A 120,578-nucleotide genomic window follows, 5' to 3' on the forward strand; every position below is an offset into this window, starting at 1 on the left:
TTCCCAGTTGGATTTGGACATGTGGTAACGTCTAGAAGGACATACAAATGGAAGAAGGAGGCATAAGCAACCATGCAGAAAAAAAAGTGTAGGGGGCGGGTGATGGGTTTTGATTATCCTGCGATTCCAAAAGTTAAGTCTTTAGTACAATCTGATAGGCGATAATTCTTTTTGGAAATCTAAACTTGTGAGGAACTTAAAAAAAAGAAAAAACTAGATTAATTTGGGAAAGAGAAGGAATTAATAGTTATAGGAAACCTTCTATGTTCCAGGCATCCCAAATGATCTCACTAAATCCTCAAAACACCTAGAAGAGGGGTATTATTCACCCATCCACACATTTCACAGGTGAGGAAAATGAGGCTTAAGAAATTGAATTAACTTGTCCAAGGTCACATTGCTTATAGGAAAAAAAAAATCAGAGAAAGTATTCAAACTGAGGTTTGATTGTTCCTAAATCCCACATGGTATCTACTAGGCCACACTCTTCCTTGGGATGACAAGAGGGTCATAGCATTATTGTAGGGCATTCCCACACACCTGGGGCCTGAAAGTTCCTGATACAAGAGGCAATTTAATTTGAGTACTACAACATCATCCACCACATTAAATTAATTTGAATTTTGTTGGTTTTAAAGTATTGTTTTTACTTAATGTGTAAATTTATTTTGGTCTTATATTTGTCTGATAGCTAACAGTATAAGAAGTATATAATTACTGTTATATTTGTACATTTTTATACAATTTTTAAAGGTTACTCCATTTATAGCTATTACAAAATACTGTTGTATAACACACCCTTGTATATTTATACACTTCAAATAACACTACAATAAAAAACGTATTTTCAACATTCAAAGAGTTGAATTCTTTTCCTTTAAAAAGGCTCTATGTATTACTCAATCTGAGAATGATTGTACCATCACATTGCTCAAGGATAACCATTAGCTATAGCATAGACCTTTCCGTGTTGATAAGTCTCTGGAGAAATGATATGACTGCGTGATGCAAAAGCTGAGATTTTTCTACAACTTCATCTTCACTCTTTTGTACCAGGGCAGAAAACAAAGCCCAAGATGGTGTGTCATGCGAAATTCTACGCGTTCCACTCGTGGTCTATTCAGTTGAAGTAAAACTAATTGGGGAAAAACTCTTTTTTTGTCTTTATCACTTTTGAATTTCAAAATTTTACAGATGTTGAAAAGCTCTGGATTTTTCAAGTTCTTCCTCTAGATTAAAGAAGCAGGGATACAATTCCTGTCTTGTCAGTCCCACAAACACTGTAAATGTAACATACCTAAGTCATTTCAGTTACCTGGGTGATGTTCTTCTGATACATATTTTACATTTTTATGATACATTTCATAATGCACATACTTAAAATATTTGTAATCCATGTGCCCCTTTTTCCTCTTGTTTTCTTTCCCATTTCCAGTCTGTTCCTTCTATTATGATAAATTGGATTGAATATTTAAGAGAGGATTCCTTCTTTTAAAAAAGAAGTCATGGCCTGTCTGGTGAATTTTCAAAAAGCAAGAAACAGAAAAGGGACTGACTTCATCTCTAGATTAAGATAAATAACTTTAATTACTCAGTGGGTGTAAAATTTGACACATGCTTTAAGTCCATTATTCAGGCCCTTAAACCCTGTGTCTTCTGACCCAACTGACACAGACATACATCATGCAGTCAACACCCATCCATACTTATAACCAATGTCTCGACCTCTGTCACCTCATTTCTGCTGTATGCTTTTTCTTCTAGCTACAGAACTCCAAAAAACTCCCCCCATTTACCCACTCCACCATCCCACCTCTCACTGACAACTAATTTGGCATATCTAGTATTGATTCTGGATGTTTTCTTCAGATATGGTTTTGTCTTTGTCTTTTGGCTCCTTCTTTCTGGCTATTGTGGATGACTCGTACCCAAAATGCTGCCCATATCCCTGTGACACTAACAGGAGTAGCATCCTGGTTTCCCTTGATAAGAGATTGTAAACATTCAAACTTAAAAATTTATAGTAAAGCACCTAAATGTCCATCAACAGGTGATTGGATAAAGAAGATGTGATATATATACACACATACATACATACACATACACTGGAATACTACTCGGCCATAAAAAAGAATCAAATAATGCCATTTGCAGCAACATGGATGGACCTAAAGATTATCATACTAAGTGAAGTAAGTCAGACACAGAAAGACAAATATCATATATCACTTATACAGAGAATCTAAAGTATAATACAAATGAACTCATTTTATAAAATAGAAAAAGACTCACAGACATAGAAAACAAACTTATAGTTACCAAAAGGGACAGGAGGGGAGTATAAAATCAGGAGTTTAGGATTAGCAGATATAAACTACTATATATAAAATAGATAAACAACAAGGTCCTACTGTATAGTAAAGGGAACTACTTTTAATATCTTGTAATAACCTATAAAGAAAAAGAATATATTTACATATTATGTATAACCGAATCACTATGCTGTATACCAGAAACTAATACAACAGGATAAATCAACTATATTTGAATTTTTTTTTAACTTGAAGTAAAAATACATATTTAAACATGAGACAGCATAAAATACCACCCTAGCATTTGATAGGGTAGGAAGGAAAGGATGTACATAGAACAGAAACCCCCCAGGTGGGCATCTTTACATTAGTAAGGCTGAAGGACGCTGCTTCTGTGCAGAGCGGGCATCTGCTGCCACTTTCACTGGCCCCACACAAAGGTATCCCTGCCCAAAACAGGAACGCAGAGTGACTTGACTGCTCACTCACCACTGCATTCCATACTGCCTACTACAGCCTTCTCTGAAAAGTCAAAAAGGAAATTGTGGAAAATCCTCTGTCTGTAAACATTCTCCAAGAATTTTTACTCACATTCCATCTCCTATAGAATTACTACATTTCCTCTCACGGAGAAGATAGAGAATAAGAAATCATTATTCTTTGTACAGTATCTACAGCTTTTTGTGAAAGGAAGTTATTTTCTTCTTCAGATTTCAATCTTCCAAGTTTCATTGTCAATCCAATTTTTTACTATCTTTCTTCCTCTCTCTCCAAATTAGTTTAAATATCAGTATCTGGAGACATTACTAAAACATTAATAAAGGGGGTTTGTTTATACAGTAGGAAAAAAATCACCTGATTTCATTAGATGACCCAAATTTGACAAATTTGAATTTTCTGAACCAACATTTTTGACAAAACTGTACAGACTTTTGTAAAAAGCCACCCATGTGCTTTAAAAGCCTGATGAAGAATGAAGGAAAGATGGGCCCCACCAGAGGAACACTTAACAACATATCTGGGGTTGCAACTAGTTGCAACTAATAATGCAAACAGTTTTCATTATTTTGGTTTTTTTAACAAATATTGTAAGTGATAAAATACAATTGAATTTCTGTGTGCAGGAAAACACGTGTAAGTGTGGGACAGAGCATAGAAGGGGCACTATAAGATCCAGAATGGGATCCAGAAGTCTGGTTTTGATTCTTCAGAAAGTCCACATCATGATAACTCATCTCCATCATAGCTCTTAGCACTTCCTAGAAGTCAGAGAAGTGTCCTTTCAAACGACTTCACGTTAAGTCAGAAGGCTGTGGCCTCCCAACCTACCTCCTTACTATCACACGCCTTCATGATCCCACTTGGCCCACTCCATGATTAACCTCAAAGATCACTGAGGAATTCATCAGCCTCTTTAGCTATCACTTTGACAAAGAACCTGCCTCTAAGGGGAACTGATGGGCAACACTGCATTTGTCTTTATCAAAGTACTTATCACATCCCTAGGTAAGAATGACTCATCTATTTGTCTGACGCATGGAAAGCTCCCCTGGGGCCGGAACAATGTCTTGTTTGCTTCCTATTTCCTAAAACTGGCAACACAGCACTAGCATCTGAGAAATAGGAGGTACTCAGTGAGTGTTTCTGAATGAAAGAATAAATTCTGTTGTAAAACACTGGCAATCATGAATGTGTCCCTCCATGTAGTTTATAAAATGTTGAACTTGGAAGTGTCCAATGTTCCCAAACTTTTATTCTAGAAATTTCATCTAACAGTATTTTTTAATTTCATCTAAACTATGAGAATGAATTGATACAGTGAGTAAAAAAAGGTTATCCTGGTATGCTTTTCTATTTTAAAAAGTCACTTGAAAGTTTTTTTTCACATCAGCTCATATAATCTCTACAAAGTAAACATATCTAACCTAAACTCTGACTATGCCAATGAATGCTTAATAGACATTATTATCTATATGCCCTTAATTCTGTCCATTTCATCTTACAGTTTAAAAAGAAAACAAACACACACACACACACACACACACACACACACCCCAAAGCAGCATAAGAAAAGGCCAATGGCACTGCAGAGTAGCATACAACACCATCCCAAAATATAGTTGTCCCTCGGTATCCACAGGGGATTGGTTCCAGGATGCCCCTCAGATATCAAAATCCACAGATGATCAAGTCCTTTATATAAAATAGCATAGTACACTTTGCCCTCTCTATCTGCAGGTTCCATGGTTGGTTGAATCCCCAGATCTGGAACCCTTGGATAGGCCAACTATGTGTCACTTTGGCATAGGAATCATTTTTGAGCTAAAGGCAATTGAGGAAAAGCATATATAAGAAAAGCTCTCTGCCCTCCCCCCATTTGCCTAAAACAGAACATAAATTTACAAAGGTGTCCCTCCTCCCTGTCTTTTCCAGGAAGAACAAAAGTTCATCACCAGAAACATTAGACCCTTATCAGCCTAGAGATGGTACCAGAGGAATCTACATAACGAACTTCATCAACTAGCCCTTGTCTTCCATTAATTTCTCCTATATTTGCCTTTCCATAATTTGCTGCCCCTAGAGACTCAAGTTCTAATTCCTCTGTCTTGTCACTTCTCTAAAAATGTATTTTTCTTATGCTAAAATGCTAACAAAACCCCCGAGTTACTCATCTCTGGTACTCCCATGTGATACACACATGATGCACATGTTAATAAACATCTGTTAGTTCTTCTCTTGTTAATCTGCCTTTGGCCAGCCTAATCTATAGGGCCCCAGGGGGAGAATCCAAGATGGGTAGAAGAGAGTTTCTCTTCCCTTCAGCATCAACTATATAGAAACTAAAACGGCATTTATTGCAAACCACAAGTATTTCTGTGTCAGCAACAATCTATATTTTGCTTTCTTACTAGGTTTATGCATAAAATGATTATCATATGTGGAATCTAAAAAAAAAAACCATAAATACAAAACAGAAACAGACTTATAGACATAGAATACAAACTTTGGTTCCCGGGGTTGGGGGGAAGGGATAGACTGGGAGTTCAAAATTCACAAGATTTTTTATTTGTTTGGTTTGTATGTTTTTAGTTTCATCCTTACTTCCAATCTCTAAGAAAGAATGGCTAAGAGTAATACATTCAAGAAGAGCAGAGCATGTGGTGAGACAAGAAAATGGCAATAACAAGACTATTGTGGACAAAGATTGTGAGGGTACACTATTGACTGTTTAGGGAGCATATCATAGAATAACCATTAAAATTTTTGAATTGCTATATCTAGATAATTCTTTAAAAACACACATAAAATTAAAGGACTCATTGAAAGGGTATTGGAATTTTATTGTAGAATAAGCCCAGTAGAAAAATAGGATATAACTTTATTTATCTCATCTGTCCCGTATTAACTTATTGGTGATCCAAACAGTGTTCCTTGTACAAATAAATGGTATGCCCTGTTTTATTGTGAATTGTTTCAGAAAGAAGTTAAGTTCCTAGGATTATCCTTCTCATAAGGCCTTGTGCTGTAGAGACAGGCATGCCACTTAAATTTTCTCATCTTCTTTGTCAGTTCTAATGATGTGTCTAGACATCCAGAGGGAAGTAAAAAATTGAAGCAATCAACTATATAATTTGGACAGAAAATCACATACAGCTGAAATATTGAGTTGATTGGGTAAAATAAATTTCCTGCCAGCCCTCACTTTTCACTGCCTGCTCAGACACAATTCTTATCTGGAATGCAATAACTGGGTTCAAAACTGGCATAAATGGATATTTTGAAAATCTATGCAAAATCCATCTAAATTGTTGGCTCATCCTCACTATAGAAATAGGGAGCATTAGTCAGAACAAAATGAACTACCAGTTCTCCATGGTTACAATCCTTGGCCATAACCTAAATTTGCTTGTACATTACCCCCAAAAAACTGGACAGGCATTGACATTTTGACCAAATATGCAGATATGATGAACATGCAGATACGCCATCTGATCTCCTGATTTTCAGTTTCTCTACATATTTACGAAGTATCTATTAACTAAACTTTTTTCCACAAATACAGAAGCAAGACAAATGTTAGCATTTCAGTGGGTTTGACTGGGGAGACAGGAACCCTACATGTAAATTACTTCATGTAATCCTCACAAAAATCCTTCATTCCTCCAGTCAACAAAAAATAACTGAATGCCCACTATGTCCATGCAGTTAAAATTAAGAGAAATGGCCCCTTCTCTCACAGATCTCATAGGGAGATAGACACTGAGCAAATAAGCACCATTAAGCTCTGTGCCGTAATTAAAAGAAACGTAATTCTTTGAGAGTATACGACGAAGGAAACTGATTTAGACTAAGCATCTCGCATTTCAGAGATGAGACCAAGAAAGCTCACAAAGGTTGAATAACTTGACCAAGGTTACACAGCCAAGGTGTCCAGGAAGCAGGATTCCCTCCCAATCCTGCCTGACTTCAGAACCCTTGCTCTTTTCCTTACGTTTCTCTCAGGCTCATTAAGACAGCAACTGCATGAAAAACAGGAGGCAGTCACCAAGCTGGGAAGATTATGTGCGGTAGATTATACTTCCCTTTCTTTTAGCCCATCTAGTTTAATATTTCCTATAAATGCCCCTCTAAGTTTGAGGAAAAGGTTTACAAACTCTTGCAGTATTAATTAATTCTGCTTTTGTTTAGACATTGTGCCTCTGCTGCTCCATGCTGGGATTGGATGTGCCTAACTGAGCTGGTCCACAAATTCTTGGTTGGTGGTTACCGTTCACTGTTGTGTATTATAAATACCATGCAGAGGACAATGATGAAAGTAGTCCTGAGCCCTATCTTATGGTCAAGATCACAGCTCCCACTCCCTCATGTCATTTAACGTTAGAATTAACATTCAGTTGATTTCACACTTCCTACGCTGGTATTGAAGGTGGAACATACTGACCAACTTTTGTACACCTTGGTATGTCATCATTAAGGTGACAGACTGATCTAGCTTTTTCTAGAACTTTCCTGATTTTAAAGCTAGAAGTCTTGATCCTGAAAAACTCCTCAAGCCCAGGCAAACAAGGATGGTTGGTTCCCCTAGTCACTGTGTAACTCAGGGACTAGAGAGCTATTCAGGTTGACTATACATTTTGGAAACAGGCAAATACACATATGCTTGGTGATAACTGCATTAAAATACATGGGGTGCTCAATGAATGCATGAAAGTTCAAGGCATTGCCCCTCATTAGTAATGCATATTTCACTGCAGTATGCAAAATAGCAATAAATGTAGTGCATTGATGCAGCATTTCCATCAATCCTGTATACACATACATATACACATCTGCAATGCATTGCCTCAGGTGAGTTGTACCTTTGGTATTCATTAAATAAAACTGTGCCTTTAGACTTGCCTAGAAGAAATAACCATGGGCTTCATATCTGAAAACCATGCATCCCACTCCACACAGCCACATGGTCCAATACAGTTTTGGCAGACATCACCCCACCAGTCCCTAAACCACTCCAGGGAACTCTCCCCCTGCAGGTTAATGCAGTCATTACTGGGTGTCGTGACAGAGTCAAACATGGTGTGTTTCTAAACTTTATAGCTACACTAGAAAGTTTACCAATTGACAGGTAAAGTTTTTTGTTTGTTTTTATATTTTCCTACAGAAAACAAAGTTAAAGGGTCAAATGTGATACACGGTTAATTCATGATTCTCTGCTTAGTTCAATTTTACCAACACAGAAAGCTGCAAATATGTGGAATACCAAAGTCAAACTGTTATTCTAGTGGATCTATACAGCTTCGACAAATTGAGAATCATATCATCAGTTTCTTTCAGAGCAAAAAAAATGACAATTATGACAGCAGGAGCTCTAACAAATGAAAAAGCAGTTCTACATGTAGTCATGCTATAGTCCACCATCTGAATCAGTATCTATTCTCCAACTGACACAGTTTCCAGACTCAGTTGGTGTATTACATTATGGGCAAAATTCAACCTTTTGGAATCTTAGCACACCCTAATGTGATCAACAGAAATCATACACAATTAACCAAAAACTGATTTGGGGCAAAAGTAAATAATTATTCCAAGGTGTTAAACAACCCCATGGCCTGAAAAACATGATCGTCATGATTATTATAAGTGATTAAGGTATTTTTCTCTCTTTCTTATGAAAAAAAAAAGTGTAGCTATGTCAATAATACAGTGTTATGTTCTTAGTGTTGTTACTTTTGATATTTGATATAAGCAAAACCCAATATTTAATAACTCTTGCTACTAAAACCTGAGTCAGGTGCCCATCTTTACATCCAGTTTCATCAAGCAGAGAGACAGTCAAGCCAGAATCACGTCAGAAGGAAGACCCAGCTTGTTTGGCTGCCGGTATTACTCTGTTTGCTCAATGCAATTTACCAAAGGTGCTTTGACGATTCATGTTCTGCACACCTTTAGGATAGCAGAGACATACATTATTGGTTTTGTTATTAATTCAACAGCCACCAATTACGAAATATTTAGTGGGTACCAGGCCTTGTCTCAGGCTAGCCAGCTAGGTGTATAAATTATCAAAAAACTTAGTAACTATGAATGGTAGGTACTATTTTTTTTTTAATTTTACAGATAGGGAAAGAGGAACAGAGGGTAGACTAACTCTACAAAGACTACCCAGCAGGAAGCAGCAGCAACTGGATCAGAGCATGGGTGTGTGGGATTCTATCCACAAATTCATGTACATAGCACGATGCTTTAAAGTGCTAAAAACAGCATAAATTCATATTTTGCTTCTCTCTAAATTCTCTTAGAAAATAGAAAAGTTCTCAATTTTGTAAAACACTAGCTTTTTGCTTTATTTTTTAAGTGGGGCATAAATCAGTTATCCAGACTGTTTCTCCTGTGATGTTTCAAATGTTTCAAACACTCACTACTACAATAAAACATAAACTATACATACTGTTGGCATCTAGACTGATTTTATTTTATGATATAAATATTCTATATTTTGTTTGAATGTATCCTAATGTCTATGGAAAGTCTTAGGAATTTGAGTCCTTCCAGCATTCTTTCTTGTTACTGTTTAATTTTCATTAACCTCACCCCCTTCTAAAAAGAAGGTAATGAGAATGTCAAAACCAAAATAAGACAGCTAATTTTTTACAATTGTAAAATGACTATAAATAGATGTGTTAAATATCTAACATAATATGGTTATTAAAGTCAAGCACTAAATTTAGTTTTGATTTACCATCAGGTATATAAAATATAGTGAGAATACATAATTCTCATGCTTCATTCTACTAAAAAGAAAATAAGTTTCTTAGAAGAGTCAAATATTTTTCTGACAATAAATCTCAAAAGGGACTTTTAAAAATTACTACCATTTGGTGAGTGTCCACTCTATGCTAGGCCCTGGACTTGGCAGAACACAAGTATTTCCTTTTAAGAAGAACAAAAAATTATTTCAATCCTTCTAATAGGCTTATGGAATAAAATAAAATCTCTTTGACTACAGTTTTGCAATTATTCTGATTCATTCTTCAATGAATATTTTTTATCTTCCTTCTATTAAAAAAAAACAGTATAGCATTAACTATTAATGCAGGAACAGCATTCCTGGAAATTGAGACAAATAAATGATGCAGCCTGGCAAGTTTTGATTTTTGAGGAGCTGGCCTAGCGCAGAAATAGAATGAAAGAATCTAGAGAAAGGAAGAAAGCTAATCCTTTCATCAGCTCTGTGAAATATCAAACACCTTAAGTAAGCGTTTGACATTTGCAAGATCTACAGTCAGTTTACAGATGAATTCCTTAATATGTTCCTGTTTCATGGTGCTCTTTGTTGCCAAAAAAAAAAAATCCCTGATATGCAAAAAGCAGTGTTAGAATTCTGTGGTATTGCTAAAAATTCTTATGTGTAGAATCTGTCATCCTGCTTTTGTTTTAAATAGGCTGATGTATATTTTGTAACTTCAAATAGGTAACATTCACATCAGAATGTGCAAATATATATTGTCTTTAAAATGGGAAATATGATTACTTAGGATGCAATTTGCATTATTGCTATAGGTAAACCTTGAAATTTGCTTTTGTATTTTATATTCCCCTCCGGTTTCCTGTTTTCAGTATTTGAGAGAAGCAAAGCCTACTTTCTTTAATTCTTTTTTCCTTTACACTTTTTTAAATGAAACAGAGCAATTACTAATGAGGCATTTTTACTTTTTGTATTTTTGGCACTATAACATTTTTACGCTTGGACCTAAGGCATTTTTACTTTTTGTATTCTTTGCACTATAACATTTTTATGCTTGGACCCACTCAATCCAGTCCACTACAAAACTTGAAGGAACTCAAAGTCAGAGTTTTCAAAGACCACAAATGGACTATATGGAAATAAGTGGAAAATACACTACCCTAGAATATTAAATAAAAGCATTTACAAAGCAGCTAATTTATACTATATTTATATATAAAATGAATGTGATTCAGTGTGTTGAGTTTCTAGTGAGAAACAACCAAGACAACATCTTTGCTCTTGGGCCTCTGGACTCCTCCTCTTCTGGGTTCTATAAATGTTTTCCAATTGTGTGTTCAGTTCTGAACTTGGGTGTTTTTTGTTTTGCTTTTGCTTTTTTTTTTTTTTTTTTTTAGTGGAGGTACTGGGGATTAAACCCAGGACCCTGTGCATGCTAAGCATGCATTCTACCCCTGAGCTATAACCTCCCCTCCAGAACTTGGGTGTTTTGATCTTGTATTAGGACCCTTATTACAACAGGCAGAAAACACTTAGCTTTTCATTATGAATTTGCTCAAAGCTCATTTTGGTGGGCAATTTACATCCTCCAGAAATTACACTCAAATACCTCCAACTGCTTATTTGGGACCAAAGTGGACCATTTTTCTCTTCAAACTGAAAACAAAAAAACCCTTCCTGTATGTGCTACATCTTGTGGACCAAGGAAACAGACTCTCCCAGATCTCTTCCAGGTGGGGTCTGAGCTGACACGGGCTTCCCTCTTCACAGGAACATGGAATCCTGACAGGTCTAGGTAACCCAGTTAAATCCACTTCTCACTGCTCTTCAGCTTGGGGCACTCGTTTATACTCATTTCATGCCCTCTCTATTGTAAACTATTCCATATCTGCCCACTGGAGAAGTGTGTGCCTCACGTTGCACTTAACCCCTCTACTGTGAGCTTCATAAGTGAATTCTTACTGTCCTCCTTTCAACTCACCTGAAATATCAAATGGCTAATTTGAGAGAACTGAACACTAACTCACAGCAGTGCTGTGTCCCTGAGCTCACTTCTTCATGCTCACACGCTCATTCCCATTGATCAGTGTTTCTCAAAGAGTGGACCACATATCAGAATCTCCTGGGGAGTTCATCAAAAATGCAGACCTCCAGACTCCACTTCTTAAAAGTCTCTCGGGAGTGGGAACAAATCTAGGTGTGTGTTTGTTTTGTTTGCTTAATTTCCCAGGATGAATCCCAGTTTAGCCAGTTACAGTGTATCTTGAAAATGGAAGACTAAAAACTATCATTCAGCACTACTTGGTATAACCCTAGCACATTGTTCAGCTAGATGAATGATAGATTTTTTTTTTTTCGCTAGATTTGCCACTGGGTTTGAGGTTTCAGGGGGCTTTCTGGTGAATCTGGGGCAGTTCATACCCAGTAGCCTCTTCTGCCTGGGAGCAGAAATGAGAAGAATAGAGGCCAACAGCTGTTCTAAATTTCTCTATGCACAGTGAATCCTTTTAATTATAATTTACTTATTATTTTTTTAAAAACCAAGAAGCTCAGATGGTTGCTGATTTAAACTTCAAAATGAGCTAAGTAAACAGCATGTACTGACCTGTACAAAGAGGGCTAGTTCAAATACTGGCTTTTAATTTGATGTGTCAACTTGGCTGGGCCACAATGTTTGATATTTGGTCAAACACCATTATGCAAGCATGTTTTGGGATGAGATTAACATTTAAATCAGTGCACTTTGAGTAAAGTAGGCTGCTCTCCATAATGTGGGTGGTTTCCTCCAATCATCTGAATGGAACAAAAAAACCCAGCATTCCCTGAGCAAGACAGAACTCTCCAGCACACTGCCTTCAGACTGCATCTGCAACATCAGCCCTTCCTAGTTGTACAGCAGAATGCCTTCAGACTCAAACTGGAACGTCAGCTCCCCCAGGTCTCTGGCCTGCCAGCCTTCCTACTGGAACTGCAGCACTGGCAGCCTGCTGGCCCACCCTGCAGGTTGTGGACTGGCCAGCCTCCATTAGCACATAAGCCAGTTCTGTATAATAAATCAGATTTCACACACACACACGCACGCACACACGCGCACACACACACACACACACACACTCATACAGCCTATTAATTTTGTTTCTATGGAGAACCCTGACAAATACAGAGGCCTTGAATAACAAGCCAAGTCACAGAGCCCTTCTTCTATAGGTGGTGGGAAGACTGAAAATTGCTCAGGCCAGGAGTGGCTTCACCAGGACTGAGCTGGGCTGTAGGAATCAAAAGTGAAGAATAGGATCCTTTAAGAAAGAGAGACCAGAGCAGGATGATCAGTTAGAAAGTTACTTGGAGAGTTTAGTGTGGTGACGTTAAGGAAAGAGGAAGATAGATGGAAATTTTCAGAAATACAATCAACAGAACTTGGTGACTGATTAGAGGCGACATCTCAGCAAGGGTGAGGGAGGAGTCAGTGAGGTCAGAGGTTTGAGAACAGAGATCTTAAAAAAATGGTGATGGCCTTAACCTAAATAGGAATGCCAAGAAAAAGAGTTGGTTTGTTGAGAAGGGCTTGTGAGTTCAGGTTGGAAATACTAAATGAATTTGCCAGCAAGACTTGTAGGACAGTTGGAAAATTGAGAGTAGTATTCAAAGAGGAACAATGGTAAAAAAAATTGTTAATAAATTGCTAAATGGTAGGCACACTGCCCAGCACCTTACAAACCTAATCTCGTATAATCTCCCGAAGCATCATGAGACAGAAACTCTCAACTATACACATATGCCCTTTGTACGATGGAAAGTGAAGCTTCAGAAGCTTAAGTCTCTTAGGAGATGGTGAGTCAGAGGAACAGTAAGAAGGCCAGTGTGGCTGGAGAGCTGTGAGCAAGAGGTGACAGGGGTAGAAAATGAGACTGAAAACACGCCAGGAGCCAGGTCAGGGAGGGCCTCTGAAGGTATCTGCATAGATTCTAAGGGTGATGAGAAGTCACTGGGGGAGCAAAGGACTCGGGTTTTTAATGTAATTTAATGTTTCAGAAGAACCACTCTGGCTGCTGTGTGGGAATAGACTGTAGAGGGCAAGAGAAGCAAAACACCAAGATTTAAGCCTCTTGGGGGAATCCAAGCAGAAGAAGATGATGCTTCGGACCACAGTAGGTGAGATAGGGTTGCAGTGGGGATACATTTTGAAGTCAGAGCCTCCAGACTTCATTTAGGAGCTCAGTATTGTGTAATAGAGAAAGAAGGAAACCAAGGATGATTTCAGGAAGTCTGGACTCAGCAAGTGGGTATCTGGTGGTGCCATTTACCACTGTGGGAAGCAAGGTGGGGGAGAGAAAGCACTAGGGAGGGGGAAACCATGAGCTCTGCCTTAGACATGTGCAAGTTATCAGCATAATTTAGTAAAAATAACAATATCCCACATTGTTATGTGGGCTGAGCACAGGCTGGCAGAGTAGAATCTCAAATACTGAAATGTGCTCCAGACAAATACTGTCTCCCTGTTTTTGCCCGTGAGGGCTTGTCACACTTTGGGGACTGAATCATTTTATGTATGTCATAAACCTAACCTGAGCCTCACTATCCCACAAATTGTAAACCAGTGTTCCCCAATAAGCCACAGGTCAAGCCCTAAAAAAAGTCCTGGAGGAGTGGAAGTGATGGATAAGAAGTTAACCTTTCCCTCCTGGGGAGGGAGAAGCTAATGGAGGCTCTCTGGACCAATATTTAAGGGGGACTTACCCATGCTAAGTCATTATCTGCAGGTTTCATTTAACCATGTAAATGGTTAGTAGTATTCTAGCCCTCACTCTGTCGAGAATTCAGCTAAGCAACATACTAGAATGATTTGCTTGGTTGCTGTATGCTAAACAGAATAAGGAGAGAAAGTTGAAACCAGGAAACCAGTTAGAAGTCTAGCTACAATGTCTCACATTTATTAATGAAAAAAATGGGAACAGGACTGGAGAGAGACTGCCTAGAATGTAAGCCCCAGCAGGGCAGGAACCTCATCCGTCTTGATCGCATCTGTCTTACTGCACTCTGAATGAGGACAATGAGTAGAATATAGCAGACATCAAAAAATACATGCTTAAGGAAAAAAGGAAGAATGGGAGGGAGGGAGGGAGGAAGAGCAGATGGAAGGGAGGGAAGAAGGAACATAGAAAGGAAGGAGAAAGGTAAGGATATAAAACTGGGTTCCTGTGTGTGAGTTTAGGAAGCAGTTACACACTGGGAATTTTTACTGCCCAACTTGTCAAATTTTCTGAAAATCTGTCTCGTTCTCCTTAAGCAAGGTCTAGTTTCTCCATCTAAACTTGCCACCAGGTATCATGTTTTTCCCAGTATTACAATCAAATATAGGTGTTGGTGATTTAATATAATTATCACTAGGTGTTCTTCAATTTCTTCCTTATTCCTCAGAAGTGCCATAAATGTCTGTAGGTTCAAAGGACTTAATGGAGAGAGAAAACTCCCGACTCAATTTTCTATCACAACTATAAAACTGTATTATTGTTACTCACATAATAGCTCCCCATATTTTTTCAAAATGATTTATAATTACATGTGAGTTTGTTAATAAATAGGAATTTAGCATGAATATAATCCTCCACCTGAATACTTAATATTTTTTATTCAACATATTTGCCATACAAATGATTATTTCTAAGTACATAGGGTAATTACTTTTGCCCTAAAGATAAGTATCTGGACATGCAAACACATGACTTAAAAATTAAAGGATGTACTAATAGAAAGAAAAAAATTCTCTGGAAACTCAAATATCTCAGTCAAAATTGTTCACAATATGCACTGAATTCAAGTGAGCTGTGTCAAAATAAATCTGACATATGTTGTTTTTCTACTCAGTCTTCTCAAGATCTCATTCTGTTGTTTCCTTCTTTGTTTCCTTTTTTCCTTTTTTTTTAAATTTTTCTCTTCTGTCACTTACATGTGAGTTTAGGACTCACGATCGCAGTACCATCACTCTAGAGAATCCTCAGCACAAAAGAAAGTACTAATCTTGCTGGGTATTGTCTTCACTGATTGCACCAACAATGAACAAACAGATTGTCATAAATATTCTCACTTCAAATGAAATAAAACAATGTTTCCCAAAAATTGTTTTTGAGAATTCCGGGTATTCTACACTGTAGAGGGTATAAATTTCATTGTTATCAAAGGTTAAGAAATCAGAGGTGATTCTATGTTTCGGCAGCAACGTAAAATTCTGGTTAACACAAAGAATTGGCCTTGGAATCAGGCTGCCAAGGTTCGCATTCAGGCTCGGCAGCTTGTAATTTTTCTGTACCTCAGTTTTCCTCTAGAGAAAGCAGACATACTGGTGATAATAAGGGTGCCTAACTTATAAGACTGTTGTAAGGATTGAATAGGCTAATTTACATAAAGCATTGTGACACCTGGCACTTACTATCATTTCTTCCAGAAACACAAACTGCTGACAGACAAGCCAGTTTCAAGAAATCAAAAGGTAAAAACCTTTACTGATCTGGGATTTAACAGGCATGGAGATTCTCACCCAGAGAAGCTTCCTGCACATTCTAATTAGGATGGGAATTATTTGCTGTTATGATACGTAAAGCACCAGGAAAAAATAAAAAATTTTGAAAGTGGAAGATAGATCTGGGTTTGTTTTGGTAGCATTAGAAGGCTTGGTGAATAATTGGCTTTTATTTACTTTGATGTCATAATTTTTTAATAATATGCCCATCTCTTTATGTCCTGCCCCATACCGTCTTCTTAAAAGTTTTCTTTCATTAAGTCCTCTGATCATTTCCTGTATATTAGGTCTGTCCTCAACTGAACATTACTTGAAGTGATGCTGGGCTCCTCTCATTTTTCTCTAGATCTATGTATTTCAAGCTCTCAAAATAATCTGTGTTGATTGATTGCTAGTAAGACCTTAAATCTGTATAGTACTTTATAATTGATAAAGCACCACGACATGTCATCCTAACAAAAAATTACCACTTTCCAGTTTAGGAAACTGGAATTGAGAAAAATTAAATATTCGCTTTTGCATAAAAGCTAGTAAGTATTAAAAGCCAAACTTTGAGTCTGGGTCCTCAGAGAAAGCCCGGTGCTCGTCACAGTACACACTTCCCCACCACTGACTCCCCATGCTCAACTCCCACAACTCCCTCTTGCGTATGCCAAGCCCCTCGGTTTTATGTATGTAGCAGTAAAATGGCTTACCCAAGGTCAAGGTTTGAAATCCACAGTTCTGATCCCCAGTCCAGTGCTCTTTGCACAGATGGGAAAGTTCATTAGTCGAATATGCAAAGGAAAGGAAAGGAAACCAATTAGGAAGAAAGTCAATGACTCCCCTCCTCGTTCTCACCTCAAACTTTGCCCAAAATGACTGCAAATCCCGAGAATTCAAAAATGTGTACACTCTGTAAAAGAAACTCTGACTAGGGTTTTTGAACCCTGAGCTTTTATAGAAAAACAACCTTATGTATTTACTTGTTCCTTCTCCTCTCCCTTAATACATGAAGTTTAATGGGGTTCCTGCTTTTGTTGGGACTTACTCAACCATTTGCCTTTGGTGTGAAAGATCAGTATTTTCCCCTCAAATCAATTAGCCATGAATGAATTCTAGTGTTGCAGATGTGATTCTCAGCCCACAAGCTCAGGTGTTCAAGAAATATTGCTGTTTTATTGCATTTAAATCAACTCAATATGGCACCAAGCCTGCATTTCATCCCAGTCATTATGAGCACGCCTTCCTTTCCCAGGCTGCACCAGAATCACTGGAGTCACGTGGAATGCAGAAAAGGCAGGAAGAGCTTTAGGTGAACACACTCCAAGCCTGGAGTGTCCTACAAGGGCAGGAGACCCAGCCTCCTTGCCATACGTGGGCACTAGGGATCTTTCCCTGGACGGACAACCCTCATGCTCAATGTCTCTTCTCCCTTAGGTGCCATTTTTCTGGGGTCTTTTCAATTCCTCAACCATTGCTCCCAATCAATGCATTTATTCCCCCCATGAGACCTCAAACTCCTTTCATATGAGTTTGGGGAGAATCTTGGGCCTCAACTTCTCCAGGCCATTATAGGCCTTATCTGTGTCCCTTCTCCTACTAGGAAAGTATCATTAGCTCTTTTTTTCATTGAAATATAGTTGACTTACAATATTATACTCGTTTCAGGTGTACTACACAGTGATTCAGCGTTTTAGATTATATTCCATTTAGCTTTATTACAAAATAATGGCTATATTTCCCTGTTCTGGCCATTAGCTAAAGAAGGAAGAGAGGGAAGGAGAGCTGCTTCTCCTTTCTATCCCACGAGAATCTCTGAGCAACAACAAAAACAACAACAACAACAAAAACTAGACCAGGCTATATCCTCAAATAGAGGAGGGGAAATAAAAGGAGAAAACAAGCAGCTAACATTTCAGTAATTTATTCCACCACACTATTTTTACTCCTATGTCTTTGACATAAGTAAGCCATTGATGCTAAACTATTTCACATGAAACAAGTTTTAACAAGACTGGGTCCTCAAAATATAAAGGTGAGTACCATTGAAAGCACTCATTAAGAAGCATTATGCAAATACAAACTTCTAACAGGCCCTGTGGACATGGTGCACAGCTGCCAGATAAACATGAGCTCTCTTTTGGGAGGGAGGCAGATGAGAGGTGATGATGACTGAGGCCCTGCTTAACAGAAGCAGAAATCCCTGACACGCCCACTGCTCCTCCTCCCAGATCCTCTCCTGATCCCTTTCACACCTTCAAATATACCCATCTTTTCAAGGGTTGGCCAAAAGGGAAACAGAAATAGCCTTTGGAGAATAAATAACGTATTTTTCACTTTTCCAAAAACTTCTTTAGCTAAAGGAAGAGTTAGTGAATACCCATAAAACAATACTGGGGGGAAGGGCAGGGGATGGAGAGAAAGAGGAGGAACGACATGGTCAAAGTCTGCTCTCTTTGATGTCAGCAAAATGTAACCACCCCAGCCTCATTTTTCTAAGTGAAAGGAAACAATAAAAAGTCTCTACAGAATCAGCCAAAACACTGTATTACAGGATTGTAAACTTGAAAATCATTTAAAAAATTTGTGAAAAACTCAAGTTTTCCAAAGTATAAAGTTATCAATATTGTTTTTATAGTTTTTGAAGGAAGAACGTCTCCAACACCCTGACCTCTCCGATGTTTAACTCGCTGTCATTCACAAGTACTATTATGATTTATTGAGGACATCCTGGGTTTTTTTCTCAAATTAATGTTTGTTTTATTTATCATCAGACACTTTGGTTTTGACCTGGGTTTGAAAAACAGATTGGACTTTGGAATTATTTGTAATTATTCTGCACAGATTTGCTTAGTCTCCCTCTATTTATTTATTAATCAATTGTGTATTTATGTCAGTGTTAATATTTTATTTATTTTATGCTTTGAGTTTTAGTATTTCATTTGGTGTTCCCCAAATTGTTCCAGCATTGTAAAATAGGTTTTTGTAAAGCCAAATAATACTAGTAATTTTTAAAACAGCAATAAAAAGGCAACCCTATAAAACAGAGACTATTACTATCTCCACTTTACAAAAGAGAAACTGAGGCTCAGAGATCTTAATTAATTTTTCAAAGAGAATTATTTGAACCTTTAACTACAGGGCTCCGAGGCAACTATAATTTTTACACACTTGCCTCTGTTGTCCAACAGAAAAAACTGGAGAAAGGCCAAACTCAATATCTGTATTGCATTTAAATGAAAAATCTAATGTTTTAGTAAAGCAGACTATTTTAAGGGAGAAATGTAATATGAGTCAAAACACAGTCATTTGATATTATTCTGTCTGGACATACATCAGATCTTACCCATGATTGAAGAGCAAGTGGATGCAGAAAAACGCCAAATAAATGTCCACAAAGAGCAAAAGTAACTTTGGGGAGTAAAGTGAAGTAAGACTAATACTGTTCATCCAGTATTAATACATCGCCAGCTGGCTCCATGTCTCCAAATTTTAATAGGTCAAAAGTGCCAATTTGAATTTTTTCTCCTATTCTTCAACTTCTTCTACCTGTCTCATTTTTAAAAGCTCCCTTTAAAGCCCCTGGATTGCAGAGATGAGCTAAACCAACAAGGTAAAGCTGTAAATAGTGATCTAGGAAAGCTTGCAAGTCCAAGTCAAACCTAAATCCCCTTAGTCTGAGCAGGAACCGTGCATGGTCCCACATTGTGAGGAAGAATTGTCCACGGCCCCCTGGTGGAAAAGCTCAGAGAGAAGAGAGGGTGGGAAAGGTAGGGCGGGTCCAACCTGCACTTTCCCAGCCCCTCAGAACACACGGGTCCAGCCAAGCAACTCTGAAAGGCAGATGCCTGACAGAGGGGAATTCTAACTCTACTCTCATGCCTGGGAGTCCTCCTTTCCTGTACACTTTTCCCAATAATAAGTCTAAATCCTTCTGGTCTGATTTCACCTCAGAGGCTGGAGTAGCAGAGCCCACCCCTTCACCCCTTCCCTCCTGCATCTGCTTCGATAAGATGCATCCTCACTCTGATTCTGCGTGGCTCAGTCACTTTGTCTCCCACCCTGTAGTGTATCTGTGTCTTGTTTCCCTATGGATCCAGAATATTTGGAATTCCAATTCTGTTCCTAATTCTAGCCAATTCTCAATGCTGCTCACCAATTGTTCTCTCTACCGGCCAAGCATAAGTGTTTTTAGAACCATTTTAAAATAAGTCAATAATTCAGAATTTCATCCTTCAGGAAATATCCCTATGAAAAAGTAGAGAGCAGATTTCCAACAGCAGCTGTGCACTAAAATCATCTATTAAATCCAGAGGCCCAGGCCACGATCAGGGCCAATTAACTTAAAAGCCCTGGAAAGACACTCAGGCACTGACATCTCTAAACATCCTGCAGTGATCCCAACGGATGGCTACATTTGAGAACTACTGTTTGGAGACAGAACCTGCTGGCAGAGGCTGAGCAAAGGTGGACATTCACTTCTAATTTGTTTCAAAAACAAAAAACAAAAAGACTACCAATGACATGAAGCAAAAAGCCACTTTGGGTACATTTGTAACACTCTTCTATAATATCTGTTCAATTTGTATTTCCATACTAACATAAAGTAATCTTTTAAACCCAAATTATCCATAAGTTCTAAAAACTTTATTGTAGTTAAAAATGTCATTTGCTTGGAAAGAAAGATGCAAGGAGAGAAGAGGGAGGAAAGGGAAAAGTAAAGCTATTTGCCTTAATGACTGTCATTTATGAGTTCTACATTTTTATATAATATCTCTGTCTTAGATACTCATGCTCTGATCTTGGAGGGGAATTTTTGAGGAACAGAGCTGTTGCAGAAAGGTAAGTCAATGTCTTAATTAAAAGTAACTATTTAATAGCTGACAGGAAAAGGGCAATGCATCCTCAGAGCAGAGTTGGGACTCAAATGTGGCAATGCCAGATAGAAGCACGTGCAAAGGACTTGTCAAAGAAAACTGCATCAGACCAGAAAAATGACCATCGCTGGAGGATGCACAAGCTCAGAGAATTCTCAGATTATAAAACAACATTTAACCAAATATAACTAGAAATACGGCTCTAACCACCACATCTACACAGACCTTAGGGTTTACTCTGAAAAGAAGCAAATACATGGCATATTTTGTTTTATTATGACTTTCATAGATTAGGGAGACAGAATTACACCTCAGGTAAAACTTTCATCTGACCCAAAGGCAAAAGGGTATATTCAAAGTTACTGATTTGAATAGCTGAAGAGTATCCTTAGCGGTAGAAGGCCGTGATGTTTGAAAAGAGCAACCAACTCCACCAAGAACAGAGGAATTCATGCTGCTCCACATAAAGTACAAGGCGCTCTCAATGCTGTTGGTTTCAGTACCTGCGCAGATCATGGCTTTGAAAAGCATTTCTCTTCCTTAATTTGGACTTAGATTGCATTGAATCTAAGAATAACTTTTGTCCCTGTGAGTGGGGATATGTGTGTGTGCCTGTGTGTGTGAGGATTGCACATACGTATTCCATTAATTACCCAAGTGGTCTGCTGGAGAATGAAAAGGCATAACTTTACTTCAACAAAAGCCAATGCTCAGTTTTTCTGTTCATGTCCCTTATGAGTAACTCTAGATAGAAAACCCCAGAATTTGGCAAAAGTACGGCTGCAGGTTGTCGTGTCAAAGGACAGCGCTGGAGGCGAGAAGCAAGGGTGAGAACTACTGCTGTGGAAGGAGGCGCACCCAGTGTCCTTTAACAGAACGAAGGTGTGCGCTGTACACCAGAACCGCTCTCTCTCACGGTCCTGCTAGCTGCGTGGGAGGCTGAGGACTGCTATCTGTATTCTGGGTGGCCAAGCAGCTGCTGAAACTCAGAAGTTACATGCCTATGAAAAGAATATTGAGGAATAGTTAGCAATCTCTGCCACAGAGGAAATGACTAAAAAATGAATGATTAAAAGTCATCTATGAAACCTAGATCATAATATAGCTGTTCCCAGAGTCCAAGAGAAAAGACCAAACTATTCAAATCTTCGGATTTGGGACGGATGCAGTCCTATAATTATCTAGGTACAATCTTTGCTTTCCTATTTTCAGGTATGACTTCTTTCAGAGAGACGAAGAGAGAGAGAGATTGGGGTCGGGGAGAGAGAGAGAGTTTTGGCCAATAAGATGGTTGTGAAAGTGATGTGCACAAATTCCAGGCCATTCCTGAAAAAGACTGTTAGAATATAGGCATGACGGTGCACCACGCTGGAGCTTACACGCAGCTGCCTTACGACGGCGGAGCAACAAGGTAGAAGTCTGGGCCCCTGACTCTGTCATAAAGGAGAGCTGCCCTAACAGACTTTTATATGGTGAAGGAAAATTCCCATCATAGTTAAGCCATTATTAATGCTGGGTCTCTGTTTCTATGACTAAACTTACATCCAAACTAAGACAATCTCCAGTTTATTCCTTCATTATGTTTCGTGTTGATGATAGTCAAGAATTAAGGAACAGAGCAATAAGAGATGCTGTGTCCTTCTCCACACCAGCATTCAGCTGAAGCCAGCACAACGGCAAGAGAGTCATATCATAAGGACAATGGTTGTAGTGTCCAGTGACCCCCTCCCCAGCCCACCTCCATGAAGTGAGCAGAGCCCCAGGGCCTGACTGAGAGAAGTGAGCAGGAACATGTGCTACAGAGAAATAGCTTAGGGGAAACACGAGATAAAACCACCTACCCCTAAATATACTAAAGGCAGTGTAGTCTTCGAGAGAGATTGACACTTGGATTATATTTTGTTTTGGAAAAATTGGGATGGGAGCAGATGGGTTAGCACACAAACTTTTGTGAGGGAGAGACTTGAGATCAAGCATCTGCTCTGTCACTGACTAGCTATATGACTTTGGGCAAGTGACGTGACCTCCCTCAGCCTGAGTGTCCTCATCTGGATTTAGTAACAACTGTTTTGCAGGGTGATATGATGGATTATGTTAAATGATGCACTTTAATACCTGGTGCAATGCCTGGCATGTAGTATGTGCTCAATAAATTACCTTAAAAAAAAAACACTCTAAACTGGAAAATATCCTTACCTTTCCTCAAAAGGCAGTGCGACCTTACTAATTTCTCCTTTGGGTCACAATATACCTCCACTCCTAAAGGCCCCTCTTCTTCCCCTCCTTGCAGTTCAAGTATGAACAGAATCGTACCTTCGTCATCAGGCCTCAGCTGATCATCCACTCCCTTCTCTGAACTCTGTGGATGCATCATCCTGTCTGTATCACTCGTTGCCACTTAACCCCACACTGTTTTTCATTATAACTTAAGACTTTCATGTTTATCAGGTCTGTCTTCCATTAGTGTCTAAATTTCAGAGTTCTGTTCCTTTAGTTCAACATCCTATTTAGCCCAACATGATGCACTCCTAAAATACTCATTAAAGGGATAAATGATATCCTTCAAACAAATGTGCATGTGCAGCTTACAGAGAGCCAAGTAGAATAAATGTCATTCTATTCATATACTGAATAACCAAATGGCAGAATACCTTAAACTTTAAAAATCAAATTAATGGAATTTTGACATTTGCAATCACGCACGAAGCCAATATCATGTACTTTAAATTTTTCCTTGACGGAAATAGCTGTTTTCCTTGACTTACCTCCTTAACAGCAGGTATGTTTTAGCTGCAAACTCAGCTTCCTGCACAGCTATTTCCCCTGCCATTTCAAAGCCCATCATGATCCTGAATTTTATTAGGCCCTAATGAAATAATATTTATTAATTTATTTCTCAAACATTTGGGTACTAAGTAGCACTTGGGGCATCAAAAACAAATAATTCAAGGAATTTCCAGTCTAGTATAGTCTGCTACTCACTTACTTCTTGGTGAACTTTGATATTTGTGCCTTATATCCCAAGAGCAAACCCAGGGAGGACAAGAGACAACTGTACCTGCTGCTGGTCTAACTCCACGAGACGGTATAAACTGTCACTCTGCATGGACACTGACTGGAACTAACGTTTTGAGTGCATAAACCACTCTGTGTAGATCACTTATAATAATCCCTGGCAACATAGTAAGTATTTGACAAGTGTTAGCTACTAGTAGTAATAATGTTCATATTATTAGATTTAGATTTAAAATCTAAAGTAATATCAAAAGTAACTGAACCCCAGCTGTAAGTACTGACAACATCTGAGACCTAGAAAAGTGTGGAGGTAAAAAGCAGAGTGCGATGAGCTTCGTGCAGTTGTTCATAACTGGGAACTTATCAATTAAACTTTCAGAATCTAGAATTAATCTGAAACACAAAAATTAAATTGTAATGAATTTATTATGTAAATATATTCTTTATGTGTGTTTTCACTTTTACCACAGAACAGCAAAAAGGAGGCCAGAATGTCCCAATAGGATGCACTTAATAAATGATAATATGAAGCTCTATACATTTATGAAATATTAGAAGTATAAAAAGAAATAAATGTATTCAGAATATTTAGCTCAAAATCTTGGAGATTTTAAAAGTATAGACAAATGGTAAAGATGGTAAATTGTATGTTTATATATATTTTATGAGGAAAAGAATTTTTAAGTGTACACAAAACAATGCAATATTCTCAAAAGGGGCAACAACCATGCTGATGCATATAAACTTTTGTAACTTTAATGTAAACGAAGTCTATGCAAAAGTGTTAGCATTCCATCACAGAGGAACTGATTATTAAGCAAAATAGGATTAGGAAAATCAACTTGCTGACAAGCTTAAAAGGAGAGAAATTTGCAGATGCACATTTAAGATCTCCTTGGCTTTAAAAGGAAGTCTTACCCTAAATGTATATAGTTAAGTAGAAGCTTCTGGTCAAGGAAATGGGTACTGAGTTGAGTTTGAAGAGATATGAAATATAATGTCATAATACGAACATATCAGCTATTCAAAGCAGTGTCTGTTCACCAGTGAGATGGATGGTGTAGGTCCTAAGCACCATAGGAGTTTGACATGAGGGGGATCGGGGCTGGTGGTAAGAGGGGCTTCTTTAAAGAGACAGGCTATGAGCTGTGTCCTTTAGGACTACAGACAGTCGGGAGTAAGCGATGACATTGTACTTCAGGGAAGGAGATGGAAGATATAAGATTGTGAGGGATAAGGAGCATGTAGAGAATTAACAGACAGTCTCACGATGGTGTGGCTGAATTTATCCATCTCCCTCCCCCTTCAACTTTCCTGTCCATTTCTAGTGGTGTAATCGGGCCCACGTGGTCCTGGGAGAGCTACCAGTGTCTGGAGATTTCCACTGTGGCTCAGCCCCCACAACCGACCCAGAGAACAAAAGGGGTTGAGAGAGAAAAGTAAGTGAGACTCCTCACATATGGTGTACCTGCCATGTCTCCCCAAGCCAAATGGCATGCACTGCTTCAATTAGTACCTTATTTATTTATATTACTTTTAAAATAATTAAAAATTGTGTTACCAAAGTAACCTCAGTGGCATGATACACCTTAATAGCAAAGCGAGTCAGGGAGGAAAAGAGGTGCTGTTTTGTGTTCTGTGACTAAGCCGTGGCTCCGGCATCACTGTCTCCTGCCTGGTGACAGCTCCCCAGCTGCTCCAGGCAGCCAGCTCCGGGAGTCCTCCCAGTTTCCCATTGGACCACAGCCCTGTTAGACTCTCATTCATCTTTTTATATTTCTGTTCCCCCCCAGGACAGGAGGGACTAGGAGCCCAGGGGAGGGACTCTGTTAAGGCTCTGGTTCTGGAGCCAGAAGGCCCAAGTCTGAGTCCTGTCACTGCTGTTCTCTAGCACTGCAACCTCAGGAAAATCACCTAACCTCTCTGGACCTCACCTTCTGATTTATCAAGGGGGATTGTGAGCCTATGAGTTAATACATAAAAAGCACTTTGAACAGTCAGTGTCTGCCTGTAGTGAGCATTCAAAATGTTAGCTGTTTGATTCATCCAGAGCCTAGCACAGTGTTTGGCATGTAGTATGTTCAGGAAATACTTGTAGAATGAATGAATGAATGAATTTATTGGGTGGAAAAACTCTTATTCTTCTTTGCATCCCTGTTAGACCCTAGCAAAGTGATTGATTAGTAGCTTTGTATTCAAAGGAAGGCTGCAAGGCAAAGATTCTACCTAAAATGAGGAAACAAAGCCATTGGGTGGCATTCCAGATCCCCATGAGAGATTTTTTTTTGACCAGATATCTTATCTTCAGATCATTCTATTCAGGCATTTCTTTAGTTATCTACTAATCCACCAACACATGAGATACCCACGAGATCTTTCTGAATTTCACCTCCTACAGAAGAGGAGTGAGTACAGATGGGAATGTGAAGAGATCCACTTCCACTCCTGAAATATTCATTGATTTTCTACAGCATGCACAATGCTGCTGCTACATCCTTCCTGATGCTTTGGAATCATTCTTTCATAACAACTCATAGAAGCATTAGAATTTCAGAGCTAATCACTGGTTTGTGAAACACACCCAAGAATCAGAATTGGCAGGTGTAAACCTGTCCAGGATTTTATGGGTGGAGTGTAGGTGGTATGGATATTGCACTCGGATTAACACCATTGTTACCTAAAAACAACTTATTCCCTACAAGATTGCACTGGTTTTCCGTCAGATATGTGGCCTGTGTCTCACCTAAACACTTTAATATGTTGATGAGAACTTCCATAAAAACAAGGATGAGACTTTAAGTCCAGAGACTGAAATACTAAAAAGATCACTGAAGTAAAATTCAAAAAAAACAAAAACAGTTACCAGGGGGGTAGAGGGTGGGAAGGGATAGACTGGGATTTCAAAATTGTAGAATAGATAAACAAGATTACACTGTATAGCACAGGGAAATATACACAAAATGTTATGATAAATCACAGAGAAAAAAAGGTGACAATGAGTGTGTATATGTCCATGAATGACTGAAAAATTGTGCTGAACACTGGAATTTGACACAACATTGTAAAATGATTATAAATCAATAAAAAATGTTAAAAAACAAAAAAAACAAAAAAAACAAAAACAAAAACAAAATCAGGATTCTAGTTCTAGTTCTATCCCCTTCTGAACCATAAGGACAGGGATAAGGAATTCAACACCCCTGAAATGGAGCAGTAACCCCTGCCTTGCCTATTTTGGGGATCGTGTAACCATTTATTCATTCAGCAAGCATTTTTTGGATACCTTCTACAGACCAGGCTGAAAATAAAGCACTAGGGTAAAAAGGTACACTTGACAAAAATTTCCAAAGGAATATGTTAATATAAACTGTAAAATGTTATAGAATGGGTTTTATTACATTATTATAAGCATAGCTGTTACTTATTATTTAAAGATGAAAAATAAAATCCTTCAGTAGGTGTCCACAGAGTGTTTCTCAGCCTACTCTGCAGGAGAGTATTCACTTTCACCTCCATTTTCTCTGTATTTTTAGTTCACCGCCCCAAAAAGGCCTCCCCTGACTATCCTAAGATATCCCTCCCCTCGTTATATTTTTTTAAATCAAGGTACTTTTCGTTCATAGTAAATATTTGTAATTATGCATCATTTATTTACTTGCTTTTTATTTATTTCTGTCACTAAATATGCATTCCATGAGATCAGGGATTTTGTTCTTGTTGCCATATACTCAGTAGTACCTAGTACAGTGCCTGGAGCATATTAGATGCTCAATAAATATTTGTTTCATAAAAGAATGAATGGAAAAGCAGTCATGTCGCAAAGAGCCAGCCCAAGTGAAAAGAAACAAAACAGATGGCTTAGAAGTGCTGAGACTGAAAATGAATCAATGAAGATTTTAGACTCAAATTCTTGGCTAGTGTTAGTCTGTATTTGTTGTTTATTCAGAGGGATAAGAAAGCAAATGATTCACCATATATTTATTATTTTCTTCAATTCTTATAAAAACAACCTTTCCAAGTACGCACTGTAAACCTCGTTTTACAGGTAAGTACACCGAGGCTCAGTGAGGACACTGGCTCAGGTGGTAAGAGGAACAGCCTGTCGCGTTGTGTGCTGTTTTATTTTGTTGTTTTGTATTACCCACTTCACCCCCACAGACTGATCACGAAGAGTCCAGGAATAACAGAGGACAGAAAGCTAGAGAAGAGAGATGAAGGCACAAGAGCTGTTGCAGAGGAAGGAGATGAGAGCTGACAGGACACAGTAAAAGTCCATCTCCCCAAAGATCCAAAAGCACTGAGGCAGCGTCCTCATTCCTTACGTGAAGAAACCCAGGCTTGCTCAGGGCAAGTGATCTGTCCAAAGTACCTGTGTCCCAGATTTCTCTAGGTCAGCAGTGATTCCCAAGTCCTGAGTCCAGACAATACCCTCTCTCTAGCTCTCCTTCTCTGCTGTTCCTCTGGTCTTTACATTCCCTGTAAGAAAGCTGTTTAAAAGGCACAAAGACCAAGCAAGAAGAGACAGTGTAGCTGTGTTCATAGAAACAGGATTTGGCCTTCAATCCAGCCTGAGCTGGGTGTTTTACAATTAGGTTTTCATGTGAGTATTAAACCTTCCTTTGAAGAACTGAACTCTGGCGCATAAGTCTGCAGGCAATCAATTTGTTGCAGAATTTTGCATAAAGCCACAGCTCTCCCCTTTGGTAAAACAGAAACTTCAGACTGAGGTAGTTTGCAAAAACTTCTCTAACGGTGTGTGAGCGCCACCTGACGCCCAGAGGCAGGATGGCGTCCTTCTCTGATTCCAGGCTGGACATCCTAACCACAAAATGTGGCGACCAAAATAAGGAGCCACCCACTCAGAGTCCGTGGATTTTCTGGTCACAGGTTTACTGACCTGGAGGCGATGCAAGCAAAAAATGAAAAGAAAGAAAGAAAAAGAGAAGGGCTCTGGATGGGGAGAGCAATTCAGTCTCCTCTCACCTCACACCCATTCAGGCTTTATTCACTTACAAACACTTTCCATGGTGTGTACTGTTTCTTTCCTTGTCTTTCCTTAACTTGTTTAATGTCCTTTACTCAGAGCCCAAATATCCATACCCCACCCTCCCAGCTTTTCTCCCACTTCTTTTCCTTCGATACTGCACAGTGTCCCAAACACGGAAGGTGTTACAGGTGTTCCTCCAGAAAGGATTCATGGTGTAAGTTTGGGGGATGTTGAATTCTCCACCCCTCCTCCTAGAGATTCACAATCTTTATTAGCACTGTGTCCCCTACTAGACTGCCATGTCTCTGGCATTCACCACTGTACCCAGTGCACCTGATACCTGCTCAGCAAGCACGTGCTCAACAAGTTTGACTCAGATGGATCAGGATACCAGAGACCCTTCGTAAAAGGGTCTATGTAAGAAAAGCTGTTCAGTATTCTTTAGCCCACTGTCTCCGGATGATTTCGCCCTAGAACACGTGTGTGTGTGTGCGCGCGCACGCACACGTGTGTGTAGAGTGTGTGTGTCCTGCTAAAACACCTTCCATGCAGAGACAATCCCAGAGACAGTAGCAAATGGTTGTTCTGCTAGGGCTCCTGTGGCCAATTTAGGGACAGATTTTTTCACCTGGTAACCCATGTTGCCTCAGGTACAGCCTAGCTCATGGTGCACAAGGGATCACAGGAATCCTCATTACCCACATTTGGCTTGCTCTTACACTTAACTGCCACACAAGACCCTAAGCCCCTCAAGGGCCCCCTGTGTATTTCTGAGAATCCCCAAGCACTGTCTTAAATGTCCTCACAGGCAAGCCTAGTCAACTATCAGGCAAAGTCCCCCTGCCACCACCTCCCCTGATGCTGGAAGATACCACCACACCCTTTGGGACCTGCCTGCTCTGGAAAGCACCTGTATCATTTCTTCCAGGTACCACTGCATCCTCTAGGCACTGACGCTCTCACTGAACATCATGATCATGCCTGGACCCAATGCTTTTTCTGCCAGGTACTGTCCCATTTGCCAAGCGTTGCAGCCTATGTCCACTGTGCCGATGTTCTGGAACCACTGAGAAGCCAAAGGTACTCTGAATTCTCTGGAATCTTCAGTGTACCAAAACTACTTTGCATTCCATCACCCAGTGGGGAGATCCTCACTGGGGGCTATACTCTGCTGGCTGCCTGTCAAAGGAGTGTCTCAGGTCCCAAAATAAAGACTTAGATGTGGCCACCCACAGAAGAGATTCCCGGAGACATATCTGAACCCCAGTCATGGATACTGCTTGGGTTTCAGCTATGAACCACCCACCCGGCCACCAGACAGCATGGCGCTCACCTCTATCCTCCCCGCAGAGCTGCTCTCTCCTTCCTGGCCTCCCACATGCACTGCAGTCACGCCTCCTCTCCCGCCTCCAGTGGAGCTGCTCCTGAGAGGGCACCGGTGACCTTCTAACTGCTGACCCCAGACCACTCTGTGGCACTTACCTCTCCTAATAACTCCCACATCCCTGAGCTGCCTCCATTCTGGGGGCTTTCTATCCTCAGTTTGGCTTCATGTTTTTCCCTTCCCACCTACCCATCCCAAAAAAATCCTCTTTTTGGTGACCAGAGTGATTTTCTGGGCCTTAAAAACATTAAAGACCTAAATAGCATATTCATAAATTTAAATCTCTCCAAATTCCAGATCTGTATATTCAACTGCCCAACATATAGCTCCATTTAGATTTCCATAGAAATTTTCAACTCAGCACATTCAAATCTAAGCCAACAGTCCCCTCCCTCCAACATAGTTCTTTCTGTATTTCCTGTTTCTGTTCATTTACTCAGAAATCCTTCAGTATGCTCTTATACTTGTATTCTTATCTTCCCAAGAAACTCATGAGAGGGTTACTATTAATTTCCATATTTGGGGGAGGGATAAAATTGAAATTTAAAAGGTGACATAAAATTTCCAAAGCCCCACAACATATAAGACAAAAAGCCAAGGTTTGGCCCTGGTTGTAGCCAACTCCAAAGTCTGCACAATATAAATGGATTTAAAAGCCCCTAAAACTGGGGGACTTAATCTTTGCACACCTAGTTCCCTGTACAATATCTGACACAAAGAAGGTCTGTGATAAGTGTTTGATCCTTGAATTACTAAATATTCGTTTACAGACAAATATAAGCAAGGCAATGTGCTAAGAACCAAGGGAGAAAGAATAAAAGAACAAGACATGGAGCCTGCTCTCAGAGAGTTATGATCTTGTTTAAAGGAAACAATACAGGCAAGATTGAGAAAAGGGTGACCTTTTCACCACTATTCTTTGACATTATTCTTAAAGTGCTAACCAAAGCAATAAGATGCAATGACAAAATAAAATATTGGAAAGGAGGAAACGTTATCATTATTTGCAGTGGCATGATTTGCACAGCTTAAAAATCCAACTTTAAACATTAAAAACAGAGAGCTCGGTAAGGTAGTCAGTTATAAAATTAATATAGGTCAAGTTTTCTTAAAATCAAACATAATAAACCATAAATTACAATGAAAAATCCTTCTTTCAATGTAAAATACCCAAGCATCAATTTAATAAGAAATATGAGAAAGCTACATGAAGAAAACTATAAAATTCTTCTGAAATATAGAAAATATGACTTAATAAATTATTCAAAATACTATATTTCTAGATAGCACAATATTTTTAAAGTGTCAATACTTTTCAGATTTTATGTTTAATAACACTCCATTCAAAAGCCCAACATATATATTTTTTGTAATATGGAAAAAAATACCAAATTCATCTGGAAGAATAAAAATACAAGAACAGCTAAGAACTGTAGGAGAAAAAGAATAATGAAGTGAGACTTATCATTCCAGATACTGAAACATATCATTGAGCAAGGCTATTACACAAAGGACAGACAAATCAATAGAATATAATGGAGAACCCAGAGGCAGAACCAAGACAATATATTTGGAATACAAGTGACATTTCAAATCAGCGGCGAGAAGACGAATTATTCAGTAATGATGTTAGACTGCATGTTAACCCTTAGATAAATGAAATAGGATTCCCTACTTCATACATCAGTTACCTTTTACTATATAACAAGGCAAGCTCCAAATCTCAGGGGCTTAAAAACCACCACCACTTATTTAGTTCACTTTTCTGATGGACAGTAATTTGGGCTGGACTCAGCAGAGGAGCACCTCTCCTGGTCTTGGCTCTCATTCACCCATCTGCTGCTGTCAGCTACTGCTCATCTGATATCTTGGCTAGGGATTAGCTGGTCCAAGATAACTTCACCCACATCTCTGGAAACTGACTTGCTGTCAGCTGGAGTGATGGAGAGCAACAAACAAGGCCACGTGCATCTCCTCACCCAGCAGGCTGTTCACAGAGTGGCCCTGTAGGGTCCCCAGAGAGCAAGCAGAAGCACAAAGCGTCTCCTAAGGTCTAGCCTTGCAATGGCACACTGTGACTCTCACTCCATTCTATTGGTCAAGGCAAGTCACAAGGCCAGCCCAGACTTCAGATGTGGGGAAACAGATTCCACCTCCTCGTGGGCAGAGCTGCAACTTTACATTGCAGAGAGGGTGTGCATGCTGAGAAGCATGAAGAATTGCAGCCATTTTTGCAACCTTTCACACATGTTAAACCTGAATAAACTCCAGATTAGATAAATATTTCAATGAAACAATAAAATCAGAAAACTTAGTTGAAAATATGGATAAATACTCATAAAAGAAGTAAGAGACATTTTTAAGCAAAACAGCAACATTCGATCTCATGAAAGGAGGTGGACATAAACCTTTAACTAAACATCTGAATTTTTCACATGACAGAAAAACTAAACACTTAATCAAACATTTAAAACAGTTAAATGAACATTTTAAATTATCACATGACCAAAAGAAATCACAAAAAAAGATTAAAAAGTAATCTAAGTACAATGCAAAATGCTAAGACATGGTTAATTCATAAACCAATTTTAGGACTTAGCAATTTTTAAGAAAGAAAAATAGACAAAGGACAATTTGTAAAAGTAAAATTGCAAATTACCAATAAAGATGTAAAAAGATGTTCATCCTCAACAGTTATCAAAGGTATAGAAACTAAAACAGTAATAATACATAACTGCCTATAGGATTGAAGAAGTTTTTTTTTGTTTTTTAGTAATGCAGTGTTACCAATGGTTTGGAGCAAGGAATTGGTAGTTTGTTTTGTTTTGGTTTGGTTTTTAATAATGCAGTGTTACCAACGGTTTGGAGCAAGGAATCAATTAACACATTAATGGTGAAAATGTAAATTAGGAGAATCTTTCCGGGTGATAGTTTGGCAACAGCAGAAATTTAAGTGCGTATACCTTGAACCCATCTATTCTTTTTTTTGCTTTTGCTGCAAACAAACGAAACTCACGCATGAGGCAATTACACTAACCCAGCATCGCTTGCTCCAGTGCTTCCGGCTGGCAGCCACCACCTGTCGGGCGAGCCCGTCTAGACCTCTGTCGCTGAGGTGTCTGTCCGCTTGCGGCCCCCTCGTCGGGCCCTCCCCACTCTTTGCAGCGCCCCCGGGGCAGCGAGGCCCCGCGGCCACGCTCTCCGAGCCTGGGCGGAGGCGGCAGGACGCCAGGCCCCGCGGTCCCCTCCGCATCCCAGGCACCGAGCCCGGGCCGCCCGAGGGCCAGGGCCGCGCTCCACGTAGGACAGTTCTCGGCGTCGGGAGCAAGCTCCCTAGGCCCTGCCGGCTGGACGGCGCAGCGCCCACCCATTCAGGGGCTTTCGGCCTCCCGGACTGTCTGAGGAAGGCCGCCAGGGCTCCCGCGAGCCCCCTCAGGTCTCTCACCGCCTCGCTTCGCGCAGCCTCCGTGCAAACTGCCCGGGGCACAGGCAGCAACCGGGTTTCCCGCGCCCCGTGGGCATCCAGTCTCGCGAGAGTTCCAAGCGCCCCTGCCGCTGGTCGGCGTCTAGAAATATTCCTCTGCAAATCCACAGGCGAGAGTGCGTGGGGAGAGGTGTCTAGGTCGCAGCTGTTTTTCCATTTTACCCAGGATGAGTAGTAAGGAGGGACATTTGAGCAAAGTCCTGCCTGATGATGTGAGAGAGTTAGAGATCTGGCTGGGGTGGTCCATGCAGAGGGGACCACCCAGTCAGATGGCATAATTTAGAAGCGTGCCAAGAGAGTTGGAGGTTCAGCCCAGAGGCTGGTGTGGCTGGAGTGGAGGGACCAGGAGGAGCAAGAGTAATAAAGATGACACCAGAGAAGTTATAGGGGTGAGGCATGGAGGGAGTGACCTTGGAAGAGGAGGGGCATGGGGGCGGCTTGGCAGGGTGTGGCTTGGAGTAGTGGAATATGGAGGAAGGTCAAGGGTAAAGGAGACAGAGCATTTAACTTCTCTCTGAGTGAAATGGGGAGCCAGTGGAGTGTTTTGAGGAAAGAATGACATGGGCTGACCTACAGAAAGGACCTCTTTGACGTCTTTGTTAAGAGTAGACTGAAAATGAGATTCTTAGGCAGAAAGAAAGCTGAGTTAGGAAGCTCCTGAAGCAAGACAAGAGAGGAAAAATGATCGGGCTCAGACAGAGGACAGCAGTGAGGTAGTGAGAAATGGTCAGAACCAGAGTGGATGGAGGGCGTGAGACAGAGAGGAGGCAGGACCGACTCTGAGGGTCTTGGCCTGAATAATCGGAAGGATAGCGTCACCATTGACCAAGATGAAGAATGCTCAGGTGGAGCTGATTTAGGAGAGAAGATCAGAAATTCACTTTTTGTCATGCTGACTTTAAGGTGTTTTTAGACACGCAAGCAGAAATGTCAAGTAGATAGTTGACAGTAGTCTAGAGTTGAAGAGGGAGGGTCTAAAGGAGAGATGGGTTTAGGCAGGGGGAGGTGTGACAGCAGGGAGCTCCAGCACCATCACAGGTCTAGAAGCTGTCATCCAGAAACTGTGGGAAGTGGATTAGGCATAGTTATCATTTCATCATGGTCTTCTCTAAAGTGTGGGAAGGGAGCTTTGGACTAAAGATAAGCCCAAAGTAAAGTAACAGTCTTTGCCACAGCACCCCGTGTTTAGCCTCACATTCCCACCAGAAGCACTAGCTGAAAGCTACGATTGAATTTTTTCTTGAAACAACAGTGTACAACTCTCCAAAGGTGTTTTCCAAAAACGGTAGAGAATCTAAAGGTGGCAAGCACATCCTTGAGAATGTTAAAACCTCTCAAGGAAGCCAAAGCTTTACAAAGTTAAGTTGCCCTTTAACTCCCCCCTCCACAAGTGAGGGCTGGACTTCCTGTTCCCAGAAATCATCCATTTTTAGAGCAGTTTTGTCACTACTACACTCATGAGCTTTATACCTAGGAAGTCAGCTCTTCAGGCCCTAATTTCCTTATCTAGAAAGGAAAGCAATTGGGCTAGGTCACTGAGTTTCAAACCTTTTTCTGTTCTGTTTGAAGCAGGGCAGGCTGACAGCTGGTGGGGGCATTGAGCACCACGGTTTGGCTCACCTCTGCTCAAAGTCCCAACTCTTTGCAGGCTGTTTAGGGCACTGTGGGAACACAGTTTGTACTTCCTGGACTAGCTGATCTATATGGTCCCTTCCTAGCAGAATACAGCAGCACGGGGAAGTGGGGTCACCACAAGTAGGAATTCTCCAAAACACAACAGCAAACTATGTGGCATTCCAGATGGTTATGGAGATGCCATTGCAGAGGACAGAGTAATCTGGCCTATGACACTTAATGGATGGGGTTTTTCTCTCCTGTAAACAAAGATACTTTGGGGAAAGGCTTCAGATAATAATTCATGTTCGTATTAATGTCTTACATGCCTACTGTGGATGCATGACTGATGGTTGGAGCCAGGACCCTGAATCTAGTTCATTCAGATCAAGCTGCCCTTAGTAGCATCTGTCCCAAAATACTTAAATACAAATTTTCCACCCATATTTTATATTAAGTCTTCAAAAGGTGAGTCTCCTGTCCCATTTGACCTCCCATGTGCTAGGTTTGGGAAATTTTTAGTGCCTACATACACAGTATTCTCAACATTTCATGTTGCACATCGAAGTGGTTCTCATGCCCCAAGGAGAGGAGCATGGAGGGGGCCTCTATAAATAAGCTGTTGCCTCTAGAGTGGCTTTTCCAAATAGTCAGCCAATGTCAAAGACTGTAAGAGGGGACTTGTCAAAAGGATTCACCACTGCCTGTACCGTATTCCACCACCCTGGCTGCCCTTCTTGCAGTCTCTGCAGTTCTAGGAGGGTTTATATCTCCCTTTGCATCTAAAACCACAGCAACCATTACTCTGCTTCCTCCCACTTCATCCTAAATTCCTCCCAGTGCTGCAAACACTGATTATAAATATGTAAAGGAGTATCAGAAAAGAAATGCACAGTTCTCTCATAAATACTTCATTTTATGGCCACTTTGGCTATAACCTGAGAATCTAGGTTGACTTCATGCCAGTGAATATTCTCTGCCTTTGTGGTCAGAAGAATAAGTTGGAAGAGTGTTGAATCATCCTATTGATCTTCTTGATGCTGCATTAGTATTTGAAGTTGACACATTCAAACAGCTATTGGTTTTACGTCTGCATAGTGCATGAAAATGATTGAATTGACAAGTATTTAGTAAAAAGATGACCTACAAAATTACAGAACTACTATTATAAATTTCTTACTGCAAAGAGACCTGGGGGGAAAAATGTTTATAAAATCAATTGCTCAAACTTGAATGAGTCAGAGTCCTTGGGTTATTTCATCTAAGCTATTTGCTTGTGAAGTTTAAATCTCTTTCTCTTTAAAAAAAAAAGATGTTTAAGTTATTTTTATATTTTATAAAATATTAGCTCATTTCCCATGGGCACGCACACCAGGAGGGGGAAAAAAAATCATAAGCAAGCGACCAGCCAAGCAAATCATCCTTTTATGAAAGCTGGTAAAATGTGCCTAGACCACCTCCTTTCACTTCTCCCCTTCTGATTAGAGGAAAATGACTCCTGTTTGGGAAAGCATCACCATGGAATTGAACCTGGCTGGTGTAACCAGCATCTACCATGTTCCTCCCACCAGAGAATGGGGATGGAAGGGGTTAAAGTGAGGAGTAGACTGTTAAAGGAAAAGAAGGTTCCAGCAGAGTGCGCTGACCTTGTCTTTTCCTCCTCTCTCTCTCTCCTTAGCTCTCAGTTCTTTCCAGATAACCATGTAGCGAAGAAAGAGCAGGGAGAGCCCCAGCCATCAAGGCCACCATGCGGATCTGCCTTAGAGTCACTCTACTTATACACAAGTCATGGCTGTTAACACTGAATCAAGAGGGTGACACATCAAAGCCAAGAGTCTGCTTATCTCAAGAGAAAGAAGAAAATTAAGAAGCATAAACATTAAAAGGAGGAGCAACAACGTGAATGAGTTTCAAAAACATAATATTGGGGAAAGTAAATTAGGTACCAAAAAACACATAAAGTATGCTCCCACTTACATAAAGTTCCAAAACAGACACAAGGAAGTTCTTCACATTGCGGGTGGTGACTGAAGCTGGCCCCACAAGAGGGCCTGCAGGTGGTATAATGTTTCTTGATCAAAGTGCTGGTTGGATGGGCATGTTCCATTTGCAGAAATTACCCAGCTGCACACTTGTGATTGGACACGTTTCTCCATGTATGCTATATTTAAGTGAGAAGTTAAAAGTTAAAAACTTAAGGGTTGGTAGCTAAAAATACAGGCTGAAGTAGGTTGTGTCTGGTTAAAAAAGTGTCCCATCCAAAAGCAAATATTTTAAGAGAAAACTGAAGATCTCTCTTGGGAAGGAAATCCAAGAGTTCTACTCCAGCCCTTAGTTAAGTCATGACATTTTAAAACAACAATTAAAATCATAGTTTTCCCTTTTCTTATATGTGTTCCTGCTATCTCTGTTCTGTAACTGTCGGTATATTTAGGAACTCCTTCCCGCACCCAGGTCAGGTGAGAATTCAAAACTATAAACTTGTAAATCCATCTCCAATGGTTTATTTTACAACATAGGAGAAAGTACATTTAAAAGGACAATCCATCCTGGCTGACAGAAGTTGTTTTCTTCTTGGCTTTTACCATCTATAACTCCTTACAAAGAGAGACAAAATTGCCTCCCAGGACAATAATCACTTAAGCAGTGCTGATTCTGGGGGAAGTTATCTAGGTACACGAGACAGTTAAAGGCTTTGCATGAATCACTTGAGACCAACTTTACTAGTAATTGTTCTATTTTTATTTAATTTATTCTTGACACGTACTAACAGTTATAGCATACTACTTAATCCCAAAACAAAAACAGATTAAAAACCCTGCTTCTTAATTGCTCAATTCCCTGAAAAGAAAGACCAAATAAAAGTAGTTACTATTTGCATTGAAAATTTGTTTCTAGGTGATGATTTAAATTTTTAAAATCTCTTCATTAACCCAACATCCAAAGTGGGCTTTTGGGATATGTGCTAATGTCTTGGCTGACACTCCAAGAGTCCAGACCCACATCATACAATATTCATTTATCCTGCACATCAAAGCCTGCTTCCTTTCAGTGAAAGCTACTTCACACTCTGAACCAAGGAAGAATCTGAACACAATAGGCTAAGATAATAAAATGATAGATTTATTGCCAGCAGGAAGAAGCCGGGCATTCCTGACCCAAGATAAGAGATGTAAAAGATACCTGCTGAGGCCACTTGAGGTTTCTTGTTAATGTTTAAAAAAAGAAAACAGAATTCAAACACTCTTACCTGGATGTTTAAACTTTAGAAACTAGAATGAAGTCCTGCCTTCAAAAAAAAATGTATGCGAAAAGCAATTTTATGAAATTATAGAAAATTTGAAGACCAAAGACTATTGACACTGGAATGGGAACCTCCAAAGGGACTGTGTGTTGCCTTCTTTGGAAATATGAATGCATAATGTAGACTCACGTCTTTAATTTTTTTTTCATCTCTGCTACTGTGCACTCCTTAACACAGTCTGAATGAATAGACATTCTTTTGAACACTCATGATGAGGGATAGGTTCATACAGGGAAGGGGTGGGGAGGGAAGAGAAATACAGAACTGAATAAGAAACATTTAAATTACAAATTTCCTGAGGCCACATCTTTCTTATGTCTGTTGTATATCCTAGCACAATGCTAACTAAGCACATAGTAAAGGTGTAATTTTTCAAAATGAGCAAAAATTTCATAAAAATAAGCATTGAGTAATATTGTATGATGCCACTTATATGAGATATCTAGAGTAGAAAAACTTATAGAGACAGAGGGTAGAATAAAGATTACCAGGAGCTGGGGGGTGAGGGGAACGGGACGTAATTGTTTAACGGGTATAGTGTTTCTGTTTGAGATGTTGAGAAAGTTCTGGAATTGGACGTGGTGATGGCTGCACAAAAATATGGATATACTTACTGCCACTGAATTGCACACTTAAAAATTGTAAATTTTATATGATGTATATTTTAGCACAATAAAAAATTTTAATAAAACTTTTAAAATAAAACTGCTCAGTGAACACTTGGCTACATAGGAACAATGGTCTGTGATCGCAGAAGGCGCTGATCACCTCTTTACAGAAGCAGCTGGGCCTGGGCATCCAGCACGTGGGAGGCCCAGAAAAGGAGAGGCAGTGCTGGTGCTGGGGCTGCGGGCGTGTAGGCCACAGGAGCTACCACTCTCGTCTGAAGGGTGTACACTTCCTAGGGTAGAGTTCTGCTTCAGGTGGAGAAATCTTTCATGTATTTGAAGACAGTAATACAAAAAAATTCTACACAGGAAGTGGGGAGCATCCCAAAGGATCTGGGCTTTGCTCTGAAATATCTTACTTACAATCTGGGTAGCTTGCCCTTCTCAGGTCTCACTGTGTATCTCTGCAAATTAAAGCATTGAGACCAAGTGATAGTTGGCCTCCCAGCTGTACAACCTCATTGTTCTAAGTCATCCCTTCTCTTCTCCTAACAGTTCCAACTTCAGTACAATGAAGGAAATACAGTTTCTTATCTCTTTAGCATCGCCATTCTTTTCTGGACTCTCCCATGTCTTCCTAGTCTATTCAAAAGAACAGTGCTCCAAGGTGAACACACCAGTTTTATAAAGCGATGTTGAGTCCAGAGCATGGAGGAGACACTGCTTGTAACTTCTAATTATAGAGCAAAATCATTGTGGCTTTTTTTTTTTGGCCTTTTTTCTTTTTTTCATTTTTTAAAGTAATAATCCTATACAGCTGAAAATCATTTTCAACCACTGATAAATAACAGTCATTAGGAATCAAGTTATATAATAAAAGTAACTGATTTCCTTTTCCTAGATGGGTTGGGAGATAAAAAAACAGCCTGATTACTCTTCAATAGGAAAGGATGAGAATATGAACAAAGGAACTTTTTATAACCACCTTGCACTATTTAGAAGCAATATGGAACAGGCAGTGGTGTTTACCTAACTCGTAGTTCCTCTCTTCAAATTCATTTACTCCGTTCACTTATTCAAAGCTGCTGCTAAAAAGTTCTTTCTAAAGTTTTTTTTGATATTTAAGAACAGTCTATGTACAATTCACACCATTTCAAATGAATCAAATGTGGCTGAATTATAGACTGTGCATAAAGTGGTAAGGTAAGTTCAATTTTAAAGAAGGTTTTCAGTCAAATGGGTGGGTTTTGTCTGAATGATGCCAAATAATCCATCTGAGCAATTCACTCTTCAATCTATTGATTTGGTAATAAATAAAGTAGATACACCAAAAAGCCTGAAAACACTTGAGGGCTAATGGATGAGGTTACCCTAAAGAATAAAATGGTATGAAAACTAGAAATCAGCTTTCCAAAGAGGGAAAAAGGACTGAAATCAAAACAAACAAGTGAAAATTAAGAACATATCCCCCATAAAATAAAATGCCAGCAATATTCCAACTGACATGTCTTCATTAGATTATTTCTATTTCTGATATTTTTCTTTTCTAAATACACAGTAGACTGAAGCTTAAGTCAGGCTTCAAGTATGTTATTATCAGGAAACCCAGAAAGTTCCAGCACCATAACATATTTTCTTTAGGTGATGATATATCATATTTCAAATATGCATAGAGGGAATCCAATAATGCTCCAAATTCATAAAAATGTAAGAACAGATTTCATTTAAAATTAGAAGACCAAATAATAGGCAAAAATGTACAAAATCTTTATTAAATGACCACACAGTAATCTGATATAACACTTCCTGATACAAGAAAATGGATTGTGAACTGGTTTATAGTATATTCAAAAATTCCCAAAGTAAAACAAAATTTGCACATAAAATCTGCCTACACACATTGCCATTTCCTTTTATGACAATTTCCCCTGTATCTGGACATCCACCTGCCATATACCTATTGTCCTGTGCTGTTCCCTGCATCTTCTCAACCATGTTCCCCTTCCTGGATGGTGACCCTTTCATTATAAAGTCTCTTCAAAACAATACCACCACAAAATTCCCTTTGCTAACAAGCTCTGAACTCAGCTGGCTCTCCTGGAAAATGGTAATAAGGTAAATACACAGTAAGGTGGTTCCAAGGGATGATGGGCCTTTTATGATCTGATTATATACATTATGTAGATGGCTACTTCCCCATGCTAAAAGTGAGCTGTTCCTGATTCTCACTGCCTTCTATGTATGTAGTCACTAGAGCTAGCTATCTAGAAAGAGACAGAAACAAGAGAGAAAAAAAGGGAGGGAGGGAAGGAGAGAGAGACCATACAGATTTATCTTTAGGCCAAGGACAAACATTCTAAAATATTTTAAAATTCCATTATGTGTCAGGGAACTATAATTGAAAGGTGATGGTGGATGAAAGCATTAACAAGTATCCATACTGACTAGAGTTTTGCATAGGGTAGCCCACAACTGATGGTGGTACCCAAGCAACATGCAGAGGTGCCCAAAACTTGTCAAAATAAGCAAAAATAAAGCACAGGTTATACCTGAACAAATTCTTTTCTATTTAAGACAATGACCCCCAACTTAAAGACCACCAGGTCCTACCAGCTTCCGATAAGTAAACCACAGACTTATCTAATACAAGGCCAACTATTCCTCTAATGTAAATAGTTGGTGACGTGACTAATAAAATTCAAAGAAAGTATTGAATTCATAATTAGTTTGTCATTAAGTATTTTCTTAGTTAATATACAATAAATGTATAACTACTCGTATGAGTGAGTCCCTGAAAATTTTGGCATTGCAAAAAGTATCTTCATGTCAACGAAAGGGTTGAGAATAGCCATAGAGTTTTATATGAAACTCTCCAAACAAGGTTAGGTGTAACTGGGTTCCAGTGCCTCAATATGTACATACATAGGCTGATCTCCCTACTTCCTTTCACAGCGATAAGTAACAAAAACACATGCACAGTGCTAAGTGTCACTGATATGCATGAAAAGAATGGATTTTCATCTGGAATAACAAATTTGAAGTAACAAAAGGAAAATAAACAAATATGTACATGTATACTAAAATCCATACAAAAAAATATTGATTTAATTGATCAGATCTCCTCCATAGGAGAGGAAATCTGATAATCTGCACAGAGTACACTGAAATGTTCCCTTAGCATGAAGTGCCTTTAATCTTATCAGCTAAATGAGCCCATAGGGCTGCTTTGCACCCGCTTGCCCAATATCACTCTGTAAAGAGCTCTAAGTTCATGAGCCAAGTGGTCCTTCTTTAAAATCAATAATAACAAATGAAGAGGGAAGAATAGATATGAACTCATCAGCAAATCTAAGGCAGGTTGATTGCTTGGTCCTCCTTGAATTTGGGGATCTTCTTAAATTCACTTTGCTTCTTGAAGAAAAGCTGGGCCAGGATGTGGTCTGCTGTAGCTTGGAGATAATCGTCCATGTCAAGGGTTTGCAACTGACAGTGGAGACCAAAAGAAGATGTGTTAGCACCGAATTACTCAGGTTTCTACAAAGATCTCACAGCCATCAAGGCATTTTCAAGACTGTAGGTACATGGCTGTGTGACATTACGAGCTATGAAATCCTGCGAATGGTCCCTTTGTGTGCTTGACTTCTCTTGCCATGGGGAGCTCACTTTTTCGACTCTGACGATAAGGAAAATCTGACTGATGGCTGGAGATGCTGAAGCATCTGAAGTTTTCTTTAGAAGGGACCTCCATCTCCATTGAGGGGGTAGTTCTCTTTAAAGAGGAAGCAAGACCTCTGTCTACCTGTAAGCAGGGACGAGTGACAAAAGGGCCTCTCAGAGCTCCACACTCAAAGGCACATGATGGAGGCTAATCTGGCTGCCAGGTAAGTGGTCCTCCTGCCACTCAGCCAGAGAGGGTCGTTAATCTCCACCTGTCTGCCCTGGCTGTCCAGTCGGCTGGGTCTGACTCATCTGTCTGTCCTTGTACCCTCAATCACTGTCTTTCTGTCCTTCTCTCTCTGCCCTCACCTCTCTTCCTCAGCCAGCCTCTTTCAGTTTCTGCATGTACGTGTGGGCCTCTCACTGTCTGTTTCTCTCTCTCTCTGTGTCTGTGTATCTCTGAAATTATCTGTCCCTGAATCTCTCTTTTGTCTCTTTGTATGTGTGTGCGTCTCTGGGTCTGTCTGCCTTTCCATGCCCTTCTGTGTACGGGTCTGTGTGTCTTTCCTTCTGTTTCCATCACTCTATAGGTCTCCGTCTCTCTGTGTGTCTCTGTCCCTCTCTGTGTCTGCGTCTGTATGTCTCCTTCTATTTGTGTATTTCTGTGCTGTTTCTCTTTTTCTCTGTCTGTGTTGCTCTCTTCACAGATCTCTGTTTCTGTCTCTCTCTGTACGTCTCTATTTCTGTGTATGTCTCTGTGCATGTTCCTTTGCATCTATCTCCGTGTCACAGGGCATGTCTGTCTCTTTCTGTGTCCCTGTCTCTCATTCTGTGTTTCTCTCTGGGCGTGTGTTCCTGTCCCTCAGCCTCTCTCTCCCCATCCTCTCTCCCTCCTCTTTCCCTTCATACACCTTATGTAAAACATATCCCCATTAGAAACACCCCCATTACCCCTCTGATGGGTTAGTGGGGGACTATCCACCCTCAAGGTGCACATCAGATATTCCTGAGGGTGGGAATAGAGGCAAAAAAAATCCTCCAGTCCAATCATTTTTCCCTTCCCTATTGTGGATCACTCTCTTAAATTGTTTCTTTTCATTAAAAAAAAAAACCTCTTATTATATTCTCTTTCCAAAAGATTTATACTCTTTAATTTGGGGGTTATATTTAATAATTTTCAATTGTTATTTTTATCCTTCTTTCATATTTTTAAATTTTAATTTGTTTCTATTAGCCTTTCATGTCACATTAATCTCTTCTTTTGGTTTTGGGGGAGTTTTTTTGAATTTTAATATCTTTTTTTTGAAGTACAGTCAGTTTACAATGTGTCAATTTCTGGTGTACAGCACAATACTTCAGTCATATAGGAACATATATACAGTCGTTCTCATATTCTTCTTCACTATAGGTTACTACAAGATATTGAATATGGTTCCCTGTTCTATACAGTGTAGACTTGTTGTTTATCTATTTTATATGTATTAGTATCTGCAAATCTCAAACTCCCAATTTATCCCTTCCCACCCTCTTTCCCACTGGTAACCATAAGTTTGTTTTCTACGTCTGTGAGTCTGTTTTTTTATTTATTTTACCTCCCATATTTATTTTAATTCTTAACTTTTTAGATTTGGAATATTTCTACACTTACATAAAATGTTTATTCTATTCATTTTTAAAATTTCCTTTTTTAATCTTAATTTTTTAAATTCTAACTTGCTGTGTTTAACAAGTTTTTTCTTCTTTTCCTTTTTGTATTGGATTTGATCTGATTTGGCTTTATGATTTGTTCCTGTAACAGCTATAGAGAATGGCAGCAGCAGTGAGACCCACACCAAAAGTAGGAGACACTGGAATCCTTCTTCCCTCCAACGAAGTCTGCAGCTAGCTTTCCACTGCATCTCTTCCTCACAGAACTCTCCCCACACCTCATCCTGGGTACCGCCAGGAAGGTTTGGAGACCCAGAGAAGCAGATGCTAGACTTTTCCAGGCTCCCTCAAAGAGGGAAAGTGTCATCATGAGAAATGAGCATCACCAAGCAGGACAGACCGGCCTCTGGGCGTAGGTCCTGTTGGTGATACTGCTGCGTTCATGCCGTGCTCTGCCCCAGAGATCTTGTTAGGCTTTCTTGTAGGAAGAAGCGTGGCCAAGAGAAATGTCTGTCTGCTCCTGGGCTTGCCCCAGGCGCACCCAAACTGTTATAATTCTCACCCAGTCTCAGAAGGAAACCCAGTCCTAAGGACTGCTTAAAAATCTAAATTCTACTATTTATTCTTGCTCTTCAAATACATTATTCCATCTAATCAAGGAGCCCTGGGATGAATTTTTAAAAGCAAGTAACTACTTAGTAAATAATTCCTCATAATTTATGTTTCATAATACAGATCTTCATATACCAGATTTGCTTAAAGAATGATACTCACTCAGTAGCATTGCTCAGTCATACCCAGTGTTACTTCAAGTCTCCTAAAGTTTCTCTTCGCATGCAAAAGACTCTGTTTTTCCTTTCTTTCTCCTCTCTCTCTCTCTCTCCTTCCTCTCTCCTCTCCCTCCCTCTCAATCTCTCTGCCAAGTAAATTCCAGAAGAATAAACTAAGCTCACTCCCTCCCTGAGAGCTGCAAAGCTTCAAAAATCATGCTGTTTCCTTATGCCATAAGGTACACAAGGGCCCAACTCAACACAGGGAGGCCAATCCAATTCTAGGGCTGGATATTAGGAAAACCACCTTCCCATAGATACTAACCATATTCTCTAATATCTGCTTGGTCGGCAACAGAAATGATTTCATGGATCTCTACATACTACTCTTTGGTCCTTTTTCTCAGTTGGTTGAGAATTGGGGAAATTACAAGAGAATGTAATGTATTGGATCCCTTTATAACCAAATGGAAAGATTATTTGATTCTCCTCTTCACACTTCGGTTCAGCCAGTTCATTCATTCATTCAACCATTCATTCAACACACATGTACTGAGAGCCCCCTATGATCCAGACTCATCGCTTAGCAGGGTATTCTGCACATCGCTGGCACTCAGCAATCTCTCTTAAGCTGGCTTATTCTCACCTGGTCTTCAGTGCTGAAGGCAAGAATGAGAAGCAAATCCTCATCGCATGTGCTCTTAATATAATGCTGGGTTCCAGTGGGGAAAAATACCACATCTCCAATGTGAATGTTAAACTCTGTGGTACCCTGAGTATTGATGATGCCAACCTAGGGAGGGGGAAAAAGAACTATGTTGAAGTTAAGCAAATAAAATCAAATACTCATTAAGGATAAGTATTCACAGTGAAGAACAGATAAATAAAAGCACGTGGTTATAAAGGGACTTCTTAGAGAGGACAAATAGTAGAAGAGAGAGGCAATCCTTCACGTAACATGTCCTGTTTCTGAGACATAGTCCGACAAAGATTCCACTATTTAAGTAAGTGTACCTCAAAATGCATTAGTGAGCTGCAGAACATCAAGCAAAAAGAGCATTAATAGCCATGTTCTAATTAAGAGTTGTAAACTATGTTCCCTAGTCAGCCAGAAGATTTAAATTTCAGTGTTTTACTACCCCATGCCCTCCTTTCTGCTTGCTTGGGAAAATTTAGCCTTCTGGGAAAGCAGCATCCTAATGGTCTTCCATTAACAGAGTTAGAGACTAAATGCGCGTACAGACGCACACACATGAGCACACAAGCACACCAAAAATACAATCTGACCCTTGAGATAAAATCTGTGAAAGATTCCAATGCCCTTTTCCAACTTTTTAAAGCTTTCACCTCTTAAAAACATAAAATGAAGCTATTTGCTTAGGATGACTTACTTCGGTGAATATCAGTCTGGTCTGGCTCTTTCTGTCAAGATTGAGACAGGTACAAGCCAGAGATGCCCATTTTATCTGTACATTTCCCCAGGGAGCCTTATGAAAGTCCAGAGGGACTACTGTCAAGTCACCATGGTAACATGCTACTTAGTGTGGCTTTTCTTAAGGTAACCATAGAATTGATCACCCAAACCAGGACCCTCTGAAGAGTCAGAGGAATACTATTAATAATTTCACCAAGATGACAAGTATACATCAGGAGGATCCCGGATAAGTGGGGATGTATGGCCACCCTACTGACGTCCCACACCTTCCCAGCCACCCCCACTCACATTACATTGAGAGGCAAAGAGCCAATGTCATTGTCCTCAAAGGGAAGCACATTAAACACTTGCATTATCTGAGAATGTGAAACTCTGAAAATGTAAGCAGGTATTTAAGCCCCTCCACTGTAAGCGATAAAACCCTTTATCAGTCCTGAAATGTTCTTAGCCTCTTCTCATGCTCAGAGCAAATTTGGGAGCTACTCTGCAGGGCCCGCCTGGTATCCTCTGTGGAAACTGTACCCAGAAAGTCATTAGCACCGAGTCCTATCTAGTATGTTACCAACAGCTGATCCAAAACAAAGAAGTATCTCCTGTTTGTTTCTTTCTGCACTTAAAAGGAAAGTTCAGGGGGAAAAAAATGGTTCACAGAAAAATTACCTGTGCACATCCACTTATTACATATCCCATTTCATTTGCATTAAAATGAAAATGTGGCTGTCGTAATCCATTGTTATAAATTCTGAGGGTACTCAAAGAGAGGGCATTTTGATGCTTGAAAAAGAAAAAGAATGAAATCCAGTTATTTAGCCAACATCCTACTCAGCAACTTAACAACTCATATAATCATAATAGTAACTAATATTTATGAAGCTCTGAGAATGTGTAATTTTTATGTCCTTTACATTTACTATGTCACTTGTTTCTTCTAGCAATCTTTTAAAGTTTCTATTGCCCTTATAAAATGAGAGGAAAATCTAAGTATTTACCTAGGGTCACACAGTGGTAGAACTGGGATCTGAATCAGGGAATTTGATGCCATAGCTGTGCTCTTAGTTATTATGCAATACAGATAGTTGGGCATTTAACACAAATGAAAAGAGACATCTTACAAGCATCTGGTCTCTGTATAAATATAACCATTCATGCCAAGAAGTTAAGATCCCAAATCCACACTGAGGTCTCCATTAGTAGTTTACACTGATCAGATCAATGTGATTTGAGCTAGTGTTTGGCTCTTTTCCTTTTGTCCGAAAGAACACTGAATACAATCTAAATCCCGTATTTCACCCATCTTAATGATCATTAAATCATTTTTCTCAATTACCTGATTCAGGAATTCACTAAAAATTTTTTCATTGTTGCTTAGTTCACTTCTGTTTTTCCAATATTGTGCCAGTTGGATTACTCCTCCTGGAAATTGATATTCTTTTGAACCTGAGTCAGATGAAGTTTAAGAAACAAAATAAGATAGAATACTCAAAATGTTACTACAAAAGGAGAGTCAAATGCAGTCCCAGTAACATACGTTAAGTCTTCTCTAGTCAGATACAGTCTATGTGATAGGAACTGCTAACACAGATCCTATAAGCCCCCAACATATTGACCTGATACGGTCAGATACTATCTCACCTTTCCAATATCTCTCGAAATTTCTAACACATAGTGACCTCTTTCTGTCAAGATAGACTGTTCAACTCAGGGGACCTGGCTAGAAAACTTGAGAGTCATGCCAAATACCAATCTCTACCTCACCCCTCAAGTCAGTCAAATAAGTCCTGTCAGCCCTGCCTCTTTAAATTCTCTGCTTTGCAACAATTTTCTCCCTCTGACAATTATCATAGTGAAGGCCACCATCATCCCCTACCTGAGGGACTGCAAGAGCCCCCTGACTCATCTCCCTGCCTCTCATCTTGCCCCTCCCAATCATTCTCCACAATTCAGCTGATTTGGTCGTCACTTCAAAAAGCAAAACTAACACTAACTCAGAAAGATATCTGCACCCCATGTTTCTTGCAGCATCATTTACAATAGCCAAGATATGGAAACAACTGAAGTGTCCAAGCTCATAGATATAGAGAGCAGAATGGTGGCTGCCAGAAGCAGGGGCTGGGGGTGGTTGAAGTGGGTGAAGGGAGTCAAAAGGTATAAACTTTCAGTTACAAAGTAAATAAGCCAAGGGGATGTAATGTACAGCAAGGTGGCTATAGTTAATAATACAATATTGCACACTTGGAAGTTGCTAAGAGGGTAGACAGTATAAGTTTGAAAGGAAATTTGTAACTGTGTATGGTGATGGATGTTAACTAGGCTTATTTTGGTGATCATTTCACAATATACACAAATATCAAATCATTGTTATAACCCTGAAACTAATATAATGTTGTATGTCAATTATACCTTAATAAAATAAATTAATGAAATGATATAAATAAATAAATAACTTCATTATGTCACTCTCCTATATAAACCCCTTAGTTGCTCCTCTTTTCCATCTGGATAAAGTATAAACTTATTAGCATGGCTGCATAATTGGACCCTCCTCTCTCATCCACTTCTCCTACAGCACCTCCAGCTCCAACATACCCCTCACACTCTGAAATCTTTCACATTCTCTTTTGCTTCCAGGCCTTTTTTGACATTTCCTTCTCTGTTGAGAAATACGGGGGTTTTTTCAAATTTCCCTTGACTGTGACGCACCATAAAAAAACAGGTTTCATCTCAATCCAATACACTTATATAATCACATTTATAAATACTTTACTAAAAACGCTTCACAAATTAACATACTATACCTTTCAGGTCATAAAAGTATCTCCACACTTGGCTATCCGCAGACTGTACGTAAGTAGCATTGACAACCAGTTCTGCCAAGTTGGGAGGAAGGTTGACCCCCTGGTCCTCTTTTTGCTTACGGAATGTTCGAATGAAATTAATTCCACCTTCAGGCTGAAATACATAAGAGACCATATATCTGTGAAATGTTCTGCAAATTGTAACAATACAAGGGTGAGTAGCTGAGGACAGGGTACCATTGGTACCAGAGTGGTTTTCAGTGGTCCAGTCAGAAGAGCTGACCTCAGTGAGCCTAAGACTTGTGATATTTATGAAAATTTTCTGAATTTTCAATATATTGGTGTTGGAGTTTTGTGGTCAATATAAACTCCTGCAAAAATATGCACTGTTTCCCACACTTATCAATACCCTTACTTATGACTCATTTCTGTTACTTCTCCTTATAACATTAGAGCAGGATTGCTGCAAAGTAAATCTCAGTTTCTAAATTTACCAGAACCCCTTCCCATTGTATGGGCCGTCACCAATTCTGATCACCATTTGCATCGTTAGCATCCACATCAGACCCTCTCTATACCCAGCATGATGAGCAGTCCCTCCAGGGACAGTATAACTACATAAAGAGATGAAAAATACCTATTTCTCAGGACAAGTGTGGGATCCTCTGCATTAGATTAAGAAAACGCAATTACATTTTGTGTAGCAAAATTTTCCTTGGTGAGCTTATGGCTTTTCATTATAGTAATTTTCATTAATTATATCATAACTGCTGAACCAATTCATTATAGTTTCCTACAGAAGTCCTTCATAAAGGAAAACAAAGAGCAATTCAATTTCAACGAGTTTTATGTCTTTAGTAGAAACACGAGGTATGTTCTTGAGCTCATTACCCAGTTGTTACCTTGTTGACTGCCACCCTAGAACTCGAATATCCATGCCCTCTTTGTACCTATGTAATGCATACCCTCATGGTGGGATCTGTTCTTAGCAGTGGTACAGACCTTAAGTGACCTGGAAGCAATGTCCTCAGGTGTGGAAAAAAATACATCATCAACATCCAGGGTCTGAAGTTCATCGTGTGTGGAAAAGAAGAGCAAGAAAAAGCAGTCTTCATTCCCCACATTCTTTATCCAATGTACTGTGTTTTTAGGGAAGAAGATCACTTGGCCGGCCGTAACATTGTACGTGGTAACTACACCACCATCATCAACCACCCCAATCCATGCTGTCCCCTGAAACATGAACAGAAGGGCACAACCAACATTACTTTAGAGCAATGTTCCTCAACCTCTTTTCCTTACCTCCCTTCTAAGGTACCAAATTAGACTTTTTTTTCTAGTCACTACCCTATGAAATATTAACAGTACAGATGTACTGTAGACCTGTATACTGTATACACATATTGCTTATGTACTGTATGTACATCTATAATTTACACACAAAACTCTAAGAACCACTTCCTGTTCCCTTTGGGGCGATACCACCCTCACTGAGCATTTAGAGTTCTAAGTTCATGCTAGTTTGAAAAGACTGCAGGCACATGCGTGTGTTCATAGGGGCTCACATAGATAGGCATGTGTGCACACGTGCGTGTTTGTGTGTGTATGCATACAGGTGAATTGTATTTTCCAGGTGAGAAAAAGTCCGCATACACTTTTAACAGTGATAACAATGCTAATAACATAGTGCTTTTACTGTGTGTCCAGGTTTTCTTCTAAGAAAGGTTTAATCTCATATAGATAAGATTCTCTCTTCCTGTCATACATTCTAACTTTGAATGAATTGTCCAAGTACAAAAAAAGGAGTTTTATTACCAACAGCAGAAATATGTCACCAAAACAACTGGCTGATCTAATCACAAGGTCACCAGGATAAGACCAGACCCTGAAAGTTCTATGAGAGCTCAGTCACTGCCGCTTCCCCCGTGTCTGAAATACAGACGCTAACCCATAAATACGTTTTAGAATTAATGAATTATTTGAAATTCAAGTAAGTACACTCATTTCACTCCCAGCTCTCTTTCACTTGACTTCCAGAGAATTCTGAAAGGTCTAAATCACAAAAGGGCATCCAACTGGCCTGAGCTCAGGGACATCAAGCTGAACATTAGTGAACTAGTTTGTTATTCCAGTCACTGCTATTTCCCTTAGAGGGAAACTATAGTCTCTTTGATCATTAGATCACAGCTACCAGTTTTAGCTTTGGCTCAAAGGATGGAACAGTGATCTTGGTTTAACAATGTATGAAAAATGATTTCATACTGAAGAAAGAAGTTCAAAGTGTTGCCAAGAATAATTAAAACAAACAGGTTAACGCTTCAAGGCACTGCTAACTAACCTAATTGAGTACACAGCTAAAGCCTGGATGCTGTCTGTCACTTGGTTAAGGAGATTTTGCAACAACTAAAATAACAGCCTAAGGACACACAGCATCAATGCTTAAGTGCAGAATGTGGGCAGACTGGTTATACCTGAGCAAGATAGCCGTGCTCATTAGCATTGAAGTGCCAGTGAGGGGCCCGGAGGCCATTGCTTTTTATTCTCAGGGTCCCCAGAGTCATCTGTGACCTCTGTCTGTTCAAGCTGCTGCCAAAGGCCTCTTCTTCAATGCTGACATAGTCTTTGACGTTGTTCCTGTACCGGGCCCACTGGATTGCACCACCAGGGAACTCAAACACCTGCAAAATCATAAGCAAACCATCAGCACTGGAGGCCACCTCCTGAGGAACATGAGGCCACCATGGCCTACAGAGTAAGAGGGAGGCACGAGAGAAACGGCAACAGTGGTGGGGTGAATACTGGAGTCTCAAAAAGGAGGAGGAACTTGGTCTGCAAGACTCACAGTAGGACATGCAGTGCTGTCAGCCCATTAGACATAAAAATGAACACCTATCCTGGCAAGAGAATAGAAGGCTTTCCACTTGTCCATCTGCACATCTCCTCTCCAGCGAAACATAGAACTATCTACTAAAGGAATACTCTTCCTGGAGCCAACATCAACCCAATGTTCCCCCTTCTCAATGCCTCACCTCCCTTCATCCTGATGGCCCACAGCTGCTTCCTTCCAGTAAAGAGAGAATCAGGCTTAGTAAACAAGCAATAGAAACTTTGTTTTGAAATCACCATTTAGAATAGAGGATTCTTTTTCCCAATATGAGCAATCCATACCTTGGACTTAGGTAAATGATTAAGAAACTGGAATTTTGGATCAACCGCCTTTTGCACCACAGGAATCGTTGCTGTCTGCAGGGCTTCCAATCCTAAATGAACTTCTGAACGGGGCTGAGAGTGGTTAACATAAACCAAGGAGAGAATCAGTACTCCTACTGCTGTGGTAATGGTGCAGGCCAAGAGACACACCAGGAAAATTCTCATCAGTGACCACTGTCTCTTCATTTCCTAGGAGAAATTATGAAGCCATTATTCTCTACTCATGATGCATTAGAAACATTGCCTCCTTTCTCAATTTGATTTATTTTCTCTTTTTATTTAAAAAAATGCATTTGTGGGATAAATATACTAAGTAAAATAAGACATGTGTAAATAAATATACACACACATGCACTCACTGTATGGTCAGGCTGCATAAGATGGCTGCTCTCACGCTCTCTGTACATCCCCTGCCCCACCTGCCTCACCCTTACCTTATGCACATGATCACCTCCCCTTCCTAAGCAGAAAGTCTAATCAGTAACTATCTGCATGACTGGCCCAACCCCTGGCTAAGGATTGTTCCAGCCATCAGACCAGAACAGCTCCAATATGTTCAGTTATCAACAGACAAGAGTGGCCCCAGCAACGGTTGCTAAACCAAAGAGCTGTGGGGGCGCGCGTTTCAACAGTTCCCTCTCCCTGCTCCCAACTGCGGCAACCAAGGAGCCTTTCTAATGTCCTGCCCCCTATAACTGATAGCCTCCTCCTCCCTGGTTAGGGAAGACTGCCATCGTGTCCTGCCTGCCCTCAGCCGTACGCGGTGGGGTGGCACCCCAGAACTATGCCTCTGACTTCTAAGATTCCCTGTCCCTTAAATCATTGACACCTCTGTCCCTGACTCTGGGTTCTTTCTTCCATCTAGTGGCTGAGCAACCGCAAGGACTGCAGGACTGTAGGGCACAGCCCAATACTCACACACACCCCATATGCCTACAGCTGACATCAAAATAAACAAGGATAAAAATAAACAAACATTTTTGGTTCCAGAATGTACAAATGCATTTCATGTACAGGTACATGCATGGGAATCAGAACATCAGTAATCAACGGGCCTGACAGGTCTCTCTCTATCCCTCCCCTTTCATTGAAATAGCTTCATTAAATTCCCTTCCTTCCCTATACTACCTATGTAAGCTACTAACCCATCTACCAAGTCACAACATTTCCACATATTTCTGTTACTATTTCCTGGTTTCACATCACAGATACACACTAAAAACAACAGTATTATTTCTCTGAGTTACAATCCACATTACTGCAAGCTGCCAAGAAAATACACACCCTAACCTTTGGAACAACCTGCCCTCATTTCTCTGACCACTACAGTGATACTCATAAGCAATGACGTCAAGGACTCCTTTTCCACTGCCCTCTGAGTCCCTGGCCTTTCTCTCTGAGTAAGTTTGTCTTTGATCACTAATAAATCCAACACAGACACTCCCACTTTAACAGTCTTGAATGTTTAAAAGAACACAAATAACAAGTGTTGCAAGGATGTGGAGAAAAGGGAACCCTTGCACACTGTTGGTGGGAATGTAAATTGGTGCAGCCACTGTAGAAAACAGGATGGAGGTTTCTCAAAAAAGTAAAAATAGAACTACCATATGATCCAGCAATTCCACTCCTGGGTACACATCCAAAAAAAAAATCCCCACTAATTTGAAAAGATAGATGCCCCTCAATGTTCATAGCAGTGTTATTTACAACTGCCAAGAAATGGAAGCAAACTACATGTCCATTAACAGACAAAAGGATAAAAAAAAAAGATGTGGGGGGGGTGTATACACACACACACAAACACACAAAGGACTTGGAGGGCACTATGCTAAGTGAAATAAGTCATACAGAGAAAGACAAATACTGTCTGATGTCACTTACACGTGGAATCTGAAACATACAACAAACTAATAAATAAAATTTTAAAAGACTCACAAATTTAGGGAACAAACTAGTAGTTGCCAGTGAGTTGGGGGCAATGTATGGGTTGGGGAGTGGGAGGTACAAACTACTGGGTGTAAGACAGGCCACAAGGATATATCGTACACCATATGGGGAATACAGCCAATGTTTTGTAATAACTGTAAATGGAGTATAACCTTTAAAAATTGTATGAAAAATTAAAAATTAGAATAATTCTTAAATGGTATATTTTGAATGGCATAATCACTCATCAACATGTTTAGTTTAACATTGCATGAGGGTATTATATTGAAAAATAAATAACGCATTAATGCCCTGAGCCACAATTCATAGACAATTGGGCCATTAAACAGCTAAAGGAGTGAAGGGTTTATGAGAGAGAAGGCAAGTGGGGAAACACTCAGAGCAGGAGATTCTGCTCTGACGAGGGTCACCTGAAGAGAGCTGGTCCAGAGAGCAGCTCTTTCCTGAGCTCTGCATCCATGTTTCTGGGGGAACTGATCTCAAGATGAGAACCCCCATTTACATTCTTACCATTCGGGAGGTGGCATTCATCTTCCCTGCAGACACAGCATTCTGCTTTGCATCTTCATGCATTTCAAATGCTAAGTTGTCCATTGGCAAAGAGGGGCAAGCAATTCACTGAAAGTGAAAAAGTGGGGAGGGATGTAGCTTTAGCAGAAGGAGAGATCCCTGAGAGAAGAATGACACTTCTCAAACAAGGGAGTACTTATATAGAGCTGCAAGTTAAGGAAAGGAAATAAGGAAGCTGTTTCTTAAGCAATAATCTTGATTTTAAAAAAAAAAACACCCTAGAAAGAACTGCCAAATTAGAGGCCAATAAAACATTCATTTTGGTCTCCAGCTCCTTGCTCACTGATGACACATACACAGATAATAACAACAATACCTAATATTTATTTCCTTCCCTAAGTACAAGGTACTATACTAAGTGCTTTACATACATTGTGTGATTTAATTCCTACAGCAATCCTGTCAGGTACTGGGACAATTACTCTCATTTTGTAGCTTAAGAAACTGAGCCATGAAGCGGCGTGATACCTGCCCCGAATCACACAACTAGTTTTAGTGTTGGAGCAAAGCACTTTATCAAAAGATTCTTCCATAACGTTGGTTCTCTGCAGTTTGACAGTGGGTGCATAGTCTAGCACGATCTTTTGTCACCCAAATCAGTCCTCATTTTTCTGTGTGGTTTACTGGATAATTTTGTTACCTGAAAGTTAAATCTTCATTTAGAATTCATTTTGCATCATCTTTCCTGGGGATGGGTTGCGACCTGAGTCATCTAAAACCTACCACTATCATCCACAAAGCAGCCATCCACCCTTCTTTCCTTTCTATCTTCCATCCTTTATTTCTTCAGCAAACATGGCTGAATGCCTACACTCTTCCAAGCTGTATACCACTCTGCACATTAAGAAATCTTTTATTAGCTTATAATCCTGTAGGAAAAACAGAAAAGAAAACAGTTCCCCCCAACCCCTAAATGTGCTGTGTTATGATAGAAGCATGTCCAAGGTCTTGTGAGGACAGAGAAGAGAGTAATTGTGTCTGAGATGGGAAGAAAAGGCAAGACCACTCTGAAACTGTAATTCTGAGCTCAGCCTTTGTGTCCCAACACGGCTTCACTCCGTAGGCACACTTACTTGCATTCTACTTCACATTTCTGGCTTGTCTACAAGTAGTTTAGTAACAGACCATGTAGCAAAAACACAGACCCTATCTGGGTCAGGCAGCTCAGGCTCTGACAAGCCTGCACCTTAATCTATGCTCCAGTGATGGGGAGCTGACTTTGTGGCTTTCCTACCATTATCTCATCACGTCTAAGACGCACCAGTTACTCACATCAATTTAGCCTTTTCCCGCAAAGACCTAGAATGCAAATGTATGGCATTGACTTCTGAGGTCATAAAATATTGAAAGTAATTGTCTTCCTGTGGGGCCGACAAGGTCATTTCCTCATCTTGTTATCAGAGAACCATAAAACATATTTTTCATGTTAAATTTTCCTCCTGTATTTGTTAGCTGGAATGAATTCTACATTTTAACATCTATAAAAATGGGGTGTGTTTTACAACAAGTGGTCCCTAAGATGCAATGACAATATAATATGCCACTTCCCTTTGACCTTATCAGCAAATGATACTCTATGAATCTTCAAAGCAAGTTTTACAGAATTTTGTGTTTTGTTGCTCTTCTTTCTTGGAAGTATGAAGTCACATCCCTCTGTCCCCTGCCTTACTTGGGAGCTACTTTCAACAGTTATTTAAATGACAAGACAAGCAAATCATCCACTACACGACACAAAGACTCACTTTAGCACTCAAAGAATGCTGCAGCTGGACGAGGTCCTTCTGACCCTTGCATGTAAGAGAACAGAGGCCCAGAGAGGCTAAGTATTTTTCTCAAAGTAACTCAGTGAGTCACTGGCAGAGCCAAAACCAATGTCCTGTTCTCTCACTTTCAGCCAGAGCTTTTTCTACAACTTCTATTTATTGTACAAAAACCTCATGCCTTTGTTAATAGTTCAAGGTGAAGTGAAGCAGGACAGCTGAAGGCAAGAATATTATCAAAATCATTTAAAAATATGTGAATATAATTCCATGATATAACCCGGAGATCACCCGCCCCCCCCGCCGCCTGCCCCCATGGGTGGTATGCCAGCCATTCACATAGCCCTCTGAAGGGAGTAGTTTCCATCAGACCAGAAATATTTGGGAAGCTGGGAAGAAAATAAGCAGAACTGTAAACTGAACCAGATTCTACAAATAGCAGCCAAATCACGAAGCAGGTGCCAGACTTACAGAGAGAGAAGGACATTGGTGACCCCGTTTAGATCTCTTTGCAACACAACTAATCACACATTTGATAATCACTTTTAAACAAGACTGAGGGTGGGCAGGGATAAATTGGAGCTTGGGATTTGTAGGTACTAAGTACGTGTAAAAGAGATAAACAGCAAAGCCCTACAGTAGAGCACAGGGAACTCTATTCAATACCTCGTGATAGCCTATAAATGAAAAGGAATATGGAAAGGAAAGTATATGTATGTATGTATAACTGAATCACTATGCTGTACACCAGAAATTAACACAGCATTGTAAATCGATTCAATTAAAAAAAAAAAAAAACAAGAACCATATATTTACACCTTGTGCCCAAAGACAAACAAGGGTTCATGCCTCAGAACTGGAAAGAATGCCTAACAAATTCATGCCCAATACTTTCATTTTCATCTCAAAATGTTTAAGCTCCAATCATAAATATAAACACCTGAAAATATTTCCTGAGGTTCAGTTTTCCTGTCAAATGTACTTGCTCAATTCAAACATAATTAGGAGACATTTGTATTCGTCAGGGGCCATGTTATACCCAAAATATTTAACCACCCTTAGGGCACAGGCACCAAGCAGTCAGAACAGAAGAAGTTACTTGGTGTGGCCACACCAGTATATACGAGATGAATATTGGTCCTGCCAATGGCTATAACCAGGGCACAAGTTGATAGTATAGTGGTTAAGACTGAAAATTTTGGAGCCAGACCACCAAGATTTGAATCCTAATTCTGCCACTTATTAACTGTGTGACCCGTGACAAATTATTTAATCTCCCTGTGCCTCGAATTCTTCATTTATACAATGGGCCTAATAATGTTCCCCTCATACAGGTATGAGATGATTGAATTAGATAATATAAGTAAAGCACCTAGCAGCACCTGCACATAGTAAAATGCCCAATTAATGCTAGCCTTTTCCTTTCTTAATAAGCACAAGTAGACGTGCTATTTTAATATTACCCATATTTTAATATGGTAGAAGAACCTATGAATTCATAAACCACCTATTACCCCTCCTAGGAATTCACAGTACTACATCCTCACCTATTACCTTGAATGCTGTATGGAATTGTCCTTACTTTAGAAATTAGAAAATCAGAATAAAAAGACCTGCTTCTATTAAGATAGTAGAATTATAACTAAGACATTGCCATGACCGTGAACTCCGATCTGGACCATATCTAAGTACTACAGAGCTGTGGCAGTGTATTGCTTATCTTTTAACCCTTTCATCTTCTTCTAACTCACCCTCTCACCATTTAACATCATTTAAACCATGGTCACTTTAGTCTCCGAAGTGGGCAGTGCTAGGGGGATATCTTACCTATGTAAGATATTCATTAGATATCCACCAAAAAACTCTACTTTTTAATGAAGGAAACAGAAAATCATTAGATTACCACAGCTGCAGGCAAGACGCTTTGGTGAGCACTGAAATTACTGGTTGAAAGCTGGAAACAGAATATATGCATATTCTTAAAGTATCTCTCCCAAATATTTGATAATTTCAAAGGGAGAAACTGTGATTTTATAGTGGAGAATCCTGGCAAACGCCACTCTGGCCAAGTGATCAAGGTTACTATCACCCATAATACATACTGGCAGCACGTACCCTGCCGTGAACTGATGCACAAAAACGGGCAGACCGCCTCCTGTCTATGATTCCTTCTAAATAACGTATATCCCCAATCTAATCGTGAGAAAAAAAAATCAAACAAACCCAAACTGAGTGACGTTTTACAAAATTACTGACAGTAATTACTGACTCTTCGAAATTGACAAGGACGCAAAAAGCAAAGACAAGAACTGTCACAGATGAGGAGATGAGGAAACTCAACCACTAAATGGACTGGATCCTGGAACAGAAACCAGTGAAATCTCAATAAGGTCAGTGGTTTAGTTAACAGTATTATGCCAGATTTGGAAAATTGTACTTTGGTTATGTTATATGTTAATATAAGAACCTGGGAGAAAAGTATTCAAGGAATGTCTTTGCAACTCTAAGTTCTAAAATGTAAAATTCTCTCACTATAAAAAGCAAAATGAAAGAAAAAGAAAGAAAAGGAAAGGGAAAAGAAATGAAACGAAATGAAACTGGGAAGGATGAATGGATGAAGGGGAGAAAAAGAAAAAGACAATTTTTTAAAATATCCTTCACCTCTCTTTCTTAGGCACATGACTAATTTATATTTCCCAGCATCTGAAACAGTTAACGAGTGTCCGTGTGTCTGAGTTTTAGTCAATGATATATGGGCAGAAATGCTGTGTGCCATTTCCAAGCTAAGACGTTTTAAAAAGAGGGTAAGCCTCTGTCACTCCTGCTCCTCCTTTCACCAGCCAGTTGCAGTGATGCCCTGGGGGGAATGAGAGAAACTCTAAGAGGGAAGGAGCCAAATCCCTGATTTACTATGAAGAGGAAACGCACTTGCCAACCAAGAACACTCATCTCAAGCTCTTGCTTGGGCAGCCTATTTTTTTCACCACAAATGAAAACAAACAAATGTATACCCTCTTTAGCCCTTACTTCCACTAAAAGTATACTGCCAGGTTTATTCTTTGAATGCTTATCTGCATCACAAGGACTAGGAGCATATTAATAAATCTGACAAGTGCTAAGAGCAGCTGATTACAGTATCTATCAAAGGGATAAACTGAATACATACTAAGATATAACTTTTCATTAAATGACTTGAGTTTATTTTCCTGGAACACATCCAATCACACACACACACAAATATTTTCTTAGAAAAACTGAGCCAACTAGATTCTTCCTTTATGCCATGCTGCTAGGGGAAATAACAGTGCTTTTATGTTCAATAAGAATATTTCCCCAGCCTTCCCCATCTCTAAGTTATCTGCCTTCTATAATGATTCAGGTGATAAGATGATAAGACAATGTTGGGCAATTCTTTCTGATTACTTCCTTTAAAATGTTTACCTGTAACAAGATTGATCAATGGTCTTATTATGCAAATGTCTCTTATCTGTTGCTCAATTGTCAGACGACCAGACACTGGAGACAGATACCAAAATCATAGAAGATATAGACCCTTGTCTCAAAGACTCACAATGATTCATAGCAGCTAACAAATGCACACAGAAAATTAAACAAGAAAAAACACTATGTTTTATATGGTTCCCTAATAAAAAGATGAGGAAATCACCTTACTGGCCCCACAGGTAAAACAAATTATTTTAGGTATTTTGTCACCTCAAAATCAATTCCATACCTTTCAATTTCAGATATTTGTGGGAAAAGGCTCAAGACATGTTCCCATGGCTCCCAAAGCCCACCGTCACCCATTCCAGAATGTTCTCAGGAAGAACTCTAACATGACAGGTGTTATGTGAGTAGAGCTTCTAAAATAAGTGTCAGAGAAGGGAAGAGGAGCTGGGAAAGGGCTCTGAACTTGCGAAGAAAATGAAAATATTCTATTCATGCAGCTCTACATAACAGTCTGACCTTGGGCTAGCTCCTTGACCTTGCTAGGTTGGCTTTCCTCATGTGTATAAGATTAAGGCTAGATTAAACGATGCTTAAGACTGTCTAGCTCTACCCACTTGAATTGGAGATATAATTATTTTGAGAAATAACATTAAACTGCTAGATTCCCAACACTCCCATTTTTTTCAAGATCCCATTCTCATAATAAATCAAGATATTCAACACCCCAGCTACTTGTTCCCCAAAATAAGCAATTCATGTGTAATTTACAGTGCCAATCCGGCAGCGTATTAGAAGAGAATGCTTTTGAGTGGTGATGTGAACAACAAAATCAGCTGATTCCAACTACAGAAAAATGTCTGTTACAGCTCACGTGCATTCATTCAGCAAATATTGGCTGAATGCTCACTATGTGTCAGGCGCTGTTCTAAGCATTCAGGATATATCAACAAACTAAGTAGACAACAATTCCCTGCCCAATGTGCAGCTTACATTCTATTAGAAGTCAGGACAAATAAACCAATAAATAAAAAGTGGTAACATACATACTACATTTAGAAATGGTAAGTGCTATGGGAAAAGAATAAGCAGGGGTGGGCAGAAAATGTTGGATGAGAGGGGGCAAGTTTAATAAAGTGATTCCAATAGGTCTTGTCTGCAGTTTGGTAAAATTTCCTAGAAAATGAAGTTTTATGCTAGTCTCCACTCTATTGGTGACAAGCCATGTGCCCAAAGACAAGTAATATACATTCTTCGTCTTTCTTACTCTTCAGATAAGTGGATGAAGTCATAAGCCCTTTCCAACAACGTATCTCAGAAGGTTATGGTAAAAATTCAATGAGCTATAGAAGAAAGTGCTTCAGTAAACTTTTAAACTCACCATAAAATTAAAGGGATTAGTAGTTGCCTGTCTTTCCTCTTCAGAGAGAAATTAATATACATCTAGGTTTTTCACATTCCTGCCTTCAAATTTTCACCTCTCCTATCTGCTTTCTATCCACTCCAGAGAGAGGTGTTAAGATCCATTCTTTAAATAAATTTAAGAGAGGTTTTGGGTAACCCTTCTGAAAGATGATCAGTTCTCTCAAAGCCAGGTTATTTCTCAGACATTTCATACTTCATACTTCATTTGACTGCTCCACACACCTAGAATAGTCTCTTCCTCTGACACCATCTCCTGAACTTGCATCCCACAGACTGCAATTTTTTAATAGACAAAAGCAAAAACTCAGGGTTAAGAATGAAGCAACCAAGTAAATCACTATATACAAGGATCAGTCCATGGACATGAAAAAACCATGAAAGAAAAACTAACAGATCAACCGATAATGCACCAAGCACTTGTACTATACAAGCAGTGTGCTGAGGGGCTGAATGGAATACCAGAAAACATAACCCATGCTTCTAACCCTCAAGAAAAAAGCTGATATTCATTTTCATAGCAGCTGACCCAGGGGAAAACAAACACATCCAAAAAACCTCTGGATCATTCCAAGCCTTGCCCACTAATGACCCAAGTATATAATGTGAGACCACAGGTAATGAAGGCAGCATCTCTGAGGCAATCATCCATGTTTGGGGAAAGTTGTTTTAAACAACGTCAGTGTATATTTGCTGACAAACACTGACACTGACTGGCTGTCACCATGGTGGCACATTCTCACCTCTTTTGCATTCTTAGTCTGAACTAACACAGTCGGCAAACTTTGATTCTTTTTTTTATTAATTTGCAAAGCTTTGAAATAAAAAGTAATAAATTATTTCTTTAAAAACGGCAAGGCTTCAATAGCTACAATTTCATCTCCTGTCTTTTTTTTCTATTTAAGTATAGTTCTTTCACAATGTTTCAAAGTGATTTAATTATACACATATATATACATATATACTTCTTCAGATTACTTTCCACTTTCATTATAGGTTATTATAAGATAGTGAATATAGTTCCCTGTGCTATACAGTAGGTCCTTGTTGTTTATATTTTATATATAGAAATGTGTATCTATTAAACCCAAATCCCTAATTTACCACTTTCCCCCTGGTAACCACAGGTTTGTTTTCTATGTTAGTCCATCTATATTGTATAAATACGCTCATTTGTACCTGTTTTTAGATTCCACATATAAGTGATATCATATATTTGTCTTTGTCTGACTTACTTCATTTAGTGTGATAATCTCTAGGTCCATCTATGTTGCTGCAAATGATATTATTTCATTTTTTATGGCTGAGTAATATTGAATTGTCTGTGTGTGAGACACACACACACACACAGACACACACACATCTTCTTTATCCATTCATCTGTTGATGAACATTCAGATTGCTCCTATGTCTTGGCTATTGTAAATAGTGCTATGAACATTGGGGTGCATGTATCTTTTTCAAACAGAGTTTTCATCTTTTCCAGATACATGCTTAGGAATGGGACTGCTGAATCATATGGTAACTCTATTTTTAGTTTTTTAAGAAATCTCTATACTGTTTTCCATAGTGGCTACACCAATTTACATTCCCATCAATAGTGTAGGGGGGTTCCTTTTTCTCCATATCCTCTCCAGCATTTATTTATAGACTTTTTGATGAAGATCATTCTGACTGGTGAGGTGATATCTCACTGTAGTTTTGATTTGCATTTCTCTAATAATTAGTGAAGTTGTCTATTTAAGTTTTCTGCCCATTTTTTCATTGGGTTGTTTTTTTTTTTTAATATTGAGCTGTATGAGCTATTTGTATATTTTGGAAATTAACCCCTTATTGGTTGCATCCTTTGCAAATGTTTTCTCCCATTCTGTAGGTTGTCTTTTCATTTTGTTTATGGTTTCCGTTGCTATGCAAAAGTTTTTAAGTTTAATTAGGTTCCATTTGTTTATCTTTGCTCTTGTGTCCCTTACTCTAGAGGATGGATCAAAAAAAAAATTACTGTAATTTATGTCAAAGAGTGTTCTGCCTATATTCCCCTCTAGGAGTTTTATAGTATCTGGTCTTATATTTAGGTCTTTAATCCATTTTATTTTTGTATATGTTAAAGAATGTTCTAATTTCATTCTTTTACATGTAGCTGTCCAGTTTTCCCAGTATTACTTATTGAAGACACTGTCTTTTCTCCATTGTATGTTCTTGCCTCCTTTGTCATAGACTAATTGGCCATAAGTGCATGAGTTTATTTCTGAGTTTTCCATCCTGCTCCATTGAGCTATGGGTCTGTTTTTGTGCCAATACCATACTGTTTCACTGTAGCTTGTAGTATCATCTGGAGTCATAGAGCATGATTCTTCCACCTCCACTCTTCTTTCTCAAGATTGTTTTGGCTATTTGGAGCCTTTTGTTTTTCCATACAAATTTAAAAATTTTTGTTCTAGTTCTGTGAAAAATGCCATTGGTAATTTGACAGGGATTGCACTGAATCTGTAGATTGCCTTAGATAGTATGGATATTTTTAACAATATTGATTCTTCCAATCCAAGAACACAATATATCTTTGCATCTGTTTGTGTCATCTTCAATTTCTTTCATCAACATCTTACAGTTTACAGAGTACAGGTTTTTTGCTTCCTTAGACAGGTTCATTCCTAGGTATTTTATGCTTTTTGATATGATGGTAAATGGGATTGTTTTTTAAATTTCTTTTTCTGATAGTTCATTGTTAGTGTATAGAAACGCAACAGATTTCTGTATATTAATTTTGTATCCTGCAACTTTACTGAATTCCCTGATAACTCTAATAGTTTTCTGTAGTGTCTTTAGGATAGTCTATGTATGGTATCATGTCACTTGCAAACAGTAACAGTTTTATTGCTTCCTTTCCAATTTGGATTCCTTTTATTTATTTTTCTTCTCTGATTGCTGTGGCTAGGATTTCCAAAACTGTTGAATATAAGTAGCAAGAGTGGGCATCCTTGTTTTGTTCCTGATCTTAGAGGGAATGCTTTCACAGCTTTTCACTGTTGAGTTACGATGTTAGCTGTGAGCTTCTCATACACGTGTGGGCCTTTTAATGTCTCAAAACACAGGAAGTTCCTCTGAACATGGTTCACTGCTCCTTATACCCACTTGCCAGTGCTATTTCCTTGCTTCCACCTTTCTATACCCTAATACTCAAACTAGGTTAAGTCCTCCTATAATACATCCTCAGAACACCTGTGTTTCATTTGAAGTTCTCATTTCAGTTAAATGTAAAATTATTTGTAACATGAGTGCCTCCACTGCCAGATTATAGATTACATAGAGCAGAGACATCATCATTAAAGCTTAGCATAAGGCGTGGCACTTAACAGGCTTAAATGAGTAAATCATTGACTCTTACATGATCTTTACATCACCTCTCTTTCCCAAAACCATCACCAACTTGTGACCAATGCATCCAGGCTTCATCAGTCTCCCTTTATCTTAACCTTCTAGAATGCTGTTAAATAGGAGAAAAGCCAAATGGTCAATGAAATCACATACAGAATTTTCTTTAAAAAAAAAACCAAAAAAACAGGTATGGTACAGCAATATGACAAGGTAAATAAGAAATATCAATGTGAATTCGTGTAGACATTTCCATGTCTGTCCCTGCTAAAAACAGCACAGCAACAACTGTAGCAGCTGTGCTTTTACCCACCATCCACTCTTGCAGCTGGTGTCCAGACTTTGGCCTCTAATACAATTCCCTGCTGTAAGGAACAAGAACTCCCAGTTCCTTGGGAGGAGGGTGTGACTATGTTCTACTGCAGGGAAAAAATCAGGAGGTTCTGGAATATCCTGTTTCCCAAAAGCAATGATGTTTTCATGAATGTCAGAACAAAGGAGGCTTCCAAAGGACCCCACAAGCCAGACTGTGATAATTTGAGCTTCAAATAATAGTTTTATTGTGGTTAACTGTAATAAACCTGTGAAAGGTTCTAAGTTCATAATGATACTCAAAGGATAAAAAGTAATGTAAAGTGTTCATAATGGTAGTTGTAATATAAAAGGATAAACATAATAGAATGTATTCTATATTTTAATGAGTAGAAGAATATTAATATATAGGGACCTTGTTTCTTCTACTAATGATACATAAGATCCCTGTTATAAATTACAGATATGTTATTTCCACCTAGATATTACAGTAAACGTAGGGAAGAGAACAGTGAGTGAAATGAGTAATCCCGGGGAAAGCAGATACTGCGCCCAAACCAGGAACAACTGAAGTAAGCCAATGGTCACATATAGTAGCCAGAAGGAAGAGAGTGCAACAATTAATCATCGCCTGTGATTACACACACTAAGGAAAAGAAGGGTTCAAACTGTGTGTTCTAAAAGGAAGGATTAGCTAAACTTCCAGAGATAGTTATAGAGTCATTCCTCATTCCCTGAGAGAAAAAATTTCTAGATGGTCCTACTAATGATAATAAAATTAAGAAGTGCATATGTTTTTTAAAACATATGCCAACACACCAGGTCAATAAAATACAGTAACAGGACAATGGCTCAGGTATGGTTGTCCACGGGAAATTTAAAGATTGGATTATTTCTGATACAATGCCAAGTTTCAAAAGTTAAATCTCTGTGAAAGACAAGTACTTAAGGTCTCATGAGGTAGCAGGTAAAACTCATGATGTAACTGTTGAAAAAAAGGGGGGGGGGGACTCCCTCTAATGCTCCTATAAGCAGATCCAACATCTCAACCAACAATTAACTGTTAATATTCAGTTCCTGCAACATCACATGAAATTAATAAAGCCCTGGGTAATAATCAAAATATTACTAAAAGCCCAGGAAGTTATCAAAAGTAGTATACCAATAATCCTTGGAAAATACAGGATCTAATACAGAAATAATGATTTAAAGTCACAGTATTGATGTTTTAGGTTTACCATAATGCTAGAAATATTTTTTGAATCATTGTATTTATGTATTTTTTATCTCTTATTTAAAGTAGCCAAAAGAATCAGATATATGATTTGGAACTGCAGTTTAAATTACCTCAAGGAATGTAGTCAACTTGCAGTCATTTAAATAATTGAAAAAGTTAGGTTTTAAAATTGCGTATGTTTGCAAATTAATCATTTATTGTTAATGGTGTTCTTGTCCATGTTCAGAAGTCTCTGGGACAAAGGATCTATCAATAAGAATTGAAAATATTTGGAAAACTCCAGCCTTAGGCTGTAACTGAGTCTCCATAGGACTATAGGTATTCAATATAATATTCTGCCATGTACTTGGAGAATTACTTCTCAGTCTAGTATTCCAAGAACATTCCTCTAGAGCATGGGTCAACAAAATCCTCCTGTAAAGAGCCAGATGGTGAGTATTTTAGTCTTTGTGGTCCAAGAGGCAAAATCAAAGATATTACATAGGTACTTACATACCAAGAGAAAAAATAAATTTCCAGAAATATTTTATAAAATTCAAAATATGAGTACAATTTTTTTTGTAATACAAGTCTGATGAGAAAGATTGAATTCTTTCTGGGGAGACATCATCTTGCTTAATTGAGATTCAGAGTTAGCGCTCCTTATCATCAAAACCACTTACAAATGCTCATCTGTTCATACTGACCCATATGAGATTTTACATATTTCATCTCTGAAAACATCCTTTCACACAGTTACTGACAAATACTGATGCCAGTCCACAAGCATATTATTTTAGCTGAGCATATTCATCATTCGGAAAGCATGTAGAGAATTCTATTAGATTCTTCTCTTGATATTTGCCTTTTTTAAATACACTAATCACCTCCAATTGAAGGTGAAAGCTCTTCAACTGCATAATTAGATTTTTAAATGTGAAAATCTCCTTAGTACTTGCATGGAGGTCCAAAAAATGCTCCTAGTTTTAGCTTTAAAATATATACAGTGCAAATCTGTAGAGGAGTGGAGATCTTGCTTTGCATTTTAACATCTGAGAGCGTGGGAAGTTTGATATTACTTAAAATTCAAGCAACATTGGCTGTCATCAAACTGACTTTACCAAAATATAAGATATGCATATAATTGATGTTTTGCCTGGCAACTTTAGGTTGAATTCATTAAGAAACTTACGAAGTCTGCCTCAAAATCTAATTTCCAAAACCATTCAGTGTTCCATTATAGTGGAACACTGGTTCTGCTCATTAAAAAAAACCAAAAAATTCAATTTTAGCCCTAAAAATTTTTTAAATCACAATAAAATCACGTTACCACTGCTGTCATCAAACGGATATGCGGTAGGGCAAGAGAGAAGATTCAGCTTCTATTTCTGACAGTAATTCACAGAACTGGTAAAGGTTAAGTCCACAAGAACAAATGAAGCTCACCATTGACACTACTGGTTCAGCAACACGTGGTAGACTCAAGTATTTTCTGCAAAGCACCTGCTACTAAATAATTCCACAAATAATCTGTAAACATTACATTGTCACAAGATTTGTAAACTTGTACAGCTTAGTTTTTTTCTGCTTCACACATATTTTTATCACTGTAAGTTGTAATGCATCATAGCAGATTCCACTTCATGTTTACTGATTAATTTTTCTCAAATTCCTTGAAATATTCCCTTTTTAGTTTTAACATGCAGACTATTCATAGAGGCTAATTCTATTGTCACTTTAAACTTAGTGTTGACTTCTGGAATAAAAAACAGCTTAATGGTATCAGTAACATCTTTTGGACTCAAGAGCCAAGAAAAACCAAAGAAATTATGTGCCCTTATTTTTAACTATTACTGTTGCTCCCAATATCAACTCTTTGGTTAACTATTTTCCCCAAGAGGCTAATAGTCTTAAACAAATGTATTTTTCCTGGACACATTCCTTCAGTTGCTGCAATCAAGCAGAATTTAATTAACCCACTATAGTAACTAGTTTTCCTTATTTAGCTAACAAATGTGCCACTCAAAAATTACTGTCACTTCAGCCTTATTTTCATTTTTTATATTTTTTAAGAAATTCTGCTGTGATGATTAAACAATTTTTTTCTAATATGACTGTTGTTTTTCTAAGTTGAAAATATTGTGAGTGCCTAGTCCAGTAATGTCGAGAAAGATTAGTTATTTTTATGTCATAAAATATTCATCTTTTAAATTTTACTCAACCATTTACAAACATAAAAAACATTCTTAGCTTGTGGACTGTCCAAAAAACCAGCAACAGTTAAATTTGAATCATGAGTCATATTTGAATTATGACTCATATTTTGTCCATCCTTGCTGTAGAACAGAGTTTAATTTCTCCTCCCAAATTCAGGACCTAAGATCATCTAGAAAGGTGTGTGAAAAGAATCAGTCATCATTTACTGGCTTCTCTTCCAGGAAGGGTGGATCCTGCTTTATTCAAGGATAACTGTACCTACTGTTTGTAACCCAGTTCCTGCACGAGTGGTTGCTCACTTTCAGTCAGTGGTTTTGGGGAAACCTCTCAGCTTTCTCTAATTTTCACTCCTTAATTCAACTCTGGCAGCATTAAAAGCATTCCTACCTTGCCCCCTTTTTATTCGAGGTGGTTCTTGGACAAGATACTGTTCAAATTACTGAACCAAAGCCCTCATTTGGGTCATTCTTGACAAGTGAGGCCTTCCAACAGCCAGAAAGGCCTCTGCTTACATAGTTAATGCTCAGACTGGAGTTTTTCACTTGAATCAGAGACTATGAATCAGAATGTTATTTAAAAAAAAACTCTGTGCTATAAAAATCTAGACATTTCTGGAACTTGAAATGAGCTACACGACTCCAGCTCCTAGTTTTACAATTCAGAACTCCACAAAGATGACTCAGAGGGGAGCCCTTCTTCTAAGCCCACTGGGGATAGAGAACAGAGAATCCCTAGCATTCCAGCCATCCTGGCAGATCCTCCATTCTCCTCCTCACCCCTTACCTCTGTCCCTTACTCGCCCTTTCACAGCTAGGGGTTCTCCTTTGTGGCCACAGCCAGTCGAGGCCTGACATAGTAACCGGGACCCTCACATTTGACATTCCACGCTATACAGACTGAAACAAGGGAGAAAACACTAAGTCACGTGCAAACTAGGAAATGAACATTATAACATCTCCTGCAGAGGTACTTTGAAGGCATGGCCACTAGCTAGGAATCCGAAGCTATCGATCCATGAGATTAACGCAAGCAGGGTCTGGTAGTTCAAAATAGTGGTGTTATCAAAATATGTATTTCACCCTTTGTTGCCCCTTTATGCCTTTTCTCTGTTCCCACCTCACACCGTATCTTTCCTCCCAGACTTGAAATAAGTGTGTAGGGGAGGCTAAGGCCACTGGTTTAGTCCACTAGCCAAACCTGCTTTAATCATGTATGGGGATGAGGCCTTAAGTACAAGGGTACTTACCTTGAACCTCCACTCCCAGCTCAAGATGTCAAGTCTGTATCCTGCTGAAGACCCAACAAAGCCAAATATTTTTCTTTCAAAGGTCACCCCTTTGCAATGACAAACACATGTGCCTAGGCTCAAACACCCTTGTATTGTGTGATTGTGGGGAGGGTAAAGAGATGAGTACAAAAGTCATTAATGGTCTAATAGGATCCCTGGGCTGAAGCATGCTGACGAGAAGGAAGAGAACTGGGGTCCTAATCATAATGCCTACAGTCTTAAAGAATATATCTGGTTTACAGAATGGAGAGATGCTTCCTTCTCCACGGAACAAGATAGTTATACCTTTGTGTGAGAAGGGAGGGAAAGATAAGAGCATTTCTTAGCACATTCCAGCACAGTCTTCAAGAGTTATAACTGGAGAATGAATGCCAGGGGTTGAGCTCAAAGCCAGATTAAGGGGTAGTGAGCCAATCAGAAAGTTTCTTAATCTTGTTACTGCCAAAGTACACAGTGCCCTCTAGTGGGAAATTTTTTTAAACAGTCCTTCCTGACACTGACCTGTATCCGTTTCTACAAAATACCCATACAGAGGCAGCTAAATGGCAACAATTATAACTAGCTGAAATTCTGAAAACAACTACTGACATAATCGTATTTAACCAATATAGCTAGCGCTGGGCACCTCCCATGGTGAGGCGCTGTGCTAACTAAGCAAGCACTTAACCGGCATTCTTTCAATCCTTAACAGCGAGAGGCAGGCTCCATTAGCTCTGCTTTTCAAATTGAAACTTACAGCTGCAACCTGCCCAAGGCACCCCGACTAACAAGGGGGGAAAACAGGACATTTAAATTTTAAACCCTTGTTAAAAATCTGACTCAGAAAAACACACACAGGATGAGAACTACAGCAGAAAGTTGAGAAACGTTACACTTTGCTCGTTTTTAATAGAATATTGATTCTGCTTTAACTGGCAATAATGAAATAAATCTGTTTCTGAATAAAATTTTTTTTATTTCTCCCAAGTTTCCCTAAAAAAAAACAAAAACTGAATGATCTGAAGGGGTGCTGAAGGATTGATTACTTTGTTAGGGCATTATCAAGGTCGGCCCAGGGCTCCTGTCATCAGCTTCTGAATCCCATTCCAAGAGACGTCTTTGTGCTCTTTTGTTGTCTTCTTATACTCGTGTCCAAAATCCCACATAAATCACTCAGTAAATCAAATAGCATTTAGTACTGCAACCTGAGACAAACAAACAGCCCTCTAAACATTATTATAGGAAATAAAACCTATATTCTGGAACTTATTTTATAAAACAATATCATAGGAACCTCGATAAAAGTAACTCTACTTTTGAACAAAAACTAAATAAGGCCTGCTTTCTTTACTTCCTGAAGAAATTACTAATATAATGCATTTATGCCACAATATCAGGTTTTAAGGACTAACTACTGGAAAGAAGGAAAACTGCTGATTTTGGTATTTAGAAAAAAGTTCAATAGCCACAAATTAACATTGGGACTAACAACAACAAAAACTAACATTCACTTTAAGCCACATCAAAAATATTGGTCCCGTTCATTTTGCCAACAGCATAAAATCCAAAATTCTTAGTTGAGCGTATCAACTGCCTCAGATGGGTCCCCAAGTCACCTTCTCAGCCTCATTCATTCAGGGAACAACCATTTATAAGTGCGTTGTAAATTACTGCTAGGCACTATTCTAGCTGTTGGGGAGTGAATAATGCAAAGTTCCTGCCCTCAACATTCAGTGCAGAAAATTAAGGCAGTAATAAAGGGGCAAAGTATAAGGGCATGGGGAGCAGTGGGAGGTCAGTAGGCCTGTCTGACAAAGTGGCATTTGAGCAGACACCTGAAGTGAGGGAGTGAATTAAGGGGGGTATTCATGGAAAGACTGACCAGACGGAGGAAACACTGCAAAGGCCTGGAGACAGAGGTATGTTTGTAGTTACTTGATAACGGCAAGGCTAATGTGGCTCAATCAGAGCAAATGGAGTGGTAGGAAAGGTCTGGCTTTAGGGGGTGAGGGAAGAGGTATTGGCACATCACATAGGGTCTTTTAGGCCAGGGTAGGAATTTCACAATCACTCTGAGATGGGAAGCCACTGGGAATTCTGAGAAGAGGTGCAACATCATTAGACATATTTTAAAAGGATAATTCTTGCTATAATGTGGACACACAAGGGTAGAATCAGCCTTATGTCTTATTCCTAGTGCCTCCCTCAACCAGATGAATTACCATATTAGCAGCTAGTGTCGACTGAGATCACATGTGCCAAGCATATCACTTAATCCTTGAAACAAAACTGCAAAATAGCTATTACAAATAGAAGGGAAATTTTAAATAGTCTCAGGCAAGGTCAAAAAGCTTGTTCACAGCAAAGAGGTAATAAATGGTGGAATCATAAAACAAATCTGCCTGATATTAAAGCGCGGATTTCTTCCACTACAGCACACAACATACCCTTCCAAGTCAATAAGTTTTGGATGAGATCTTTTTAACAATTTAAGTCTTTGCATATCTTACTCTCTGCCTAGAGTATATACCCTTCCATCCACAAATTTCTTTGATGGAAAACTTGTTCATTTTTCTACATCAACTCAAACATTCCCTCCTGAGTGAAATCATTCCTGATTCTTCCGGCCACTTGGCTGTTCCATCGTCTGCGCCTTAATAGCAGTGGCTCCATCATTTCTCAGAAACAACACTTACCTGGTGGTAGTGGCACTGTGTCCATTTATACATTTCCACCACGGAGTTCCTCATGATAGTCGTATCTTATTTGTCATCATCTCTCTCACCCCTACTACCCTCTCCTCTATCCACCTCCACATGGAGCCAAATAAGTGCTGGTTGAATGGAATTATAAATTACCAAAGAATCACGTGTACATTCTTTATGCATCCACTCTATGCATCTTGGGCATCTGGAGCCACATTTTTTTTAATGAAAAAAACTCACCAAAAAAAAGATAATATAAGGTGATAAATGTATTAATAAGATGAAGGCTATCTTTTCACAAAATGTGTATATCAAATCATCATGATACACACTTCAAAAATCTTACAATTTTGCCAATTATACCTTAGCAAAGCTGGAAAAATTAAGGATGGCAATAAGAAAAAAAGTAAATGGATGTTAACTAGACGTATACACAAATGTCAAATCATTATGTTGATTTGAAATTAATATGTCAATCACATCTCAATATAAAAAATAATAAAGTGCATGTGCTAAGAGTTCTGCTGTTAAGTAGGGCTCTCGGTCATTTCTACAATACAAGCTTTTAAACACCATAACAGGGAAAGCTAAACAGCATTCAAAAAAAAGTGAGACAATTATGAACATAAAACTTTGCCCAAAAAATGTAGAAACTGGAAACAGCCTGAAAGATGGAACGTTACTTTTGTTGGTTTCAATATTAGGAAGACTGAAATGTGCATGTGAAAGGCAAAAGCAGGAAACCATATTCAATATCTTGTAGTAACCTATGGTGAAGAATATGAGAACAAATGTATGTGTGTTCCTATATGACTGAAGAAGTATGCTGTACACCAGAAATTGATACAACATTGTAAACTGACAGTACTTCAATAAAAATATACTGAACATTCAAAAAAAATTTTTATACGGAAGACATGGAAAAACAAACCATGGCATAACTGAAGCAATATGCTACAAAACAAAGCATTCCAATTGCAGGAAAAGCTCAATTTCCAGAACCATTCAGATAAAAGCTATGTGGCCACCATGACGAAAAACAATTGAAGGAATGCACTCTACTCCTATTTCTGATATTCTGATTTTCATTCATATGACTCCAGAATATTTATAATAGTCTCAGATTTCTAGTTCAGAACTGTTTTCTTTTACAAAATTATCAAATTAATTACTTTTGAAAATATTGGTCCAAAGTTTATTAGATTTTCTAAATGACTTGACATTTTTGCTATTTTACCTTTATGCCAGGTTCTTGGCTTGGACAGGCTACGTGGTATACTGCAAAACAGGGAGGTCAGAGGTAGACAGGTGAAGCATTTATTATTTCCCTTATGTTTTCTCCCACAAAAACCTTTGTAGAACCTGATGAGTTTCTGTGCCAGCCATCAATTTAGTCTCTCAGCTCCAAATTCACCCTGAAGGGGCTCAGCTGCTGTTTTCTGGCAGCTCCACCATCAGTAAACAAGGTGGGTATGAAGATATCCAGTGGTTGTCTGCCCCAGTCGCAATCCCAGAATGTATGGTTCTCCTGGCCCAGGCTGGTGATCACCTCTGACCTTTCCAATACAAACACCTTATGCTCTAGGTGTCCTGCCAGCACTGTCCAGCATGCAGACGGATCCCTCACTCCCTCTACGAGCCCACGCACCCACTCACCAGCTGCAGCTTCCCTGAACCTTGGACCGTGGATTACTGCTGGCCTAGTTACTAAAAACTAAATCTGGTCCAGGCAAACCAGTAAACTTCTTTGCCATCCAGTGGGCTGCAGCCACACCTTCAACAAGTTCTGATCCCAAATCTTAGTTCCCTCTTACAAGTTTGAACTTCTGTGGATACTCTCCCTTAGCTCTGGGGTACCAGAGAGTTCTCCTGTATCTTTTACCCCTCTTGTCATAGTTAAAACTTTTTTATATTATGCTTCCCTTGTTTAAAATCATGATATGGTTTCTGTTTCTAGACTGGACCCCGCATGATATAGTTTGCCATGAAGCCAGGCTCAAAAAAGCAACACAATGAAAACCATCCACTGAAAGTTTCCCTAGAGTTAGTCTTAGATCTGTAAAATAGCTCATGCATCTGGTGAAGTGCAAAATTTACAAAAACTCAAAAAATATTAAAGTTTTGGGGGCTCAAGAGGTTAGAAAGCTTACAGCCAAATCATCAAAAGTACACAAATGTTGCCCCACTTGATAAACAGTATCATCAGAAAATAAATAACTCTCCCAAAATAGGTTTAATTTACCTCATTTTTAAAAAGACTTGCAGGATATCACAATAAATAAAGGATGTTTCTCCCATCGTGAGCTTATGACCTTATACAGACTTTTGAATTATCAATTAACACTTTTAAGTTTACATGTTTCTAGTTATACATCGTAATGTAAGAGACACTATCAAGGAGACAAAACAAAATCAATCATCTAATTTTTTTGAGACACTTTCTCCCCTAGAGAAACAACGTGCTACAAGAGGGAGAAGGAAAAAGGAGAGCCAAACTTCCAGAGTCTGGAAGGTTAGAATGTTTGGAAAAGGAAGTATAAACTCTGTCAGAGATTTAAAGAAATAGCAGAGTAAGTTTTAGATAACCAGAATGAAAGAAAACAGAGTGTTTCAAGCACAGGAAATAATATGCACAAAGGTGAGAATATACATAGAAAGTTTGGGAGAATATGAGTAAAGCAATTTAGCTACAGCAAACTTGCTGAAATAAATCAGTAAGAATACAGTGGTGGTGTGTACAAGTGTCTTGCAAAAACTAACCAGGCTGTCTTTGGGGGTATGGACTGAAAATGAAGGGAAGAACGTTTATGGTTGAAATAGGTATTAGGAAGCATATGGACTAGTCTCAGTTAAGGTAATAAAGTTACTACACTGTGAGAAAAGTTAATACACAGACAGATCTGGTCTAGGGTATGGACAATGTAGAACAAACTGGGAGGGTAAAAAGCTAAGATGTTGTTGTTGTTGTTGTTGTTGTTGTTTGTTGTTGTTGTTCAAAAAAGGAAAATAATCTTAGCCGCAGATGAATTTTGTCCCCCTTCATGCTACTTGTTTTTTGGCAAGTTTACTTCTTGAGGGTACTACCAAAGAGGTTTTAAGACATAGTGAAAGGTGGGACAGGAAAAAAAGGACACAAATTCAAATCTATAAGTGATGCCATATATTCAAAAAACAGGAGGAAAAAAGAAATCTTGTCATGATTTATCTTCAGGCAACATTTTGGTAAACCCCATACAATTTAACAAGACATTATCCCAAACATTAAATACAAAATACTCACCAAAAACCACACTTACAAACTTCAAAAACAAATAATATAACTAGAGAGACAAATAACTGAAGACAGAGTTTCTCAATTTGGTCAGAAATCTCTACAGAGCTGATATAAACTGTCCCAGAAAAAAAAAAGAAAGTAGTGTTTTTACTGATAGTAAAGAACATTTTCACACATTCATCACTTTCATCCCTAGATCTCAAATAATTTCTGGAATTAGGTTTGTTAAATTTTTTTCATACCCAATTAAAAATTTGAAATGTCTCATTAAATATTTCTATTTAACATTTTTCAATATACCTAAATGAAAAAAAAAGTTGATGAAATTTTATATTCGCAATGCTATTTCTTAAATCTAATTGTTCTCATTATCTGCTCTATAAATTCCCAACTCAGCAAGTCTCAATACTGTTGCCTCCTTTTTTGTCTCTGGAAACCTCAAAACAAAAAATACTGAAATATTTCAAATGTAGCTAAGTAAATCAATACCTTAAAGAATTAATTAAACATTTATCATTTCCATTTTTCTTAGCTGAATCTCCTATATATTTCTTTGAGGCTGGAATTTATCATTCAGATAAAGTTCATTTCCCTTCTTGCTAAAAGACTTAAACTTCCATATTTAACACAAAGGAAAAATACTTAGGGGTCAGTATAATCAAGCTCCTTAAAATATTTATATTAACAAAACTGTGTAACAAAGCTTTATAACAGGCTTACCTTATATAGTACTGGAGATATGTTCTTGCAAATGAGGGCATTAACCAAGTCAGTGCTATTCAGTCATTACAGCATAATCCCTTTGGAGATGCTTTCTAGGTATACTAAATACATTACGTCTGATCAACATATAATATGTAATTATCTGATGCCTTTGTCTTCTCTGCCTTTAGAATTTGTCTAATACTGGATTTCACTGGAACAGGATTAAAATCTATCTGCATTTTAGACAACCACACTTAAATCGTCAAAGTAATGCCTTGTTGGACCGTATGCAAACTATTTGTTGTGAAGCAGAAGACCATAATCAGAAAATAGAATGTTGGTGGCAAAAACACCTCCACAGAGTGAACAAAACAAACTTATTAGCAAGTGACTCTCAAACTGGGCAAAAAGAATCATACAGTGACTCTGACTCACCAAGCTGGGAAAAGAAAACAGACAGGATTCACTCTACAGCCTTCAACAGGTAAGTTCTATAACTAGGGTCTTATATAATGCTTTAAATTGGGAGGGAAAATTATGTACTTAGAAATCCTTTCTGACAATAAAGCTACTTAGCAAAAATGCTGCCATTTGGTAGTATATACATATACCGATATTCTTTAACTGCATCAGGCTTCATCATGTCTCGCGACTTAATTCGTTTTTGTTAGTAAAGATGCTTCCTGCTTATTAGAAGCTAACTTGTTAAAAACTGCAAAATTACAGAGCTCTGTTTGGTTCCAGCTTGTGACAAACCTCAAAGAGTACAGATAGCTTTCAAGAAAGTTCAGCAATTACAAAATAGCTTTAAAATAGAGAGAGGTGCTTTCTGACTTTCCATATTCATTTTAAGTTATCAAATTTCATAAAGCAAACAGTTCCTATCTCATAGTTTTTACGAGTTTCAGCTAACCTCAAAACTTAAATCTGAAAATAATGTAATATCAAAATAATTAAATTCTCAAATATCCCCATCAAAATATTTTGTAAACTTAAGTATCATCAAGATCATTTCTTACAGTGATTCAAAGCAATTAAATGAGGTTTTCCTGAATTTCACAATATGAAACATTCCTTTTATCACTGCATCTATTAACATGACTTGCAAATACAACATATTCTTAAATGTCTGCTTTATGAAACTTAAAAGGAACACATTTCCATATGATTCATGGTAACAATTCTGATATCCCTGTAAGCTCCTTAAAAGTGGATGCTAACTTTATGAAGGTCTATTTAAGAGATTTTGGACAGAAACCAGGAAAAATTTCTTAATGATCCAGAACCAGACAATAAAGTGATAAGGATGCTGAAGGTTAAGTTCACATAAGCTTCAAGAATGGAAATCACCCCCTTGAGACATTAGACATTTAATAATAGCCTGAAGACCAAAGTTAGATCAGCACACACAGTGTGGGTCCTGCCAGTTCACATTCTGGTATTTTGCCACAAAATGAGGATAGGCCACAAAATTTATGGACATTTTCAAGTTTGCTTTTTAAAAAAATGTTGGAACTAATCACAGAATAACACATGGCTTAAAATTATTTTGTCAGGTTAAGCATAGGAAAAAATACATTTTTGTTTTGTGGTGACTATTGGTTAGACTTTTATTTTCCTCTTCACATTTTCGGTGACTGTCTCCCACTGGTATCATCAACCAGGTCTCTCAGGCGAGATAAATGGTGCAAAGCCCTTCATTAAAAGGTATAAAACACATTATAAACCAATATTAAGGACTGAACAGGCAATGCAAACAGCAAGAAATGGTGATAACATTGTTTATTAACTTCAAAATTAGTAAGAAAAATAAATTTATAGAATATTCATATGACATAACTGGCCAACTATTAGGCAACTTTAAGTCTAGCTGTTTATCCACCAAATAGTGAGGTCTCACTGCTAACCCAGACATCAATGCTTTCCAATATTCCCTTTCTTCAACTGTTTGCTGATAGACAAGTGAAAGACCACACCATGGTTTAATGTTTTTATTCAAGCTATGAAAAAGGACTTTACACTAATATATGTTTTTGTAAAATGAATTTCAACTTACCTGTATTTTAAATGTATTGTCTTATTTTAAACACAATAAAAAGCAGCATATATTAGTAATTAGAAATTTATTTTAATGTTTTCATAGTTAATTCAACATAACTGGTTTCCTTTATAATCCTACATAGTATATTTTATGCATTTAGAAAACGATGTCAGGTAGAAAGGAGAGAAGGGGAGGGGAAGGGGGGTGGTATGATGGGAAGGAATTTTAAAAAGCTAAGTAGAAATGCAAAGTCTTCAGTCCCCCCCACCTCAACTACACAATCAGTTGGCAGTTTCTTTCATTTAACCTCTACCAGTCCTACAGAGAATAAAACAATCAATCTGCTTAGAGAAAATGTTATCAAAAGTGATTGCTATTTCAAAGATAAATATAGGGAGAAGGGAAGGATAAAACTGTAGAAGGAAATTATTCTTGATTTTCTTCTCTAAAAAAGTGAAAAAGCAACTATTGGGGAAAACATCAACTTAAGGGTTACGTTAAAACACTGAGTAGTCATTTACCTTAAAAACTAGAATTTAAAAATTCATTTTTTATTGTGACAATGTATCTATTGATAACCTTAAAAACTGATCAACCCACAGAAACTCAGTAACACTGATTATGTGATGGCAATTTAGCTGTATTTCAATTTACTCATTGGTATCTTTCATCTGTTTTCTATTAGTACTACTATACTGGCTATTCTCTTAAACACTATGTTTACTGGCCTATATTCAGCCTAGTATCCAGCAAGAACTGAATGAATGAAAGACTTTTCAGAACAACCTGCCTATCACTTCTTAGATTGAAGCAAAGTATGAGTGCACTAGAACAAAGAGAAATCTTTGCTTCAGGGTCATGTTTTACAAGTCCAAGAGCTAATTCTGTCTATTCCTCATACAGAATGAAGACTAGAAAATTGAGCCAGATGAGATCTGAGAAATAAGACAACTTTTCAGCTATCATTAAGTTTGGTCTTCAGCATGACATTTAGCATTGAGAATCACAAAAGCTTACACATTCATCTCCAAATTGTATGTAAGACAACATATCCCAAAGCCAAAAACAAATTATTTTTGGATGGCTACAGACTCTGCAATGAAAAATTTAATATGTAAATGCATAAGACAAAGCTGAGTAGTACAGGGATACAAAACAACTACAGCTTGATTCCTACTAAAAGCAAAATCCCTCTAGAAAAACATTTCAAGCTGCTATCATTCATTTATACTTCAGATCCAGAGTCTTTCTCAGTTATTTCTAATGGGAGAACATAAGAAAAATGAGTGTCCAAGAGAGTAAATAGAACCCATACTAAGATCTCGGAGTTTCCTAAGGCTAATGAAAGATATTTTAAAACTGGTTAGCAACCCAAACTGTTAAAAACAAAAGTAATTATTTAAAGAACGAGGAGAAACATAATAGGACTTACCCTAGGAAAAGTCATTAAAGCACCCAAGGTACAAGGTATAGACTTCTGAAGGAGTCTATTTAATATTTGAAAATATGAAAAGATGACCATAACCCTAACCAGAACATTTTGCAGTCTAGAAAGAATTCTGAGACTGAATTAATTTTAAATTGTCCTTAAAGCAGTCAATCTAAAGACTGAATGTGAAAAAAATGTATTAACATGCTTTTGTAAGTCTAAACTTACTTCATAACAGTACAAGTGCTTTACAGATAATATTTTTGAAATGTAAAGTAAAAGCCAAATTAAGAATGCTTCAGCTAATCCAACAGAATCAACAGCTAAAAGCCATCTAACAAAACATGAATCTTACTCTCTAAAAATGGCATTCTTTATGTAAGCAAGATTACTGATTGTCTAAGCTAGAAAAAAGTTACTATTAAAAAATTATAGAAAATGATAAAAACACCTACAGTCAGTATCAATTTTTCTGGTCATTTAATGACTTATGGCCCAGGGTTCATTTTCACCAAGAAAAACATCCTCCAGAAAACATGTTTAAGTCTGTGACACAAGTTCAGTATCAGTGCTTTTAAAAACCACAGAAAGCTTGAGCTCATTTACTTTAAATTTTAAAACAGAGCAAGGTTTCTATCCTAGATAATCAATTGAGGCATTGCACCTTGTCTCAAAGGCTAATGCACCACTATCATTAACGAGAGGAACACAGGCTACAGAATCACACTGCCTGGTTTGAATCCCAGTGCTATGTTTTACTAGCTATGTAACCTTGGGCAAGCTAGCTTATTACTTGATTTTTATTACCTGATCTGTAATATGAAGATAATACCAGTACTTTCCTCACAGGGTTGGGAAGAGCATATGAATTACATACAAAAGCACTCAGAACATAAGCTACTTGGTAAATGTCCAATAAATGTTAGTTATTAGTATCATTATTCACTGAATCCTACTAGATATGAAATGCTATACCCAAGCACTACGGCAAGCTACAAAGAAAGAACTATTATTTCTACCAGAATACTATAAATTAAGTACAGGGGAGAAAAATCATACCTATATATACACTTTTTAAACTATGAAAACAAAGGAGACATATATAAATATGTATCATGACAATTAGAGTTTACATGACTAGTGTTTCACTTTTCCCCCACTTCTTTAGATAAGAGAATCCTAAGCAAATTCTGAAAGGACAAAAGGTTGACAGTATTTTTGTCCCACTTACAGCCAAGTAAAATGGTGTTACAAAGCAAAAAATTTTAATCTTAGCATTTCTCAAGCTCAATAGTCCATCTTTTGTGGGAACTTCATATTTATACAACCAAACTCATAAAATAAATACTCTTCTCTTCTGCCAATATCATGACTATAAGAAACATCTGTATTCTTCCCAACTTTTTTATTCAAGATAATGTAACTAAAAAAAAAGTAGATTAACACCTTAAGGCATTTAGACCTATCTTTATATTCAGGACATTATATCCACTTCAGATTTCTGTAGAGAGATGTCAAATAATAGTACATTTATGATTATTATATTTCTTCTAGAGGGAATATATGAAGACACATTTCACAAACAAGTTGTTCTTCCAGGATATCCACACCAATACAGCAGTATCTCAAATTGTTAGTATTACTCAGAAATGAGAAGAGAATTTCTCTAGGCCATTCACATCTATTATGTTTGAGGTGTCCAAGGTTATCTTATTAAGTCCTAAGAACATTTTACATAGAAAATAGCACAAGTTTTAGGAAAAACCTCAGGATTAAACAATATACTCCAAGAAGCTTAAATATGCCTAGAATATCTATTCTTAGAACTACTTAATCCATCCTGTAACTTTCTGATTTCAAAGAGACAGCTAAAATGGATTTGTTTCCATAACACACCCAGAAATTAAGAGAGAACACTTACTTTTGAAGTGACTTAGTAATCGGAACCATACTTTCCTTCAACTGTAATTTAGAGAAATCATCTTCTGATACCTAATATTAAAACACCAAATATAACAACATAGTAAAAATATTACATAATTATAAGCTTAAATACTATTTAATACGTGATTAACAAGAACCTTAAAAAATATTGTCTGCATTTCCAAGGGAATAATTATAGCAAATAACTTTCAGTAAAGCATTAAATACATATACTTTTTTTATTCTAAAAATACTACAACTACAACTTAGAGTCACCTTTCAGCTGTCCTAAAGTATGCTTCTAAATGTTTGTTCAATAAAAATCAAATCTTAGCTTGAAATTATGACTTTACTGAATAAGGTTATATCTCAAGAATGTTTAAAAGAAGAAGGAAAAGAAGGATGGATTATACTCAACATGAATGTTATGATCATCACACTGTATAGAGAAAAATTAAGAAATACAACTTAAGTGAGTAGGCCATGATAGTCCTAAGAGCTGATCGACTCATTTGTAGTGAAAACTGAATTTCATAAGGATCTACTGAATAACAAAACAAACAATAACAATAAAAACATTTATTAAGTATTTTCCAGGTATCAGGTTTTTACCAGGTGTCATGCACTATAACAAGCACTTCTACAATTTGTCTCAATTTGTCTTCTCAACAATCTCATTTCAGAGAAGAAGAAACTGAAACTAAAGAGATTAAGTGATTTGTACAAATACTGCACTTGCTAGTAAGTGGCAGAATTAGAATTCACAATCAGACTTGGGAAAACATAAATTATGTTTATGAACACTACACTACTGTGAGGAAAATTCAACCCCTAGGGAATAGCAGCCCAAAGCAGAAACAGATTCCCAAATTCCTAGGAAATATACAAAAACACAATGGTTTTAAAATAAAACTTTATATAACTGTAATAAGAAGAGTCAATAAACACACAATGACAAAATTAAATTTTAGATGACAAAGGTAATGTGGAGAAGTTTATTGCTGAAAGGTTTTCCAGGCCACCCCCAATATGAATACAAGAAGCTAGACTATACTGAATAATTTTATAAAACATTAAAAAGTAACTCTTACAATCCTTTCATAATATAGCTGGAATGTCATCATATACAAATAAGATGTTAATCCAGCAGTCCCACTTCTGGGTATATATCCAGAGGGAACTCTTAATTTGAAAAGATACATGTACCCCAATGTTCACAGCAGCACTATATACAATAGCCAAGACTTGGAAGCAACCTAAATGTCCATCGACAGATGACTGAAAAAAGAAGTTGAGGTATATTTATACAATGGAACACTATTCAGCCATAAAAAAGAAAAATGCCATTTGCAGAAACATGGATGGACCTAGAGATCATCATTCTAAGCGAAGTAAGCCAGAAATTGAAAGAAAAATACCATATCACTCATATGTGGAATCTAAGGAAAAAAAAAAAGGAAAAGAAAAAAACAGAAACAGACTCGCAGTCATAATAAACAATCTTATGGTTACTGGGAAAAGGGGGTGGGAAGGGATAAATTTGGGAGTCTCAGATTTACAAACGTCAGCCACTATGTGTAAAAATAGATTTTAAAAAAAAAGTTTCTTCCATATAGCACAGGGAACTATATTCAATATCTTATAATAACTTTAATGAAAAAAATACAAAACGAATACATGTATGTATATGCATGAGTGGGACATTGTGCTGTACACCAGAAATTGACACATTGCAACTGACTGTACTTCAATAAAAATACATAAAAAATAAATAAATAAAGATGTTGTATTTATAACCATAAATTTAACAGAACAATCCATTCAAGGGTACACAACTGAAGAAATCTAATACTATTAAATTTGAATAAATTACTTTCCCAAAAAGAGAATAACAGTATAACTCTACAACATGTGTTATATTACCATGCTTATTAACATAAAACTAGAGATTACACTAAAAAAGATCGAGAAAGAAATCTTATCTTTCACAGATCTCAATTTACATTTGCAGATTTCAATTCATAAATTAAGTTTATGCTTACTTGTTTAACTTCTCCTTTTGGTTCTGCGGTTTTATTCTGATTAAAACTTTCTTGCACTGCTTGAAGATTAAATAACATTTGTTTCAGAGCTTCAACAGGACCGTGATGTTTCCCTCCAGAAAGGGTACAGCTCTAAAGTTAAAATAAATGAGTGATAAACCATCCAAATTCAGAAGTGGAAAAGTTATATTTTGTATTATTATCCCACAGTAGAAAATTAATGCAAAAATCCAAACAATACATGTCAATAAAGTGCTTTAAAAAAATCAAAATTTTAACTCATCAACCTCCCCTTACCCAGTTCCTAGATGGATTCACTTAAAGACAGTCATTATTAACAATTTGGCATATCCTTTCTAGTCCTTGCTCTTTTAAAATTAATAGTATATGGTGGGGAGAGTACAGCTCAGTGGCAGAGTACGTGCTTAGCATGCATGAAGTACTGGGTTCAATCCTCAGTACCGCCATTAAATAAATAAACCTAATTACCCACCCACTAAAAATTTTTTTTAAAGTGAGCACAATTTTTAAAAATTGACAGTACATGTTTACATTTGCAATTAATTCATTTAGTATATTTAAAAGCATAGATTTTTAGAACTGAAAGGTCCTCAAAGAGCAGGTAAGCCAACAATGCTCCTTCCAAGTGTGTAATGAAATCGGTTATCAGCTGGGCAAGGACTAGAATTTCAAATATAGTATTTTCTGCACAGTTTTAAATGTTTTCACACAAAGAATACCAGTTTTTCACCTCTTTATGGACATTCCTTGCTATCTAAAAAACATTCATACCTCAATTATCATTGATCTTACCTGCATCCAAAGAAGGCAACAGCACTTAACCATTAAAGGTGGTCAGTTAAGAGAATCTGTACAGGATATTTTTAAACTTCTTTTTAAAAATCTTATCTTTATTTTTACATCTTTCAAATGAATTGCTGTGTCCTGATAACTATCCACAAGGTGGCAAATAGGCCCCTTAAGATGTCTATAATTTAACATATTCAGCATAGACAGTATAACATATACAAAGTTAAGCATAATGGCTAAAAAGATTTTAAAGACACTCAAGAGTCGGGTATAAGAAATAAGAAATAAGGTGTGTGAATGTAAAATGGTGCAGCCACTGTGGAAAACAGTATGGCAACTCCTCAAATAACTAGAATTACCATATGACCCTACAACTTCCCTCCTGGTTACACACCCAAAAGAAGCAAAAGCAGAGATTTAAGCAGGTATCTGTACACCTATGTTCGTAGCAGCATTATTCATAATAGCAAAAAGGTAGAAGAAACCTAAGTGTCCATCAACAGATAATTGGATAAACAAAACATGATACATACAATGTTGTATTATTCAATCTAGGAAAGGAAGGAAATTTTGAAAGATGGATACAACAAATCCTGTGGTATGACTGGAATCAGAAGTATGAGCATGAACTCATGATTTTATACCTACATATAAAATATACATATATATACATAGAAATATGTATGTGTGCACGTGTGGGTTAGTAAACATTTATGCTTCCGAAGTCTGCCTGCTGAGAAAGTCTAGAAATATTATAAATAAATTATAGCTTATTTATATTATATTATAAAAATTATAAAATAAACAAAAAATGTAAGTAAATAAGTAATAAGTAAATAAATAAAACTCAGTAGCCATAAGCACACCGAGTGTCTAGATCTTAGTTTCTATACACTATTTTCCAATAAAAAGAAGCATGGTTCCTCAGAGAGGTGCTCAGAAATGGACAGGGGCCCGTCAAGAGGACACAGAAGTCAACCTGAAGGAACTCTTTATGACCTAAACTGGAATAATTTAAACAAAATGAGTAACAATATTTGATTATAAACCTAGAATAAAATATCCATGAGTCTCTTTTGATATAAATATAATTTATATTATAAAAAATAAATGAGGTAGAAGGAATTATTCATTATACAAGAATTTAAATTAATGTAGAAGACAAAATCCACCAATAGATACAAAAATTAGTGGATGAAAGTTTTGAGACTGCTTAGTCTCAAAGTATTTCCCATAAAATATTTATTAATTGTAAGTGCAAATCATAATTTTACCAAAGAAAAAGCCAGTAGGCACCAAACGTTCAAGACTAACATCACAAGTATTAATGCTATTATAATTTTATATTTTATACAGTATTGTATTAATATATTGCTAATGGGCTGAATGTTTGTGTTCTCCTAAAATTCAAATGTTGAAGCCTAATCCCAATGTGATGGTATTTGGAGGAGAGGCTTTGTGAGATAATTCGGTCATGAAGGTGGAGTTCTCATGAATGAGATTAGCACCCTTATAAGGAGAGACACCCAAGGCTTGCTTTCTCTTTGCTCTCTGCTACGTGAGGATACGAGAAGATGGCCATTTGCAAACTAGAAGCAAGATCTCACCATCTGGACTTCTTAGACTCCACAACTGTGAGAAATAAATGTATGCTGTTTAAGCCATTTGGTGGCATATGGCATATTTATTACAACAGCCCCACCTAAGACACAAATCAGTACTCTCAATAATATCAATATATCATGAATCTTCCGATACAATGCACTGAGGAAGGCACAGCATGATTTCTGTTGCATTCTTGCCAAAAATTCATAACCTCTTTCTAATCATCATGAGAAAACTTCAGATAAACCCAATTAAGGATCATAAAAAAAAAAAACCAACTGACCAGTAACTCCTCGAAAGTGTCAAGGTCAATGCAGGACAAGGAAAGACTGAGGAACTGCCACAGACTAAAGGAGATTAAGGAGACATGACAACTAAATGCAGTGTTGGATTCCACACTGGATCCTGGAACAGGACATTGGTAGAAAAACTAGTGAAATCAGAATGAGGTCTGTAGTTTAGGAAACAGTATTGTCTATGTGATCATTATACTATGATATATGAGATGTCAGCATCAGGGAAGCTGGGGGAAAGGTAACAGGAACTATCTGTATTATTTTTGCAATTTTCTGTACATCTAAAATTATTTAAAAGTAAAATACACCGTGGTGGTGAGGGGTTTCTGTATGGACAGAAGGAAAGGGATCAGTTAGTGTTAAACAGTCATCCATCTCAAACTTTACAAAAACTTCTGCAGATCTGTTCCTCTACCAGTGCTCCTTGCCTACGTAAACAGCACCACTCAGTCCTTTTGTTGCTTGGCTCAAACATCTTGGAATTATCCTTCAAATCCATTCTATCTCCATCCTACCAGGTCTACCTTCAAAATACATCCCAACAGTTAACTACTTCTGACCACCTCCAATGCACTCACCCTAGCCCAAGCCTTCATATTTATAATCCCTATCCTCAAAGATTGCAAAAGCCTCCTAACTGGGTCCGCTGCTCCTTCTCCAGCTCTTTTCAAGCCTATGTTCCAAACAGCTGCCATTTTATATTTCAAATGTAAATCTGATCATTTCATTCCTCCAAAGTCTTCCAGTGACTTTTCATCTCACTTAAATAAAATGAAAAATCTTCATTGCATTGCTTACATAGCTACATGACCTGATCCTCGTTACCTCTCTGTCTTATCTCTTAACTACTCTTCCTTGCTCACTCTGACTAAGCTACAATGACTGGACTTTGATATTCCTTGAACATGTCAAACACATTTCTGCCTTGGGGTTTCTGCACTTACTATTTCCTCTACTTGTAGTTATTTCCCCATGGTACATGGATTATTCATTCATTTTAGGTTTTGGCTCAAGTATCACCTCACTAGAGAGACCATTCTTAACTACTCTAGCTAAAATGTACCTTCATTTCTCTATCCCAATTAATTTTTCTTCACTATATTCATAGAACTCCCTTATATAGTACATATTATATTTTTGCTTAGCTTATCTTTCTAACTTGGAAAAAAAAATCCAAATGGCAAAGATTCTTCTCTCTTATTCAGTATTAGGAATATAGTTCCTAGAAAAGTAAGTACTTGGTACAAAAATATTTGATAGTTAAGCTTCACTTACACAGCATTGCTATAGTATCTTATATAGAGCTCTATGGTCGGACATATTTTAACAGCCTCTACTTTCTCCAGTAAATTTCACTTAAGGAAAAGATATGTTTTATTAAAACTTTCAGGGAATTTTTGTTTTGAGTGTTCAATCTCTCAAATATTCCAGATGTTAAGATCCCAAAAGTATATTTCAATATTTAACAGTCATGGCTTATATTTCTAAATCATATTATATATCCTTCCTTATGTGCATATATACACATTTACACTTTATTTTAGGGCTACTTGCAAGATGCACATATGCTCATTTTGTAAAACTGGATAATAATTCTATTTTAAATTATAAACATGTATAATTGCATCTTAGGAACACAACTCATAATAAGCAACCTCTCTATGGGAAAATATAATTTACCCCATAAGGATCTGTCATGTGTTTTCCAGAAAAGAAAAAAAAAAATTGTAATGACAATTTACGCTCCCTGTAGAGTTCAATTCCAAGTCCTGCTACTTTAGAATACTGAAATAAAATTATCAATAATTCTAGGAGTGATGGTTTTATGGATTTGTGCTGGGGAAGAAGGGATCTGGGTCATTTTTTTGTTTTACAGTACCTAAATAACTTAGAAATGTCTATATATTAGTAATAAATCTTCTTCTAATAAGTTAAAATGATTTAACTTCACCCACCTGATTATCATTGTTTAAAAAGTCTTCAAGGAATTCTTTAGGATATTTTGCCCTTGAAGTTTGTTGAGGATTATCATCAGCGTTAACAGGAACAGGAGATTTGCTAAATAGGATTTAAGGATACAGGACAGCAACTAAGTTCCCAATTTATAAAAATTAGACAGTATATAACTGATGGTTATCACTTAAATAAAAGTGGTCAACATGAAATAAACATTACAGACACAATTCATATTGATACTGCTTGGTAATTTCTTCATCTTCTCCCTAAACTGCTAACAGAATCCAACCTCCCCCCCCCACATCTCCTTGCTTCTTCTTTAAAGCTTTAAGAAAAAAGATAAAGAAACTAAGACATTAGTCTTCAACTAAACAAATAAGCCTTCAAATATAAACATCCTCCAAAAGCTCACTTGTTTGAAATAAGCAGTACATTTTACCAATTAAACATTGTTAGTTACTTAATGATAATACCCAAAACCCCCACACATATATAAGCATTTCTACTGATGCCAATTATATGCTCTTCAACATCAAAGCAACAGACTTCTCCAGAACTGGCACTCACATAGAGGACAGATTAAAGTGAGAGAAGAATCAAATGAAATTTGAAATAAAAATTCTTGAGTTCAAATCCCAGTCCCACTTGCCATATGACTTCACATAGCTCATCTTAACTTCAGCTTCTACATTTGTAGCCCCACTTATCTCACAGAAGTATTGCATAAATTAACTCTAGGTGCCTGGTATGTTTAATAGAAGCTCAATAAATAACAATTTCCTGATGTTCAAGGGGAAGGCAAGGACATCCCCAGGAAAAGTAAAAGTTTTCCAAAACCAAATTCTATCAGTCACTGAGAAAAAACTCATTCTGTCTTATTTACACAACAATGTAAGATGTGTTTCTAACTCAAGTACTCAGATATCTAAGAACCCTCTTACATTTAAATGGCATAATGCTAATTTTTTTCTCAATACTTAGCAGCACTTCATTACTGACTCATTTGACTTGTAATTTACTATGAACTTTTTCTGATTCTCAAGTAGTCTTTCCTCCCATTCTTTACCAAAGGAACTTGTACATCATCCAAAAAGCATTTATATGATTAAAGAAGATGGGTGCTGGATACAGAGGTATTTATTATACTATTCTTCTACTTTTGTATTTGTTTGAAATATTCCATTACAAAAGGTTAAAGAAGGGATAGGTATAGCTCAGTGCTAGTAGAGCGTGTGATTTGCATGCCTGAGGTCCTGGGTTCAACCTCCATTAAAATGAATAAATAAAGAAATCTAATTATCTCCCCTCATAGAAAAAAACAAAACAACAAAAAAAGAAGTTAAACCAAAAAAAAACCCAATTACTCAGTTGTGGTTATTTTATCTTTTAGCACACAATCTTGAGTACTTCCTAGTTAATTTTGTTTTTGATGACAGAATGATAATAATTTGTCAATATCACACTGAAGTCAGGTCTATTTCTTTTTTTCATACCATCATTAAATTTATATAAAACATACTCATCATAACATGAATTCAATCTTCCAAAAATCACCTACTATATACAAGGTACTAGGTCAAACCATTGATAATAATAATTATACAGGTCAGAAATTACAGTATCCAGTTTTAAGATACATTAAGTATATTAAAAAAATTTTACTCTTAATTTAAGCATCTCTGATATTATTTTGGTTCGATTTAAAAGCAAAGTATTGTAGCTATGGGACTTTACAAATACAGAGACCAACTGGTAAGAAAATAAGAAATTAGTAAATATGAAGGATAAGAGAAGTTTAAGAATTAAGTGAGCTAATTATTAATTTGAGTTTTTCTTTTTCTTTTTTTTTTTTTAAGATCTTATTGAACCAACAATTGAGAAATGAAGCCAAAACAAACAAAAAATATTCTGGATGATCATCATCACCATTATAAGTTACCAGAGAGCATCATAAGTCAGAAACTGTCCTAAGTACCTTATATGTATTTTCTAATCAATTGAATCCTCACAACCCCTAAGTACAAGAACTTATCCAAAGTAGAATTAATTTGTACAAAGTATCAGCAAGGAAGTGACAGAGCAAAGATTCCAAATTAGAATTAAAGTCAATGTCTACATACAAAAAAATAAGATGTTTAACTGAGAAGTAATTAAAAAACAGATCCTGGAATTAATAGGCTCTGTCTATAACAGAATGAAAGTTTAGACAATGGAAGATAATAAATTATCAGAACCTAAGACAGGATGTAGGGTTACCAAGGATGCATTTCTGATGAATACAGAGGTAATAATATCACTAAGGAAAAAAGCTTTCCTACCTAAACTCCCGATTCTTACTCTACAAGCACATACATGAGTAGGTAAATGCTTTTTAAATTATTCGGAGAAACTATGTCATAGAAAAGACAGGCACACAAACAAAAACAATCTTAGGAACTACAAATATTTACTATACAAGAAAAGGTACCATCATTTATGGAAAATAATAGACTTATGGAAAATAAAAACGTAAATAAAAAAAATGAATACCTCTAATGTGTAGAGAATATAGAGGGAGTAAAAGAAGAAAGTAACAAGAATTCCATAGCCTTCTCAATCTGCAAAATAGTTGCTTTTGGTTCTAATTCTTCATAGTAAACATATATCAATATTTTATAGTGCAACAAAAGAACCATGTAACAAAGACAGAAGTTATATAAAGAACCTAAAGTTAAACATTACATCATCTTGCGGTAACAAGTGAAAAATGCAATTGAAAGCAAGCAACACTGAAAGCTATGTTCTATAGAATTACCATGTTATTATCATTGTTAATTATCATTAAGTTATTTAAAAGATAAATCAGATGTTCACATGACATTCTTCATTTGGAAAACTAAACAGTTTTTCCATTGTAACTTACTTACAAAGTAACAGGAATATTTTCCCATGATCTTTCTGCTTCAAGTTTATCTAATGAACAAGGACTGTCATCCTTTTTCATAGACTTCGGTAATTCTTCAGTACAATCCTCTAGATTTCTCTTGGCCTTCAGGATAAGCAATTCAATTCTGTCACCTAATTTAAAAGATAACATTAATTCTTTAAGAAAAGAAAGAAATGCAAAGCACGGCAAAATCTCACAAAGGCAACAAGAATTCAGATAATCTGCAATATACACATATCTAACACAGAAAGTTTTGTTTACATGTGACATCTGTTGTGACACAAAGGAAAAAAAAACACTTTCTAGTCACAAAATGCTACATAAGAGACTATAAGAGTTCAAAACAGATACATCACTTGATCATTACATCGAGAATATAACATAAAAGCTCCGAGATGTCAGGTCAAATTTACAGCAGTTTCTTTTGGTTCTTAAGAACAAAACAGAAAACAAAACAATTACCACTGAATGGCTTTTTGGATCCTGGGAGAAGTGGATTCTCACACTGGCATTGGCTATGTTTTGAATCACATTTATATTCATTAACTAATCCTTTATCATCACTCAAGGAATTTGAAATGTTTGAGGGTTCAAAAGAATATTCAAAACCATCTAATTTATTCATTAGCCGAGAAGTTCTCTGTGCCTGGTAACTATGTCTAGGGGGACACTGATCTTCTTTAAGTATTTTATAAATCCTTTGACCATTTGTATCAGGTAGCAAGTCTTGATTGTAGAGCCAGACTGGGTAGTTGAAATCAGGTATACTAGTTATCCCGGAAACATCAAGGTCAGATTTCTGGCTTGTGAGCCACCTTGGGTAATTCTTTTCAAGACTGTGCTCTGAACTGTCCCTAAAAGATGATTTCTTGGAAAAAGATAAAGATGGTACAGAAATGCATTTATGAGCCTTATTCACAAGTTTTGGGTTTCTTAGCCTACCACATTGCTTTCCATTTGTATTTGTGTATACAACTGGAGTAACTATGTTATCCTTGCCCATGAGAGCAGAGGATTCTTGAAAATTTTGATTCTTTTCAGTGTCCGATGAACTCAGTCTTCCAATGCGTTTCTTGTTTTTCTTGCTACTTCGGTGATGTGATTCAACGTAAGTGAAAGAAAATGATCCATCTGCTGGGAGTTTTAATAGTTCATCAGTTGTTAGGCTAATGGAGTCCATGTCATTAATAGTCTGTTCTCTATAGGGTAAGGACAAGGAGTTTTTTTTGTCATCAAGATTTTCAAAAGCTGAAAAACAAAGCATAGTTCTGTTTATCTCCCTATATCACATACAAAAATACTTCATAAATTCAACAGTAAATGAATTAAGAATTTAAAAATGATGTTTGCTGCTTTCCCTTTATCTTCACTAGAGCTTTGAATAAACGTATAAAAGGTATAGGTTGATGAAACAGGATGTGCCCTTCAAACCTCTTCAATTTAACTAATTCCTTACACTTTCCTCTCAAAAAGTGAAATTTCTCCTAAATTTTCGTATGTTCTTTAACATTTTTCATCTTTTCTTCAACTTTTTTCATCTAGATATACCAGATGCACTAACATTCACATTAATATTAGTCACTTAACACTGGCTGCAACATAAGAAAAAAACATGTCATTAAACTAGATGGAAAAATAATTTGCTTTCTTGCCTACTAACCTTGCAATAACATTAGCACACAGAGAACAGCTGTTCAAATTCTCCTCTTGTGGAATATATTGCCCACATCCTTCTAAGAACAGAATGTAAACTCATTCCACACTAGAGGCCATTCTGTAAGCACTCAGTAAAGTGTTAACTGGGTTATTAACAGATGCATTTTTGAAACTTGTCTTCATGGAAACCTTATCATGGAAAAACTTTTAACATCTTACAAATATCACTGTCCCACAGAAAACAGATTAGGAAGACTGATACAGCCCTAACCCATCAACTGGAATTGATCAAAAATACATTCTGAAAGACTGAGATTTGTTTAAAGTCGTTAAACTAATTAATCAAAGTTAGAACCGTTAGTGTCTTTCCGTTACACTATAATAGAATGGCTTAATGGTTTAGGATATGCCACCTGCTAGTATTAGTTACATTCATCAGCTTTCTATCCTCCAAGGTCAAAAGAGGCTCTTAAATAAAATTTAAAAAGTAAGGACACAAATGAACTACTTAACTCACATGACTGATTTCTTGAATATGTGTAAGCACAATCTGACTGTCCTTTATGACTGGATTATCGCATTCTGCTGATTCTTATTTTGTGGTTGGCTATATTCCTTTGATAACTATGTAAGTTTAAAAAGCTAAAGCTCTAATCTGTTCTTAGAAACAATGATCAATACACATATGTAAATTAAAAAAAGTGCAATATATTGTATATGTGTATTTACATGCAATATAATGTATATGTGCAGCCAAACTGTAAAAATTCTACCTAATAAAACTAGAAAAGAGGATCTTAGCTGAAAAATTCTTGAGAACTAGAAAATTGTACAATCATTTAAGAAATATATCCAGATCTCAATATTATAAAAGTCATTTTTAACCACAAAAGAACAGGGTTGCCACACAACTCTCAATATGCTTTAAATCGGTAGGCAAAAAGAATATAAAGAATAAAAGCATACCATGGTTTGGTTTATAAATATAGTTGGAGAATTCTGGCATATTAGCAGAATATTTATCAATGTTAATCTTTCCAGTGCTTGCACCAGGATACATTTGGCTTAGGTCAAAATCATCAATATAGGCCTGGAGAGCCTGAGATGCAGAACTGTACAGTTTATCCTTATACTGAAAAGAGCCATCAGAGTTAGAGGAATTACTACCACTCAGGCTGCAGCTTGCTAACAGAGAAGATACTGAAGATTCCCGAGAACAAACTCTGTGTTTTGTACTTGATTTTGCCATGGCTTCCTCAGAATGGGTTATTTCTATTCACTTCTCTTAAAAACAACTGAAATACAAGAGCAAAAGGTTCCAGTTAAAAGGAGTAATTGCCTTGTCATACACAGAGAAATTATTAAACATGTAAACTTTTATAACCTTCTTTAGAGAATAAAATTCATTATAAATTATTTTTAGGTAAAGCACATAATAGATATCCTATTTTAATTATTCTGAATTCCTTCATCATTGATTTAGAAAACATTTATTGAGCATCTACTAGGTACCGAGAATTGTGTATACAAAAATTATCTTAGACTATGTATAGAAAGTACCAAAGGAAGAGTACTCACTTTTTTTTAAGTCCTAAAAACCACTGGTGTACAGTCTTATGCTGATGTGGTCTATGACATCACAATACCTAACACTCCCCTATACAGAATATTTTTCAATTCATAAGCCTACTACCACGCACTGTACATAGCAGGTAGTGGATAAATTTTTAAAAGCATCAAATGATGTAATGGAAACATAAAGGAAAAATGGAGAATATACACTCAACGTTTTAAATGCCAATATGTAACTTCGGCCAACTTCCTCCCCTAAAAGATTTGAGAAAACAAATTTGCAATATTTATCTATAGAGAAATAAACTACAAGTCTTACAATAAAATAAGCTACTAAAATAACACTGCTAATAATCATTTTCTGACATACATTTTTTGTACTCTCCTCACTATTTTCAATTCTTAAGTAAAGCTAATTCACCCCATCTAAAAATGTGGAAATTGCCTTAATGTATTCATCTGTTTTTCCATTACAATTGAGAGAATTCCTGTCTACCTTAATATAGCAACAATAGGATCTGTATTGGAAAACCTAAGAAATAACAGAATAAACAGGCACTACTTCAGTAAGTAATACGACGTTCTTTTAAAATTAAATCAATGATTTCTGAAGTAAAAATCAAAGATTAGTGTCTAGGACTCAATACATGTTGTGAGGTAAATTAGTATGTTTAATTTGGGCTATGATGTTTAAGTTATAAGAATTTTTAATGTAATCTTAACAACTGTCAAATTTGACTTTAAAAATATTGAGAACGTTTTCCGTTGAAGAAGAAAAGACAGTAAAGTAAAAGTCAGAGCTGACAGCAGTCAGTGGAAGCAGCAGCAGACCATAGGATAATGGTTATTTAGCCTGATTTCCCTGACTGCCGTGATACTACTGGTGTATCTCTAAAGCAGGGCCGGACTAAGTCAGCTTCGCCCCTCCTCACCCCTCTCGCTAATGACTTTAAATTTTCTCAAGTAAATATTGTTTGGATAACGAACTTGACCAAACGTTTCCTCCCTTATTCAAACACAGTATGGGTTACCGATTTTATTTTTTTATTTTACAAAATCTTAAAAACAAAAACAACACCCTAAAAGGGAAAGCTGCTGAATTACAGTTCTCAGTAAATGGGCAGTAACATTTAGTTTAATTCACAGGAGGCAAAAAGAAAATTCACAATTGAATTTTCATTGTTTAAAGTTCCCTAAGATACACAAAAGTAGAAAGAATAGTTGAATAAACTGTGCACTCATCATCCGGCTTCAATTACCAACATATCCAAACATCTGAGCCATGTACTTCTCCCCACTTCCGCCACAGAATTATTTGGAAGCAAACTCCACGTATCTTACCATTTCTTCCGTAAACACTTCCGTTTGTATCTCCAAAAGAAAATCCATTATTCCGACGAAAAGAATGTTAAACGAGTGACCTGAGATTTCTATTACCTTTGATGCAAAAACAGAATGCTCAGCGTTAAATAACCCACGGGAATAGCTCACAGGAAATTAAGAACAACTCTTAGAAATAACAGCTCTGTGACTTATGTTATGAAACTTAACATGTGTTTGCTCCTCAGTAAAAAGACAAGAATTAATTGCCCTAGAAAGCGAAGATCGCTGGCGCCCCTACGGCGGAGCATCTTCGGGTTCAAAGCCTCGGCCCGGAACTAGGAAACACCTGCCACGGGGATTCCAGCACCCGGGGGAGGTCACAGCCTCAGGCTTCTCACACACCACGTATGAGGCAGCAGGAGTGGGTGCAGTCGTGGGTGAGCAGAGTTTTTCCGAGGCGACGGCTCCTAACGCCCAAGACCCTCCCTCCCCGCCCGCTTCTATCGCCGAAAGTGCCCTGAGGTCCACATCGGGTCCCGTTCGTCCCGTACCGCGACCCTCCCCCTAAAGTTGCCCCCTTTCCACGGGGACCCATAGGGAGATGCCTTCTTCCTCCCTCCCTCCATACTTCCCTTAGCCCTCCCCTCGGGCTGTCAGAGGATGGGGCGTCCCTCGAAAATACACCCCCTCTTGGGGCCGAACTCACCGATGAAGGCCCGAAAAGAGAGAAAAATGCACGTCCACAGCTCTCCACCGAAAGCCTTGGCCTGTCACCGGACGGGAGACGCGACAAAGCATCCTCGACCCGGACGCCGCTCCGCCTCAGGCCCCACTCGCTCGCAGCCTCCTCCGCCGTCACAGCCGAGCGCTACGCCCGCGCTCGCTTTCAAACTGACCCAACATGGCGCTGGCTTGCGGTGCGCATGCGTGGCGCGAGGGGGCTGCTGGGCGAGGGGCGGGGGCGGAGGGGACGCAGGCGCGGCCGGTTGTTAGGGCGCTCTCCGAGCTGGGAAGTGTAGTGTCTCCTCCTGGTTATTCTGGGGTGGGGAGGCCGTGGGCTACCTCCACGTCGCTGCCCTGCTCACTGTCCCCGCTTTGTTCACGGCTCTTCGCGGCCGGTCGGCGCAGAGGACAGGCTGAGCTTCCTTCGGCCAAGTTTCCGGGACTTTGTGAGGGGACGGGCCGGGGAAGGGGTCGTGAGCGCGCGGGCGGCTGTCGTTTCGGTCGCTGAGAGCCGGCCCCACAGCCGTCCTTCCAGCACGCGCGCCCTCCCGGCTTTCAGAGCACCCCCATCCAGGACAAGAAGCATTTCCGCCGGCTGTGTGGGGGGAAAGAGGGAGCGGCTACCTCGACCACTTTTTTCCTCCTCCCTCGTCAGTGCCTTCCCGGTCCCGCCTCTGAGCCCGGTCCTCCGGGGCTTCCAGCCGGCCCCTCACACTGAAAGCAGACGCGGGATTGGAGGAGGGAGTGTGGTCAGGGATGGGATTTAACAAACTCCTTGGGGACCTTGATTCCCAGGGAGGAATGGCAGTGACCCAGCACGGACTAGGGACCCCGTCAGGTAGCCCAGAAAGAGGGAGATCATACAAATAGATGTAAAGACCCGCTTAACAACATGTGTGAACCTGTCTACAAAGCTGAGACAGGATATGAGGTGCGAAGAATCCGGTTTCAACCAAGTGGTGTATCAGAAAAAGATGCCATCTCAATATTGGTTTATGTTTATTTTCCACTGACCCTGTGGGTGAAGATATCCTTGACCATTACTCCATCTGAATATATTCCAGTTCATCCGATGTTCCATCACCAGGTAATATGTAACTGTAGTCTTGCTGTTTGCTCTTTTCTTCTCTTCACCTTCTCTAGTCCACTAAGCTTAACCTTCCCTTTTTCTTAGCAAATGAGAAAGTCCAGAAGTTATAAGATTTAGTTGAGCTACATTTTTTGGTGGCAGTTAAGTGATGCTAGTGATTTGAAAATGAGTAAGACAACGTCCCTACAGGAAGTTTAAATTCTACTGGTATGTTCCAGAAATCTGCAGTTTCTTGATCAGTCAGAATCAAGTGTCTTGCTGATAGGAAATAAAGAACTGTGTTATGTATGCTGGGAGAAGCCCAGGTCAGGAACCGGGAGCCAGGCGTTATTAATGGCATGAGCTCAAAAATTTAGACTTTTTTAAATCCATGTTCCAACTAAGTGTCCTTTTAGTCTGTTCTTTTTAAAGATGATTTCTTAAAGGTTCTTTTCATAAACAGTATTTTCAACGTTTCTGCTTTTCTTTTGTCGAGGAATCATATGGCAGATGTTTCCTAATGACGGCATAAAATGTAATTAGAGGACGATAAGAAACTAATGAGGAAATTATCAAATACATAGAACTAATTCATGGATCAAAATAATTCTACTTCCACTTTGTTCCTTCACAGGTTGAGAGATATGAAGATCTCCATGAGGATTTGGAGAAGACTCTCGATAGTTATTGAAATTCTGGACTAGATCTACTAGGAAAGGTAAAGAAACCAAGAGTGTACTAGGAAGGAGGAATTTTAATGGTTTACTTACTAATACTTTTCAAATATAGGTGTTAACTAGCTGTGCCTTGCTGGGGAACTAAACAAGAGAAAATAGATTGATGATCCAATCTAAAGGCCTTTAGGTAAAAGCTAAGGAAGACATGTGCTGATAATTAAACTTTAGGGAGGTTTTTTTGAGGCAGCTTTTGAGAGAGTTGTTTTAAAGGTAGATTTAAATGTGTCCATTTTAAGAAAAGAAACTAATTTTTTGATTACCGAGAAGGGGCCTGATACTCTTTCAATCGCTTTTACGTGTATTAACTCAGTTAATCCTTATAATGACACAATGAGATAGGTATTTACTATCCCCAACCTATAGAAGTGAAAATTGAAATTCGAGGGGTAAGCTGTTCACCCAAAATGATAAAGCTGGTGGTGAGTGGCAAAGCCAAGTTTTAAATCCAGCTCTGTACCAGCCAGCTTCCCTAACTGAAAGCTGGATGTTGGCCAAAGGACCACTGGGACTCCAGCCTCCTGAGCTCATTCAAAGCAGAAACAGTTTCTTACTCAACTGTTTTGCCACACCTACCACAATACCTCATACCTAACAAGGATTCAGTAAATGTGTTTGAATTGAATTGATCCTCTCTGAAGAGGTAACATTTAAGCAAAGACAACAATGAAGAGGAGTCAGTCATGTGAACATACTGGGGAAGAATGTTACAAGCAGCGAGAATAGCAAGTGCAAAAACCCTGAGGTAGGAAGTTACTTGGTTGTATTTAAGGAAGAGCCAGGAGGTAAATGTGATTGGAGCTAAGTGGGCGAGAAGGAGACAGGTAGGAGTTGTCTTTGGAGAGGAAGCCAGGGGTCAGATCATTTCATGCCCCTGCCTCTCACTTTAAAAAGATGAATTCTTAGTAACACATGATCAACAGATTATGATGCTTTACAAGAGAAAGGAAGCATGATTTGGCTGTTAGAAATACTAGTGATTTATTGAATAACTATTATGTGCCAGGCAAAGACATTTAAGTGCCTTATTTCATTTAATCCTCATATCAGTTATACAGAGTTAGATATTATCCCAGTTTTACAACTTGAGAAAATGGGGAAAAAAATATTAAATAACATGATTCACAGTCAGTCAGGGGCAGAGATAGGAACTGACCCAGGTCTCTGACTCCAAAGCCTGCTTTGTATTATATCACATTTTCTCATTTGAAAGACTATGAATAAAAAGGAGGAGTTTCATCTAAGTATGCATTCAAAAATTATTATTCATTGCTATGTGACAGGCATTATAGAAATAGTATTAAAATGTAGTACAGCATTTACCTTTTTTTGGTATGATTACATTCTTACCAATCATTTGTTTTTAAAACTTTGCAGGTAAATGGACTATCAAGCATTTGCCCAACAAACTACTCAAGAAATTTTAGGTTACTATCAAGATACATCAGGCTGGAAAGTGATTAAGACTTCAGTAAGAAAAGTTAAATATGTTTCAAGAGTTTGTTTTTTAATGAGAAACAATTCATTGTAAAGACATTTTAAAAAATATTTTTATTTTAAAAACCAAAAAAAAAAAGTTTTTACTTTTGTTTTATTTTTTGTTTTTGTTTTTGTTTTCATTTTTTCTGTATCTGACAGCTAATTTATATGTGGATTTTTATTCCCCTTTGAGAAAAAGATAACTGTTTCCAGCAAGGCTTCTAAAAAATTCCATGGAAATCTGTGAGTACAGTTGCTTTGAATTCAATGGCATTGATGTATCTAGAGTTCAGTGCTGCTTCATTAACTATAAAACATTATTTGATTGTGATCAGAAAATAGAAATTAATTATAGTGACTCGATTGAAATCTAATATTAATAAAATAGAGCAGTATGTACCATCTAATTTTCAAACCTGAAGACAATCAGAAAAAAAAATTACTTCTAGTGAATAATTCACTAAGATAGGAAATTTATACTTCAAAAAATAATTACTATAAAAATAGATTGGTATTTTCTTGGTAACAGTATTTTGTGGTCTTTTAAACACTTCACCTTTCCATTAAATGAACCACTTACAGTTTATTTCCTCAATATGTTGCTCTTGCTAACATATGCAGCTTTTTCTGTAAGCTGCTTTTTTTTAAAACACCTTTATTGTGGTATGATTCCTGTATAGTAAACTACACATATTTCAGATGTACAATTTGATGAATTTTGACAGTTGTATACACCAGTGAGACCACCACCACAATCAAGATCGCTAACATTTCCATCCCTCCCCAAGAGGTACAAATTTCAAATTCCCAGTTTATTCCTTCCTGCCCTCTTTGTCCCCTGGTAACCGTTTGTTCTCTATGTCTGTGAGACTGTTGCTGTTTTGTAGATAAGTTCATTTGCGTCCTTTTTTTTCTCTGTAAGCTACTTTTAAGGATATTTTTGCTTATCCTGTTATTTCAAATACAAGTACACTAAGGGAAATTGTGCTGACGTTTTTAACCTTATTTTTAAGAGTTTCATTTATTGTTTATAATATCACATTAATGCCATCAGATCATCATATGTTATTGAGAAAGCCAAATTTTATTCAATTTTTTGGGGGTAAGGGGAATCCATTCCTTTTCAGTGCTTTTTTGCTCTTTTTTTTTTTCACCTGACTAAAATAATCTGTCTTGTGTTTCAATCCAGTTTTTTACTATAGGACAAAGCTGGTATGCTTTCTCCTATACATTTTAATAATTATCAGGGAGATAATCCCTACCTTTGTTATCTAAATAATTAATGATTCTAATAATGGTACTTTCAAAAATAGATCGAGCAGGGAGTGGGTAAGGTCAAGCCCCAGCACACTAGGGGAATAACCTTTTGGATATTGTTTTTTGGTGCCTTAGAGATCAAACAAGTGTAGACAGCAACCTATGCATCAAAGAACCCTTGGAAGTTAAAGCCACGAGATTTTCAGTGCTAACTACTATACATAAACAACAAGGTCCTTCTGTATAGCACAGGGAACTGTATTCAATACCTTGCAACGGTCTATAATGAAAAAGCATATGAAAAGGAATATGTGTATGTATAACTGAGTCACTATGCTGTACACAAGAAATTAACACAACATTGTAAACCGACTATACTTCAGTTTAAAAAAAAATTAAGGCCACAGGATACTGCTTAACCACATAAACTTCTCATCAATTACTGTTGGTTTGTGATAAATACAGAAAGTAAGTGTTTATTAGAAACAGTTTAGAAAAATTCTAAGTGAAAGTAGCCCCTTTAAAAAAACAGCTGTAGAAACATAAACGAAATTTATACAAAAATGAATTTTGAGATTTATATTACTACAGGGCATATTTACATTAACCTGGCTACTTTCAATTGAATATTAGTGTCTTAAATTGCAGGTATTACCTTCAAGTTTTCTTTACATCATTTGTTACATTAGTCTGCTTTATACTATGATAGCATTGTATTTTCAACTTAGACCTAACTTACTAAATTCTGAATTTTCTTTATTATGTTAACTATAGATACCGTGTTGAAGGAATAATTCCAGAATCAACATCTAGACTATCTGATTTCCTCTACAGACCTGAAAACAGAGTTACATGGGACAAATCATTGAAAGTGTACAACATGGTACAAAAGATTGATTCGGTAATTTGTTGTTTAATATTGGACTTTTACTGTATTAATACACTTTTGGTTTTATATCTTGGTGATTTGAGTTTATTAAACCTATACACACATATATATGGACATTGTATTTTATAGAGTCAAATCGAGTCAAAATCTTTATGAAAAGCTTAAAACTCTCTTCCTCATTAGTTAAGAGTTCAATTCCAATTAGCTTTATTCTGTTTTAAATGCATATCACGTTCTCAGTCTGGTCAGCTCTCTTGTAGATGTGTGCCTTTGGTTATGAGAGGACTGAACTCATGGATTTACCTCCTCCATTAGGTGGGAAAAAAAGATTAAGCATGCCTTGTTGATGGAAAGTCAGTAGATTTATCTTAGTCATAATACATTAGATAGCAGGAACATTGCAGACACATACCGTAAGGGCTTAAGAACAAATGGCATGAAACCTTTTTAAAGAGTAAATACGAAATAACATTATAAAGATGGTTGTGGTTATAGAAACACTTTCAAACACATTATCTCAGAGATGATGAGGGAGAATAAAAACAGAGAGAAAAGAAAAATGTAGGTAATGGGGTAGAAAGTTAAAGACAGAGGTGAGAGAAAAGAAAATGGAATGCAAGAGGTAAACAGCTCAGAAAGGGAGAGAAGAGAAGATCAGTATGAGGTGAGGGTAGAGTGAAAGCTCCAGAGCAGGAAAAATGAATGAAGTGAGAAAGATTGATACATGGTAAAAAGAGGGAGAAATGGGAAGAAGACAGAAGAAGCGGGATGAGGAATTCTGAACTTCGGTGCAGCACAGGTCTGTCATTTATTAAGACTGCTAGACTTCATCGTGTGTAAATTATACCTTAGTAAGCTGCTTTTAAAAATTGAGTCCTCCTTTGGCTAATAATTTTATAAGAAAGCAGTGGTAAATGTGAATGTTGGAGTAATGCAGACCTTTATGATTTTTACAAACAACTGCATTTGTAAAATTCCAGATCACCAAGTCTTTGGTTCTTCAAGTCTCCAAGCTGCAGTTCACTCATAAAAACAAACAAATGTCCTATATATCTGCTGTCACCTTATCATTTATTTATAACTCTGTAGGTTAACTTTACCTCCTTTTATTAAACTGATTTTAAAATCTGGGATGGGGAGAGGTTGTAGAAAAGCCCAGGAAGGTAAAGCAGTGTTATCTTGTAGAGAGGCCCTGAAGTCCCTACCCACAAAGAACCTGTGTCCATGACCCTCTTGGGATTTGAACATGGTCCATCACAAATGAAAATCCAAACATTGGACTGTTTCATTCATGACTGTGTGATACTAATTATACAGTTTCATTAGCAATTCACGTATTTCTTCTGTTGCTGCAAGTCAGCTGTAATAGTGGGAAGAATACTAGGGTTGGCATCACAAAACTTGAAAACAGATTAAGAGAAATTTTGTGATTCACCCAAGGTCACCACAGCCAGTACATGGTAGAACCAGGACTTAGACCCGATCTCCTGATTCCAAATTTGATGCCTTTTCCAGTATACCACAGTATCTCTGAATCACATTACATCGTGAGAAGAATTATCTTACCTTCCTTTGAACGTTTGTAGCATTCATTTCCAGGGGTGCATTTTAATCGACTCATTCACCCCATTGGTGAGGGAGGGATTCCTGCTGTAGGGTTTTGGGAGTGGTCAAACACGAAACACCAGCACTAGACAAATGAGATCAACAGCAGTTTATAAATCATTAATCACAGCCCAGGAAAGGACTGTTAGGACTTTGTTAAATTAACATTTGTTAGTGGAGCACAGGGTGCTATCAGTGAGCCAGGTTCAACAAAAGACCACAAGAGAAACTGAAATAGAGAAGTTTATGATGGTCCTGGAGGAAGTATACAGCATGTCTCAAGGGCCCCACGTTGGGAGGTCAAGGTAGGGTGCAGACAGAGAGGAAGGACCTGCAGCACATGCCTTTATTAGGGTCTGTGGGTGGAGTGCTTAGGAGTTAAGTCTTGGCTAAGTCGGGGTTGATCAATATGAACCAAAAAGAGCAGGGTTTTGGTAAGCTCCACGGGAGTTCTTATCTAAAGGACTCACAGGGGGAAGATCCTGGGAAGTGGGGGAGACTGTTGATCACAAGAGCTATTGGGGAAGTTGTATCAGGAACTTGCATTTGTTTGTGACCCTGCCGGCTGTTATCGAGGGCATGTCCCTGCATGAGAGGGCCAGTGTCAGTTTCCACCCCACACGCTGCTTGGCCAAATAAAATGGAGTCGCTTAGCTAAATTCACAAGGGCACACTGTGCCACGCATGTGACATGAGAGTTGCACCCAGGAACGGAGTGAATGACCAGGGCCTGGGCATGGAGACTTTGTAGTATCAAGAGGTTTAGGTGACCCCTGATTCCTGCAGGGGGATCTGATTGGTTGTTGGAATAATTCTGCAGGGTAGTAGGAGACTGAAAGCCACTATCCAGGAATAGGTGAGAACTGTGTCCAATCCTGCGGATAAGGACAGTGGTTTGGCCAAGGATTCTTATCTATGGGAACGGAGTGGGGAGAGGAACTTGCAGTCAGGCCATTCAGGACCCTCCCAATTTTACCAGATGTCAAAGCAGCACATGTATTGGTCTTTAATTTTAGGCTTTCTGCCACAGGCTGCTAAATCAACATGTTTCAGAATATATTATCCAGCCAGTATGGAGTAGTAGATACGTATTGTACTGGGAATCTCGAAACCTGTGTTCTATTTCTGTACGTATCTCTACTTCTACATGTAATTTAATGTTTAGGTTTCAATTTCTTCATCTAAAAATGTGAAGAGTAGGTAGTATCAAGATTCCTTTCTGAATTTTTTGCACTTTATTAATCCCTTATTAGATATATGATTTCCAAGTATTTTCTCCCATTCTGTTAGCTGCCTTTTCATTTTGCTGTGCAGAAGCTAAAGTTTTAGTAGTCCCACTCGTTTATTTTTGCCTTTGCCAACATTATGCCATGAAATTCTCTGAGGAACAGTACAAAGAATAGATGTTAAATAATTGTTGCAATCTTCATGATTTAATTTGTTTCAGGAAACATTCATATGTCATACTATTACACAAAGTTTTGCCATGGGCTCAATTTCCCCCCGAGACTTTATCGACTTAGTGCATCTGAAGTGCTGCAAAGGGAATATGGATATTATCAGCTGTAAGTTGAAGCATTTTTGCCTACTCTTTGGAATTACTATGAGTCCTTAATAATTTTTTTTCTCTCAACTCACAGTTTGGAAGAAACAATATTTTCAATTAATTCTTTATTTTTGTATTTATTTAGGGAGACCAATAAACACATGTATAATGTAGATAAGCCTGAAGTTTACCCAATTCTGGAAGTGCCATTTACATCATAGTCAATGATTGTGGCACCTACTAGCCTTTTTACAGCATATTCCCTGCAGCAGTGAGTATAGACAGACACTTGCAGGCTAAAACAGCACAGCATACATTTTAAAACTACTAGGAAACAAAACGGATCTTTGGATATACAATTTATAGTTGAATTACATAGAATGGGTCTGTCTAGTAACTGATAAAACACCTTAAGAAAATTTCACTTGATGGTTCTTTACATAAATGTGCTTATATTTCTTTTAAAAACCAGAGGTCTTGAGATATCCGTAGCCACCTGCCCTCCCCCCGAAAAAATGTGTCATTCTGTAAAATGCCAATGTGTAACCACTTCCTAACTGGCATTATTCACTTAAAACAGTTCACACTACACAGATCTTTGCACTCAGACAGTTCAAGATAATTCATGGTGAAGGGACTTTGGTAGGACAGTGGCCTAGAGCCCTGTTTTCTCTGTCTCACTCTTCCTATCTGAAGACTACTTGGGGAGAGGGACAGTAAGTGTTGTTAATTATTATTTTTCAGCAAGCTGCCATTACTCTGCTGTGTCTGTAGGACTTTACATTTCAGAGTCCGGACTAAGTCATAGCTCTGCTGATAGCACGCACTCAAACCCCATACCCCTGGGGGCTGGAGTTCATCACTTTCACGTAGTTGTCTCATGTAGTTTCATACAGTTGTCGTTTAGTTGTCTCATTTTTAAATGAGGGCACATAAAAATTTGTTTACTGCCTACAACACAAAATACTGTGCATTTGAATCATAGATCTGTTATTTTCTATGTTATGAAAGCAGTCCATTTCTATCTTATTTTTAGTGGTCAGAGGGAAGGTAAAAAAGAAATATGGAAGTTAAAATCAGTAAATATTTGTAATCATTCAGTGATCACTACTGAATTTGGTTTAAGCAATTTTCTTTGAGTTTTTTGATGAATACTGTTAGTTTTCTTCTTAATGTTTCTGTTGTTGTTTAGTTTACTATGTACCTTGCTTACAGCTAAATATTTTGCATGCATTATCTCACCCATGAGGAAACAAGCTCACCGAAATCAAGTTACATAGTTAATAAGCAGCTCAAGTCTTTCTGATTTTCCGAAATCTGTGCTACTACCACACTATATGCCTCACAAAAGACCCATACTTCTTTGTAGAATATAAAAAATTAGAAGAAAGACAAATATAATCTCCATATTTTAAACAGAGAAAAATATGTTAATATCACTTCTGGCAGTATCGTTTTGCCAACATAAGAGGCTCTGGTAAGCTAATGAAATAGGTGATGAAAATGGAAAATTCATTCAACCACATTTGTCTCCTAAGCTGGTCCTAAGATACCACTTAACATTGTATTTCCCACAGAATTGATTGCGTATGTTAAAATTATATAGGAAAATTCTCTAACAAGGGCGGGATTCAGCTGCACAAAATAGACATGATTTTTAAAATATTTTTAGGAAGAGTATATAATTATCATAAACTTAATCATAATCAAATCACCTCCCTTCTACATTCACATGCAACTTGCAGTTATGCTGCACAGTTCCTAAAACAAAATCTACTGGTTTTTAATTATATGTTCAAGTTAGCTACAGGGAATTGGTAGAAAAGGGCATTTAAACTACCTTTATTGATAGACCAAATAACCACATCAGATATTTTATTTTAAAAATAATGAACAAAATGTCTATAAGCCCACTATCCTAATAGAATAGGCATTTTTCTTCATATTTCTGCTTTTGCTTCAAATCTCAAAAAGTAATTAAATGATACTTCTAACAGTTTTTCCTGTATGTAAAAGGTTAACGGCACCTTTAGGAACACTGGCATGAAAAAGTTTGAGGGGACAATAGTGCTCATCCTGGTACTTTTTCATTTTTGGCCTGTGTACACATTCATATGTGCAAACATACATATATGTATAAAACTGATGTCAGTGCTGATAAAATTAAATGCTATGTCATATATTTTTAAAAATATGCTACTAGAAATGGAATTTTTCATCTTTGTGAAACAGATTTGATTTCAGTTTGTTTTTTTTAAATCACGTAGCTGCTAGTGTGGATTTCCCCACATATCCTCCGTCTTCAAATTACATCCGTGGTTACAACCATGCTTGTGGCTGTGTGTGTTCACCTCTGCAAGAGTAAGTGTCATTTCCTTTTTTAAAACAGTTTTTTAGTTCAATTTGTGATTTGTTAACTAAAGGATTCCTAACTCATCAGAAATACGTTCTGGTATATTCTGTTGGGGAAAAAAATTGCCCCTAAATGCAATTTTAAAAATAATTTTTCAGTATATTTGTCTTAAGTATAATCAGAATGGCTAATTCCTTGTAAAGTGTGATTTGAGGTTTCTGGCACTAGTCACATTATATACACAAACATCACCCCCAAACGTTAACCTTAACTTAATGTTTTTATATTCTCCCATTAGAATCACTTCTGTGAATTATTAAGGAATTTTTGCAAACTAAAAATAAATTTCTCTAGAATTACAGTACGCTTACATTTATCAAAAATGTAATAAATTCTTTCCTTAGAATAAATTCTTTCCAGTGGACTACCTGCTGAGAACAGATAACTACAGAATGAGCCATCCAGTAGGTAAATTCAGATAAGGGGAGAGCTGGAGAAATTAAAGATGAGTCACTACCTATAGGTGGCCTGCCTAGGGATGAAACAGTAACATATAACACACATATTCTGTAAATGCATGTACATTAATTCAACTAATATCATTCCACAAATTTCCTCAAATTTTAACTTCTGTTAAGTGATTTTATATTAAGTAAAAGATACTGGCACATAAAAACAGATGTAAACTTTATATTGGTCAGATAAAAACCTCTTGATATGAGGAAGATATTTATGTGAAGGAAGTAAAAATAAAATTACATTTAGACCTGTGTTCCTTAATATTTTCTCTTCTAAATTAGAGAACTAAAAGGAATTCACAGATATTTGCATTAATGGACAATGCAAATATGATAATAATGATGATGACAATATGGCCTTTGTGACCATCTATCACTTTTGAATCCATGGCCAAGACTTTATTCTCCACAGCTGGAAAGAACAAAACAAGGAAAGAATTATTGCTCCAAGTCAGCTAGGTAAATCAGCTGATGGCAAGGACTCTAGTTGGGAAGCCACACACCCTGAAGTGTGTTTCACCGGTAAAGTCCCCTTCTTGCACCTTGTCAACATTCTCTTTCCACTGCAAGAAAACATAAGACAAAAGCTCTAATTTAGATATCCCACCTAGGGTGGGAACTCTACGTAGCATCCTGCTGGAGAAAGGTACTGACAAAAAAGTGACTTTTGTACCTTCTCTTTCCTTGCAGTGCAACATTTTAGGCAACCAACATTTATAAACAAGTCAAAACATGTTATCTGTAGTACAGGTATTTTCCAGTAAATCTTGGAAAGCCTTTCTTAAGTGTATAAAGCCCTAGTAAACTCAAATAGAGATTTAAGACCATACAAACTGCTAGTGCATCCAGCCATTTGAGACACTGAAAATAGTCTAACCTCCGCTAGAGAGCGATGTAAGAAAATAGACACGTAGTTTGCTGAAGCAGTCAGCCTCATACCCCTGCTAAGAGAATTTTGTAAAACTGTATGCCACCTTGCACATACCTAAGTTGATATTAAAATTTTTCATAGGATTATATTAAGAGGGTGCAATTTCCAGCATACTCTAAACATTGACACTCCAAAAAATTGTTATATCACCCTTGTAAGAGCATCCAGTGGAGTCTAAATATCATCACAACTTGAAACCCGCCATTACATTGTCAGCTTCAAAATATGTATAACTTTTAACAGTCAGATTGTATGTCATCTCCTTTTCTCCTCGTATTTTTACTCTTTTTCCCTTAATATAATAATTTTATCCTAATAGAATATATTTTATGCTTTGGGTTCTTTTGTTAGTTATTTTACCATACCTCTGCAAAAATAAATACTTAATTTTTGAAATTTGTTTTATTTCCTGTGACTCTAAGTATCTAAATGTTAAAATAAATAGTGTGTACTGGGTTAAGTTGTTACTATTACACATTGATCAAAATAAAAAATATATTACCAAATAGGGTACATAATTGTTAGGTTTACTTTTTTCTTTAGAGGAGGTACTGGGGATTGAACTCAGGACTTTGTGTATGCTAAGCATGCACTCTACCACTTCAGCTATACCCTCCCCACCCATAATTGTTAAATATAAAACAAATTGTTATTGGAAGCATATATTAATAGCACAAGATATCATACGAAGAGGAAAATAAAACTAGTTCCAGAAAAATAAATATATCTTACATCTATGTGCCACTGTTACAATTTACATATATTGACTTATTTGGTCCTCACAATAACCTCATGAAGTAGGTTATATTACTATTCCCATCTTGCAGAAAAGGAAATGGAAACCCAGAGAGATTAAGTAGCTTTCTCAAGGTTACACATAGATAATAGCAAAGCTTAGCTTCAAACCATGCAGACTGGTTCCAGACTCCATGCTTCTATCAGTTACACTCATGGGAAAAAGTTCTGATCTAGATACTCCATCTAATAGAATGAAACAGCGTTTATTATTAAATCTACTTCTATTTTGTATTTTTATAAACATAAGCATAAGAAACTTTGGTCACATAAGTAAGTGTGTTAAAATGGAGAGTATAACTCTAGCACTGTCATTCAATCCCTTGAAATTCTTCTGTATTATATAGTGACCTATAATCAAAAAGTGTTTTTAATGACCTGTTAGCTGACAGCTCAATTAGATCCTTAAATTTGACTGAAAGCAAAGAATTGACAACATGATTTGGTGAGCTTTTATTACCCAGTCATCAGTCTTTCTCTTTCTCAACTCACTTCCAATAGATTAATTTTTCCCTTTGGCATCTCAAAGATTTTTATATGCCAGAGTAAAGCACCTTGGTACCATTCAGTGTTAGTCAAGGGGGTAACAGGTATCCCTTGGTTCTGTAAAGCAATAGAAGGGTGTTGTGAACAGGCTGGTGGGAAAGGAAAAGCTGGCATCTCCATTAGAGATGTATTCTCAGATCAGTTTAAGGAAAAGGTACATGGAAGTTAGAGGTTTGAATATTTATTCTCTTAAATGTTACTCAGCATCTCATACACCTTGGCAAGTCTTCATCTACTCTATTTTGAAGATTACTGGGTTAGAATATAAAACACTACAGTCTTCTTGGAAGACAGTTTGGAAATAACATTTCAAAATTTTAAATGCACAGACAGCTTTGTCCTGGCAATTCAGCGTGAACATTTATAGAAGTGAAAATGGATACATTACAAAGATGCTTTATTGCAGATTTCTTTATAGTGGCAAAAAATGAGAAACAACCTCATAACAGTCAACAAAGAACTGGATAAATAGAGTATGAAATAACCATATGCAGTCATGAAAAGCAATTAAGCTGATTTATACAGATTTACACAGAAAAATGCACAAGATATCATACTAAGAGGAAAAAAAACTAGTTCCAGAAAAATAAATATATCTCATTTTTATAGAAACAAAAAAAATGTACATGTGTGTAAGTAGGGTACATATACATGTATGTACATACATGTGCTATCTTTGTATATCCATAGACAATAATCTGAAAAGATGCAGTCAAAACTATAAATAAGTGATTATCTCTAGGTAACAGATTGAGGTGAAATAATTATGAAAATGTTCTGTTTAAATTTTTATACACATACATTACTTTTGTAATTTTAAAAAGGCAATAAAATGACAAAAAGGAAAAGATAACTAAAATGAAGACTTTAAGATATGGTCTGACTACTTAATATTTTTATGTAAAAATTTATGAGCATGCAGTCTTTTGTTTCCCTTCCTTCCTTCAATAACTAACTGGCCATAAGCACAATGGGGGCAATCAGTGATGCATAAGGAGACTCCTGCTCCTTGTAAATTTGTAAATGCAATAAATAAACCTAAAAATTCTATTTTTTAACTCTTCCTTTGTTTACAGGAACCCAGCACATTCCAAACTAGTGATGTTTGTCCAGACAGAAATGAGAGGAAAATTGGCCCCATCAATAATTGAAGCAACCATGCCTTCCCATTTAGTAAGCTTCATCCTCAATGCAAAGGATGGAATAAAGACACACAAAATTCCATCAAGATGTGGATGTCATCATAATGGGCATTCATCATTCCTCAAGAAGTGAGGTCATTTAAAATCATGTGTGGCAGGAACTGCCACTTTACTTCTAAGTCAATATACATAAATACTGTTACACTATTCTAGACAGTATTCTTGAACAAATTACTGAAGGAACTTTGTGAAAATAAGAGCTCATAGTTGTACAGAGAACAGCATTAAATATTGTTTTTAACCTCATATAAGAATAATGTTAAATAACAAGTGTTCTTAATGCACTTTTATCTTTTGCTTTTTTCCCTGGAAAATGCTCTGCAAAAAGCACCAATAAGAAAGCACATATAGTCAGAGGTCAGCATTAATTAAAGATTAAAATACATTTTAAATTGTTCTTCTTTCACTTACTGCTTAAATTGTTAACTGCAAGGAAATGAACATAAAAATTGAAAAGAATTCCACTAGAATGCTTAACAACTGATAACTAGAATCTAAAATTGAATGAGTCATGCATCAGTTTCTGGTCTGGCCAGAATGCAGTAGCCCTTTCCTCTCAAGTCCCCATCATAAAGCGAGAAGACCCTGCACATACACAGCAGACAAGCATAGGTGGAAAGAAGGCAGAATGGCCAAGGGCCTGGGGACTTGAGGAATGACATAGCAGGAGTTCTCTGGGTGTCCTTATCGCCGTCCATATACCCGAGTGGGCACTGCAGACGTCTCCCTCCTGGCACTGCTGACAGGCAGGTACAGAAAAGAAAGGGAGGGGGGAGGCTTTAAGAATAAGTCTGCTCCTCTGCTGCTCCTCACCATACGAATGTCTACAAACAAAAGTGTGACCTAACAGAACACCAGCCAAACATCAACCTAAAGACTGTAACTACCCCACCATATGGTGTCCCTGGGCAAAGCAGAGAGACATCTTTCACCCACCTCATCTCTATCCTGCAGAAGCAGGCAGTGGTGCTGTGACAGCTCCACCCTTTGATACTGGCAAGGTTGAGCAGGGAACTCATCTTCCATTTTCCAGCTGGCAGAGGCAGGTAGCAGTGCTTTGATATCCCTGTCAGGGTAGTGTTAGTGAGGTCCAGTGACCAAATGAGCTTCCGCCGCCTACCCCCATCCCCACCCCAGCAGCAACGGGACGTAACCAGCTAGTGCAAAGAAGAGCTAGTCACCATTCAGCTGCCCTGATGCCTGGTATCACAAAGGCCCCCAGGATGCTGAGGCTCCATCCCCACCCGGCATCAATGTTTCCCCTCTGTAGTGTGTTGAATGGTGGCCCCCAAAGGGTATGTCCTTGTCAACTCCCTGGAACCTTGAATGTGACCTTATTTGGAAAAAGGATCTTGGCAGATGTAATTAAGGATCTTAGGATGAGATCATCCTGGATTATCTGGGTGGGCTCTAAATCCTCAAAAGAGACATGTGGAGAAGAGGAGGCCATGTGAAGACAGAAAAAGAGACAGGTTTTGCAAGCACAAGCCAAAGAACATCTAGAGCCACCAGAAGCTGAAGAGTCGAGGCAGGTTTCTCCCCTAGAGCCTTCAGAGGGAGTGTGGCCCTGTCGACACTTTGATTTCAGCCCTCTTACTACCAGAACTGTGAGAAAGAATTTGTGTTCTTTTAAGCCACCAAATTTGTGGTAATTTGTTATAGTAGCTGTAGGAAACTAATAACCCTGCCTCGTGTCGGGGGGCTCATTGGGGACCTGGGCCTCCGCTCCTAGCCGGCGTCGGTGGGGTGAAGCAAGGTGCGGGCGTGGGGCCCGCCAGCGCTCCACTTCCCCTCCCCTTCCCCCGGTGTCGTCAGGGGCCCCGTGGGAAGCTGGGATTATATTTGCACTTGGAGGCAACAAGCCTATGCAAATCAGGGCCCATTTTTGCCAGGAAGCTGAACCACTCCCCATCTGTAGTTAGTGTCAGTCTTGTTCTACTTTTGCCAGGTTGGTAAGGGCAGGGCCCAGTGGGAAGATGAACTTAGGCACCCACCAGCCCTCTCACTACACCTCAACCAGGAGGCTACCTGCTGTGATGGAAGGGTTCAGTGGGATCCAGAGTCCTTCAGAGAGGAAAGAAGAACATCAGAATGGGTAAAAAAAAAAAAAAAGGTGAAAAATGTCATATACCATTCTCGAGTATATTTAATCACATTTGATGGTTGGCAAAAGTACAAAAGCAATTCAGTGGAGGAAGGACAGCCTTGCAGCAAATGCTGTTGGAGTAACTGACGTGCAAAGGCCTAACCTTGCACTCTTTACAAAACTAACAACACAGAATGCGGGCTTAAATGTAAAACCTAAAACAATAAAACTTAGGGAAAAATACTTCAGAATCTTCAACTGAAATTGATACTGTTTTAATGGAAAAAAGTCCTCAGAAAATGGAGAAGTGAGTTTAAAAGATTTCTATAAATAAACTAAGGGTTGAACATGCAAATAATGAAAGCAAAAACAAACAAGAATATAGCAGAGCTGACATTTTACTCCTAATGTGATATCTTTGCAACAAAGTAAACAATATATGTGGTTAGATCTCACAAGAAGCTAGAAAAAAATATTGTCAAGGCTATTTGAAATATAAAACTATACCCACAATCAACAAAAATGAGCTTCATCCTAAATGTCTTTCACATCTTGAGGTATCATCCAACAACATTAGAACAAATTTACAATTTTAAGGTATGTAAAAACAGAAGTACATTGAATTAAATACACATTTTGGCCAAATAGGTGAGTATTAAAATCAGTATTTGGCCAAATCAAGGCCAGCTCCTATTATCACCATCATAGAATGAGCTGGAATATGGGGATAAATCTGAAATGTTACCAAAAAATATTATACTTTTAAAATTTTCTTAAGTCTACATTTTAAAGTTTGACATTAGTGTACAAGGAAAAATAATTTCAGTATTGTCAGCTTCCAGAGTATACCTGCAGGTGCACCTTCCATACTGTAGAACACACAGGTTCAGGTGGCACACGTGATGGTATTACTGACTTCTTTGGACATCAAATCTGGGAAAAGTTTTTTTCAGTAAAATGAGTTGCAATATGAACTTCGATTTAGTATTCATAGCTTTGGCAAATCTCAAAAATCCTTTAAGTACCAAAATGGCAGTCTATAATAATTATTTTAATAAATTGTTTTACATTTTATCCTCCATTTAACAGTTGGGGATTTAACTGGTTGAACAAATTAAGTTGTTTTTCACTACCACCTTTTTTCACTAACACTTTCTTCACATACTTTATTTTTTTCATAAGATTAAGATGATTTATCATGTATATTATTGTAAATTATTATATGACTATCAGGTGCCACAATAATGATGTATAATAGACAATTACAAAACCTCAGGGGCATACAATTAACTTTATTCGTCCTAAGTCTGTAGGTTAGCTGTGCTCACTCACATGCCTGGCAATTGGCTGTGGGCCACCCAAGAAAGGACAGCCTGGGCTGGAAAAACTGGAGTGGCATCTTGGCTTCCTGAATCTCATCCTCCTGCAGCCTAGCCTGGGCGTGTTCTCATGATGAAGTTGAAGGAGCAAAGAAGGAAGCAGAAATACTGTAAGTGCTTTTTCAGGTCTAATATCTCATTGGCAAAGCAAGTCACTCGGCCAAGCTTATAATCCATAAGCAAAGAAATAGAATCTGCCTGTTTAGTGAAACTGTAAAGTCACATGGTAAATGAGTATAAATACAAGAGGTAAACAAATGAGACCATTAATACAACTGACCTATGACTGTTCACCCTCTGGTCATAATCACATTCCTTCCACATGCAAAACACACCTTCCCAAGACCTCCAGAGGTCTCATACAGTCACAGTATCAGGCGTCATGTTTAGGATTTTGTGATAATGTATCAGGTCCAGCAGCAGCTCCTCTTGATCCAGAGACCAATGAAATAAAAAGACAAGTTTCCTAAACCTCTGCTTCAACACACACACACCTAACATAAAATAATAAAAAAGGAACAGGATAACTGCAATAAAGAGTCCCATGGGAAAGGGGGTAGAATAGGAAGCATAGAGTCACTAGTTCATAACAACTCTGATGTCCCACTGGGCCTGCCATTCTGGCAGTGGGAGGTGCTCCCTGACCAGACCCGGACCCTTGCTCCTGGGAGCTGCTCTCTGACTCGTCGTTCCCCAGGCTTTGGTCACACTATCTGATATGTCCTCCTTTCCCCCTTACCCTCCTTTATTCTTTCTGAAGAAATGATCCTTGTTAGCAGCTGAATAACTTTCTCAGGCTGCTTCTTACCCAAAGAAAGTCAAGGGCCAGAGGTCTTTTTATAGTCTAACCATCTTTAGTCCAGGCAGTTGGTGTTTTTGCTAGTGCTGCTCTCTAAAACTTTGGAGCTGGCTGTCTGGTTATGAGCCTTTACAAACCCAGAAGCCACACCCCTATAACTGGTAACAACTTATGCTGCTCTGGACTCTCCTGCTTCTACTTTTGGATCAGACTTTGGTGGAACCACACCCTTAGGCTATTGTCCACTTTAGAAGATCTCAGCACAACCTTAACTCAGAAGTCTTATCAAAATACCTTATAGTCACAATCTAGATTTGATGTTTGATCTCACTTTGAGGCTTTTCTAATTGGGGTGGCTGGAGATAAGACAGCAAGTTATGTTTTCCAGTTTAGTAGTTCTGGCACTCATTATTACCTTTAACTTCTGCTTACAACCTAACCTTTTTTTTTTAAAAAAGCCTAACACTAATGTTCTCGTACATAGTACTTCAACCCATGCAGCTAAAAGCCACCAGGGGGCGCTTTCTACATTCTGCCTGGAGGTAAACCTTGCCCAAAGCCAAAAGTTCAATAGATGTATGTTCTGTTTTCCAAGGTAGGACAGGCATCTATCTGTTCTATCAAATGTTTCATAAAAACATTTTAATAAATCAATTTCCTCCTCATTATTCCAGCCTCTGCTAAGTTTTCTCAACTCCCTACTGAAGCCAATACCAACGTTTTAGGGTTTTGTTGTACAGCTCCCCACTTCTAGTATTAACTTTTGTAGCAGTTATCTGTAACAAAATAATGCCACAAAACAAATAGCCACACATTTTTTGACTCCAAAAGAATATTATGTTCATCAAAAAGTTATCAAGTATTTGCACTCTCAACATTCATATTAACTGTCAGTCTCTTTCCCTACTCAATAATTGAATTGATTTCTATAGCTTTCATAATGTTTGCTTACTGCAACATTTTACTTTGCAATAATAATTACAAATTTATACTTTGATGAAATTTGGTTACATCTGGAATGCTTAACTATATTTGAAAGTGAATACTCATGTTAATAATCTAAATGTGATACCTTATTTTTATGACTGACATTATTAACAGATTAGATATGATGGTAACCTACGTAATCACATGAAAATTTCATGCACAATTTCGGTGATGCCACAGATGATGCTGAAGTACTTGCTTATTTAGCCACCCAAAAGCCAAATAACTGAATTTGGCTAAATACTATACCAGGACTAAAGCTAAACTCTGGCACATCTCTAACTTGATATGTTTTATTTCTTGATCTGGATAGTTACATACTTATAAGTTATAATTACTCATTAACATGTCCATGTATTTCTGTACTTTTCTGTATACAGATTTCACAGTAGAAATTTTCTTATATTGATATTAACTCAGATTTGATGAAAGACATAAATGTGCAAATTCAGAAAGCACCTAAATCCTAAACATAAAAAGAAATACATATTTAGAAGTATAATAAAAACTGCAAATCTCCGAAGATAAAAATACTTCTTTTATTTTTTAAGTATCTTAAAACAGTCCAAGAGAAGTCAATTCTAAATCCAGTTCTGAAGACATGTTGCAGAAAGTTAAAATAATTATACTTTGAAGGAATGTTGAGATGCAAGAAAAAAAAAAGGTGAGCCTCCCAAAAAGATAAACATACGGGTAAACCCAAACATTAATTATATAAAATATTAATAATATTGAATTTGGAGCTTATATAAAGAACTAGAGGAACTTGATTAAAATTAATATATTTTAACATCTTTGTGTTGTTTTGGAAAAGGGTACAGATATTTACCATCTTTAGATGTTAAGTTTGTTAAATTTTTAAGGGTAATGAGAAACTTAGGATGTTTAAATTTCAAATCAGTAGAAGGAAGATATAAAACAGAAAATTCAACCAATACAAAAAGAAGACAGGAAAGGAATACGGATGGGAAAGAAGCATAGAAAGCATAGAAAAAGAAAGAGAAAGTACAAAATAAGATGGGAAAAATAAATCCAAACAGACTTGTACTTCTGCACTGTGGTGAGACAGACAATCTTAAGAGTTCTCCCTACAAAATATTAGATTCTGGAGAAAACAGACTTGTTAATTCATCACTGAGTTGTACTATATAAGGGAAATTTCCAGGCCCCACCCCTCTACACTCACACAGGGGAAAAAAAATGAGCTGAAACAAAAGCAGGAAAGGAGCAGGAAGTATGGGCAAGAAGCAAACCTGAAAGGTGGAGTTCACCCTAAAGGCAAATGCAGATAGCAGCCTGCAGCCGACCTCTGTAGATAAAATCTTCGGATAGTGTAGCAAGGTTAGGGAGCTGAAAATAAGACAAAGACAACTGCATTCAGCCAGAAATGCTGAAGGGGATACAGTGGAGCCAGTGGGTTGGTACTGCCTCACTGGAAGCAAACCAAATCATATCTGAAGGGAAGCATACCCAAGTTAGGTCTTTTGTCTTCCCACAGATTACGTTCAGCCGTGCACTAAAGAAAACAAGCCAAAACGGTACACGACAAATCCAAAACTTCAGACTTCTAAGTCTTAAAATATTGAAATGATAAGAAAGAGAATGTGAAATATTTATAAAAATTATAAAATTAGAAATGGACTTACAAAAGACTAATGAATAAACAGGAGAATCAGAAAAATACTCAAATGAAAAATATAATTACTGAAAATTAAAACCATTATGAATGTTTTAAATAGATCAGACACTGCTGAAAAATTAATCAGTAAATAAGAAACAGGCTGATGAAATTAACCAAAATGCAGCAAAGATAAACAAGATGATGAAAAATATGAGACAGCAAGGGACATGAAAGATAGAGTAAAAAATTCCACCTTTGGGCAGAGTCCCAAAATAATAGAGAAGCAACATTTGAAGAGCTAGTGGTTAAAAATTCTACAGAACTAAAATGAACTGAAAGATACATGAAGCCAGCCTATGCCAAGAATAAATAAAAATAAACTCACATCTCCAAACATTACAGTGTATCTGTGGAACACCTAAGAGGGGAAAAAAAGATTTTATTAAAAGTAGAGATAAAAGATAATACGTCAGATGCTGAGGTACAAAGATGTTGAAAGACTAACTTGAGGCCACAGACTAAGTAGCAGAGTTGGTGATATGCCTCTTGCACTCACTTCAGAAAATATACTTTTAACTACTACTTTATGTTCTCTTTTTAAACTGACCCAAACTGTTTAATTTTCTTAAACTTCTTTTTTAACTTTTCAGTTGTCCAATGATTTCTGGCTGAAATAATTACAAGGATTCTTAGAAAATTTTAAAACATGTATTATATAAAAAAGTAATATACGCTTCCTTACGAGTTTAACAACTTCACCAGAATACTACATGTAAAAAATTTTATAGTCGTTGATCCAGAGCACTAAATATTTATGTGGTGAATAATTTCTGATATTCTTGCTCCAAGTTATTGTCTTTGATAACCCCAAACTCCCTGTTAAAAATCCTTGTTAGGGAATTTTCACATTTCAAGAAATCTAAAACTAAAAGTTCTTACCTAAATGAAACTTTAAGCTACTTTCATTCGTGTTTGTATACTTTTATTTTTATTATCTTTTCTTTAGATTACATCCCGGAAGGATATAAACTTGAGAAAATGCCTCCAAATCAGTGCTAAGGGATATTTTGGTGTGTTCTAGAAACATTCTCTATGGCCACAATCTTATATCTGATGTTTAATGCAGCAGGCAAAAGGCAAACACAACAACAAAGGGAGAAGGAGGATACCCATCAATTTAGTAACTGTGTGTAGTTGTTGTGGGTATGACATCCTTAATCTCATCTCTAAATCTTCATCTACAAAAACGTAGAGGAGATTCAAAGCCATCTAACCCACTGCTTTTAGACCCTGCAGACTGGCCAGAGGAAATGGACTTCTTCTGTTACCTTACATTCTTAAAGACCTATCACTTTGAATTTCCAGTGTCTCCTTCCCTTAACTGACCTGTATGGAGAGGTCTTTCTAGTTCCTTACAACATATAC

The 120,578-nt window shown here is 37.7% G+C and overlaps 3 protein-coding genes across 13 annotated transcripts; 1 reads left to right on the forward strand and 2 right to left on the reverse strand.

Moving 5' to 3' along the window:
• Positions 1-41,073: 41,073 nt before the first annotated feature.
• LOC116286089 (uncharacterized) lies at positions 41,074-82,517 on the reverse strand. 4 transcript variants are annotated; one of them, XM_072952194.1, is made up of 12 exons: positions 68,334-68,393; positions 65,373-65,471; positions 61,950-62,266; positions 55,302-55,409; positions 52,803-53,033; positions 52,106-52,312; positions 50,637-50,867; positions 49,635-49,788; positions 48,167-48,276; positions 47,500-47,613; positions 46,051-46,197; positions 41,074-42,813 (listed from the first exon to the last, which is right to left on the reverse strand). In XM_072952194.1, exons 4-12 carry the CDS (start codon positions 55,383-55,385, stop codon positions 42,679-42,681), a joined length of 1,413 nt encoding a protein of 470 aa, XP_072808295.1. In that variant the 5' UTR covers positions 55,386-55,409; positions 61,950-62,266; positions 65,373-65,471; positions 68,334-68,393; the 3' UTR covers positions 41,074-42,678. The 4 variants fall into 4 exon arrangements, with proteins under 4 accessions (XP_072808295.1, XP_072808296.1, XP_072808297.1 ...); XM_072952195.1 differs by lacking the exons at positions 61,950-62,266; positions 65,373-65,471; positions 68,334-68,393 and adding exons at positions 74,314-74,354; positions 82,447-82,477; XM_072952196.1 differs by lacking the exon at positions 61,950-62,266.
• C30H18orf54 (chromosome 30 C18orf54 homolog) lies at positions 71,327-97,553 on the reverse strand. Of its 3 annotated transcripts, XM_072952192.1 has the most exons (10): positions 97,341-97,553; positions 96,653-96,748; positions 94,706-95,034; positions 92,546-93,331; positions 92,064-92,214; positions 89,157-89,259; positions 84,491-84,622; positions 82,447-82,517; positions 74,314-74,354; positions 71,327-71,576 (listed from the first exon to the last, which is right to left on the reverse strand). In XM_072952192.1, the coding sequence occupies exons 3-10, from the start codon at positions 94,986-94,988 to the stop codon at positions 71,545-71,547; spliced, it is 1,599 nt and encodes a 532-aa protein (XP_072808293.1). In that variant the 5' UTR covers positions 94,989-95,034; positions 96,653-96,748; positions 97,341-97,553; the 3' UTR covers positions 71,327-71,544. The 3 variants fall into 3 exon arrangements, with proteins under 3 accessions (XP_072808293.1, XP_015095971.2, XP_072808294.1); XM_015240485.3 differs by lacking the exons at positions 71,327-71,576; positions 74,314-74,354 and adding an exon at positions 76,222-78,750; XM_072952193.1 differs by lacking the exons at positions 71,327-71,576; positions 74,314-74,354 and adding an exon at positions 79,164-80,356.
• Positions 97,533-112,666, forward strand: STARD6 (StAR related lipid transfer domain containing 6). 6 transcript variants are annotated; one of them, XM_072952197.1, is made up of 9 exons: positions 97,533-97,551; positions 98,385-98,444; positions 99,061-99,144; positions 100,538-100,631; positions 100,833-100,882; positions 102,671-102,797; positions 105,838-105,955; positions 108,204-108,297; positions 112,156-112,666. In XM_072952197.1, exons 4-9 carry the CDS (start codon positions 100,542-100,544, stop codon positions 112,352-112,354), a joined length of 678 nt encoding a protein of 225 aa, XP_072808298.1. In that variant the 5' UTR covers positions 97,533-97,551; positions 98,385-98,444; positions 99,061-99,144; positions 100,538-100,541; the 3' UTR covers positions 112,355-112,666. The 6 variants fall into 6 exon arrangements, with proteins under 6 accessions (XP_072808298.1, XP_072808299.1, XP_006205871.1 ...); XM_072952198.1 differs by having other exon boundaries at positions 98,422-98,444; XM_006205809.4 differs by lacking the exon at positions 97,533-97,551 and having other exon boundaries at positions 97,610-98,444.
• Positions 112,667-120,578: the final 7,912 nt, after the last annotated feature.

The sequence above is a fragment of the Vicugna pacos genome, chromosome 30 (assembly GCF_048564905.1).
Source record: "Vicugna pacos chromosome 30, VicPac4, whole genome shotgun sequence".
Lineage (NCBI taxonomy): Eukaryota > Metazoa > Chordata > Mammalia > Artiodactyla > Camelidae > Vicugna > Vicugna pacos.

Excerpts from the sequence above, each read along its gene's own strand:
- LOC116286089 (XM_031692467.2), bottom strand. The coding sequence starts at position 55,385 with ATGGACAACTTAGCATTTGAAATGCATGAAGATGCAAAGCAGAATGCT. Across the intron at positions 53,034-55,301 it reads TGAATGCCACCTCCCGAATG|GAAATGAAGAGACAGTGGTC; the intron begins GTAAGAATGTAA and ends AATTTCTCCTAG. Across the intron at positions 47,614-48,166 it reads TTAGTGAATTCCTGAATCAG|CATCAAAATGCCCTCTCTTT; the intron begins GTAATTGAGAAA and ends TTCTTTTTCAAG.
- C30H18orf54 (XM_072952192.1), bottom strand. The coding sequence starts at position 94,988 with ATGGCAAAATCAAGTACAAAACACAGAGTTTGTTCTCGGGAATCTTCA. Across the intron at positions 93,332-94,705 it reads TATTTATAAACCAAACCATG|CTTTTGAAAATCTTGATGAC; the intron begins GTATGCTTTTAT and ends TTTGTTTTTCAG. Across the intron at positions 82,518-84,490 it reads CAAAAGGAGAAGTTAAACAA|GTATCAGAAGATGATTTCTC; the intron begins GTAAGCATAAAC and ends TTTTAATATTAG.
- STARD6 (XM_072952197.1), top strand. The coding sequence starts at position 100,542 with ATGGACTATCAAGCATTTGCCCAACAAACTACTCAAGAAATTTTAGGT. Across the intron at positions 100,883-102,670 it reads AAAAAATTCCATGGAAATCT|ATACCGTGTTGAAGGAATAA; the intron begins GTGAGTACAGTT and ends TGTTAACTATAG. Across the intron at positions 108,298-112,155 it reads GTGTGTTCACCTCTGCAAGA|GAACCCAGCACATTCCAAAC; the intron begins GTAAGTGTCATT and ends CTTTGTTTACAG.